Genomic DNA, 141,025 nt, shown 5'->3' with positions numbered 1-141,025 from the left:
CAAACTCCAGTTTTACATTGGGTCTGCCAATTCAAGCCCAGCTAAGGCCATGCTAGGCCCGATTGAATTGGGCCTTAGAACTAAGCCTGATCCCACATTAATTAACTAGGAGTTTGATGTAGTGGGCCAATCCAAAATAGGTTCACAACTGCATATGACTTACAATTCTGTTCTCATGATAATTAATTATTATTATTATTTTGTTTCAATTTCCTTCCTTTGCGTTTTCTCTAAGTTTTGAATCTTTAATAAACCAAATAGTGATTTGATGATCATTTGTTTGTGCCATTACTTATATGAGATCAAACATATATTTGCTAAGTCGGGATAGACATTGTTGACGCTTTCTGCATAGTATAACCCTCCTTTAATTATGTAAATACATTTTAAATTGATCATAATGGTTTTGATTCAAAGTGAGTAATGCCCATACCGGGGTTGGTCTATAAAATCCTATATTAGTTATAAAAAGAAGTTTTTAATGCTTTATAAATAGTGAGCTCCTTCTGATAGTGTAATATGAACTACCACATCAAATATATTTTGGCAGTTGTGAACCTATTTTGGATTGGCCCACTACATCAAAGTCCTAGTTAATTATTATTATTATTATTTTGTTTCAATTTCCTTCCTTTACGTTTTCTCTAAGTTTTGAATTTTTAATAAACCAAATAGTGATTTGATGATAATTTGTTTGTGCCTTTACTTATATGAGATCAAACATATATTGGGCTAAGTCGGGATAGACATTTTTGGGGCTTTCTGCATAGTATAATCCTCTTTTAATTATGTAAATATATTTTAAAATGATCATAATTGTTTTGATTCAAAGTGAGTAGTACCCATATAGGGGTTGGTCTATAAAATCCTATATTAGCTATAAAAAGAAGTTTTTAATGCTTTATAAATAGTGAACTCCTGATAGTGTAATATGAACGGACTTCTTTTGAAAGAGAAACTCTCGTAGAAAAAGTAATTTGTCTCATGTTTTTGAAAACGAAAATATATGAAATTATCCAAATGTCTCCTTAATTAAGAGATCCTCAACATATATAATGTCAACTAATGGAAGTGCTCATGTCCATACATGCTTTAAATATGTGAAACTGGTGAGACACTGAGCAGTTTAAACTACCGACCACAATTTTAGCTAGTCACTAAATAGACAAGCTTTCTCCATAGTACTTGCTTGGTCCATTTGCATCAACCAAACGGTCATATTAAATCAATTAAGTTGGCTTATAATTATTGCCTTGAATTAGGGTTCCTACCATCTTCAGATCTTGCTCAGTTGTCTAGCCCACATGCATTTAACCGAATTCTCCATCTATACTTGACCTCTTCCTCAATCTATATCAAATAAGAACCAAACTTCCCATGTAGTTCAGGACCTTTTCTTTTCATAAATATGGGGGAGATCATGAACAATTTGTCAAAATCATCAAAATTTCCATTCTCTTTCTCTCTCTCTGGGACAAAAAATCTGTTTATAAATCTCTGATTAGGATCATTTCTCTAATCTTTAAGACTCCCAATTGACATGCAAGGCTGATCCCAAATAATTCTGGCATAGATCCATTTTTTTTTTCTGTTTCCTCAGTAGTCTCTGAATCATGCAATAATTAATTTCTTCCTTTGTAAAGCTGCTTCTCTACACACCAGTTGTTTTCTTCTCCAGATAGCTCCACTCCCACTGACTGCAACCCTTGGTTTGGACTGCTAGGCACAATAAATTAGCATGAGAAAACCCAACTGGTTATTTGACTTGTTAGGCCATCTGATTATGGTGGAGAGACGAAATAACCAAAGGGTAACCTCATACATAGCTTGTGGTCCCTTCTCTTCCACAGACCAAAAAGGCCTCAGCTAGCTCCAAAACCCTATTCCTCTTCATTCTGTTTTCTTCCTTCTTCCTTCCTTTCTTGTTCAATTTTTTTTTCAATTATTTGTATTGAGGACCACAAACTATCTTTTCACTGGGTGTCACCTTCAATTTGGAAGGGTTCTTTAATCCCACTCCCATACCGCCTGCTATTTTTTCTTTCAATTATTTTGCTGGATCTGGTGCAATGTTGACACTGCTACAGTCTCTCATCTGTCTTACTCACTAAAGCATATCTTTCTTCTTCCTGCATTTTTTCTTTCTCAGAAGCTAAGGACACTTTTCTAGGGTTGAACCTTCCATGTCTATGTAAGAGGGTTCTTCATGTGGTCTTCATAAAGGGAGAAAGTTTGAGCTGTCCTTCTGAATCAGTTCTTTTCTTGGCTCTTGAATTACAAAATTGAACACAGGTGAGCGGATTGAGAGAGAGCATGAACTGGTCCATTAGGTTAAATATCTCATGACATTGTAAGTAAGCATATCTATATATACAGAAAGATGAGAAACAAGAGATATCAAAATAGCATGACATTATTAGAATTTACAAATCATGATTACAAAAGTTCAGAAAAAAATAAACGATTTTGTCTTTTCCACAATGTATTTGTCAAACTAAACGTGCAGTAACCAAATCCGAGACGCAACATTGAAAATAAATCATGTTTTCAAGCATTTTCTTCAATTTTCGGTCACATTCTTAATATGCTGAATCAAAATATATATGTGATTTCTGCACACAATGATATTATCTTACCAGTATCAATAATTTACACAGCAACAAAGATTCTACAGTGCAATACAAATTTGGCGAATTAATTCATTTCCAGTCTGCTCACCTCGAGCAAGATTATGAACCTGGTGAGAAAGATTGTCCGCTCCAAATGTAAGGTAGATTGATCAGAATTAACTGGTGCAATTGAAGACTACATCCTCTTAGCTTCCATGAATTCCTTGTTTGAGCCACAATGCATTTGCTTGAAAGAAAATCTCCTTCTTGTACCTCTCATGCTTTTGGGTCATTAAATTAGATGGAATTAACTGTCCTTATTTGGATGACCTCCATTGATGCTTTGAGAATGGTGAATTTTATGAGCCATACTCAAATGCAAGGGTCTCACAGGTTGGCCTATGGAATAAAGAGGAGGTGTAAGAGCATTTGGCAAGATATTTTGTGAACTTGAGCTTAACAACTGAAAATGGTTGATTTGTCTTGGATCAAACTCCATTGAAGTGGGAACATGTGGAGGAAAATAGGACTGTGTTGCTCCGGGTGGACAAACCAAAACTTGAGAACCAGATGTTAGGGACAATGAAGATGGCAGGGGTACAACACTGAAGTTGTGGAGATCTTCTGTTTGGGATGTCAATCCATGGCTTCCTAAAGTGGAAAGAGAAAGATTCGAAGGCTCCAAATGATAGTAAGGACCATAAGGCATGGAACTGCTCAGCAAGCCTGGCAAGGAAGATTGATTGGTTCTGGGAGGAAATATGTTTGATGAAACTTGTCCACCTTCCTCATTCCTCTTCATCCAATTTACTTTTTCATTGACATTTTCTCTTGGAACTTCCTTTGACTTAGCCCTCAGAAATGCATTGGAGCCCCAAAAACTTGATCTAGGTAATCCACTTGGATCTTCCCAATCAATACCATTACTGATCTTCAGTTCTTCCTTGTTGAATTGAGAGGCACCTACTTCAAGAGAAGTTATCATTGGTTGATGACTTTGGACAAAGTTCCCAGGCGGCATTTGGAGTGGAGGGAGTTCATCGATTTCATGCTTAGCTGCATTAAGCAACCAATCAACAACCTTGCTAGGCTGATTAAGCCCAAGCCTATCTTGAAGATCATACAATTGAATAGCAGTCGGTACAGAAAGTCTCACTCGCCTGTCTCTCAATCCTCTTACAGTGCAAACCTTGCTATGCCTGTCTTTTCCTCCATAAGCACGAGAGACACGCACAATTCGTGGATCCTTTAACCTTAGCCATGGTGTTGAAGTAGATGAATTCTTAGCGATCCTGGCATCGCTTTCATCGCCTTCCAGTTTTGCTGAAAAATCTGCTTCTCTTGAACTTGTAGTCATCTTCTATCACTCATAATTGGTGCATAATGAAATGAAATAATGGAAAATTTTCCTTTTCCAGCATAAGGTACTCAGATTCTTCTTCCATGCTTTCAAATGGACTTTGTTGCATGAGATTTCTTCATGCAATTTCTCAAGACTATCTGCTTGGTGATCATAGAAAATAAGAAAAAGAAATAGAAAACATAAATAGGAACGTTTTTTTTTAACTACTGTAAATCATAATCGACTTCATACTTGTCAGACCTAGTATAGGAGGTTGATCCCCTCTCATAAAGTAAGAAAAATCGAGAGATCTAGAAAGAGATAGTTAATATTACACTAATTGCACCACACCTTGCATACCTAATGATCAGTTTCATGTACAAAACTAGGACGGAGATCTAAAGAAAAAGATTGAACAAAGCATAGTTAATATTAGCCAGGTAAGTACTAATTCAAGAGATAAATTGATGTTGGATTGGTTGATAGCTCTCAAATTTATATTCAATGATTCTTAAGCTTTGACATTTTGGAAAGCTTAGGTAGTTTACAGAAAAGTACATTCATACAGTGAATCGATGCTAACCTATGTGATAGTTTAGGGTTAGAAACTGAACATCAGATAAATGAACTAACATGCTATGACCTTGTTAAATATGGAAGAAGAGATATCATATACTGGTGAAGAAGAAAGGTTAAACAAGCATAGATTGTATTGGATGGATAATTAGGATGATGAAGTGAACTTACATGAACACTGAAAGTTCTATGCTTCTGGTAGCAGATCAGATTAATTAGGCCGTTGATTGTCAACTGATAAGAAAGGTAGAGATATACTGCACAACTGTTTGAATGCACCTTCTAAATCTGGCAGTGAACTCAACCAAGCTATGTATAGGTTTCAAGATTGGAAATTGCTTTCACTGAAGAGAATAAACTTAGTGAAGAAGTTGTGCAGTTTGAGAAAGAGAAGATGCTGGAATTCAACGGACCATGCTCCATGGAAAAATAAAGAAAAAGCAATGGTACATGTGTGACCACGTGTCATGCGCGGCATCTGTCAGATAAATGTGCTAGACGAAATCTTATCATTTTCTCGTCACGCATATTCAGATAGCCATCACTGCCCCTGATGAATAACTTGTCTTAACCTTCCCCACCAATATCACAGTATGATTTGTTATTTCATGGGGATATACATGTTTTAGTGAGTTAATATCACTTCAACACAAAGTGAGATAATTTCAACTGGGGACCATTCAAAACATTTTGAAAAGCGGTACTAATGCTTTATCGACAACTACAAAAGGCATTGTGAGTGAATCCCCATCACATGGGTCAACAAATTGATGCACGCGCATGCCATAGAAAATGTTCATGCAAGCAAACCATGAAAACAAAATCATTATCAGCTGAAGTTTCAATCCATCTATTTTACCCAATTTCTTATTTGTTATCTATACTAATTTTAGACTTAATTTGATCAGTCATTTAAACCCTTGTGAAGTATTATAAGTTAGATAACTTCACCTAATCAATAAATTGATAGAACTGTCTAGCAAGATAAAAAAAGGGATCATCATCAAATGTAGGAATGGAAGATAATACACAATCAGGGTTTCTGATGAGAGAAGTTTCAGAGACAAAAAAGAAATCATCTAAGATATGTAAGTCCATTCATTGTTCTGAAAGTTGTGGTCTATGTCTAAGAGCATTGTCGTGTTGATGTGTACATGGCTACTTGGGAGAATGAGAGGCTCTCTCTCATAGATGAGGGACCAATTTGTGTCATCTTTAAAACATCCACTAAGAAGAAATTCAAAAGAGGACCACACTACTTTCCTGCGGAGAGACTTGCATGGAGCAAGTTGGTCCTAACAGGTAAAAACCAGAAATGGAATTTCTCCTTTTTCTGACTCGCATCATTAAACCATATCAAAGTAAAAAGATTATGCAAAAAAAAAAAAAAATTGTTTTCCCAACGATGAAAAGGATCACATATTATGTTTATTGAATGGCATTCTTAAATGATTACGTCTTCTCTCTAGCAGCAAGGAAGTAGATAGCTTCCAACTTCAACATGATTGCATTACTCTGAAAAAGCCTTCTCTAGATGGACACACAAGCAACCAACAAGTGAATACATTCATCACAAGCTTCCCACCCTATTTGCTTATGTGTAGTTTTCATGCATCCTGCAATACAAGCAACGATCTGGAAAGCAAGTCTTTCTTAGGGCAATGTAAAGAATGAGACAAGGATTAAATCATCCTTGTAGTTTAATTGATGAAAAATGAAATTGTGGGTTTTTCTGATCCAACATCTCTTAGCCTAACTCCAAAGCTCTGGGCTGTATCAACAGTATTGAGAGAATGAGAGAGATGCCTTTGTGGACACATGTTAAAATTGTCCTTCGTACAAAGCGCTTCAACAATTCAATTCATACAATGAGTTCATCTCTCCAGTGAAGGAATTGCATAAAATGAAGGATAAAAGAGAGAAATGTATCTTCCTATGGCTCTATTGCATGAGCATCATCTGACTAAAATCTAATACTCGAACCCTAATTATTTCATAAATCAAGTAATTCGGATTCCTTTACCCTTTTTCTCTTCTGTGTTGTGCAGGAAAAACCGCCACACTCCCAAGCCTTTATCGCTTTTTACTTGCGAAAAAATTGAGAAAGTACCGAAAGCCTAATGCCCACAGTTACCTATATTCATGAGCAGTATGTTACAGATAAGGGGTTCTTGGTGTTTTAGCTAATGGTTCTTTAATACATATCTTCCAGAGATAGACTTGAAAGAGGGAGAGGGGCTTTGGTATGGCTAGCTGTTTGCAGGATGAAAGCTGGATAGGAGAAATCTGTACGGTTTTCACCTGTCTTTCTCTCTAAACAAGCAGTGGTGGGCATCTCAAGGTCGGTTTACACTGTTCTGATTGACTGATTCTAAGGGTACCATTATTGCCAAATAAATGGTCCCCATATCCCAGACACAAGTCTTTGCTCACATTTTGATTAATCGCCCTCACTTTTTGAATAGTAGAGCCGCACCAAACCGACCTCTTCCATGAAAATGGCCCCTACTTTGTGCAATATTTATCTACGCATGCATGCTCCATAATCACTCTGAAAACTACTCCCAAATGTCCTTTTACTCTCAGCTCTACTCTGTTGGGTGGGTTTCTTAAATCTATGCTGTTATCACCTATACCCACCACAAAATAAAGGACGGCTTCACTTTTGGTTAGCTGGTGCCCGTGCCCCACCCCATTCATTTGGCACCAATACTCTTTTACAAAATGAGGGACTCGTGCCATTTAAGGACTTTGGAACTTCTATATCTCAACTGGTATATCATATCAAACTCTTGATACCAACTCACATCAGTTTAGATATGGCGTGGCTTATATGGTGGGGTGGTTCCCCAGTTCATAGTTCCACACTCGCTGATGCCATAAACAGATCCAAAGGAATGTTCGCCCCGTTCGCCTCACTTTGTTGGGTGATTTTGATTATTAAGCACTCTTACTAGAAGCCATACGGGTCACAAGCATAGCTTAATTGTGTAGCCTTCCGTGGAGATGTACAAAATACTATTATTTCTGCTATATATACTAACAACTATATGTCTACCTGTTTAACTGCATGCATATGTTGTGTTATGCAAATAACTTCTTAAATTAGTAGAAATTAAATTTAAGTCAATCCATTTAAGACAAAGCTTGTGACACCATGGGAACTACTCAAAGAGTTGAATCAAGTGGTGTGCACCGCCACCATCATCAAATGAGAAAAATTGATGTGGGAAAACATTTTAAGAAGTGGACTGCAATTTAGTAAAATTAATCTGATGATCAACACTGATTTTTAGACCACCGCCATCATGATGGTATGCATACAAGCATTGATCCCGCGTGCCTCCTAGCTGTGTGTATTCTACGTACATTATAAATTACCCGAAGGATCCAGTAAAAATAGTGACGATCGGGTACCCTTATGGACAGACACAAATGACAGATCCACACAAAAGAATCCACTTAAAAGCACCATTGAAAAGAAGAGCTATAGCAGAAACAATTTTTATTGTGTTATATGTTTAATTGATATATCCGCGGTTTACTCATGAGACTCCCGAGGGATGGAAGAGAGTCCTATCTCTCTGCAGAGGGGTCATAAGGAAGATGACAGAAGGAAAGAGCTTTAGTATTATTTCAGTTGTCTTTTAATTTTCATGACAGAGTGGATGTGCAGTTCACTTTCCCTGCCATCTTCGTATTATTCACTGTGTGCATTTATGTCTGCTCCGATCCCTCATTTTACCCTCTTCTCCTTTTCTGGGGCTTTTGTCCTTTTCATGGTGGCTTAGATGAGTAACCACATGAATAGGATAGATAAGGAGATTAAGAAAACAATACATCATTTGATTTATCCTATCTCTCTCTCTCTCTCTCTCTCTCCATATAAGTATCTCTTCTAACCTTCCTTGCCAGAAGGCTGAGTCTCTCTCTCGCCATCTCTCTCAGCCATAAATTGTCCATGATGATGAAAGGGACCAGCGATGATAATATGACTCCATGATGGTGATAGTAAGCTGCCAGGTACATCCTTGGGGCCCATTGGGTGGACAGATCTCAATCTTATCATCGAATGCTTCACATGTTTAATTAATGGACAGCACAGACTCCAAATATCATATGTTTTTCAACCTTGCCACAAACTGTAAATCTCTAGCTGATCAAATGTAGTTCGAGAAAGTCATCTCCTATAACAGTTCTTTTTTGTTGTTTTGGGATACAGTTCTTGCCATGTCTTATCTAATCATAGTGTGATGAAGCAAACGTTTTAATCCATAGAGACAAAAAAATTTGCTTCCCTTGGTGTATTGTACATATGGTGAGGACAAACTGTTGGATTCAGATGGCGAAAGCTGGGAGGAAATTTATAGAAGAGGAAAGATATGCACAAGAAGATTCACGGGCATGATCGCATGAGTGAAATGCCAAGACATAAAGAAATTGGTGAAAGCATCAGTAGGTGGTGTGTGAAGTAATCTTGATCCCATTAAAGGGGAAAATTATGTCATCGTAGGCTTTAGATACTTATGCTTTGCAGGTTTATACAGGAATAGAGGAGAGAAAAACACCAGTGACAACTCATGGGTGGTCAAGTGACTTGCTATCTGTACAAAAGAGATAAGAGCAAAGAGAATAAGAATTGTCCTCCTCCGCCTCAAACTGCCGGAAGTCCGTTCAAAATTTTGGAATTAATTTTTTAGGACCAAGGATTGGAGTTCAGAAAAGGTTTTAGTAAGAAACTACCCTCCAACTATAAACAACTCCAAAACCAAGAAGGAGAGGAAGACTAAGAAAACCTTCTTTCTACATAGTGCACACAACCTAATTGATTAAGTTTATGTTGCCAGATTAACTTGTTCCAAAGCCATATGTCTTTTGAAAGCCATATAGGTAGTTCATTTGAGAATCAATTGTTTTGGTTTAGATTTCTGTTGCCTTAGCAAGATATCAATGTTTTAGCATCATTCTGCCCCAGTTTGTGAGTAGTCATCTTCAAGCAAAGTTGGGTTCTTCATATCAGGGAGATTGAATATTACATGGTTTACATTAAGTCCATCAATTAAATTTGACCAACAGGATTAATCTTCCTTCAGAGTTTCCACTGCCAAAACTGGATTCCTTCAAGCTTGATGACTGTAAATTAAAGGATGCTTTCTCGCCATTTGATGATTCACGCTCAAAATGAATCATGGCAAGAATCATCATTTTCCATCTTTCATAGCATTGCCTCAACAGTTAGTGCAGTGCTCAATGATGATGAGCCTCCAAAACTAAAGCCTTGATAACAAATTTCATTTCAAATAATGGAAGGATCATGGAGGAGAAAACAACAGACCTAATGGGGGATATATTAATTTGGTCAGCACTCAGCAGCCTATTGAAAGCCAACTAAAAAATAGGAGAAAACATGCACATAATAGGAACTACTTAAATCACAAGCGCAGAAAACTCAGCTCAAATTAATTCCAGAATTGTTTCTTTGATTTCATGGCTTGGAGCTTAAATAAGCTTCAACACTGAACAATCCTGCAACCATGGGTACAGTTCCAAAAACCAACAACACTTTTTAAGTAGGTCTACACCAGTTCCAAGCAAGAAAATAAGGATGAGAAAACTTAGAGGAAAACTTTAATCATATCTTAATCACAGCCAACCCAACCCAACACAAAGTGTTGAGTCTTTCTATCATTTAGGATGAGGGACATTGTTGCTACCCAGCAATCCCTCCCCCTGAGTGTCTACACATTACGCCCACCCAAGCACGTTTCTACGCGTCATCTAATCAAAGGGACATTGTTGCAAATCCAATATTATCACCCAATTACTCATCTTCATTCATCTTCAAGTGCTATTATGCTTCTTTGTGGGACTAATGGGGAGATCTTGCTCATTTTTATCCATATAATTAGAGTTCTTCTCAATCATAGAAATTTTTTCGCTCTGGCCTTGCAAAAAGCAGTGTGCCTGGGACATGTTGTGAACAGCATTTATATATTTCTGGGTTGTCTGCTGCCTACTCAGAACCAGCCCCATGAAAGTGGCTTTCTCTAATTTCTCCAAACAAGCGTGATCAGCTTCTTTCCTTCTTTTTGACCATACTTTTCACCTTACTGAAGTAGAGCTTTTGCTTCTTCAAGATCCCAATTCTCCCTTTAATTCCTCTCTCATGCTGCCATGCAAGCACATATTCTTGTACATTGATTCCTAAGGAAGAAGTCTAGCTCGAAGTTCTGATCTAAAAGCCAACCTGGAAGCACAATAGGCACTGCTAATCGTAAGATAATCCTGGATTTCAGTTCAATTTTCATTGTCTGATTCACCTGAAACACCAGATTAATTGGGCAGAACCAGAGAGACTGATCAAGGACAACAAAAAAAAAAAGAGTAAAAACAATATAAAATAAAAGTAATAATAGTAATAAAAGTGGTCTACTGAGGCAACCTCAGGGTGGCAAAGCTTTTCCAGGGCAGTTGCAGTGGCAGTACAGAAGGAGCGGAAGGAAGCTTTTACCCCCAAGCCTAGAGATTTTGGTTAACAAAAGCTGTGAATTTTTCCTTTCCCCTTTTTTGCAAGATCTAGAGGGAGGAACTCATGCTCTAAAAGACTGGGAAATGTCCTTAACTTTCTAAGTTATAACGTTCATTTCACCTCCTCAGACTGGTAATTAATTTACTGACAGCCATACAATATGTCCATTTTTCAAACTTAAGAACATACCCATATAACCCAGGGCATTTCTGGTTTTACTGTTTTTTTCTGTGCACCTGCATCTGTATGTCCTCACTGACCTGTTTCTAATGAGTTTCGCTTAGGAAAGATGCTCTCCCACCAATCTGTAGTGCACCTTCTTAGAAAATAACCTGTTTTGAAAGCTGGTATGCACTGATTCGGCAGGGCAAATGTAAAATTAATTACCAAATTATTCTTCAGAGGTTACATGCATTGAGACTAATTATAAGATTTTTGAAACTACAAAACAAGCCTTTTAGACAATCACAAATCCTACTAAGGAAAGGAAGTTGATTCTAACATGATCATATTTCAACATATTCGAACAAGGATGAACCCCCTTCAAATACATAAATAAATAACTTAGAGGAGTGAGTTGGGAAAAAAAATAGGAAAATTATCAAACAAAGGATTCCATGGACATAGGAAATATTCGATAAGTATGTTAAGTCCATGAGTGCAAAAAAAGAGTAAATTCAGAAAAAATAGAAAAACTATCAAACACATAATTCCATGGACATAGCAAGCATTTATAAGCATATTAAGTACACAAGTGCAAGTGATCATATAAATTGATCATTCAATTAATAAAAGTGTGTTGCAACATCACCGTCCAACAAGTTAAAATATCACATAAAACAACACTATAACCATGATGATATTGGATTAGTACATGGAGTATGATTATAACCAGTCTTTCTACCCCAAGAGCAATTCTATCTTTTTTGCATTGAATTGAGACTCAATTCTTCAATTTTGAGATCTCCCAAGAGAGCATTTTGAACAAGCAGGAAGGACAGAAGGAAATACATTTGCATTGTAGTCACATACAGATCCATTAGATTTCAATGGAGGTTGGATGTTGCCCGAGTACACACTTTTGCTTAGGCACATTGTTACCAATCTTCTACAAAATTAACGACATCTAGTCCCATGTAACATTTTGCCACTCATGCTTGGACACAGGATTCCTAATGCTTTGCATGCTTTGTAAGTACGGCATTGCTTACTCGAGTTCATATCTAAGAATGTCTTTCCTATGTAAACCTTAACACAACAACTGTATGAATATGAATTGGATGTATCTCACTCTTGGAAATGTTAACCATTACTTGACTCGGAATTGTATTCTCGTTGTTGTTTAGTCCCCAAGAGTAACGAATTTAAATTTGTACGTAGTACCTAGTGAGTATTTGGGTAGTCAAATCTAAAGGAAGTGACTAGAAAACAAGTTAGTTCGAAAAGGAGATGGAAGGGAAGATTTTTTGGTGTTGAATATTTTTCAAGTTGATGGAGCTAAAAAGTTGAGAATTAAACAAAATTATACAATGATTAATGTAACGACCTACACCCAACCATGTAGATATTGTCTGCTTTAGGTCCAAGAGGGCCCTCACGGTTTTAAAACGCGTCTACTTGGTTAAGAGGAACCTATACATATATAGCGTCAGGAACATTTTCCCCTATCCGATGTGGGACATCACAAATCTACTGTCTGGTTTGGGCCCAAGGGGGCCCTTACGGCGTTAAAACGCGTCTACTTTGTTAAGAGGAGTCTTTACATATATAGCGTCAGGAACATTCTCTCCTATCCGATGTGGGACATCACAAACACCCCACCCCTCATGCAAACACAACGTCCTCATTATGTCCCATGGGATTGCGGGGCCAAACAGACAAACACCCCTTACGGAGTCAAACAAACCCCCACACCGGTGTTGGGGATCGGCTCTGATACCATTTGTAACGACCCGCTCTCAACCATGTAGATATTGTCCACTTTTGGCCCAATGAGACCCTCACGGTTTTAAAACGCGTCTACTTGATTAAGAGGAGCCTCTACATATATAGCGCTAGGAACATTCTCTCATATTCGATGTGGGACATCACAATTAAGGTTTCGGGTTAGCTTTAGTTGTCCTCTTTCGTGACCCATATCTTGGATAGGTGCCACATATTGAGTTTCCACCAACTTGAATCAAGATATGAGACGCTCCACTCTTAATTACTCTACTATTTGCCACATTTTCAGGATATTTTCAAGTAACAGGGGATTGATTTGATAGTAAAAAAGATGTTGGTCCATGCCTAAACTATAGCCTGAAGATACACAAACAAGATCCTACTTCCCTTCATTATTTTAAACTAATCTTCACTATGGTGAGGTTCAAATGTTTCATTACCTACTCAATCATCAAGTACACCTGATCAAACCCAAGGCATTTGAAGCAGGCTAAGGGATGTGAATGTAGGAAGAAAGGTGCATTCAAAGACATCGACTAATGAGCCTGTGCCTAGGAGGTGATGAGCAAGCCAAATCTGGAATATCGTTTAATTTATGGGTTCTCCATATGTGTTGGAAAAATTAAGTAGCCCAATCTTTCTCTAACCTTTGCTTGAACAACTAACCAATCATGGTGGCAACAAAAATTAGACAAAAGTTGAAAACTAAAATTGAAATGAAAATGGAAACTTTCATAAATGAAAACAAAGAGTTACAACCATATATGCTGGAGAAAGACTCCACTCTTTCCTCTTTGTTCTTCCATACTTCTTATTTCTACTCTATTTTTCTACAAACATTTTCAGCTAGCTTCATCCCCTTTTTATAGAGCTTTTCCACCCCATTTCTATAAGATAAGGAAGATAAACGGTGTCGTGAGTAAGGATGGATAGCTAGTGACAAGTTGTCAAAGCTTCCAAAAAGCTTTTATTGGGCATTTTTAGGCAATGGTTGATGCTTGTGAGCCCCTCCTTGACATGGAAATGGCTAGAATATGTAACACTGAATTGCTGGATGATGTGGCGGCCCATGTGGTAGCCCATGGTGTGAAAATAAGTGATGTAAAACCCATAAAAAGATAAGGAAAATGCTATATATATATGTTAGACCTAAGAATATGAACTTAGTAATGAAATCGAGTAAAAGGTTGAAATTGGAACCAAATATTGACTATGGATATTTAAGTTTCAAGAAAAAAATGTAATTATTTGGTTCTAATCAACCATTAATTATGTGTTTTATGCTTACATAAGAGAATTGTTAGCTTATCTGTATATTTGATTACAAAGTTGTCAACCCTCTCACATTCGTCTTTGAGTCAAACATTAAAAAACTCTTACAAATTTCTAGTTATTATATCCTAACATTTTTATAATAAATTTTAACATTGCCTAATGTTTAGTATTATTTCCTTAATTTAACCTAATTTGATAATTTTGAATTGAATTGTCTCAAAGTTGTTATGACATCATTGTAATCAACATCCAACCTAGTGTAAGAGATATCATCTAGCATACTAATAATATTTTCCTTTCCTTTCTTTCCCTTGATGTTCTTCTTAATTAGAAAGGAAAATATCAAATTTCTTATTAAGATGCCAATAATGGTATGCATGGTTCTCAACTTTGAACACCTCCATAATGCTTCAATGATGGCTTGGTGTCTATCTAAAATTGTTTCAACCTTTCTGTATATCCTTAAGGATTGCCTTCGCATTCCATAAGAACCATAATTGAACCGAAAGTTGTCTCCATGAAATTCTCACAAAACCAAGTAATAACTTGTAGAAGTCTTTTAGAACACCCAAAAATTCTATCCATTGCATTTTCTAATTTTTAATGCCAAGCATGATTGTAACTCAATCTAAACCCATATCGCCTTTCAAAGTCCTTGCATATTTTTCCTTAGAAAGTATAGGGGATTTGACATTATTATATTGCTAATAATTAGTGAACCACTATGTGCACGCAACTATGGGTATGAAAAACTATCATCCGTTATTGAGTAATTATATATGTTGATTTACAAAAGTATGCAATCAAGAGATATTGATGTCTCTAACAAGACTAGTTATAAATTTCCATCAACAATTATCAACTTTACAAATTTAGTGATGTGTTTATAGAACTTCAACTTATATTGAAATCTTCCATCTATTACATTAAGTATGGTATATCATGAAATTCATCAACATTTTTAAATGAATGCCCACTTCTCATAATTTCCTTGGCAAAATGGCTTGATTCTAAGGGACTAACATGTGACTGGGTACAAATTTGATAATGTCCATGTAATTGAATTAAATCTACATTATCCAAGGCTACTTCTAAGTTGAACCCCAATATTCTTGCAATTATAGTTGCTTGATCATTTTAAGTGATATTCAAGTGTAAAGTCAAGTCTCCAAATACAAGGACTTATGAATTGTAGTATTCGACAAGAGTCATGTGTCATGCATTTTTTTCTTAAAGTTAAATGATTATGGAAAATTAGTTAAAACAAATCAGTGTGTTCAGGAGAAGTTTATGAATAAGAGAGCTATAGAGAAAAGAATTAATGCAAATAATAAAAAATAAAGGCATTTCTTCCCACCTACTTACAACATGGTGATGATATGTGACCCATTTATCTTTGACAAATGCCTAGACACTTTGATCTTTTATTTCTTTCTTTGATTGACTCGGACTTGTTTCCTACATACTAGTCTTTTTCATGCAATGAAGAGACTTTGTACCCTAGCCTGATAAAAGTTAAATTGCTAACATGTTAATGATAAAGATGTAAATTAAGAATTATGCTTAATGGTATGGTTTTCAATTGAAAAAAAATAAAATTGAAACTTGGTTTGATTAAAGGAAACAATAGAAGAAAACTTTGGAGATTAATTCGAATTCTAATGCAAATTAGACAAACAACAACTAATTGATGGAGAATTCTAAGATTTAATCATCTCTATATATAATCCAAATCTAGAATTTTTATTTAAACTTTGAAAAAAAAAATCTCAATTGTAAATGAAAGATAAATGAATCAATGGTTTATCATTTTTTAGACATTTAAAAACTTCTATTCATCTGATAGATTCTCCAAAAGTATCAATCACCTAGGATTACACCCAGTTGATCATTGTTTAAGTGGTATGCATGCATCAATAGACCCCTAGCATGCACCCTATCTTTGATAGGGATGAACTAACAAGAAAATTTATTTTTAACAAAAACAAAACTTAAAACCATTAATCATAGAAAAAAGTAAACTTTTGTTGTCCCTCTTAGATCATTTATTTTCAATGTACACTCATAATTGAGAGTACCAACCTAGTAACTATGATTGACATTTAAAGATCAAGCAAATAAGATTGAGGAAAGATTAAAATATGATATGCATGATTTATAAAATATAAGATTCGTGGACAACCATAATCAACCCTTATTCACAAAAAAAAAAAAAAGATCTCTAAAACCTTAAAAGGTCCAAGAAAAAGACAAAAATAAAATAAAATGAAACACGAGTGCAAATCATTTGGAGTTGTTTGGAATGTATTGTGGACAACTTGCTTCGACTTTGCTCAAACTTGTTTAAGGATTCCCCATGCAAATTCATGTTTCTAAAGTGGAAGTCTACCTTATGTAGGCTTGCTCAGACCTTTCCCTATGTAAGGTCATGGTCATAGTGTGCTTTTCTTATCACACTAATGAGTTTGCTTAGAAGCTTAAGAGTTTACTTAGAGATTCCTTGAGCAAGGTCATGGGAAAAGTTAGGTGTGCAAACTTTTCTCAGGTTTGTTGAAAGCTTTTTTCTTGTATGCTTAGGTTGTATAAACATATTTATGATGGAGACTCAGTTGTTTAAACTAATTGAGAAAGTTCATGAGCAAGCTTAGGCAAAGATACCTTTCTTAGACCTTTCTTTCCTTTGCATTTTCAATAGTTTGATCAATTTTTTTGCTCAAAGCATTTTTGCATAAGATTTTTGTAAGGCTTCCTTAGGCCTTTGCTTTGTCATTTTCTCTAGACAAGCTTAAGATGTTTGATTAGAAGCTTTTTTTCAATCCTGTTGCACTTTTTGTCTATTTTCTTTATCTTTTCTCAATTTTCTATATTGTTGCAACTCTTAGAACCTTCCAACAATCTTCATTGCGATCCTTTGGTCTTGCCTTTTTCAAAATTTTACATGTTTGGTTCCTTGAAACCATGGCATGCCTCCTTTCTCATTTTGAAACTTGCATGTTTTGATATTTTCTCTTCCTTTTTGTTGTAGTTTGCATGAGATAAGATTGATTAACACTTGAGATATTACAAAATATGTGATTTAAATAGGTGAAAAACACCAATTTTTTTAGTATTAATAAAAAGTTATGATAATAAGATCACACGTGAATGGTTTGATGTTATTCCCAAGAATAAGATAATATAAAATGATGGTGTTCTTAAGTGCATAAATGTTGTTAATAAGTAGTATGTGAAATATTTATATACTTGCAAACCAACACAATAAGTTTTTTATATAAATGATCCAAAGTTAGACCTAAATTGGAAAAATGTACAAAAAGTATGTCAACACTTAAAACATCAAAACCGCATAGAGCATAAACACTTATGGGATAATCTACAAAAAAATAGTAGATGAAGTTGAAAATAAGAATCAAGATCCAATAAGAGAAGAAGGATATAAACAAAATAATACAATGGATATTGTGTTGGTGATTAACCAACATTTTAATATTCAACGATATTAAATAAATAATGGTAATATACCTTATATTAATGCTAACGATGTGGTTGATCATGATAGAAGATTCATAAATAATGATATAGTTTATTTTATCAATAACTAAGATCAAGAAAATGGAACAATTACAAATTATTGCAATGAAGATACTAAAATAATGAAAAAGAATTATACAATGACAGTGATAGTTTGTAATTTTATAATTAATTTAAATTATTTGGTATCTTTACTACTTAATGATTAACTATTTATTATTTATTAATTTCCTTAAGAATTTTTAAGTTGAATGACATCATGACCATGTTCTAGTTGAATATTTAGTGATAGGATATTTTTGTCATGTAATGTAGGTTTCCACCACACTTGTTATTTGTATAAATATTTGATGATGATATTAGAGGTTGAACAAAAATAGTCATTGTTAAGTCATCTCTAAATAGTATATGCTACGTTATATTTATTCATCCTAAAAACATTTATAGATAAAATAGAAAATTTTGTCCCGAAAAGTGTAGCACCATGTATTTATGGTGATGTTTTTTCAAACACAATGGTTAGTCATCAAAGGTTTTTTCCCATGAAAATTAAACTTTCAGGGACAAACTATTTAGACAAAATGGGGAAAAATGATTAATATTTTAGAATAGGAATATGTTACCATACAAAATAGTATGATTAAATCTGTCATGTTTTATTTATTTGTCCTAAATGCATTTTAGAAATGAAATAGAAAATTTTGTCCTCAAAAGTGTAGCGCCACGTATTTATGGTGATTTCTTTTGGAAAGAAATGATTTTGTTGCCACAGGCTTTTTGCCATAAAAATTAAGCTTTTGTGGATAAACTATTTCTAAATAAAATGAGAAAATGATGATTAATATCTTATAATAGGAATCTATTACTATATAAAATAGTACAATTGAGTTCAATTGGGATTAAAATTGATTGTTTGAAATCCAAAAATAGTTACTGTGTTGAAACCATAATATTATTAGTCATTTTTATGTTTTTAATTAGAAAACATAAAAATTTTAATCATAATTTATTTCAAATTTTCTCTATTTTTATAATTTCAATTTTAAAAATTTGTTTGGAGATATAAAAGGCTATATATCACTTAAGTTGATAAAAGATTGATGTATTTCTTAATAATTTAACCATTTACTAATTTATAAATCTCATGTTTTCTATCAAACCACCTTATCTAGTTTGTATTTAAGTATTTTAAAAATAACCGTTTACCTTCCCTTTTATTTATTTCTCTTGATATTATTTCAAATTTTACTACTTTAAACTATACAAGGTAATTATCTTAAAATTTCAAAAATTATATATATGTATAATATAACAATGAAAAATGTAAAGAATAATATGTTAAAAAAATGAAATTACATCATAGTTTTTTATTCATCATGGAATTAGGTATTGAAAATAAATTAGGAGATTTTAGAAAGTAAATTAAAAAATATTTATAAATTAATTATCGAAATAATTTCAAAAAGTTGTTCCAATTACTATCAAATGTTATATATATATATATATATATATATTAAGTATTTTTGTCTATCCTCATTTTTTTATGGATACATTTTTCTATTTCAAAAATCTAATATATTTGAAATAATTTAACTATCAAGTATTTTATTAATTTTATACTTCTTATTAAGATGGTATTTGTTTTTTTAACTTAATACTGAATATAATTTGCTTTTTAAATAATTTAATTTTAATTATTTTTTTCACTTATTACTTATTTTTTTTAAAAATTAATTAAATAAAAAAGTTAAAATACTTGATTTTTTGCTTAATGCTAAAAACAACTTTTTGAAACAATCAAAACGTAATCTCAACATGACCCATGACCTTCACCCTATTAATACTTGATACTTAATTTTAACAACATGAAGAGTTTTTTAAACCTATATTTTGGACTATCTCTAAGCCCAAATATAAGTAGCATCTAAGGTTTCATTTGGGATAGTGGGAAAGTGATGGACCTATTCTAGATAAGGATGTTTTTTTGGGACTATTCTAGAGCTCAAGGATAAATGTATAGATTTTTTCATCAACCTATTGGGAAAGCTCCTATGGTATCATTGTTTATTCTTTTAATATTCTTTATTTTTCTATGATAATGGATTTTCATCTCAAGTATTGATATATATTTCCAAAGGTGACGAATTCTTACCTCACTGATATATATTTCCACTTTCTATGAAAGTAAAAAAAAATCAACTAATAAGGATTTATTTGTATTCTTCTCATTTTTATTGTAGAAGAATTTATTGTACGCTCTATCATTCTCATTAACTCTCAAAATCATAATATATTCCAAATAAAATTATATTAAAATAAAATATCTACCATCCTTGGTGTTTATATTTTTCTTCTTGATATTCTTAAAATTTTGTCACTCTAAATTGTATTAGCTAATTATTGAAAGTTTAAAAAATTAATTCATTCTAATAATTTTACAAAAAAAAAAATTATATATATATATATAGTTTCTAATATAAAAATTTACATAAAAAAATAAAATTCATAAAAAAAAGTAAAGAATAATATGTAAAAAACAAAAGTTAATTAAACCCTTGTTTTTATATTCATTATGAAATTAAGTTTTGAAAATAATTAGAAGTTTTTAAAAAGTAAATCATTCAAAAAAAAAAAAATTGTTGCAAACTATATAAGGCAATAATGTTACATTTAAAAAAAAAACTATCATAATCATTTTAGAAAAATATGGTGTATTTTACAATAATTTAACTATCTAGTATTCTATTAATCTTATACTTCTTTCAATTAAACTCACCTTTTATCATTATTTATATTTATTTGATTTCAAATTACAAACAAATTCAATTACATAATAATTAAATAAATTAAATTAAAATAGAATATCTATTTTCCTTTTTATTTATATTTTTTTCTTGATATTCTTTCAAAATAATTTTTCTACTCCAAATACTATTAGGTAATCATTGAAAATTTTAAAAATCAATACATCCTAAAAATTTTCCAAAAAAAAAAAGAAAAAGAAATTAAATAGGCATTGAAAATAATTTAATGTTTTTAGAAAGTAAATCTTAAAATATTTATCAATCAATTGTCAAACTACTTTTAAAAAGTTCTTAAAAACTATTTTCAAACTTACATTTTTTATTATATAGTTCTAATTGAAGTGACTTTTGATTTATATTTTTCCATATTTATAATTGAAATTTTTTTTAATTAAATATTTGTCATGTAATTTAGAATATATATATATGAATGGAAATACAAATTATAAAAAAAATAAAAAAAATAAACCACAAACTTTTCCAAAAAGTCTCAAAAGACCTTTTAGTCTTCACTCATCACCATTGTTGAAATCATTGGTCGCCCATTGTTGTGACATCATCATCATTATCTTTGATTACTATAAAACTTTTCAATTAATATTAGAGTTAAACATTTTGTTAAGGTTTAATCATCTAAGAGGAAAATGACTAATCCATCCAACTCATCCTATATGGAAGGGTTTTTTTTTTTCTTTTTCTTTTGTTTATCAATAGAACCTCTATTCTTTATTATGATTGAATAGTTTTATTGGAAAATTGAGATGACAGGGTTTCTAAAACTCATTGATTATGATCCTAAGATGCATGTCATCCAAAATGATCTTTATATTTCAACCAAAATAGAGACTAGAGTAACTATGTCTATACCTAGCCAAGAATACGATGAGCTTCAAAAGAAAAAAGGTTAACTAAATGCTCCTCGACAAAACCAAGGTTGTTAAAATGTTCTTCCTCAATATATGCTCCTTGATCTTAGAAAATATTCGAGTTTAAGAGCTTTACAAAGTATATTAAAGATGCTTAAAATAAAATATCACCAAATATAAATAGCACAAAGAGTAATTAATAATTGACAAAATAATAAACAAGATGCATGCATGTGTATAATCATTTTGTACATGTCATCAATATTTATATGATTGCTAAAACTATATTGACATTACTTCACCCCAAGTTAGCAACATTCCATAACTTCTCTCTCTTTGGTCATAAAAAAAGGTTTCACGTAAGTACGAAGAAGGAATCATGATATCAATTAAAAATGATTTTATAAATGTAAACATTAAATATATTATTATTTTCTTGGAAATATACAAGATGAAATCATTTTAATATTTTACCCATTTTTCAATTGAAAACATTTTCCAAATAAAAGTTTGCTTAAACTTAGACCTATTAGGATTAAGACACTCTAAGCTTATTTTTCGAAAATAACAATGAACAAATGTGAAAAATTAAAGCACAAAAACACACAAAATTTATAGTGATGCACTCTTAACGTGAGAGTTATATCCACTTGCAGCCGCTGCAAATTTTCACTATGATGAAAAAGAGAGATTACAAGAAAATCACAAACGCCTCAGCTTCTAAGATTTTCTTTCTGTGTTTTTCTATCTCTCTCAATTGCATACCCAAACTTACTAAGTCGGCTATCCTAAATATAACAAGATTAGGGTAACCAAATTATATGTATAAATTCCCCAAAATATCCTAACTTAAAATACCCTTACCAAATTTTGTGCAATTTGCATGTTGTTTCTGCATAAATCAATCTACGTTAGAGCGAACACCGTTAAGATAATAATTAGGTTCCATACATCTTAATAAGAACACTTCTAATTTAAAGTATGATTTGGAAAAATAATGTAAGGAATGAGAGAACATATGTATTTTAGAAAAATACAACATGTAGCATACAAAACACAAATGATATTCAATTTTGCCTAACGTTTTTATAGCAAAATGTCTTCTTTTTAATCCAAACCTTAGGTAGAAATTATACTAATTTCATCAAAATGATTTAACATTTTTTTCTATTCATAATCTACTAAAAAATATTATTAATTTTATTTTATGAAAATTTCAATTCAACAAGATAAAATGACAAAATTGATTTGAAGCATTCTAAGCTAAGAAAGAAAAATTTTATTTCTCTTGTACAATTTTGATCTTTTGATGATAAGTGGTGTTATCTTCATTCTTTTAAAGATTTTTTTATTTGTTTACTATTTTTTGTTGTAGATTTTTCTTTATTTCTTTTTGTTTGACTTTGCATCTTCCTTCAGTTTTCTTTATTAATTGTTGAGTCAGACTTATTTAGCATTTCTCTTCAATTTTGAGATTACCACTTCGACAATTTCTTTAAAAAGAAAACTAAAAGACTCTTCTTAATTGATCAGTCTTTCCAAAAACAAAAAAATTATTTGAAAAGTATGAAGCACTTTTATTCAAATGATAAATGAAAATGTATATGATTTTTTTTAAATTATTTTTCTTAATGATGAATTATACATAAAAAATAATATTTTACATTATTAACATATTTTAAGCTATGGTAGGAATACCATTACGAGAGATTACAAATATCAACTATCTTCAAAGAAAGCATATCCTTTTTTTTCTTACATGGATAAACAAAACAAATCAGTTAACTTTGATACCTATATCTCTTAGAAGGTTAGTCTTTCTTTCATTTGGAATCCAAAATGATATAGAGTTTTAAACAACATGAGAGGATTTTCTTAAGGGACGATCATTAATAATGTGATCTTATCTCCTACAACATAAGAAGATTTTTTTTTATAAAATAATTCTTGAAGTACTTTTGATTTTTGAAAAGCTTGTAGCCTAACGACTTTTTATGAAAAATGCATTTTAGACTTACCAAAATCATGTCAGAAGTCTTTTAACAATTTGAGAATTTTTCTAGAAAGGATATTAATTACTTATTTTTCTTTTTCAACTCCACATTTTCCATTTCAAAAGATTTATTTGTCTTCTCAATATTTTAAAAAACTTCTTTAATATTATTTTTAAAGAAGAAATTTTCTTCTTGGAAAAGACATTTTTCAAGACACTTTTCAAAAATTAAGGAATAATTCTTCGAAGACATTTTGCAATTCATCATTTGTAATTGAAGAATTTACCTTATCTTCATGATCATCCAAAGCCATGAAACACATGATGACATCTTGATTTGTGCATTCTTCTTCCATAGAATCTTCATCACTTTTACTCCATGTTGTTGCCATTGTCTTCTTCTTTTTAGCGCTTAAGAACTGTTTCTTTGAATGAAGTATTTTCTCTTTGATCTTCTTGATTTGATATATTTTATGAACTTCTTTGAGATGAGATCAAGTTCTTCATCTTCACTTTCTTTCTCTTCATCATCTATTGTTGAAATCTTAAATGATGTCATTTTTTTTTTCACTTCAACCTCTTAATGCTTGTACATGTTAATCTTATGACTCATAAGTGACCTAATAAGTTCTTCAAGTGAGAGATTTGAAAGATTTTTTACCTCTTAGATAACAATTACCTTACTTTCTCATTTCTTTTGCAAGGAACTCAAAATCTTCATGACTTTTTCAATTTCAATGTAGGTCTTTCCTAAAACTTGAAGTCCACTGATGATATCCATGAACCTAGTAAACATTTCATCAATAGATTAAAAGTCTTTTATTGAAAATGATTCATAATCATGCACAATGATATTAATTTTAGACTTTTTTTTTTACTTGATTTGTATTATTTCCAAGAGTCTCCATATATTTTTTATCGTTTCATATTGAAAGATCTCACTATGTTCATATTTGTATAATGCACAATGAAGATAACATCTAGCTTTAGCATTTAGTTGTGCATTTCTCTTTTCTAGTAAATCCACTCATGGCTTAGTTTTGGAAAAATCATTCTATTTTCAAATTTTGTATGGACATGATTACCATTTTGAATGACTTTCCACAAATCATTATCAATAGACTTTAAAAATTAAGTCATTTTTGTTTTACAATACTCATAATCATTTTCAAAAAAGAATAGGAATCTAAAAATTGAAAAATCCTCCATGAGTAGAGACTTAGCTAGGTTTATTTGTTATTCATCTTATATGGTTAAGTCTTAAACAAGAGGTCTTACTCTGATATTAATTGTTAGGATTCTAATTATATCAAACTCGGATAATCACCCTAGAGGAAGAGAGGTGTATAGTGTGATGGTCAATTTTGTAAATTTAAACATAGAGAACACAAGAGATAGTATAAGCAATAATATAATAAAAATTAATATAAAAATAAATTACAAATAAATATAGTAAGGAAAAGTGAAATGCAAACCTAAGATTTAATAGTGATTCGACGTAGCCTAGTTTATATCTAATTTCCTCAAGCTCCTAACCAAGTAAAAGTTTCATTTATAAGGCTTTCAACCCAAATCTTGAAGTTTTACATTTGGCTTATAGTTCCAAAGAACTCTTTACACCAAGTCTTTTAAAGTCAAAGTCTTCAAACTATTACTTTTGGATTTTGGTTCCAAATCACCCTTTCAAGATATACCCTGCTCTTAAGTAATCATCACAAGGTTACACTTTGATAAAAAATTGATTGCATAAAATCTTAGTACAAGTTTAGCCTCAAATGGATACAAGAAAAACTAGGATTGAGGTGCATTAAATGGATATGCAAATTTGAAAGCAAAGTGTACTTAAAAACTCTTCTTTAAGGCTCAAATAAAATTTAATAAAGATTTGGAACTCTTTCTCATGCGATATATAAAGTTTAAAGCCTTTAACTAGGAGTTAGAAGCTAAAACTAGTCATTAGGCACAATTTGAGGTCGATCAAATGACCGATTGTTCAAATCAACTACTAATCTTTAGGCAACAAAGGTATATCGGTACCTTGATTGGTTGAGATTCCACCTCAACTAGTTGAAACAAGCTTCTACCAATTCAATTTATGAAAATTTTCCTAAAATTGGTTGACTGCTTAGGTCAACTGATCAATTGCTTTGGTCAACTATTGGTCAAACATTAGAAAAAAAAAAAAGAAGAGAAAATGACGCACAAGTGATCTTTAATGACTTGGATTGTTTCATATGAAAATTTAAGTTTGAAATATGAAACAATTAATATAATTTTTTTTTATAAAAATCATGAATAAAAAAAATGCATAAATGAGTTATTTCAGTTTTGCAACTTTTTCATCTTTAATATAAAATCCTTAAGGAAATTCAACTAGATAAACTCATTGTCACTTTAAAAATCTTTTTAATTATGAATAGTACTAAATAAAGTTGGTTTTCATTTAGAAAGATTTTTCATCCAATTTATAAAAGAATAAAACTAATTTAGGCACTTAGATGATGTTAGGTGCTTAAATAAAAATGTAATGTAATATGAACCTAGTATACTAACAAATTTACAAAGAAATCGTAGAAAAATTAATTTGGAATACCATCTCTTTACGGTCTCCTTTTTCTTTTTAGTTTCAATTTAGCTTGATATATCTTTGATTACTTCTTTGAAAATCTTATTGTCTAACAATAGTTAAGATAAATCATTAGTTTCAAACTTTGTTTTATTATTATCAAAATCAAAATTAACTAAACCATGGTTTTTATACTCTTGGTGAGCTAGATTATGTCAACTGATCACATAATAAGGGGATTTAGGACTTAAGGATTGTAGAATTAATCTTGAGAGTTTGATAGCATCTACCTTTTAAGATTGCAAAGAGTCTACATATAATGAATGGTAGGTCACAAACCGAAGGAATTGATTAAATTGAATTTAATAAATTCTTATCTTGATGTAATGATATAGAATATTATAGTGCAATTGACTATCTTTAGTAGAATGTTGAGTGAACTTCAAAATTAGATTATGGGTACTAGTGGTTCCCACTTGAGCTCACTGTTTTTGTTGACACAAAGGTTAAAGAGAAATTGGAAAAATAGTCATTTATGTGCATAAAGACATTTTGGTCCAAAATGTAAGGTTGCATAAGATTTAATGATTAATTATTATGAGTTTTCCTAAATTGGACTAATTAATTAATTGGAGCTCAATAATGATATTTAATTAATTAGGACCTAATGGGCTAAATTGAGTAACTCAAGTCCAAGTTGGGTCAAAGTCACTTAAGCCCACCAGAGTGATTATAGAAGCCCCTTAAGGTTTAGGGATGATTATTTTATTCACTTTATTCTTTCAAAGAGAGAACCAAACCTCCATTTCTTTCATTTTCAGGTGTGTAGTCATCCTACGCATGTGCCAAGGATCAAAGACAAAGCCATTAAGTAAAAAATCCATGGTTTCCAAGATCTTTACTATGAAAAAAATTGGGTTTAGGAATATTTGACCCTAGGTATGATTTCTAACACACCCTATGAGCCAAAGTTATGTTTTTTTTATCACTTTTGTTATGCTTAGGATCTTAATTGCAAGCCAAAGCCTAAAACAGATATCAAATCACCCAATAAGAAAACGATGCACCATTAATATAAAGGTGGCACACCCTTAAAATCACTTAAGTGATGCACCTCAAGAAATAAGGAAGGTGGTGCACCTCAACTCATGAAACTGATATACCCTTAATATAAATGGCATAACTATTTTTCAGCTTAAGTGATACACCTTAGAAATAAGGAAGCTAGAACACCTACCTTTTTCTACTTAAGTGGTTCACCGACCTAACACACTTCCTTAACTAAAAAGTTAGGTGCACCAATGCTCTTTTAAGTCCATTAGAATAAGCCAACATACCTTATCACTTATAAGGTACATACCTTCTTTGTCCTTATCACCACTTATAATGTACCATGATAACTAAAGAATAACATTTATAGTCTTGAAAGGATGACATACCAATCATAAGCCTTAATACATATGTGATTCGTTCCCAATTGGTGTCTTAGCTGATTCATGTCCAGCTGATGCTCTTTGATTGAGAGAGTAATCAACAAAATTTATAACCTATATCACCATGCATTAGGATAACTTAGCTAATATAGCATAGTGGCTCTAGGATCATTCACTGGGAAGGGTTTTCAACTCACAACTGATATCAATTCAAAGTAAATTAGTGTTTTTTCATTTCAAGGTTAGTTTAAGAAATAAAACACAAATTTTGTTTAAATGAGGTTTTGTTTAAAGCTAACTAAAAAGAAAGTAATGGAAATTACTTATGAAGAAAAACATTCCTTGGAGGTTTAGGTTCACAGGGGAGGTTCCTTATGCAAAAACAGAGCTTTGGTCATTTGGTTCATTTCCTCGCATTAGAGAATTAACATATAGTCAATTCTCTAACCAGTGTTGTACAAATGTATCCTTTAAATGGATTTCAGCTCTAATTCCCTCTTACTGATGCAACTTGCAATGGCTTGTGCTTCTCACCTAGCATTTGCCATTCAAGGTGATCTTTAACTTTGGACTTCCCTTCTCAAGCTCGCAAGAGATAACTAATGGATGTCTCCTTGGAGTCCAAAAGCTTACCAAGTGTTGGCAATTCTAGAAAATCCTACCTCCAAGTCACTTCCCAAAAGCTCGCAAGAGATAAACAAGTGCATCTCCATGGACGGAGATCATGTGCCTTACCAAGTGTTAGCTCAAGTGATTTGAAAGTGTTTTAAGTTAACTAAAAACATAGAAATCATTAAAGGATCACACTTTCTCTTCATTAATGGCTGAAACCACACAACTACTAATTCTTGCACTTGGAACCTTAACTCCAAGGAACTAAAAGTCTAGCCACTCATTCTCTGAGGAAACTTCCTCAAAGCTTGTTTGGCTAGTAAGAAAACTAACGAGAAAACAATTATATGAAGGAAAAACAGAGCAAGTGCTCTGTGAAATATATTTCTTTCTTCCGTCGATTACATAATAATTTCTTTGTAAAGAAGATTACAAACTATATATATGAGGTTATTCACCCTTTGTACTTATTTAAAGACTAAGGAATCCTATGATATGTGGGTTACAAGGAGAGTTTGGGGATTTAGACAACAAATATCTAAAGCAAAATATCCCAAGATGTCGGTCGGAAATATCAGGAAGCTTCAGGAAAACACCGCAGCATTGTATACTGAGAGAAAAACTCTCTTGGTAAGCGTTATCAGAGGATCCGAATGTGTCTGACCGGAGAAGTTGAAACGTCATCCTCTCCCATCCAGCTGTGAGATATCCGGATGTAAAATGTCGGCGCACGGAATTTCGGATGTGAAATGTCGGCGCACAGAATTCCTCCCCCACTGGACTGAGCTATGCTGCGCAAGGGGGACCGTCTGCGTGTGCAAGGTGTAGGGACCCCTCTCCCGGATGACACGGAGTGCGCAAGGCTATCCGGATCAACTCCATCCGAATTCCCCAAGAAGACATGTGGCACGCTCCCCTATCCGGACTCCCTCAGGGAGAAGCACACGACACTCATGAATATCACACTAGGACGATAGCATATCCTATCTGGATATGTTGTCAGGATGGAAAACATTGACTAAAGTGAGCATGCCTTGCTACAGCCCACGTTCCGCCGGACGCCCTGTCCGGACATCTTTGCCATGGATTCCAAAGAACTCTCCTCAATCTCTTATTGCTTTGGTGATCAAAAAGCTATCAAAACACCAAAACTTAACACAATTTGATTAGAATTGATTGCAAGAGTCCTTAATATGTTAATTGGGTTAAAAGGTGATAACTACTACTCAAAAGTATTTAAAAGAGTTAATTACAGGTTATCAAATAACACTTTTTGAGTAGTAATCAATATGTCAAACACCCCAATACCTTTGAAGTCATCATGACTTGACTACCACCATACTTCATCTGTTGTACTCATCAATAAAAAGAAGGGAGCCTCGAGCCCTCATGTTGATTGGTCAAACGTGAGGTGAAACTACCATATATATATATATATATAATTTAATTTAATTTTTTGTTTCCTAAAGTTGAATGATTCAATACATGACCATCTTCTTTTAGCTTATGTAACAATTTTTGGCTTATAACTCTTAGATCAATGGCTTAAGGCACAAAACGACGAAGCACCACCTAAAGACCTACTACCAAGCTTCTAGGAAATGAATTGTCCTTAATTATACCATCTATAGAGATCTATGGAAGCAATCCTTTATTTATTTCCACTTGGTAACATGTATTTGCAACCTGTTATCTCCTATGTTTAGGGTCAACTTGGTAATCTAAGGTCAAAGTGTAGTGTGCTTAGTGTGTGGAGAGAGTTATAGAGATTCTTTGATTAATCCCTATCCATTCATACTTCTTTTAGGCATTATAATGTCATTGAATAGCTCATACTTTTCCTAAAACTAATTGCACTAAATGAAGTGAAAGTTGACCCTTGTTGTAGCAAATGCTTGTTGTAAGGTTGTGAGAGCCACAAGAACAACTATATGAGTTTGAGAATTAAAAGAATTAAGTCTAGCTTAAGTAAATTTATTATAGAAGTTTCTCTTAAGATCAAAAGATTAAAAAAAAAATGATCTTACACAAAATAGATGAATGAACTAAGGAAAAGATCTATACCACTTGACTTCTGTTTTTAACACTATTATTTCTTATTTATTAAAAACTTTATTTCATCTTATCACAAACTAACTAATGCTTACAAAATCTTTTTGACAACTTACTAAGGAGTAGAGTTCTATATGGATTGACCCGAATAATTCAATATACTACAAATTTGGGTCATGACAATTAGGGATTTGACACACCATACTCTTCTATCCTTTCAAATATTTACTTTTTGGAAAGACATAAAATCTTAGTATTTGAAGTTTGATGTAGTAGTATTTGAAGTAGATAATAACTTTTCTCTACTTTGCTTGAATCTAAAAGTAGGTACAGAAGTAGTAGGTAGCCTTAAATGTGTGATTGATACGTTAGAATGAGTGAGAATGATTATCTTTTTTTTTTTTTCATTCCCATATGTTGGATAACTTAAGTGATACTAGGAATGAAATCAAAAGTGATTCCAATGAAAATGAAATATCAAAGTGAGATTTTAATTCATCTAAACTGTGAGATATTTTGATTCTTGAGTGTAAGTTATTTTTAAAAAATTAAAAAACTAAATATTTTTTTTAGATAAGTTGTTTTTAAAAATAATTTTTTATTTTGATTTTATAAGAAACATGAATTGTAAATTCAATTTATATAATGTAAACTAAATTTACTTTACATCTTGTTAAAAATAAAAACAATTTTTTAATTGCAAATAAATTTAAAATAAATAGTTTTTAATAAAATATGAATATTAATAATACAACAAAATCATAAATTATGTTTTTTTAATAAATATTATAAATATATAAATATTAAATTAATTGATTTATTTTGTTAAAAATAAATAATAATAATAATTCAAAATTAATAATTTCTATTACTATTTATATGATTTTATAAATATTATAAAAATATGAATATTAACATCTTATAAAAGGATAATTAACTTATTTTGTCAAAAATAAAAAATAATTATTCAAAATTAATAGTTGTTCATATTATTCCATTTTAAATGAATTTAAAACAAGCAAAATTTAATTTTTTGAGGTATAAATGAGCCAAATTTTTTATTATATGCTTACATTTATTACTTAATTATGAAGATGATATTTTGAATTATTTTTTAAAATTATTAAACTTATTAATAAATTTAATAAAAATCTCACTTGATTTGAAATTTATTTTTAAAAAACATTAACCAAATAGTGGTATAAATTTCTAAAAACAATTTTGTTTTTAAATCACGTGCCCAAATAGGTTTTCACTATTTAGAACAAAAACACGATTTTTTTAAATGAAAATAAAATATTATATCAAACTATGTACAAAGTAATATTTTTTGAAATAAAAAAAATATATTTTAAATCATATGTATATATATATTATTGATAATTTATTTATTTATTTTTTATTTTCATTCATATTTTTATTTAACATTAAAATATAAACAAATCGTCATTCCAACCTTATATTCTTATGTACATTCAAACATATGAATTGAAATGACTAAATTCAAAATTTATTCTCTTTTTTCATTCTCGTATACCAAATATGCCCTAAATTCATATTTATAACGTATTATAGTTAGAGAGCCTAATTAATTTTTTAAATTTCTAATACTAAAATATTTTTCAATACCATTATCTTTTTAAAAGTAAGTTTTCAAGAGTTTCTAATTTTTATAGAATTATTATTATTATTATATTTATTATTAATTAAGTAAAAACATATATTATAAAAAAAAAAAAAAAAGAATTTGCTTAACGGAATCCCCACGACTAAAGAAAAATAGAATAAAGTTAGAAAAGAAGTCTTAACGGCTTGCAACCGTCAAATCTAAGACACATGCCGTATTTGATGATAATAATAAGAGTTTATTAAAATAAATATATGCATGGAAATGGTAACCGCAGGAACTGTAGAGAAAAGAAAGGGAGGCCATCCACTTCTTCTTAAGTACAAAGGACATCACATGTAGCTTTCACTCTCTCCCTTTCTTTTTGCGCTAACTGTTCATCTCTCCCTCTGTGGTGAACCCACTCACTCATCTTTTCATCGTTTTTCCCCTGATTTTCTCGCAGCACACGTCTACATTCCCGTATCAGGTACCTACCTAGCTCTTTTTTATTTTTTATTTTTTATTTTTTTATTTTTTTTCAAACAAAATTATTTCGGGTTATATGGTTGGGTTCTTTTGCTGCATTTCCATATATTATCAGATAATTTTTATTTTTATTTTTTACAATATTTATTTTGAATAATTTTTGCTGTTTTTTCTCTTCATTTCTTGGTGCGATCAGACATTGTGATGGTTAATGAGGGCTTGGTTCGGTGATTATATGTTGGTTTGATTTTTATTTTTTATTTTATTTTATTTATTTATTTTTTATTAGCTGAGAGAGTGATCGCAAGACATGCTTGATTTCTTGATATCTGCTGGTTTTTTTAGATGGGTGTATTTTTTTTTTTAAAAAAAATTGAGTATTTGGGTGAGCTCAGGGTCCAGCTTTTTTTTTTTTTTTTTTTATAGTTTTGTTCTGTTTTGATCCTGGTTCGTACCACCTTTTTGGCCTTGTTGTGTTAAATTTTGAGCTGTTTTTGGGTGTCCCCTGTCGGATTAAAAATTCTGGGGTATTTTTATCTTTTAAATAATTCTTTTTTTAGGGTTTCTTAAGCATGAATGTAAGCTTTATTTTGCGTCTCAAATTATTTAGGGTTTCTTAAGAATGTGGGAACTTTATATGTTAACTTACTGTTTGGATTTTTTATTTTTTATTTTCTGTAATTTACTTGTGGCTTTTTAACATTTCAGAGTGTGTTTGGATCCACTTTTTTAGTTAAGGATGGGAATTCTGTGTAATTTCCTAGTGTTAATTTCATAAATAGCCTATTGTAGGTTTTATCCCATTTCGGTTTCTTTTATCTTGCCGGCATTTAGGTCAAGTTCAATTGAGCTTTTCTCATGTAGGGGTTGAGACTATGTTTCTCATACTTTGTCTTCCTTGTAAGTTTAGACTTTTCGGAGCTCACATTGTGTCTTTGGAACATTTTCTTCGGATGGGAGGTTTAATCTTTTTCTTAACTTTCCTGTTTAATTGCATTATAATGATTATGACTGATTTTTTAATATTATTTTTCTTTCAGCCAATTTCAGTTTCTACTTTTTTGTCTCCTTTGAAACAGTTAGGAGATATTCTTGTAGTAATATTTCATTTTTGGATTTTCTACAGAATGGCAATGCAAACTGAGAATCCTCAACTTCCTCCCAGTGCTGAAGTGGTTGGAAATGCTTTCGTCGAGCAGTATTACTATGTTCTTCACCGTTCCCCAGAATTGGTTTTCAGATTTTATCGGGATTCAAGTGTGATGAGCTGGCCAGATTCAAATGGGCTTATGTCATCAGTGACAACCATGCAAGTAAGTTTCTTGGAGTGGCCTTCTTTTGGGTTATTGATGTCTTTCCTTAATTGGATCTATGTTACCCTTTTAGTAAGCTACAATACAGATTTATGAGAACAAAAAATTAAGTATATTTGAAAAAACATTTCTTTGATAGTTCACTTATTTAACTTTGGTGGTCAGAATGTGAAGGCTCTGATAGTCTGGAAAACCATATGGGCACTTTAGGAGATTTGCATCATACAAGACATTTGGTCAAGTGATCTACTTTTCACATCAGTCTGATATGTTTATTTGCTATCAGATACTGGTTGTAAGGACAAGTTTAAGTTGTTCCTATTTTTGTGTTTCTGTCAATCTGCAAGATTATAGTTTTGTTTATTATAATTTTTTTATTTTTATATATAAACAGATAAGAGAAAAAAAAAAAAAATTAAAAACACACATCAAAAGGGGTTTTAAGTACTATGCAATATTGTAGGTTTTATTGATTGAAGGCATTGGTTGCGCTCCTGAAAAGTGTCTAATCACTGCGATAAACAACACTAACCATTTGAAGAGTGCTCTTTACACTTACTGAAAAAATTCATAGCATAGGATGTTTTGTTCACAGGCTTCCATTTAGAATGTTCGCCTTGTACACATTTTGTCTTTGGAGATGGATTATTAGGGGTAAATTTGGAGAGGTGGACAGTAAGTGGTGTTCTAAGGAGGCAGGAGAAGCATTTGGACAGGGCTTGTGGAAAGCAATTAGAAAAGTTTGGAGGAGTTTTGTCCTAGAACTTTTATGTTTTTTCTGGTAATAGGCTCAAGAACAAGTTTTGATTTGACAGTTGAGTGGGGGATTCCTTTGAAAAATTGTTTCTCAACTCTGTTTTGAATTGCTTCCCATAAAAATGCTGGAGTAGCAGAGTTGTGAGTGGAGTGGGAGGGGCAGGGTCATTGGATCCTTGTTTTCAGAGATTGTTTCATATCTAGAAGATGGAGTTGACGGGGCAATTCCTTGGGTGTATTCATTTTGTGGCTTTGCAAGGGATGAGTAGGATAGTCTTGTGTAGAGGGATGCAAACAATGGCATCTTCTTTATCAAATCGTTCTAGAAGTTCTTGCTTTTGGAGCATTCTACTCAGTTTCCCGCTAGGGAGGACTGGGGATTGGACCTCCCTCGTAGCGTATGCTTTTTTGCTCAGAAGCTATATAGGAAGAGTTTCTAAGAATTGACAATCTAATGAGGAGATGACTGTTGATCGACAGATTTTTCTTTTTTTTTTGGGTGGAAGGTTAGGAAAGAGTCTGCGGCCACATTCTTATCCATCAAGTGAAAGCTCATGTGATTTGTGATTTCTTGCTTTCTTTGTTGCAATCCTGTGGATGGTGATAGATTTAATATTGGGTTGGCGTGGCAGAGGGGTAGAAAGCATTAAAGAAATGTGTGGAGGGATGACTTCTATTTATTTGTTTGTTTTGGGATATTTGAAGGGAGCAGAACGAAAGGGTTTGAAAACTGGAGAAGCATTGGATCTGCAGTTGAAGATCCATTCCTCAATACTCTCTGACTGGTCCAGGTTTCCTCTGGGAATTGATATCTATTTTTTTTTTTTGGATTTTGTTAATAGTTTAGGGACAGGCTAAGTAGTTGTGGCCCTTGTTTTTTTTCTCCACTTGTTTCCATTTTCTTTTCCCTTATTGCCCTTTGGGGTGCTCTCTATACTTCTATACTTGGGTTGTGCCCTCCTTTTTGTTAGGCCCTCTTTAATCTTATTATTTTCCTTTAAAAAAATATTATCAAAATATTTAATCAAGATTCAACATACAAGTAATACTGTCATTTATGTTGGACCAGGGTATCAATGAGAAGATTCTTTCATCTGAGTTCAAGAACAGGAAGACAGAAATAATGACTACAGATTCTCAGAGCTCTTATGAAGGAGGGGTAATTGTTCTAGTAACTGGATGCTTAATGACCAAGGATAAACGGAGAAAAAAGTTCACACAATCATTTTTTCTTGCTCCACAATACAATGGATACTATGTCCTGAATGATGTTTTAAGGTATATTGTGGATGGTGAAGCATTGGAAACCATTCCAATTAATGGAACCAATGATTCCCCTGCAGTCTCCTTGAACCAAGGTCCAGGTTGGTTTTTTTTGTTAGCTTTTTTTGGCTATACTACTTTGGCATTATGTTGAAAACCCTTTTGGCATAATTTTTTATTTTTGTTTCCAGGGCACACTCATGATCCTGATCCTCCTGTGCCAGACCCAGCAACTTCTGTTGTGGAAGATGATGAGATTGTTATTGAGAAAGTCTATGATCCACTGGAAAATGAGGAACAATTAGTTAATGAAGAAGAGGATTTTACAGAAACTCAGTCTCATCCAATTGAGAATGATGATTCTACTATTGCAGAATCATCTTCTTCTTCTGCCCAAGAGGATGCTCCAAAGAAGTCTTATGCCTCAATTGTGGGTTCAGAAATCAAATAGATTCATTCATAAGCATTATTTTGGTGTTGAATTAGTCATTGAAGTTCATTATTTGTCATAGGTAAAAGTGATGAAGGGCAGTTCAGGGTCTACCAAAGTTTATGTGCCTACCAAAACTACGAAAGTGACTCCTGCAAAAACTGAGAACCAGTCACCTGGGCTGGCAGCACCTGCTCCAGTGCCTGAATCATCAGTCACAAGTAGCATCAATGCCCCTGAAAGTAGTGATGCTCCCGAGGAAGGTACATAGTCCTCCTGTTTTTCTTTGTTGCTTAAAATATAGTAGTTTTCTCTTTTGGAACAGTTGTGCTTAGGTTACGTAAATGTGAAAAAAAAAAAGAAAAAGAAAAAGAAAAATTCTCATACGTAGGCTCATGCTAGAATCTAATCATCTTTCTGGTATGAAAGCAGTATATTGGTGCTGAGCAGATCTATATGTTTGATACATGGGATCTGAGTTTAACTTGTTTTTTCCTTTTCTCTTTTCCTTTCTCTAATAATGCATAGGCACTTTACTAATGGCTAAAATATTCTATCCCTTGCAGTTGAGGGCCACTCAATTTACATCCGGAATTTGCCCTTAAATGTGACTGTTTCTCAGCTTGAGGCTGAATTCCAGAAATTTGGACCTATCAAGCAGGGTGGTGTCCAAGTCAGAAGTAATAAGGTTGGTTGCATACCCAAATATTTTATATAATGTTATGTTTTCCCCTCACCTCAGCATTTATTTACTTGATTTTATTTGATTATTTCATATTGTGACTGTTCAGCAACAGGCATACTGTTTTGGCTTTGTTGAATTTCTGTCATTGAGCTCCATGCACAGTGCAATTCAGGTATGTCTTATAAATTGATCTTTGTTGGCATTATGATGCTGCAACTTTCAAGATGATCTGTTTGACCTCTTGGTATTTTTATTATCATTACTGTTAACTAAGGCTTATTCCAACTACTTGGGATAGGCTATTACAATTTTCAGCTGTTCTGCTCCGTTGAAGGCTATATGTGCTATTAAATATTATAGGAAACCGTGTCTTTTCTTTTCTACACTTCTATGCATGTTTACCTTGGTGTTCCCTCCTCTTGTCCTTGTAGCACCCTCAAGTGTCAAACATTTTAGTCCTAGTTTGATGATGATTTGCGGTCACTTTTTTGTTTCAAATGCCCAATTTTGCCATTGTTTGATATGACCAACTCTTTTAAAGCCCCAGGCAATTTCCATGTGCCTATTGGAAACGAATGAGCTCCTCATTCCTCGGATACAAAAGGAAGAAGTGTAGGATTTATATTTTATGTAAATGTCACTATATCTTCTTAAAATCTACCTCTACAACTTTAGGCTGATAGAGTTTAAACTTAGTGTGAGTATCATATTTGAACATTATATCTTGGCAAAGCATAGTTATCCATCCAGATTAAAAGTCAGCTCTCCCATTCAAATGTAATCTCTGATCATGCATCATTGTTTAGTTTTTTTTCTATAAGATATTTTTCATCCACCTTTTTTTCTTGAGGCAGCAGGCGCTCATCCATCACTCGTCTAACCAGCAGACAAGTACAACCCTGATTATTTGATTGTCTTACCCTCTAAGCATTTAGTTTTGGAAGCCAACACTTCTCAGGAATAAGTAAATTACTAAGTAATTTCCACATCAAGAGAAGTCACATGATTTGGACAGCAGTGATTGCTTTACTCATTCTTGTGGGGTGGTAACTTCCGTATCTGTTGCATGCTCTAGCTTGTTGTCCATTATTTTTTTAGAGTGTTATTTCAGGTGTATAGTAAGCATGTTTGATTTATGGTTCTTGTCTAGGTGTGTATCATCAAATAGATACTAGTGGGGCTACCACTATATAATTCCTGATCTGTCATCTTATGGGGTTGTACGGTGTAGGACAAAAGGCAATATATTTTTTTTTGATGGATTAGTATAACATTCTCTTGCAATATTTCCAATATGCATTATAAGAGTGGTTAATTGTAGGTTGTAGGCTAGGCTATGAAGGTTGTGCTAAAAGGGTGGGTGTATATGTATTTGCACATGTATTTACATATGTCAATGAAATCAAGAAAAATGGTGGGAAAAGGCCTCAATTTTTATTGTAGTTTGATGGGGACAAAAAGAGTGTGTAAAGATTTGCTTGCTCTTTCCACCATGAATGCATTTGGATAGTGGGAGTTGAGGGAATAGAAGTCCGTAAGGATTTAGGTTCCAGTGTTTAATTGAACTATCTTGTGAGGTTTGTTACCCTAGAGTTAAGCCTAGCCAGCTTCCTTGTCTTTGGAGAACTTAAAGATCCATTGAAGTGGTAGAAAAATAATCTGGTTCCTCTGTCGGTATCTTCCTTTTGATAGACTTATCTTTGGCTATTGAAACACCTAAGCACTCCTACTTAATCCAAAGAGAAATGCCAAAATTCCAAAATTCATTTACCAAGAAAAATGTAACCCTCGTGACTGAAAGCTTATATTGGGGCTATGTGCCCCTTTTATTCTATGATAAAAGGAATTTATTTCAAAGAAATAGGATTACAACTTGCTTTTCTACTAAAGATGGTCCATAAATGAAACTAGGTTGGGCAAATGGGATCAAGTTTCAAGTTCCATATAAATTGAGAAATAAGAATTTACAAAGGAGAATGCAAGAGAACCGAAAGGATCCTGAGATTACTGTACATGAGTTCACTGTCTATTCGAAACTTCTCATGCATTATAATAATTTGTCTAATTAAGTTTTGTTGAACATAATGTGGGACAGTAAAGAGAGAATTTCCTGAGTATGTGATGGTTGGAACCCAGAAGTTAAAATAGTGTTTGCTCTAATTTACAGTATGTTTAGGCATAATACAAACAAAGGAAGTGAAGGAGTAATGTATCCTAATGGTGGGAAGGAGAAGGGAATCAGAAGCAGGTGGGACATCTTTAACAATAGAACTAGTTTTTGGGTGGGCAATAGGTGGAATGTGAAATTTTAGAATGATAGGTGCTGTTGTGACTTAGCTCTTGGAGAGTCTTTTTTGCATTGTTTTCTATGTGTGTGGGTGGGTGGGGTTGGGGGGGAGAAGAAGGGAAGGGATGTGGAGGTGGAGGTGGCTTTAGGACCCTTGTTTTACTAGATAGATCCATACTTGGATCTAGATGGGATGGAGTGTTTTTTTTAGAAGATCGCAAGTGCGGACTATTTGAAGGGATGTGGAGGATAAAATGGCTGGTTGAATTTGAATTGTGCAATTTTTCAATTAAATCCCCCTACTTCTCTTTGCCTAGTGGAAGAATGGAGGCTTTCCCCAGGAGTATTGTTTGGAGTCATTGGATTCCTTCAAGGGTTAGCTATTTGTGCAAAAGAGAAGAATAAATGTTTGATCACATCTTCCTTCATTGTTTGAAAGCAGTCATATTGTGCTAGCTGATTTATGCCTTATTTGGAATGCAAGGGATGATGCACTATTCAGAGATAGATATCTTTTTGAGTTGGGATAGATCCTTTGATAAGAAGAAGAGAAAAAAAAACTTTGAGGGCTGCTCATTTGAACTTATTTTGGATCATTTAACTATTGTCATTTTGAATCATTTGAACACTAATCAAGGATTGTACTTCCATATCTAGCAAATTGTTTAGGTGGTTAAATTAGGACAAAAAATCAACTCAATAGTGCCTAAATCTAACTATGTAAAGTGCACTATTCAACCTTGTGGGAGCCAATGTGAGCTAGACTCATGCCCTTTCTCAAATTTGAATTAAAAAAATTTAATTTTGCCCCCCTTAAAAAAAGTATTAATTTAATTTTTTTTCAAAAATTAATTGTAATTAAACACTGTTGGGAAAAACTAATACTAATCTCAAAGTAATGATAATGTATAATGATTCAAGTTACATGGGATCCCTTGTGGGAGGAGTCCTTTCCCTCTTTGTATGCTCTAATATTGTCCAAAGATGCTTGGGTGGTGGATTTATGAGATGAGATAGGCACTAGAGGTCATTGATTCTATGTTTTTTTAAACACGTAAACAGTTGGAAGTTTGGTAGTTTTGAGAATTTTTTCTCAAGATTACAAGATAAGGCAATGAGAAGGGGAGAAAACGACAAGGTGATTTGGAAGGAGTCAAGGAATGGATTTTATTTCATCTTTTGTTAAATCCCTCTACTTTGTCTTGGAGTTGGCAAGGTCAATTGCCTTCCCATTGGACATTATTTGGAATTCATGCATCTTGTCTAAAGTGAGCTTTTTTTACTTGGGAAGCCGGTTGGGGAAAAGCATTGATGTTAGATTAGCCCCAAAAAGATGTTTTCTTTGTAAAATCAATGGGGAATTAATTGGTCACAATCTTCTTCGTTGTGCCAAATCAAGGGTTCTAAGGCATTTGTTGTTGTTCCTTTTTCGCATAGTTTGGGTGCTCCTTTCCACGGTTAGAGAAACTCTTTCAAGTTGGCATGATTCTTGTGTTGGGAGAAAATAAAAGAAGATTTGGAGAGTCACTCTATGCATTTTTTGAACAATCTAGAAGAAAAGAACTGAAGAGCATTTAAAATGAGAAAAAGCTTGATCATAAGCTAAAGTCTTTGTTCCCAAGTGATTTGTTACCAAGGAGGTTTAACGTCTTTGATTGATTTTGTAGATTGGTTGGAATTTTTTTAAGGGGTTATTTTTTGTGTTCTCTCTTTTGTGGTCTTGTCATTTTGTATCTATTGTATTTGTTGGTGGTGTTCTATTTTCTTTTATCGTGTATGTACAACTTTTTTATTACCTATGAAAAAACAAAGTTCCAAGTTATATGTATATAGTAGGATTTAAATAAAAGATTTCATAAATTTTAAATAAAAAATTAACAAACAAACAAATGAAATATTTTATAAAGTTCATTTAATATTCATACTAATCAATAATTTTTTTTCTTATCTTAATCTATTTTTCATTCTCTCAATATATTAAATTTAACTTTTCCAAATTTTCATTTGGTTATATGAAAATTTTGGTTTTCTATAATTTTATTCCTAACAAATGGAAAGTTTTGTAATTTTGTGTTTAATATTTTATTAAATGATTTTTTAATGGTGGATACTTGTCAATTTTGAGATGTTGAAACATTTTGAATTTTCATATTTAATTAAATAATAACGAATTTGCAATGATACTTAATTACTAGATTGCATATAATTATTGGACATTCTTGATTTAAAAAAAAAATCCTAAAATTTATTAGAGAAATTATTGAATTGTTTAAGAAAGTAAAAAAAAGTTCATTGCAAATATCTATTAAAACTATTGAAGATTTTCTAGTGAAATTATCTTGTTATTTTTCTAATTCTTTTGAAAAAATATATATATATTTTAAATATTTTTATAAAATTTTAAAAATATTTTTACTAATGTTTTCATTGTTTTGGTTGAATAATTTATATATTTATTTCTTTTCTTGAACATTTTTTTGATAGGCGAACAAGAATACATAAAAGATCCCAATCTCTAAGATATAAAATTGCTTAATTTATTGAATAATATAAAATGGATTAATTTATTGAATAATAATGATGGTAGCATCAACCTTTCTCAAAATAAAAGAACTTACTGATGTTCATTATATTCCATAACTTTTCTATTTATGCTTCATAATTTTTCTTATTTGTCTCCCCTCAACAATTTCTGGCTCCATCATTGTTATTCAGCTGTATACCTCAACCAATGTCTTTCTGGTCACCTTAACCCTCTTCAACTTTAATATTTGAATGTTAACGCCTTCTAGGTTCACTTTTGTCTTATTTGCAAATAACCAGACATCTTAGATGCTCAGCCTCATAATGTTTTTCCTGATTGGTATCACTTCTTTCCTCTCCCAATGCATTTTGTTTTTGTTTTTGTTTTTGGTTTTTGTTTTTCTGTCTATTGTTTGTTGCATCGCCACTCATTCTTCTCAACATTTTCATTTTGGGAATCTTTTTTCTTTGATGGTGCATGCTGTCAATTGATAACCTGATGATCTTATGGCCTTGTTAAAAATTTTACTTTTATCTGAATTGTCATGATGATACAATACTGTAGAAGCTCTCTACAGTCTTGTTGGTGTGTATCAACATTCAATCTCATCTTCCTTGTGGAAAACTGATCCAAGATACTGAAGGTACTCATTTTTGGATATCCTGTAGCCATATTTTCACTGTTTTCTTGTTTCTACTCTGCTTTACTAAAGTTACATTATTTTCTGTCTAGCAAAATGTTTAGGATTGTTAATCCTCTATTGGGATTGGAGATTCTTCTCTCCCTCATATCATCTTCATGCAAGTGTCATGCAGACCCTCAATCCTGTCTTCCAAATCCTTACCCTGATGTCATTCATCTATAAGAAACCAGCCTCCCCATTATAAGAAGACATCATTTGATAGATGCTATTTTAAGGACCAAAAACATACGGGCCCACTTTATCTTAATTCCTCTTCTTCATTGAAGGAGTGGTTGGAAGAATCTCTAAGGAAGAAATACTGCTACTGGCTGATATAAAGATTTTTACTTATTTGCAGGCTTGTATTTGAAGGATCAATTGCACAAACACAAGTGAATTTTATTTAGATTTCTTTTCAGCAATTGAAATTTGTGCATGTTGGGAGAGTATTTTGTGCATGTTGGGAGAGTATTTGCTCATATCAGCTCAAATCGCTTGTAGTGTTTGATACGAAGCCAATAAAGTTAGATGACTGGATAAACCATGTGCCAACATTCTTTTGAATACTTCTAACTTCTTCACTTTGTTTAATTTTGTAGTACACCATTGGCGTATTTTCTCTACTCAACTAAACTCTGTTATCTTTGAAAGGGGGGAAAGGTTTTAGGCCTCCAGCAAGGTGGTTGACTTAATGTTAAGGAAATGCTAATTTTCAGGTTAATATTGAATGATTTTATAAACTCTTTTAAAATTTTTGGCTCTTACTGTCATTGCTTCTTTTTTATTAAGTGGACAAACAGAGGGTATGTTGAAGAGTGCCAAACAAAAGGGCCACACCCTATGTACACAAGTGGTATACAGTAGGCATCAAAAAAGGCAAACCAATATGCATTTACACAAATCAGCCTTCATAAAAACCTATTTGATCACGATTAAGGCTATCTAAGAAATTCAGCATTGTGTAATTCTCCGTTCCCAACAAAACATGGGACCACTCTAATGGGGATTTAATGAAGATTTCCATCAACTTTTGATCTGGCTGTTCTTCAATGGAAATCCTTCCATTATGTTCTTTCCAATAGGGAAGCCATTTACCAAACCTTCTTTCTCCTCATGTCCAACCTCTTTAACTTCCACCCGAGGAGGAGATTTTTTTCACTAAAGTTAGAAACACCCATCTTAGACCCAGATTGATAGAAAAAAACCACAGCTTTTTTGTCCTATTATAGACTACATCTATTTATCGTCATTCAGCCTCTTTGCATTAGAATGTCTATAGTAAGGCTCTTTCCCCATATTGCTTCCCAAGCAAGAAAACAGGTTCTTAAAGGAAATTAGGACCCTAAATTTCTTTGGCTAGGAACAATACTTTAGTCTTAGCATTGTGGTACTACTTTGTATTGAATCTTCCTATCCTATCCTCTTTCCATGGTGAGCTTTCCATTCTTGCATCTTGCACTCTCACAGAATAATTGAGTTCCAAAAATTGGGTCACACCTCTGTTTCCCAATCCTGAAGTAGTCTTTTGAACTGCAATGCCCAGTGGCCTCTATTTCCTGCAGCTTCCATAAATCTGCAATTGTAATATTCCTGTCAGAAGCTTATTGTTGTTGTAATTTTATTATTATTATCCTTGGTGGTGAGGAGATGGGTACTGGGCCCTTTTTTTAAGATTCAGTAGAATGCGGGGAGACTTTCATTGAGGTTTGATCATCCGCTTAGATTGCTGATACTCTCTTTGGATCATTCAATGAGTGCTTGTGTAGCCTTACCTTTGATGAAAAGAGAAGAGAGTGTCTCTGGATATGCATTCTCATTTTAACTGAAGTTGAGTGGTTTCAGGTTCATTTTATTTACAATCGCAAAAGGTAGTTAAAACTACTAGCCAGTGTTAGTATTTCAGAAAGCAATATAAAACTGGTAAATGATTCATATTGCCAGTTTGGTGGGCAGCCTTTACAAGCTGTTGGCTAATAGGTTAAAAAAATGGTGGGATCTCCAAATATCAGAATGCATTTGTGGAAGGAAGACAAATTTTTGATGCGGTGCTTATAGCAAATGAAGCAATTGATTCGATTCTGAAAAGCAATAGAGTTGGGGTGCTTTGCAAGCTTGATATTGAAAAGGCTTATGACCGCGTTAATTGGAACTTTTTACTTGAGGTGTTAGAAAAAATGGGCTTTGGACGAAGGTGGATCAATTGTATCAGGTGGTGCATCTCAACTCCAAGGTTCTCGGTGCTAGCGAATGGCACCCCGTCAAGATTTTTTCAAAGTTCTAGGGGTTTAAGACAGGGGGACCTGCTTTCATCGTATTTTTTTGTCCTAGCAAAGGAGGCACTCGGTTGCCTTCTTAGAAAGGTAAGTGAGGGGGGTTATTTGTTTGGTTTCAAAATGTTTGGTAGAAATGGAGAGGATTTGGAGGTTTCCTATCTATTGTTCGTCGACGATACCTTGGTGTTTTGTGAGGCCATTTTTAACCAAATGACTTATTTGAGTTGGTTGTTCATGTGGTTTGAGGCCATTTTGGGTTTGAAAATTAATTTAGCTAAGAATGAGCTTATTTCAATTGGGAGGGTAATGAATGTAGAGGAGATGGCTTTTGAAATAGGATGCAAAGTGGGTGTGCTCTTGACCACTTATTTGGGGCTCCCGCTAGGCTAGGGGCTACTCATAATTCCGTGGTGGCTTGAGACGAGGTTGAAGAAAGGTTCCGAAAGAGATTGGCAATGTGGAAAAGACAATATATTTCCAAAGGGTGGAGGTTAACGCTAATCAAGAGCACACTAGCTAGCTTGCCAATCCACTTGATGTCTTTGTTCCGGATACCGAGGGAGTTTGTTTAAGGTTGGAGAAAATCCAAAGAGATTTTCTTTGGGGAGGTGGGTCTTTAGAGAGTAGGCCTCATTTAGTGAAGTGAGCTATTGTTTGTTTGGATAAGAGAAAAGGGGGTCTTGGAGTTAGACGCCTTCACTCTCTAAATGAGGCCCTTATTTGCAAGTGGAATTAGCACTTTGCTACAGAAAGGGATGTCTTCTGGAGAGAAACTATTTATAGGGAATATGGGGAAATGGAATGGGGTTGGTGCTCTAAGGAAGTGAAGGGTAGCTATGGCGTTGGGTTATGGAAGGTTGTAAGGAATTTGTGGGAGTTAGTTTCTTCTAGAATTTCTTTCACGGTGGGCAATGGAAGAAGGGTTAAGTTTTGGAAAGACAATTGATGTGGTGATGAGCCTTTTTGTGTCTCTTTCCCTTCCTTATTTGCCCTAGCCAACTTTGAAGAGGCTTGGGTGGCAGATTTGTGGATGCACTCTTCTGAGGAAGGTGTTTGGATTCCTAACTTCTCTAGACCTCTCAATGACTGGGAGATAGAGACCGTGTAGTGCTTTTGTGTAAGGCTTCAAGGTAAGGCGGTGGATGTGGAAGGGGAGGACAGGGTGTTTTAGGTGAAAACAAAGAGTGGATCCTTCTCTGTTAAGTCCCTCTATTCTATCCTTGAGGGAGGAAGGATAGAGCCTTTCCCAACAAGTGTAGTGTGGAATGCGTGGGTTCCTCCAAAGGTAAGTTTTTTTGCTTGGGAGGCAACGTGGGGGAAAGTTTTGACTTTAGACCAACTACAAAGGAGGGGTTGGTCTTTAGTCCATAGATGCTCCCTTTGTTATGCTCATGAGGAGTCGATTGATCACATCCACTTGCATTGTGGAAAGGCGACGATGTTGTAGGAGCTCTTGTTCTCCTTGTTTGGGGTGTGTTGGGTGATCCACTCTACAATTGAGAGACCCTTTTAGGGTGACATGGCTCTTTTGTTGGAAGAAAGCAGAAGAAAGTTTGGAGCCTTTATGCCTTTTTTGGACAATATGGAAAGAGAAAAGTAGAAGATCTATCAACAATGTGGAGTCTTCCGTTCAAAAGCTGAAATTTTTGTTTTTGTGCAGCTTGTTATCTTGGACTAATTTGTTTATAGAAAATTCAACTATGTTCATAAAAGATTTTATTGATTGGTTGGGATCAGATTGAGGAAGGAAATATTTTTGTTTTCCCTATCGTTTTTGGCACTATTTGGCAGTTGTTGTATACACTATGTGTACTGTGGTGTGCCCCTTTTGGCACTATAATACTATTTTCATTTACCTATCAAAAGAACTATATATATTGAAAATTTGTCATGGTATCCTCCAAAACATCAAAACTCATCGAAACTCCTGATATGTAGTAGGGTAAGTTTGAATATGGTTATCATTGTATTCTTGCATAGTTCTTCAAATAAAATTCATGATCAAGCCTGACATACATGAGATGACATGTTGATACACCTGACTTGTTTCATCTTTATCCAAGTCAGCTGATATTGCAATGAATTTTATGGTGTTTAAAAATTGATGTGAAAGAGAAAATGTAGTTTGCTTCAAATATGGATTATCCTCCTTAGTTCTCCGATTAGGTTATTTACATATTCCCTGGATGGTTAGCCTTCTTCCAGTGAGTTTGGTGTACTGCACTTTCTGGATGTGTATGGTTGTCATTGTTCTATGCTGGACAATACATCTATATGAAATTTTATTCAAGTGATGAAGGATCTTGTCCTTTAATTGTCATAAAGCTTCAACAGAAGCCCACTTGTCTAATAATTTTTTTTTTCTCTGTTTGGATTTCTAGGGTTACTAACTTATAAACTTTCAACTATATTTCATTACACTTCCAAATTTTTTTAAAATTTCTGGTTTTCTTATCTACTTGAAATGTAACATTTCAGGCTTCACCCATCATTATTGGGGATCATCAAGCTGTTGTTGAGATAAAGAGAACTACAACTCGAGGTAAATCATGAATATTTGCTTTGGGGTGCTCCTTCCTTCCACTTTGAATCTATTAGAATTTTGATTGTTAAATAGGAATATTAGAGATCAAAAGGTAAAATTGCATTGATGTTGGCTTATGCTTATGATATTAGTAGAGAATGGAGGTGCATGGACTTTTAGATAATAATGCTTAATATATGTCTGAACGCTGACTATGCTGCTGGTTCTTGCAGTTGGCAGTGGGAGAGGAGGTAGATTCCCTTCCGGAAGGGGTGTGTTCCGGGGCCGGGGAAGTTTTGGTGGTGGAAGAGGGTTTGTTAGAATCGAGTATGGAATCCGGGGCGAGTTTTCAGGGCGAGGTAGGGGTCCAAGTGGGCGCAGTGGAGGAGAAGGCTATCGACAAGGACGAGGGAGAGCTGGGCGTCCAAGTGGGCACACCCAGAATGCTGGTTCCAGGTGAAATATAATATAAGAATTTTGGTGGGAATTCTTTTGACGAAGATGTTTTTACAGTCAGTGATGGGATGAGCACTCAGAGAAACATGTATAATTTGATGATATTAAGTTAATGAGTAGTTAAAACCCAGTTGATTCTGGTTAGGAGTAACTTCAAAAAGAAAGAGTTGGGGAGGGAAGCCAAGATGAAAAGGCATTGTGTAGTGGGGAGTTTTGTTCAACAGAATTTTGTGTAGGGCGAATGTAAGTTCTGCAGAATCTTATTAATGTTTCAGTTTTCCAACACATAGTGGAATTCCAGAGTTGTAGCATGTGATTGATTGGCCCTTGGTCCCTAACAACCTTATTTTTCCCAAAGCATGGAGCTCCTTTTCTTTGTTTCTTTGTTTCTTTGTCGGAGTTAGTATGGCTATGTTAGCATGACAAAACCCTACATTATACATTTGATGGGATGAAAAGTTGAAAACAGACCAAGTCAAAGAATGAAACAATAGTGTAATGTTGTGAACCCTCCAATAAATGTACAAACATATGGATTAAGGAATAAGTAAATAAGATTATTGTGCCAAGAAATTAGACCAAAGAATAAAGAAATGTGATCAACCTATCACAATACAAAATAGTGAAATCTCTTTATGTGATACAAGCTATAAGGATTGACATCATTTGATTGGTTATGGTCAAAGGTGATTTCCAAATATGGGTCAAAGTTTCACCATCAACCTCTAACAACCATTATGATTTTATGTCATTGACAACATTTGAATTAAATAGGTTATAATTTTAATACTAAATGTATTTTAAGGTCAAACATATTATAATAAAATGTCACAATATGATTACCAAATAATTTTTAATGTAACCTAATATTGAATTTGCGTATGTAAAATTTATATTTTCTTATCGATGTACACGATATTAATGTCGAATATAGCAAATCATATTATACACTTTGACAGAGCCAATTAATGTTAAATATAATAAATTATATTATACACATTAGAGCAAAATTTGAGATTAGGAGATCTTGATCTCCTAATTGTGTATCATTTTTTTAGTATAATAACTTTAAAATATTTATTATTATTTTTGATCAATTTTTATTGATATTTTATATCAAAATATTCAATAATATTTCTTGACATATCCATAAAAATACGTCATCAATATTTTCATCTTTGGTTATAATTATATTTTTTAGATACTGACGGACAAAGTAAATATTCATAGCGACCCTCAATATTAACCTATATTTATAGTTCATATATCATCAATGAATATGATTTCCTTTCGTCCGTTGCATATTCTTAAAAGTTGATCATCCTAAACTTACAAAACATGTACACATTAATTTAAAAATTAAACCAATCTATTTTTGTTTACTTGAAAAGAAAAAAAAAAAAAAAAAAAGGAAACTTAATTGACAGGTGATGTGATATGAAAAAAGCGAAGATATAATGATGGACATAGACATGTTGGTGCCTGTGCTTGGCTGTTCCTCTGCCACCCACCTCTACCTGTAACGTCTCTATTGCCACACCACCCTCCACCTGTCAATCTCGTTCACCTGCTCCCCCTACTCATATCTGATTCCAAAAATAATTACTTCACACCAAAAAAGAAAAAAAAAAAAAAACCTCACGCATAAATTAAAATCTAAAATCAAAATAAAATAAATTCAGAATAATTACCAAAAAAAAAAAATTAACTTTTACTTTTAACTACATTATCAGATCTGTGGAGAGGACCCGGCCGGCGTACAGACCAAGTGGGCAACAGTGGGAATCTTTCCCTCACGTACACGTGTCCTTTCCATCACGCAAGTACGGTGCCGAATTGCACGCAGCGATTGCCCTTCCAGCCTTCCCCTACCGATTCATAATACGCGCCTCGGGTGAAGAAACGGAGCAGACTCGACACGCGAGGTTGTCTGCCACGTGTCGATAAAAGAAGCAGCCACAGCGCCGTAGCTATAGAAGCCAGCTCCCTACAATCTCAATCGTTCAGGGAAGTGGGCCAGGGAGCGGGACCCACAAAGCGGACGGTAGAGAGCTTCCCGAAGAGGAGAGAGATAGAGGAGGAAATATTATAGAAGATTTTTTCCGAGACGTGGCGGGCTGTGGTGAGTGGATGTTGACGAGACGACACGTGTCTGATGGAGACAGCTTTAGAAGAGGGAAGGAGGTGGCGACGCATGTTTGGCGTCGCCGTGAAATCTGGCTTTTCAAAAACACGTGGGTGTTTAAGAGTCCTCATGACCTCCACGTGTCCTTGTGTCACAGCTTCCGTTTCTTCTGCGAGTCCATTCTGGTCATTTCCACACCCCCATAAGTAAAATCCTTTCCGCTCTAATATATAAATTTTCCTTTTTAATTGTTTTCCTTTCCGTTTCCTTCTCCCATCATCGTTGTCATCATAATCTCCTATCTATCATGGCTTCCGCTTTCGTGCCACCGGGCCTTTCCCGCGATAATTTGCTTTCTTGGTTTCGTGAAAATGGTGTTGGAGTTGTTTTCAAATGGGTTGAATAACCCCTTCTCTTTTTTCTTTTCTGATTTTGTTTTGTTTTGTTTTGTTTGAATTTTTTTTTTTTTAAATCTTATTTTTCTGCTAGGATTCTGCTTTGTGATTAAGTTTTCTGGTGCTGGGTTTTGTGTGAATTGAGACCATTAATGAGTATGGGGGAGGTTGGAGAGAGTGGGAACAGGGAAACCCAACGTGTTTCGGTGCAAATGAATGGGCTCCCGGGAGATCTGTTGCAGAGAGTCATTGCTGGTAACCTTTTTCCGAGAAAATTCGAGGAAGCAGCAAGCGAAGAGACTGGTGAGATAGAGCTGAGTCTGGGGCTATCATTGAACGGTCGTTTTGGGGTGGACCCCAAGAAAGCGAAGATGCTGACGCGGTCGTCTTCCATTTCGGATTTCATGACCCCACTGAGGTACCAAGACAGAGCATCCACTGTGCTACCCATCACAGCGCTCACCAGAACGTGCTCCCTTCCAATGGAGACGGAGGAGGAGTGGAGGAAGAGAAAGGAGTTGCAGACGCTGAGAAGATTGGAAGCCAAGAGGAAGAGAACGGCGAAGCAGAGAAGTTACAAGACAGCCAGGAGCCGAGACAGGGATCGAGCTAGTTTGGAGGAGAATTGCGAAGAAGATAAGGTAGTTGAGGACAAACCACCAATGGGTAGGAATGGAAACCATCTGCAGCAGCCATACTTGGGCATGCCTAGTTGGACTATAGGAGGCTTCATACCTAGCAAAACCGAAAGAGCTAATGGGTTGGGTGATGGTGGTTTGAAGGGAAATACAACACCACCACCACCTCCACCGCCACCACTACCACCATCATCACAAGGGTCAGTGGGATCGCAAAGGAGTTCTTCTGGGATTTCCGAATTCGAGAGCCAACCAATGCAAGGTATTGCGTATTTTTTCTCTGAAAATTCATTGTTGACAATTTTCTTTTCTAATTATTGTTTGCTTCTTCTGGTTAAATTTGAGAATGTGAAAATTGATTCTCGTTTTGCTTAACTGCCTTTTCATTCATCGCATTCCTTCTAATGGGATGAGGATCGACGGATGACCATAGAATGTATTTTTTTTAAAGATTCTAGAAGAGTTGATTATGTTTCATTCTTGCAAATTAGCTAGTTTTTGTTTTTTGCTAGCTCAACTGGGCTGGGGTTTTTCGGGTTCGGTTGGATTCTTATGTTACATATCATTGTTTTAATGTCATTCTGCAAATGATACCATGTTTGGTTTCAAACTTGTACGGAGTTAAGAGCCTGAGATTGATCTTATTAGGAATTGCAGCTCCATCTCTCAAATAATCATTAACATGTGTGAAAATTTTATAACATGAACTTCTCCTGAGGAGCATTTTCTTCTGGTGTGTTTTGGGTATATGTTATTTCTATTGAACTCCACAGTTCTTTTTGATTTGTGTTTTTAGCATTGTTGCAAACCATCTTTCTTTCTTTTCACATATGTTTTCAATTAGTATGATATTCTAGATATACTCTCACAACAAGCATTATGAAATATAAAAACCTGCATTCTCTGTATCCTTTCATTAGAACGATTTTGGGTGCATTTGATGTGTTTGATGTTCTTGGTTCAAGACCATGCCGTGTTAGAATGGCAAGGGAATCCCATGCTATACCACTGCATTGTATGTTGTGATTACAAGTTAAAAAGTCATTCAAACGCTACTCTTTTCCATGTTTGGAAGTAAAAAAATATCTGCTTGTTTCTATCATATTAGTTTAGTTTGATTCATGTATGTCATTAAACTTGCACATGTACCGCAATTTTTACGATCTGAGGTTTATCCTTTGTTTGTGGAAGTAGATGTAGCTAATGAATAATGTGGTGGGTGTAATTAATAGAGTATTGATAGGGCAGTTTTTGTTCTTTCTTATTAGTGGAAGTATTTATTTGTCCATCCTCTGTCTTGGTCTATATATAACTGGAATTCTGATGGTCCAAGCATGTCTCAACATCATCTTGCAAATACCTTTTGGGTAAAAGCCATCAAATATCGGGTTTCAGTTTTTTCAAGCCACTGGTGTGAGGAATAAGCTTCTCATTTTAGGTGCATCTTCCATTATTGAGGCTTTTCTATCTCAGTATGCCAATTCACTCTTACTGGAGTTTTTAGCTTTTTGAGGTTGTGATTCACATTAAAAATCTCTCTCAAAAAAACAAGGGTACGAGTCCCTGGAATTTGACCAATATTTTACAATGAAAATGCACCTTAGGGGTGAGTGGTTGTGGTGGAAACATGTCCACATGGACTTTTAAGAGGAATTTTCTTCTGCATTATCATTGCAAATCTCATAATTTACAAGGGAAAAAGACAGAGGGAGCAAGTTTGACTGCTATTGTGGAGTGAGGATTTTAAATTCGGTTTGATTGAAACCAGCATTCTTTTCCTGTCAGAAAATGAATGAGTGCTGACTGGAGCCCAAGTAATTTCAGAGATTCCTTTTTCAGAATGTGTCTTTTTTGTCCCTTTAGGCCAAGAGAACCAAGTGAAGCTCCTGTGAGCCATTGCTCATGGACAGAAATTTCTTTATTAATTGTATGATATCAAATGTTGTTTCTTCATTGCGACTTGCTGTCACTGAGACTTCCATGTGAAAATTATTTAGGAATTTGTTCAGGGCATGCCAGAATGGATTGGCAGAACTCTCTTTATAACCAAATTTGACACGTGCATTTTATTAGCCTGTTTTGGCATGGTTTTAGTCTCCAAACAATGCATTTACTTCTTCAAATGTGATTCAATCCAATGTGCTAGGGTACAGAAACAGGCTTTTCTGCTTCACTGTAAGCATCAGATTTGCCTCAAAACATCCTGAAAATTAGCCGTATGATATGCAACAAATGCTTTTACTGAACCTCTAACTTTATTAGTATTCATTTGGTTCAAGTTAAAGGAGTGAACAAATGCAGTGAAGCAAGAAGCCCAGCAAGTATTCAGTCTTTACCAGGCCAGAGTGAGCAGAAACCCTTAATCAGTCCTGGGACACCAGAGAAATCAGGCAAGGTTGGAGGAGTAGTGGCAGAGAATCAACCTAAGAAACCCACAATTTCTAGCAGGGGAGTAAGTGAAATGGCAAGGAAGGTGATGGAAGATATGCCGTGTGTGTCTACCACAGGAGATGGCCCCAATGGGAAAAAGGTAGATGGCTTTCTTTACAGGTATAAGAAGGGAGAGGAGGTGAGAATAGTATGTGTTTGCCATGGAACCTTTCTGTCTCCCGCTGAGTTTGTTAAGCATGCTGGTGGCAGTGATGTTGCTCACCCGTTGCGGCATATAGTTGTTTACCCATCTTCTCTTTTGTAATGGCAAATGGTCAATGGTGCCAAAAAGGAAGGTGATCAAAAAGGTTAATTAGAGTTTTAATTAGAGTTTTCTTTTCTCCCCTTTTTCGTCTTTTGATAGACCAGGCAGGTGTATTTTATTCAGTACATGAAGCCTCTCGTTCGAAAGGTCAAAATGAGAATAGAAGACATTTAAATTGTGTTGGGAATTTTTTTTTTTTCTTTTACTTTTATACTGTTGCTCTCTCTTCACAAACTCCTTTGATGCTTTAGCTTTCCCAACTTTTGGGTGAAGGTATATTGTGAAGTTGGACCCATGATGCTCTTCTTCATTATGGTTCCATATTAAATCCTCTCTAGCTATTGAAGCACAGGAAGGCAGACAGATGCAAGTAGGATACACATGGTGGAGGAGAGTGGCCATTTTGGACGGACAGAAGAACTTGTTCCAGGTTATGGGTGAACCTGGATCTACTTCTCTGCTTTTACTTTTCTGTTCTTTTTCATGAGGGTGGGGAATGAGTGGCTTTCACTCAAGTCAGTATTGGAAATGGTAGTGCTAGGTTGTGGGCTTCATTTTAGGGCCTGGAATGAAGAGTGCAGTAGAATGATGGTAGGCAGTGTTTTGCAGGTCATCACAGTGGTGGTGGACAATGAAATCTCAGATACCAATCCCAAGTCCCAACAGCACACTGATAGTGCCTGCATGATCTTTCTGGATCATCCAAGTGATCAAATGCCAAGACCCATAAAGATTAATGCAAGCTTAACCAGAACCCTTGGGGGCTCAGGGAACTAATGTAGGCATAGCAAGAGGAGAAGCCGAGTAGCGTTTTGGCAATTTGAGTGCATCAGCAAGGGTGTTGAGGCAGATTTCTCCGGACAAAAAGGAAAATGAGTTTTATTAAACAACAAATGGGACTAAAGTACACGTATATGAGATGGGGAGCAATCATCTGCATTCTTCTGCAGATTCATCAGTAAGCCCTCTGTGATCAGGGAAAATGGCATTAAAAAAAAAATGGGGGCAGAACTATAATACAATTTACAGGTAGAATTAACTACAATTCGAATTCAATCTAAGTCAGGCCGAGGAACAAGTGCAAAAGTACAAATCACAATTGGGACTTTTACCTTCTACATCACTAAGTTAATCAATAGGGGCCTCATCAAAATGGCTAACATGATGGGGGTTGCAGTTGCTTCAGCCGTCTTACAACTTGCCTCATTGTAGGCCTGGTAGAAAGAGAATCAACAGTACATACAACAGCCAAATGTAAAACTTCTACCAAATCATCGTGGGGACCTGCATCCCATAAACCTGCAGTGAAGAACTCCTTGGCGCGGCCCTGTCGCAGGAGCATGCAGCCCCAAGCAACAATATTAAAGCCATTCCCATATGATGAAAACGAAGGATCTAGGGCTTTCTTGTCGGACAATAATTCAAGCAGAACCACCCCATAACTGTAGACATCGGCCTTATCAGAGACTCGGCAAGTCATTGCATACTCAGGAGCAACATACCCAAAAGTTCCAGCAACACCTGTGGTTGCATGGGTTTCTGAAGGTCCCAAAAGCCTGGCCAGTCCAAAGTCGGATAAATAAGCATTGAAGTCATCATCCAACAGTATGTTGCTAGGCTTGACATCACGATGGAGGACCCGTGGGACACACTGATCGTGTAGGTAGGCAAGTGCTCGGGCTATGTCCAAAGCAATCTTGTGAAGTACCCTCCAATCCACAGCCCTTGTAGACCTCTCCTGGATAAATTTTTCCAAATTACCACCAGGCAAATAATTATATATGAGGAACATCTCTGTTTCACTGGCGTGATAACCTATCAAAGTCACAAGATTGGGATGATCTAGCCTTCCAAGAGTTTTGACTTCGGCATGGAACTGTTGAACCCCTTGGAACCGTCCAACTGCAAGCCGTTTTATTGCCACCAAGACTCCTGGTGAGATCTCAGCTTTGTATGTTGCCCCAAAGCCTCCATTCCCAATGCAGTTGCTTGCATTAAAACTTCCTGTTGCCCGCACAACGTTCTCAAATGTCAATGGAACCCCTATGTCATTAAAAACTGTTACTTCCTTTCTGGCAGATCTCAGAATTCTGGACTTTGGGTTGCATTTTCTCGTGTAAATGAAGAGGACAACAAGAGCTAGAAGAACTGAAACAATTGCTGATGCAGATGTTATGGATGCTATCTCAATTGAATTGAAACTACTGCTTCTACTTCTTGTTGGACTTCCTGAAGGTGAAGCGGAATAATCTTGTGAATCTCCAACCCCACCTTGCTGATCTGAGGATGGCACTGTTAGAGAGAACAAGCGGCAAGACCGAAGAAGAGGATTTCCAAGGACGCTGCTGCATTTCATCAAATTATCGTTCAATGGCAGCGGCCCAGACAAGTTATTGAAGGAAACATTGAATGCCGAGAGTGTTGTCACATTTGCCAGACCTGAGGGAATCTGCCCTGAGAGCTTGTTATCATTGAGCAGAAGAACAGTTAGGGATCTTAAGTTCACAAGATCTCTTGGAATCTCACCAGATAAAGAGTTCGAAGAAAGTTCCAGCACTTCTAAGGACTGCAAATTCCCCAAGCTGGACGGAATGGGGCCAGTCAGAATATTACCAGCTAAAGACAGATACTTAAGACCCTCTATCTTGCCTAGACTGCTTGGAATCTCACCCTGTAAATGGTTTGAACTCAAGTTAAGAGCAACAAGAGACACCAAATTCCCAATGCTATGGGGTATAGACCCATTAATTTGATTCCCAGAGGCATCCAAAAGTGTAAGAGTTTTGCATAATGCACCGATTTCTGTGGGAAGCTGACCAGAGATTCTGTTGTTGCTAACATTAACAACCACTCGATTCAATCCATAACACTTGTCAAACAAATTTCTAGGGAATGGTCCAGTAAGATTGTTTTCACCAGCGAGAAATGAGTAAACAGTTTGCTTCCCCAGTCTGTCTGATGCAATTGGCATTGACTCAAAGGTACCATTGAAGTTGTTACTGGCAAAATTATGAAATACTGAAAGACTGTCATCCCCTTTGGAAAACAATAAAGGGGCTTCAACGATTCCTTTGTTTGCAAAAAAAGATACATATGCAGATGACAGGCTGGAGGATTCAAGCACATATCGGTTATTAGAAGGAACACGAGTGCAGCTTCCATAATAAAATCTGGGGATGCGACCAGACAAGAGGTTGCAGCTAACATCAAACACAGTCATACACGGAACTGGAAGTTTCTCAACAAGCTCTCCAGTTAACTTATTCGAGCTTAAATCAAGAAAATGCAGCTTCTTGCAGCGACTAAACCCCTCTGGAATTTCTCCAGTGAAAAAATTCTGAGACAAGTTTATTACCTCCAAGCTGTCGCAAGCTCCCCAATTGCTTGGAAACCTACCCTCGAGAGTTGCCCTAGGCGCCCATATTATCCTGAGCTTTGGAAGGGTAGTGATCTCCACCGGAATTGTACCTTGAAAATAATTATAATCATCATTACCAGAAACCAACTGCCCTGAATTAGAGTCCCCTTTCATATTCTTGATATTCAGAAGCGGATCAAATAGATTTGAGAGCACAAGTGCTGACAATTGAGAACAATTTCCCAGCGCAGGAGGTATTGATCCACTAAGGCTATTCCTTGACACATCCAACACTTCAAGATTCCGAAGCTGACCAAGTTCAGCTGGAATAACCTCTTCCAACAGATTGGAAAACAACAGAATTGACCTCAGCTGACTACAGTTCCCCAAACTGCTTGGAATTCCACCCACCAATAAATTACCTGATAAATCCAAATCCTCGAGCTTCTGGCAATTGCTCCCAATCTCACTCGGAATAGACCCACCAAGCCGATTAAATGACAAATAAACTCCCCTCAGCTCCTTAAAGCTGCCAATGAACCCTGGAATTGTTCCATTAACCATGTTGCCCGCTAAATTCAAGATCTCCAAACTCATTAAATTCGAAAGGGAGCTGGGTATCACCCCCGCAATCTTATTAAACCCCAAATTCAGAACCCGCGAATTCCTTAAACCCCCAAAACGAATTGGCAACGATCCACTCATCGAATTCCCCTCTAGATCAAGAACCTCCAACTTCTCCATACCCCAAATTTCTATGGGAATCTGGCCACCAAATTCGTTGTAGGGAAGCGATAAAGCCCTAAGCTCAGTAAGTTTTGCGATCACAGGAGACAATGTTCCAATCAGTTTCACATTACCACCCGTACAGTTCTTCATAATTCCATACCCAAATAGCGGAAGCTGAGGAAATTGAGAACCCAATAAAGCATTCAAATCGGAATTACCTCCACCGCAGCCACCCGAAACGTTGAGGGACAAAACCCGGGAGCCCGAATCGCAGGTGACGCCGAGCCACGAACAGTGATCCGAATTGCTGGATTTCCAGCTGGAGAGTAGCCCTGACGGGTCGGAGACCGAGTCCTTGAACTGAAGAAGAACTGATTTGTCTGAGCTAACAGACACGACAGCTTTTAGAGGAAACCCCAAGACCCAGATGAGAAAAACGACCCTAAAGAAACACAGACTACGCCATTTGATCACAGAAGAACAGTCCATTCTTGAAACCCTCAAAAGGGTTGACGAAAAAAAAAATCCAAAAACACCAATCTAAAGCAGTAGACAAAAAGATGGGTAGTGAGAAAACCCTAACCCTAGGGAAGGGGAAAGCGTGAGAGAGAAAGAGAAACAGAAAGAGAAAGGATTGAGGAGTGGGAAGGGAAAACGCGTTTTTCTTTTAGTCTTTAGCTTTGAGCTCGGTGCTGCTGGTTATTGTTTTTTTTTTTTTTGGGTTTTTAATGTTTTATAAAATAAAAAAGAAAAATAATAATTTAGTAGGGAGTAGGGAGTAGGGAGACTAGGGGGGATAGAGAGAGAGGGGAGGGTGGGGCCCATGATCCATTAAAGGTGGGGGGTGGGGGTCAATAAATGCAACATCCACTCATTGAGCAAGGGAGGCAGCCTCTGACTCACTGAGTTGAAGATTCCATTGTCTCACACGTGTCTTCTTCTCAACCTCACCCACGTGCATGTCATCAATCATCAAAAGCCTTGATGTTATGTTTTTCCTATCCCCAGTTCCTAACAACCTCCCCCCATCTTTTATTTTCATTTTTGCTTAACTCTAATTAATCACTTGGCCTCTATAATTACACAAAATTCCTTTCGAGTTTCAACCACAAATCCACCTCCGTTCACACTACGACCGTTCACTCTTTTTATTCCCTAATATATTTTAATTGTTAATATTTTTCTGCTTTTATTCATTTTCTACTCTTCTTTTTTATCCGACCCTAAAGCTCGTGATACAATATATGTGATGAAATTAAAATTATGAAATTTTTTAGGGGTCATGGCAACCAAGGTATTAGGTTGATAGACCCGATCCTATAGCCCATCATTGACCCGTTGGACCTATTGAATTTATTTTTCTCCTCCATATATAGGATTTAAAGTTATAATGTCTATGTATATCCAATAGTTACTTATATATCTCCTTTCTTATACCAATTTTTAATACAGTGGATCTTCTTCTCCTCTGCTCATAATTTTCTCGTATATGGTTTTTTATGTAAATTTATGCATTTTTATTCTTTTTTTTATTATCTATTTTTGTTTTTTGTCACAATTTTCTATTTGGTATTTTATATATATACATAAAATAACTTGGGTTGTTGCCTTTTGGATTTTGGAACAAATGGTGCTAGTAAATGGTTTTATTAAAGTTAATTATAAGTTAAAAAAAAAAAGACTTGAATATTTGATAATAGTGTTTTTTATGATATGTACATAATAAAATGAAGATCTTTAAATAAGCAGAAAGTCATTTAAAAAAATTATTAAATGTCTAAACTGTTTTATTATAAAACAATTTAAAATATTAAAAATCGTTACTTAACTTTTCTAAAATAATTCCTAAACAAATTTTCATTACTATCAATGAAAATAAGAGTTTAGGTTACCTTTTAAAATGCCCAAAGCTAAATTGATTGTTTAATCGACAAATTCTGTATCCTAACTCATAACAAAAAAAAATGATAATCACTCTATTTTCACACTACAGATATTTTAACCTTTAATTAATATATAATTATTATATAATAGTAGTTTTCGAAGACATTTTTAATTTCCAAAAACTACTTCCCCTATTTCTCATTTTACTCGGTTGAGTCAGTCCACTTGACACTAAAATCCAACTCCAACAACTATAATACATATATTTTGACCATGTGTTTGACAAAGCAATTTTAACTCTAAAAAACTATTTCCCTTATTTCTCATTTTATTGGGTCAAGTGAGTGAACCATTTGAATACCCAAATTCAACTCCAACAACTATAATACATTTACTTTGACCACATGTTTAAGAAATAGAAATAGAAATCGAAGTTGGATAAGAATACGGTGAATCACAATCTCATGTAAAAAAGAGGCAATCATAATTTTAGCAAATATGAAATTTGATTTTCATAATAATAAATCATTTTCATTCTCATCTTGAAAAACAATCCAAACATATCAATGAATGAAATTATATTCTCATTCCCATTTTCATTTTCTATTCCAATATTCCAACATACTCTAAGAATAATCAAGGACGATGTAGATATGAGATAAAATACATCTTTGACAAAAAAACATAAAAAATAAAAGTTGCTTTATGAACATAAAATTTAAGGTCTCTAGGAACTTAGACCTTAGACCTTAGGCCTTAGACCTTGCTATCTTCTCATAGACTTAGATCCTAAAAATGAGAGGCAAGTGTCAATAAAATACTAAACCACATTCAAATTTAACCCAACTCAGTGTGAACTCTATTGAATGATGACCATGGAATATGGACACCTCACAACAAAGGATCATGGTGGCCTACTAGAGCAAAAAAATTACTACTACCCTTTAAATAAAATATCAAACAAAGGAGAGATTGTATGTTGCCAGCATTAAACATAGGGTGCTTTTATGCCATTTACATAAAAGGCAAGTCCCCTTTTGTTAAAGAGTCCTTATAATATTAGATTATGAAATATTGAGTAAGGTAGTTGTCAATCATTGAATGCATTGAGTGGAGGTTGAGTTGTGGCATGTGAAGGGGGAATTGGGAAAAATGCCATCTAGCTATTAGATTTGATTTATTTACAAGAGTAGGTTCTTTTGATGGTTATAACTTATAACTTATACATAGGCCTGAATTTTGGGTAAGTTAGTTTGTGTGGGAAGTATTAACTTTCAATTATTTCTATTCCCCATGGGTGGTTGAGAGATGTGACACTACAAGAGCCCCTGAAAAGGAATGTGGAATGGAAGGCCAACAATGGTTGCTATGCTCAGGTCCAACTTGCCTAATGCTCCAACTTGCCTAATGTTTGGGTTTGTACAGGCAAGATTTGGATGAGATAAGATCGGGTTTGGATTAGAAAAATATATACCAACCTGAAAATACTAGGATTGACGTGGGATGAAAGTTCGCCCAACTTGTTGAAAATAACAAAAATGATAAAAATATAAGCTTTTTTAATTTTTTATTATATTAAAGTAATGATTTTATCATTTTTCTTAAAGACTCTTTGATTATTAAAGTTTGAATTTATGAATAATTATTTTTATTAAATTAATAATTAATAATTAATAATTTATTTTAAGGTTTTGAGATTAATTTTTAGTCTTTTATCCTATAATATAGATTATATTTTATAAACTTTAAAATAATCGTTTTTTGTGATAAATTGTGAAAACTTCAATTACTAATGGGTTTGGAGTGGATTAGGAATTCCCAACTTGAGCTCGGGTTGGGTTTAGCATAGATTAACTTTCTAATCTATTCAATTTTCCTAAGTTCCAACCTTAGTTTCTTGTTCAGATGTTCATCTCTTGTTGTTGTTGTTATTATTATAATTGTTTGACGTGAAAGGTATTAGAGTTTAAGTGAAGGAATGGAAGAAGGAGTGAGGGTTGACATTTAGACTTATGTGATTGTAATCATATGCCTAAACAGTTTAATAGTGATCACTTATTGGGTTGAAATATTGAACAAGTGAAATTATTGGAAGAAGAATACCTTGTGGGATGTTAGTCCTTCTTCAACATAACTTAGGATGCTGTTGAAAATACCACCAACAAAACAGATGGGCCTGTGGTTTTTCAGTTCCCACTCACAAGCTGTCAATAAAGGTAAGAGAGAAATTAGAAACACATCACCCTTTTTTTCTCTCCAAAAGCAAATCAAAACACTTTGAAAATAGCCATGAGACATTGAGAGAGAGAGAGAGAGAGAGAGAGAGGAATCCTGCCTGTGCCCATACCACTGAAAGATTGGTTGTTTTGCAGCAAGCCAAAACATGTGTGCCTATTAATCCAGTGTTGACAAGACCCAAAATGTGAGAAAAGCTCAATGAGTAAAATTAGGGAAAGGACACATTCATAAATCCAGATATCATTGCTTTCATCAAATGGCTTGAGAAAAATGGGAATACCCTGATAACAAAATTCAAGATACCTTGAAAAAAATGACTGCATCAAATGGCTGAAAACAAAAGTTACCACCAACCCAACAAGATTACAGATAAGTTGTAAGTTACAAGTTTGTTCTGGTCATCTGAGGAGAACCCAAGAAACAGAATAACAAAATATACTTAGAACAAAAAGTAAATGAAAACAAAATAAAAACTGCATGATTCATCTACAAATAGAGATTTTCTGACAAAGGGGGCTTGGATCCTGATTAGAAAAGAACATTGAAACTAACAGGAAGAACAGATCAGATAAAGCAATACATCAATACACAACAAGGAATTAAATTTAAATCCATTGCTAACAGGCTTGAGATCAATGACTCTGGCCATATTGCATATGAACTGAGGGATTTTAATTGAAGAATTTTCCTGGGCCTATGCCTTCAACACTGGAACAGATGTGAAGAGACTGCAGAGACCAAAGAAACACAAAAAAATAAGGAGACAGAGAAGACTATGAGGGCGAAGCGAAGTTTTGTTTTGTTTTTATTCTCTTGGTGGTGCATTATTATGAAGTTTAGCATATGGGTTTTCATGTTAGGAACTTTGAAAATATCAACTTCACTGGTTATATTTTGACATTTGTTGTCTTATTCATATTCCCAACTTCCTTGTCTATTTATACACAGGTGACCATGCATCAAATACTTAAATACTATGGTCAATGACACCGGGCAACCGCTGCTTGCAAGCTCATTAATCTGAACCAATGGGCTACCTACTGGATGACAAGTAAATCGAACGATGACTGAGAATTATGGATTAGAATAACTTGGATTTAGAAAAGATTGTCATTCGATTATGTGAGCTTCCTCCTAGAGTATCAGCAAATTTAACATAACAAGATATTTTAGAAAACAAAAAAAAAAGTTGGAATTTTCAGTCGGGGAATAAAAAGTATGCATGCCTTAATCATCCTCCCTATTTTGCAATCATCTTCATTTGCTGCAAACTAACAGGATACTCCAGAAATTAGTATATGATATGTTGCAAAATGCAGGGGTACAGTAAGTTTGTATGATCTGACCTTTTCTTGATCATGGGCCATCTATGTACTTTTAGCAGAAAGAAATGAGCAACTAAGCTTATGGTATTTCCTCCAACCAAAAAGAGAAGGAAGGGATGCGGACCAAAGGATCCAACATCAATTCTTTATTGAAGATATGAAAATAAATACAAATAAGATTTTTCTCTGAATTGGCACATGCAGACAACAAACTGAAGGAATGGACGGATGGAGCATGGACTGAGATGGACTATATGAAGATACATATTGGGATTAACTAATAAATCAAAGCCTAACCCCAGGTCTATCCTGCATGTTCAACATGTTGTAAAATCTTCAATTACTCGCCATCTTAGTTTCTCCTCCCCATCCCCCATTTCAATGCAAAACCCAGTTGCCCAATACAGATGGAAAGAAAGATTAGCAGCAACCTATGATTCTTTGTATTTTGCTAGTGCTCCGAATGCCTGAAATGATGCAATAAGCCAGAAAGGATTGAAGGCCCAGCTTTTTAGATCTCAACTCTGGTGGCAATTCAGGCAGGCATTTTGGAGAAGGAGGGAAGGCACTTGGTAATTGTTATGGAGTAAGGTATGGATTTCTCCTATGGCTTTCTCCCTCAACAACAGAATGAGCAACAAGAGAAGCAAGAGAACCATTTGGTTGCAGCAGCATTTTGGGTTGCTTCAGGGGCATGTGGCAATGATTGTGGCTGTGGCTGGGGCTGGGGCTGTGGCTGCTCCTGCTGCTGGTGCTTCTCTGTGTCCACCTTTACTGAGATGCTTCTTCCGCCATTACCGTCCAATCTGAAATGAACCATTAAAAATCTCAAGACAACTACTATAAAATCAACATTCAAGACTGGAATGCATTAGCTAGGAATGTGCAGTATCTATATATCCAGGGTCGTATTCCAGCCAAAGAAACAAGAGCTGCCACTAATCAAAGAATAAGATCACATGTTTGAAGGCTGGAAGTGAAAGAATGCACACTTGTTTGGCTACAGTTCAAATAATAGTATAAAGCTCAAATACCATACTAATGGGACTGTTCGTATCGAAATGGGAAAAAAGTGAGGGAGCTTACACTGGGAATGCAAAAGAGAGGGTGCTATTAATACTTCCATCAGAATGATGAGAGCTAGCAGAATTCCGGAAACCTTCAGCAGGAGGCATCTTTTCCTTGCCATGATCTTCTGCATTTTCCCTAAAAACTTCTTTTGTGGTTTGAGATGATGTTTCTCTTACTCCTGAGCCCTTCTCCATATCTTGGCTGCTTCTGTCCATATCTGCAGCTTCAGTAACAGGAGGCAGGCCAGATGGAAAGATCAACTCCTGAGACTTGGTCAATTCTCCCGACTTACCCAACTGGGCAAATTCTGTTGAGAAACTGGCATTTCCCACGTGAATGCTAAACAATGATTCACTTGAAGCAACACTCCATTCCAAAGGTGTTGTCGGTTTACTAGCAAAAACAGACGATGGAATCCGGTTCGGGTCATAGCCTCCAGATCGCCCCATTGTTTGAATTGGAGGGGATTGGGTTGTTGATCCATTTTGCATGCTCCCATCAACACCACTTTGAGTATAAGCTTCTAGTGATGATACAGGCCACGGCGGCGTCAGTGGAGCAGCTTGCTCAGATATGACAAGGGAATTACTAAGAACATTACTTTTACTAAGATTTGATTCCTCTGAAGAATCTGCTGTAGAAGAGGCCCTCTTATTGACTTCACTAGGGGAATCACCTCTAACTTCCATTTCTTACTTGCAATCGGATTAGACCCAGGTCTCCAAGGTCCTATGCTGGCTGGTATACTAGGTATTCTTACTGCAAAGTAGGGAAGTCATAAAAGCATTAGAGACACGAACCAATTGTGAAAACAACAGTCTTCTTCCAAATGTACACTAAATTAAAAAATACCAAAATAATGGATCCGCCATTACCACAAGAAAGAATGAACTTCAAGCAATCTCAATCTTTCTGTATGAGTTTTCAGAAGCTTTTTGGGTGATGATATTTCAATTATTCTCTGCTTGTCACAAGTATGTATCATTGAGTCAAAAGCCCGACATCATAATAGATTGATTCGTAAAGCATCATAATCATAGACGTAAGTTTGAAGAAGGAAACTTACCTCCAATAAGTCCCCAGAAAATTGTTGATCCTGTAGTCTTACCTGCACCTTTACATAAATTCCCAGAAGAATTGACACAAAACGAGACGTAAAGCCTGAAACTTAGAAGATTAACTCCAAATTATTTTGCTAAAAATCGGAAATCACCCAGAATAGAGATCAATCTAAGCAATCAAATAAAAACTGGAGACAGAAAATGATGAGTTGAAAAAGGGGGTGCAAGAGATGGAAGTAGGGTTTCTGAGAAAGAGAGAGAAGAGGGAGATGAGAAGGGAAGGCTAAGAGACAATTGCGCGGTTAATTGGCTTCAAATAACAAACTCTGGTAGCCGTTGGCGCCAACTTCAACGGCAGTACCAGCTCATACGCGTGAGAATCAGTTCTGGGTCCTCTTTAGAGAATTCTTTCCCATCTTGTCACCATTCTAATTTTGTTATGCCACCATGTAAAATGGGTTTTTGACCCATTAGCTGGTGGTTCCAAATAGGGACTCAACAGTGTGAAAATCAACTAAAAAGGGCAAAAAAAAAGAAAGAAAAAGAACAACTAAAAATGAGGTGGAAAGAAAGCAACTACTAATCGAATTTATGAGGTGTCCTTTATTTTGGGAAACTTTGTGTTTAGTCACTCAAAAGCCATACTAAACAGCCTATTCCTTTTTATAATATTTTTGTGTTTCAAAGACTAGTGCATGTATGGTGCCAGCTGCTAAGTTAGCAAAGGTTAAGGAGTTAAAACCTTTGAGAAGGGCTACTCTTCATGTAGACAATGACCCACATGAGAGGTTTAAAATATCAGCATTATCTTACTTTGGCACAATTGATTTTTGTTCACATACATACATTTGAATGTGGGGTCTCTCATGAAGTTAGATGGAAAGAGAGGTATTTTTGAGAATATAAGGAAAAGTGTGGGCAAGAGATGCAAGACAACAGAGGTTCAGTTTATCCAGTTATCTTGAATGGTTGTGTGGATAGATGAATGGTCTCACCATTTGTGAATCAAATGTCTGCATCAAAAAATGCTGAAACTTGAAGGCAGTATGGTAGCCGTGGAGGGAGCCTTGGGGAAACAGCTGTTTAGCAATGGAGTTCAAAACTTCAACAGTAAGCTTTAATCTTTTTCTTGTCTTCCTTTGAATTGTTTGTGACCCACTCGAGATATTTTTTCAGTATATGCTTGAGCAAAAAAAAAGAGGAGAAAATGGAAGATGAGTCTCAGGGGTGTCCATGTATGCTTTTTAAGTTCCTAGTTGTGCCTGAATATTTGTGGTTAGATGGCTCATAGTATAGGTTTAGATAAAGGGAAAGTATGTTTCGGGAATGAATTTGGATTGGATTTTCAATTGGGTTCATATGTCTTATATTTGTGAAACTAGTCGTGATTCCAGCAGGAGGTAGAGGTCCATAGTTGATACTACCTGGAGGAGGCAGAAGCTGATAAACAAGAAAATGACCTTGAGAATACCCAATTTACAAATTTAATTTGGTCATTGGTGAATTTCAGAGGTAGCTTTTTAACTGCCAATGCTACAAACAGCAAACGAATTCAGTTCACAAAGCTCCAACCTCAATTGCTTGGAGTTTATCTAAGCCCTTTTCCATTATGTACTGAAACCTAATATCTGCATCAAAATATGTGGAAATTTCAATTGCTGATAGCATTGTTTCTGCTGATTTCTTTTGCAGGTAAGCTGGCATCAAAACCCCAGATTCAAGTTCCAAGGCCAGAAACAATAACAGTGTATCAGACTTCATTTTATCTCAGAGTACCCAAAATCTCAACCCAACACAGGGATGCAGTAAAGGTAAATGTGATTTTTCTTCCTTTTCTTGTAAGAATCCTCGGAAAGTAGTAGGGAGGAGATGATTTTGGAGCAACATCTGATGAGTCTTCTCCAGAACATCTCCATAGCTTCAACATGTCTCCTATATTATAATCAAGACTGCTGCTTCTTCTGTCCTGCCGTGAACTCCATATACATTGAATTCCTTTTCTCAGAGTTATGCGATGAGGAGGAGAAGGGCATATTCTCAGACTGAAACATATGTCTTGATGGAACCTGGAAAGGATGAGGAGTTTGTCTCCCAGGAAGAGTTAAAGGCCAGATTGAAAGGTTGGCTAGAAAATTGGCCAGGCAAGGCCCTACCCCCAGACCTTGCAAAGTTCCAAACCATTGATGATGCTGTCATGTACCTGGTAAAGGCTGTGTGTGAACTTGAAATTGATGGTGATGTTGGTTCGATCCAGTGGTACGAAATCCGGTTGGAGTGACATACTACAAGAATTTGAGCTTCACCCTAATTGAAGCCCTTTTCATGTCCTTGTTTGAAACATTAAATTGGATGTTCCACTGCATTATTTTTCAGGTTGGTCAAATGGGTACCCCCCCCCCCCCCCCCCCCCCCCCCTTCTTTTCTGGGTGCCCTTTTTTTCTGGGTAGGAGTAATCTAATCTCTCATACTGGCCTAGTGGGTTCTCTTGGATCAACTAACAACTCTGCTTCAACATTTGAACGTGTCTGAACAATTTTTATTAAGAAACTAAATTCAAATTACACATCATTTAATCATCATGACAACTGCTCAGAAATTTTCCCAACAAAATGCAAAATCTGAATTACTAAAAACTCTAAACTCTACATCCCATTAAATCCCTTCAAAGACCAATTTAGTCAGACAAATTCATCAAGATCAAGAATCCATCTGATAGACTAGACCCTTACGAGATCCTTCAAGCTTGAAAAAGACCCACTTCCTGGACACGCAAATCCTGAACCTGCAGCATCTCCAAAACGTGAGAACATGGTACAACTAAATTGAAGGAGCCCAAAACATAACTTCTTGTATCATACCTTAGGCTGAATTTTTGCAGGAGGTAAGAGGGAACCCGTCTTTCTGCTTCTAGCAAGAAGACCCTTTGAAACTGGTGATATCATGAGATCAGTTGGGCTTCTGTACCTGCAAATAGCCATTCAATATTTATATACCAGAGTGCTGAAAATTTTTATAATTTGATTGTTGATAGTGGAAAATTTTTAAGAATCACACACCTCTCAGGGTACTTGAATGCCTTGGGCACCTTGAGCCTGTCGGGCGTAGCGGTTTTATTGCCGGAATCGTTGGCAGAATTCTGGATTTTCTGGGCCGTTTCTTGATTTGGGGGTGGCGTTTTGTAGTCAGAGAGGGGGTTTTCGGATTGAACTGGATTTTTGAGGGGCGTTTCAAGCACTGTCTCCATTGGAATTCTGGTGGGTTACCTGTGAAAATGAAAATGAAAGCCCATTATCCAAGGGAAAGACCACATAAAAAAAAAATCGCATGCTTTCAGAAGAAAGAATCGGTGTCAGAGACCTTTGTAAAGGATGAGAGGGACAGAAACGAGTTCAGAAATCCTGATGATTTGAAGTGAGCTTTAATACGAAAATTCGGTTCATTTTGGGAGAAGGAGGTGACCGTTTGAGGCTGTGCTGTCCAACGGTCGACAATCAGACGGCTGAAATGAATCTGATCAAACCATGTGGACCCCATCTTTCCTAAGGATGTCCTAGGTGGGTCGCAAGTCTTTTTGAATCTCAACGGGTGGGATTTGTGTATCTTTTCAAATCCCACCCGTTGAGAGTCAAAAAGACTTGCAACCTACCAAGTGCATCCTTGGGAAAGATGGCCCCACATGATTTGAGCAGATGCATCTCAGCCGTCTGATTGTCTCATGCCCACAAAATATTGGGTTGTTTGATTAAAAGGGATGGAATCACCCGTTCTATGATAACCACTTGAGAGTCACAAAATAAATATGAAATTACAAATCTAATCTCCCACTTTTTTCATCCAAAAAAATTACCTATTTTGAACAAGAATGTACTCATTTTTTTTAAAAAAAAAAATTAATATTTTCTTTCAAAACACATATATAAATAATGAAAATATTAAAGGATATTTATATAAAAAATAAATTACTCTTCAAATTAAAAAAAAAAAAAGAGAGAGATTAAGAATTATAATTTAATCAAGTTAAATTAAGAAATAATTAATTAAAATGGACAAAATATTTCCAATATTTGTAAATTTATCCCTTCCCATATTTTTATTCAAAGAGTAACCCATTTTTGGTATAAATATCCTTAACTATTTCAAGTATTTATAATATGTGAGGTATTTTTACAATAACATAATATGATCATTTTTGTCAAAATGAAACCAAAAAATGATAAATGGTTAAATTTCCAAAATTGGGTTTTCAATGACTCTTTTAATCAAATAATCTTTAAATTAATGGTCAAATTGAACCCAATTTTTTTTATTTCAGGTGCTTAACTCAAATCTAACCTAATCTCATTTTTTTAAAAATCAATTGGATTTATTTCATTTTGATTGGGTAGATTAGATTATGTTCAAAATCCATCCACAGTACTTTTTAAAAACAATTTTTTATATATATATTTGTACCAAATTTTAAATAATAAATAAATTCTTTAAAAAATATGGGAAAAGGTAAAAAAAAAAATTATTTATAAAGAAAAAAAAAAGTAATGATATAATTATAATTTAATATTTTTTTTAAAAACATAAAAAAATAAAATTAATATTCTCATATAAGATAATATAAAAATATTAAATTAGATTCCAAATAAGTTAAAGTTGTACAAACATTTGCTTCGAATCCATTCCAAATTAAGTTCATATTTGTGCATTACGATATTAAAAGTATTCAAAGGAATGGTCAAATATGTGAAACCATTTGGAAATTGAGTCTTCAGATAGCTCCAAGAAATATCAACTTGGTCCTAGTTCAAGGATTGGTAAGAATACTAAGAAAGAACCTCATTTCCCATTACCATTTATTGAGCTTCTGCTAAGACATTGAGCTTAAGATAAGGATCTTGTCATGGGCTCCCAGCTCAGACCTGTTTCAAACTTTCAACACCCAAAGACACACCCTAGAGGCTACAAATCTGCCAATTATCCTCATTTTTAGTAGTCCCAACTCCAAAGCACCTAAATCTAGACTACAAATTTGATCAACCTGGCTGTTGAAAGCCACTGAAAATGATCACATTGTCATTTCATTGGAAGATGCTGCTTTCATCAGAATTCAGTTCATGACAGCTAACACTTTCTACTTTCTACACTGCATCCATACTAATAAGGCATGCAATCATCCCATCAAATCTCTGGGATTTAATTTCCATCAACCCTAACTAAAAGATGAAAGAGAATATGAAATTTAAGAGAACCCACGAGGGGGGTCTTTATAAAATGATTTGATTGGGATCAGCCCAATACATGATAATATATCATTCATCAACTGTTCTTCCTTGATACCCAAGTATTGTGATTAAGAAACATGACACCAACCGCCATCATATTTAGATTACATACTTTATAACGTGAAGGTATGACTATGACCCCAGCAAACCCATGATTTCAGGGGAGAGGGAGATATTTCCAAAGCAAAGGACCCCATCCTTCTTGGACTACAAGCAAAGAGGTGCCCAGTTTCATTGACTTCCAGGACTATCATTCATGTGGTGGGGTTCATCTCTTTCAACATAATATCATTCCCTTTTGTACCCAACTCATCTTTTCTTTTGTTATCTTACAGCCCCCTATATAAGAGATAGGTTTTGTTTCTTTCATACCCCATGAAATATTCTACTCTCTTGTAAATTGGGTTGAACTCAAATTTAGGGTTTGGTCTCATCCAATTATGCATATATATATATATATATATATATATATATGTGTGTGCTCTTTTGGCATTGGAAGTGAAGCTCCTGATAGATATTTTTTGGGGTGATGAAAGTGGCAAAGCACAATGATTTGTGTGTCAAATTATTTCAGGTTGAGTTCCCATCCCACATCATTTAATATATTTTATCACCAAATTAAAGCAATGCCTCCAAAATCATTGAAGGGTTGCTTTGGATGCTAATGTAATAAGGATCTAGCCACTGCTGCGTGACCCATCTGGTAGTTGTGAAGTAAACTCCAAGCTTTGGTCAAGGGAAGTAATAGAGCCAAATCTGGAAGGATACTGATGAATAATGCTCAATTTTCTAGTCACTCTTGATAAGATAGACTATAATTAATGCCTTATTTGTAGGAGAAATTTATAATTTTTCCCTTTTCACCACCATCTTTGCCAAGAAACATTGTGGCCTAGTCATTGCTTGGGCTTTTTAAAAAATTATATATGCTTTTATATTGAAAATTATTCAAAAACTTTGTGGTATAGTCAACTGATTAAATGGAGTAATAAGAATTGAGTTTCCCATGCCTTCTTTACTTGTCCAAAGATCAATGATACTATGATTGCCTGAATTGATGACAACCCCACACAATAATTTTTTAGTTTGACTGCTTGAATTGATATCATAGTGGGAAAAAAAAAAAAGGAAAGTTTGAAAAATAATGGAACAACTATTAATGGTTTGAAACTTGAATAATGAACTTGGAAGAAGTCTAAACTGGTAGCTAGGAAAAAATTTACAGGTGAGATGTATCATGATTCATGTATCATGTGTCATGTATCATGTATGTTGTTGCCGACATAGTACCTATGGGCTATGGCCGATAAAGGTTTGTTTTTAAGATTCTTAACCTACAGATATGAGTAGGTTAGCCCTAACATCATGTCCCATCACTTGGACCGACCATTCCCTCATGGGGTTCTTTTTCTTCTCCTTTTGTCATTATTGGCTCAATTAACCTCATGCCGTAACTGCACCTTGGTTTAGCAGTCTCATTTGATAATTAAATGTTAGGGATTAGTCAATAATTATCACTCTTATCATCTTTCCATCAACATTATGACATAATAGTTGGCATGTCCACTTCTTAATTCAAACACAAAGATACAAAAATGGATTGAGAAGATTTGGAATATGTGATTATGACTTAGAACATTTTTTTAATACCATTTGAAATCGGTTTAACCCTTGTTGGCTGGCATTAAGAAAGGCCCACTGGTCAACCCTGATGGGGTGAGAGCTGGAGAATTCAGAGATCCGAACCTTTTGAGTGAGTAAAGGGCAGAAGCAAGAGATTTCCCTGGGAAAAGAAAATATAAATATAAGAAGTGATGGGAAAGGAAGAAGGGTAGAGAAATCAAAGGTGCAGGGAGTTGGCTGAGACCCACTTCAATAATTTGTATTCAAATGGGGCAAAAAAATCCATTAAATGAAAGGCCAGTCAATTGGGTGGCACCTGCTCCCATACATTAACTCAAAAGGAAAAAGGGAAGGGAAAAATTTACCATCTCATCAATTTGTTAAGCAGAAGAAAGGGTTGTGAAGAGGACTGGAGGGTGGCCAGTGGCCTATATGTGAAGAAAGCTGGGCCACAAATCCAGCATTTCAAGGTTTTGGAAGCATTGACTAAGAGAAAGTGACACACCTTTCCTTTTTTTTCGTTTTCTTTCAATCTTGTAGTAAGTGGGTGAGGCTGACTCTCTCTTCAATAACTATTAACTACTGGGAGTAGAGAGCTTTCAGGTCCATCTTCAATGCCACTCCTTCCAACTACTCTCTGCTCTCTCCTCTATCATCTTCTCTATTGTGTAATAAATACCATTATTACTTCTAGTTTTCTACAGCTACTCTACTCTACACTGCATCTATATATATACTTTGTCTTTTCTATTTTTTTTTTTTAAACACAATTAAAAAGAAATAAAATAAAATAAGAGTAACCCTTTTCAGTCATACTGCCTGCACATGTTGGAAGTCAAACTAAATTGATGCCTATGAACCAAAGACACACATGGCATGTCCTCTTTGGTATATGATCCATTGGGACCAATGAGCTGGGGACACATCTATCTGTATTTTTTAAGACACACACAACTCCTTTTTCTTTATCAGTCTTTATTTATAAATTATAACAGAAGCCAATTTATTTTTCATTCTGCAAGTCTGCAACCTGGCCCAAATTCATTAATCCAATATGTTATATCTGTTTCTTTTATCCTCTTTTAAGTTGAAACTTGAAACTACAGAATGCCAGAGTCTTACACCAATTAAGGAGCTTAGTGTGGGTTTAAGTTTGGATCAAAGCCAGGAAATTTTAAGACTGGAAACTTCCATATACAGGATGTTGCAAAGCAGATGGGGAAATTCAGAAAAGATGCCAAAGTTTGTAAAAGGAGGAAGAAATGAGTATGGAAAATGGAAGGTGGGGAAGCCTATGATGGTACTCAACAGCAGAAACCCTAAATTTAGAAAGGAATAAAAATAATGAAGGTTGAGGCTGGTGACACTGGGAGTGTTTTTATTAGAGAAGAGGAAATGAGCAATGAGCAGTGAGCAGTGCAGCTCCAAAAGAGGCTTCATCATGGCTATCATCACCATTCCAACACCGCCCCTCTTCCTATTTTTAGAATTCATTCACACCCACCTCGCGTGCACGTAAAGACACACCTTCTTCTACCTTCTCTCCTTACTTTTTATGCAATTTGCTTATCCTAAAACTCAACAACTTCTTCTTTTCATCTTCTCAAACTCTTATGCATAATATATGTATGGTGGTTTGAAGTAAGATGGGGAGATTCTAGTCCATTCTATTACAATGCCCACAACTTAATTTAAGTGGGAATATCATAATTTTCAACACATTTTCACATGGGAATTTGAGAGAGTGGGTTAATGTATTGTACTTTATGAAGAGAATTATGTAAGCTGCAAATCTAAGGACTGTGTTTTCTTTATTTGAATATGCAGCTTTTCATACTCAAAAGGGTGAGTTCTAATTTTTTGTTGATTCCACCGGAAAGGAAAACTGCAATGAATCCGAGGAAAAGTGTATGATGGGGAAGCAGCAAAATCAAGCATGGAATGATAATTGTATAGAATATGGTGGAACTTCTTAGCCACACTATGTGACAAAGTGTAACAGAAGAGAGAAAAGGATAGAATAGCTTTTTCACTTTATAAAACAGACCATAATCATCAAGTTAGCAAAACAAAACACAAAGGAACAAGGATGGAGGAAAAGGGAAAACAGAAAAAATAAAAATAGAAAATAAAAATGGGAGTAGGAGTGGATAAAGACAATGAGGAAAAAGGGAGTCAAAGTCTCTTATATGAATACAGGAGGAATTAATGGAGGATTCAAGGGACTGTCTCATGAGCGTGCGAAAACCATGTGATTCCCCTTTCCTCCCCTCTTATTTTTAAAGCCAAATTCCAGAGCGAAAAATCCCATTGGCTCTCAGTATGGGTGGGTGCTCCTCTGTGATGTTGCACTCCAATTCCAACATTACCCTTCACTGCCCAATAACCAGAAGCATGATTTTCAAAGGGTGTGGTTGTCAATTCACAAGAAAAACCCCGAGTGAGTGAAGACAGACACCATCTCTTCCCTCCTGACTCTCTCCTATTTATTCCCCCATCCAGAATTACACTCTTTACTCCACAACTAGGAAAACATTTTCCTTTGCTTCTTCTTCCTTTTCTTCTTGTGATCTCTGTGGCCATGGGCATGGTCAACAGAGAGATCTCAGCCTCCATGGTACTACTGTCTCTCCTGCTCATTGCCGTGGTGGATGCAGGAAGTCATGGAGTGAATGGAGTAAGGGGAGGAGAAGAAGAAGAAGCTGATAGGATAACAGCACTTCCTGGACAGCCCAAGGTCTCTTTTCAGCAGTACTCCGGCTATGTCACTGTTAACCATGTTGCTGGTAGAGCCCTCTTCTACTGGCTCAATGAGGCTGTCCATGACCCCTTGTCCAAACCTCTGGTCATTTGGCTTAATGGAGGTTAGCCCACTTTCTCCATCACTCTCATCCCCATGATATTCTACCTGTACATGTTTGCATGTATCATGCATACATGAGTTTCATGAGTTGGAATGATTTATTGGGGAGTTAAGTCTTTGTTACTGTTATATTGCTTACATTATTTGTGATAATCCTTTGTTTCTATATCTCATTTATATGCATTTTGTCCTTCAACCGACACGTACAGGTCATATTTCTGCCGACAAGATCAAAAATTAAAGATGTTGAAATTTTCAAGAGATGATGTTTACATTTTAGATATTTAGACACAAATCTTCAGAGTCTAAATCCAGCTGTGTTGTGAGCTATATTTTTTGGACCGTACGCATTTTGGAATTTAGACACATTGTGAAAGGTCTTACAGTTACATTTCCAAATAAAAAGGAGTTATACATGTGAAAAAATGAGGAGAAACCAAAGGAAAAGTTATAGAGCATTACTGTTTTTTTGTCTTTTGGGTGTAGTTAGGTTTGTTAGATATATCATATGCATGGCCTTGGACTTGGGACTTGGGAATGTCCCAATCACTGACTTGTCATCGCTGAGACGAATCATGAGTGACCTAACCAGCCCATTACAATTAACACTTCTCCCCCTCATTTAAAATGCATGGAGGAAGCAGAGGCAGAGAGCCATTCAATGCTTGAAAGCAACTAAAAACAGTCCCCATTTATTGACTCTCACCCATTGCTTACCCCTATCTTAGCCCCAAACTTTTTGTCAGTATGTGTAGGTGCACAATTAATTCACTGTTAACACACCTAAATTCAGCACTTCTACTGTGTATATCAGTACACAACCACTCTTCAGTCTTCTCTTGCTAGATGCTTTTTAAAAATCAAGTTGGATTAATATATAGGACCCGTCTCATAATGTATATATATATAGTATCTGATGGTGAGACTTGTTTTGTTGTAACTTGTAAGGTCCTGGTTGCTCTTCTGTGGCGTATGGGGCATCTGAAGAAATAGGCCCATTTAGGATCAACAAGACTGCTTCAGGCCTGTACCTTAACAAGTTCTCATGGAACACTCTGGCTAATCTCTTGTTCCTGGAGACCCCAGCTGGGGTTGGCTTCTCTTACAGCAACAAATCCTCCGATCTGCTCGACACTGGCGACCGTCGCACTGGTAGGACCAGGATCAATAACTTGGTTACAGTATTAATATAAATTATGAATGCACATATATACTTGTGGCTGTCCTAATAGCTAGCTGGATCAATCAATCTGGACTGTGGAAAATGGTAGGGCACATTGCATTTAAGGCCAATTGCTCCCCAGAAGAAGGCTGGGGGCCATCTCCTCATGATGGAATTTGTCATAATTATAAGTTCCCATATTTGAGGTTAATTCATTATAGTATGTGTTAGCTTAATGGGGTGCTACTTATGATTTCAGCCAAGGACTCATTGGTGTTCCTGGTTCGATGGCTTGAACGATTCCCACGCTATAAGCACCGTGAAGTGTACATCAACGGTGAGAGCTATGCAGGCCATTATGTTCCTCAGCTGGCTAGAGAAATTATGGCCTACAACGCCAAATATAAGCATGCCATAAATCTCAAAGGAATAATGGTAACAAAAATTTAGTAATGAGTATGATTTCAGCCTATACTGTCCATTTTGTAGCAGAAAATTGAATCAAATTGTATGGCATGCAGGTTGGCAATGCAGTAACAGACAACTACTATGACAACCTGGGAACAGTCACGTACTGGTGGAGCCACGCCATGATCTCTGATAAAACGTACCGGCAGCTCATCAATACATGTGATTTTCATCGCCAAAAGGAATCAAATGAGTGTGAATCCTTGTACAGTTATGCCATGGATCAAGAATTTGGAAACATCGATCAGTACAACATATATGCTCCTCCTTGCAACAATTCAGATGGCAGTGGCGCCACCCGCCAGACTATTCGCTTGCCTCATCGATCTCATAGGGTATTTTTTTCTTTAACACAATGAGATTATTTTTATAATCATACATATGAAAATTCTCATCTCTTTCTCCTTCCTTGGCCTGTATATTCTCAGATTTTCAGGCAGATATCTGGCTATGATCCATGTACTGAAAAATATGCTGAGATTTACTACAATAGGCCTGATGTGCAGAAAGCACTGCATGCCAATACTACCAAAATTCCCTACGGATGGACTGCCTGCAGGTGAGTAAATTATTTCATTGAAATCATGCACAAACATTCCTTGTGGCTAACATTTTTAATTATGTTCTAATCCAGTGAGGTCCTAAACCGCAATTGGAACGACACAGCCGAATCCGTCCTCCCCATTTACCGAGAAATGATCGCGGCTGGTCTGAGAGTCTGGGTTTTCAGGTTCGTGATCATTTCAGACTTCATTACATGTCATAATTGTGACAATTCTTACCTCGTTAGCTGATTGTCTATGTATTATATTGCAGCGGGGATGTCGACTCGGTGGTGCCAGTCACAGCCACTAGGTATTCCCTTGCGCACCTCAAATTGGCAACCAAAATTCCATGGTATCCGTGGTATGTTAAGAAGCAGGTTAGTAACACAACCCCTTGTTTATGTTATGGCTAGCTACAATTTTTCAAAGCAAAAGGAATTAAAGAAAGGGGAGATGTGATAATATATGTGGTGTTTATTGGTGAAGGTGGGAGGGTGGACAGAAGTGTATGAGGGGCTAACATTTGCGACAGTGAGAGGAGCAGGACATGAAGTACCACTTTTCAAGCCAAGAGCAGCACTTGAGCTATTCAAATCATTTTTGAGAGGCCTCCCTCTTCCCAAGTCTTGATAACATAATGTCTGTGTCCCCCACTATACCAATGTTTTTCCTTTCTTTCTTTCTTCTTTTATTTATTGTTGTTGCTCTTAGGTAAGTAAGAGTTGTGTCTTTCTTCGATCATTCAACCCAAAAAAAAAAAAAAAGAAGAGAGGGATTGGTTTTATGCCATAGAAGAAATTTAACAAATGGAATTAATGGAGAAGGTTCATTTTGTTTGTAAATTGTGTATCATAGTTTGGCTGTCTTGAGTTGTGGGAATAATCAAAAAGGAAAAATTCAAAAAAAAAATGCTAATTAATGTCTCCTATTGGTTAAAGCTCCTCCTCCTAAAGCTCCCACATAGATTAGGTTAAACTTTTATACTGCATCCAATTAGATTATTAATTCAACTAATCCAAAGACAAATGAGACATTGTGGGTTTGACCAATTGATAAAGTTAGGCAACATTAGAATCTTCTTATCCTTAAGTGGCCATTGAAATTGCACACCCACCAACAACTCCCACCCCACATGAGTTGTCACAATCTCAATATTTATGCCATGTGTATCGCTTTCCACCGTATTGCCACCATTTTTGGTAAAATGTGAGTGATGGCATGAAATAAATTAATGGGTGGTCATCTCCACTAATAGAGGTGTTTGTTTTTTGGCTGGTAGAAAGATTTAAAATATTTGATTTTTTTTATTCAATTAAAAATACCCTTTTGATGTTAACTAACATAACTAAAATAAACTTGTTATCAATAAGTTTAGTTTAATTATATTAGTTGATATCAATGAATTACTTTTAATTGAATAGAAAAGGTAAAAAATATTTAGGTGGTATTTGTTTTTTTATTTAATTCTAAATAGAATTTTAATACTTAATAGTATTAAATATTAGGTTTTTGGTTTTTGTAGTATTTTATTTATATTAATTATTAAAATGTAAAGAAAAATTAATATGTTATTTGTTTTATTTAGAAAAAGCTATATATTTTGACTTTTTTTGTTTAATAAAAAGTTTATAATAAGTTATGAAAAAATAGAAAAACAAACAACCTAAATTTTGAAAATAAATTATTTTCAGCAAAAAGTCAAAAAAACAAATACTATCTTAACTTTTTCTATTCAATCAAAAAACGAATACCACCTTAGTGACTACAAAATCTAGAACCAAAGATTTTAGACAAACATATATATAGAACTTCAAACCTCCAATTCTTTGTTGTCCCGTATATTCTTGTATACCTTTTTCTACTTAGCTTGAAATTCAATGATTTTAATGATTAAATCAAAGAATTTTTTTTCGTTGATATATGATTGAAGTACTCATGATAGTGCTACACTCGAATTCTAATATTGAGGACTTAAGCACTTAAGCTTTAGAATTTCAAAGAAATCTTGAAAAGAGGTAGCAATGGACTGACTCATAGCCATGACTCAAGCAAACATTATTAAATTCATGTACTAACTTTGATCTCATAACTTAATTTTTCAGGTACACAATTAACCATATCACCTTTCAGGTTGAAAAATGATATTTTGACTGTCCAAAACTATAGATTTGAAAATTTGACACGACTCTCTATAATATTGTCGTTAGGGTGGGCCCATTTTTTTCTAGATGTTCATTATGAAACTATATTTTATATGGCAAATTCAAAAAAGAAAGTGATCATTGTATCTGTTTGGATTTAATTATAACTAGATCAAAGTTAGATAAATTCAACCTTTACCTAACTTTTGTACATAATCATAGAATTTAGAATAATTTTTTTTTTAAAAAATTGATAAAAATTTAATTAGATTATATTAATAAATAAAGAGAAAGAGAGAGAGAGAGAGAGAGAGAGAGAAGAAATGGCAATTGGGTAATTTGCCTAAGAAGTAGCGACCAGTTTGGTAATTCAAAAAAGTTTTCTTAATTTTTTAAAGTTGTTCGGCGTAGACCAAGAAGGTCAAAGCCACGAACGAGTGGAAGATGATGATAAAGATATTTAGAAAAGTTGCAGGGCAGAGGAGTATCCACACCCGACGTACATTATTGTATTTTGTTTCCAAAACTCTCTACAAGTACAGGTCAGTATCTCCTTTCTCTCTCTTCTTCATTGCTATTATTTGATCCCTATAGTTTCTATCAGTATAGGGTGAATGCCTATGGATCTAGTTGATGAAGTCCCTGCTGAGAGCCTGAGCTTTTTCTTTGAAGATTTGCTTGTCTTTAGCTCCTTTTGGTTGTTATTCAGGAAAATTGGTGAGATACCCATGTAGGAAATATGCATGTTGTGTGTGTTCATTTGATGAAATTGAAATTGAAATTGAAATTGAGTTATTTGATTGTACCCTATCTTTGATGTTGTTGATAATCATTCTTGTGCATTTTTTGAGTTGATGTGCTTATGTGATGGCATCCCTTTTCTTTTCTTTTCTTTTTTTTGAAGAGGGTTTTGAGATATTTTGTTTGTTGGAAATTGCTGAAAACTTATTTGTAGCTGTTTTATTTTGGCTGCATATGCATAAATTTTTGGATAATTGAGAGGGGAATTTTAGTTTTGATTTCTGGTTTTTGGGAAATTTAGGGTTTGATCTGCGGTGGTAAGAGCTTCTGGAGAGTTTGGGGCTCAAATCTAAGTGTTGTTGGTTGAGAATTGCTAATTTTTGAAGTCTCTGTTGGTCCTGCTCTATAGCTATGGGGGATTGTAAATCTGTAGCTCCGGGGTTGGAAGGGGAGGAAAACTTGATTGCTGCAGCACAGCACATAGTGAAGGCGTTGGGGTCTAATAAGAACCTTACTGATGATGTGAGGAAGATTTTGGTGGATCTTGGTACCCAGTTGTCGACCATAACCATAGCCGATGAAAACAAGAGTGAGGGGGTAAATGAAATTGAAGACCGGCTTGTTGCTGCACAGGACAAGGTGATGAGTTGGGAAGCTGATCAGTGTATGGTATGGGATTCAGGCCCTGAGGAAGCTGCTGAGTATCTGAAGGCTGTTGAGGAAGTGAGAAAATTGACGGAAGTCTTGGAAAGCTTGTGTTTGAACAAAGATAGTGAAGGGGATGAGCTCCTACGGAGAGCTTATGATGTTTTACAGACAGCAATGGCAAGGCTTGAGGAAGAGTTCAGATACTTGCTTTTTCAGAATCGGCAACCCTTTGAGCCTGAACACATGTCTTTTCGTTCTAATGATGAGGATGTGGTGGACGAGGGCTCAATCATATCTTTTGAGGATGACCCAGTTGAGGACTCCCTTCAGACTGATAGTATTAGCAGAAGTTCTGAGGACTACATCATTCACTTGGTCCATCCAGAAGTGATTCCTGACCTCAAATCCATAGCAAATTTAATGTTAAGTTCAAATTATGATCAGGAATGCTCTCAGGCCTATATAAGTGTCCGCAAGGATGCCTTGGATGAGTGCCTCTCCATTCTTGAAATGGAGAAGTTGAGCATTGAGGATGTCCTTAAGATGGAGTGGGCAGGCTTGAATTCCAAGATTAGGAGATGGGTTCGGGCTATGAAGATATTTGTGCGCGTCTATCTTGCTAGCGAGAAATGGCTAAGTGACCAAGTTTTTGGGGAGGTTGGATCAGTTAGTTCAGCTTGTTTTGTGGAGGCATCACGGGCTTCAATTTTTCAGCTGCTGAATTTTGGTGAGGCCATAGTTATTGGTCCCCACAAACCAGAAAAATTGATGCGCATACTCGACATGTATGAGGTGCTAGCAGATCTTCTTCCAGATATTGATGGTATATACCAGGAGGATATAGGTTCTTCTGTTAGAACCGAGTGTCGTGAGGTTCTAGGGGGATTGGGTGACTGTGTGAGGGCAACCTTTCTTGAATTTGAGAATGCCATTGCATCAAACACATCAACAAATCCTTTTGCAGGGGGTGGAATCCACCCACTGACTAGGTATGTCATGAACTACATCAAGATTCTTACCGATTACAGTAATACCATTAATTTGCTATTCGAGGACCATGACAGAGCAGATCCTGGTTCATTGTCATCCAACACAAGTCCAGTTACAGAAGAGGAGAACAAAAGTGGAAGCTCTTCTTGCAGTACTCCAACGGGTCTCCACTTCCGGGCACTGATTTCAGTTCTTGAATGCAACCTTGAGGATAAGTCCAAGTTGTACAGGGATGTTGCTTTACAACACCTGTTCTTGATGAACAACATTCACTACATGACTGAAAAGGTTAAGAATTCTGAACTCAGGGATGTTTTTGGGGATGAATGGATTCGCAAGCATAACTGGAAATTCCAACAGCATGCAATGAACTATGAGAGAGCTTCTTGGAGTTCAATCTTGCTTTTACTCAAGGAGGAAGGGATTCAGAACTCCAATTCGAATTCTCCATCGAAAACTGTTTTGAAGGATAGGCTCCGGAGCTTTAATGTTGCTTTTGAGGAGCTCTACAAATCCCAGACAGCATGGCTGATCCCAGACAGTCAGCTTCGAGACGAGTTACAAATCTCAACGTCCCTCAAAGTAGTCCAGGCTTATCGGACATTTGTGGGAAGACATAACCCTCATATCAGTGACAAGCACATAAAGTACAGTCCTGATGATCTACAGAACTTCCTCTTGGATCTCTTTGAGGGATCTCCAAAATCACTGCCAAATACCCACAGGAGGTGATACCAGAATCAGTCGGAATGGCTATTCTTATCCACTGCCTTCCTTAACCACGAAGAGTACTAAATTTAGGTATTCACTCAGCAAGTTCTCGTATTTCCTATAGCTGTATTCTCTATGATTGAAATTTCATTGTTGATTTCTACATATTCTATTTATTGTGACAATGTAAAGTGCGCTTCTATGACCAGAAATTGCTAGAATTTTGCTGGTACCTTGGCTTGCATCTATATATTCATTATATGCTGGAGTGGCCTCTGAAAATTTAGAACATGGGAATAATATCTGGAAACCGTTGGCATACGGGTATGATGGTAATGATATAGATCCACCAGCTCCATGGATATGCTGCCCAAGTTCAGGCAGTCCATTACTTTCTGAGGTGAGAATTGTCTTGAAAGTGAAAGACTCTCCTTCTACCCACATTCAAGGAATTAGGAATGGGCAAAAAGCTAAAAGACAATAGGCCTTTGTCCAACTTGAATGCAAGTAGCCCCAAAAGCAAAGGACCTTTTTATCATTTACTGGAGAGGCAGAGATCTCTCTCTCTCTCTCTCTGTTAATGGATTATGTTGCTAACAAAACCTCTGGTTTAGGATGATGCCATTGTGACTTGGCTGCATCATTTGTTTCAAGGCAAACAAGTGAAATTTGACAGGCTCATGTTCACCAGTGGCTCTAAAGCTATTGCTGTCCTTGGGGCTCTTTGGTGGAACAAAATGTCAACATATTGTGTCGGCCAGTGGGCATGGGTCCCCTCAATTATGCTTCTGTGCAGCTTCTGAATATTGACCCACCATTATGGATAGAGTATGCAGCATTTTGCATTTGCTCTTTAGAATATAATTACAAATAGATCCGTTACTTGCATTTGATATTTGAGGAAAGTGTTCTTGATTTGGACATCCACCCAATTCATTCATCTTTTAGCCATTTAAGCTCTCATGTAGGAATATTAAAAGAATAGGAAAAAAAGACATAAATCATAGTAAATTTTAAATTTTTGTTTTCATTTCCATTAAGTAATTCAAGTACAATAATAAATGAAAATTGGAATAAAAATATTAGGAACAAAATTACAAAATCTCATTTGTGTCTTCTCTTATTTTTTTTTTTTATTTTTTAGGAACATTCCATATAAGCATATATTCAATTTCCTTGAACCCTATGCCATGGAACAAAGGGGTTTAAGCCCGAGCCCTCTGGCAACTAGAAAGGGGAGATAAATACCCTGCAAATCTTTAACTCCACTTTTAATATATATTCTCTTCATTCATTTATTCTTTCATTTGTTTTACTTAGTCCTTCCCTTTTCATTTTCATTATAGATTAATGAAGTTAAATCTAATAAATGTTTCATTAATGTTTTTTCTTTCCAATCAATATGAATGAATTTGATTAATGGGTTTACGCGTAGGAATGAATTTTGGTTATCAGATTTATCCTTGTTGGAGTTGGGTTTGGGTGTATTGATCTGACCCGATCCAATAAATGAAAAATGAAGAGAGCCATTTATAGAAATTTTAGAATTGCCTAGGAAATGTCAGCATTAAAAGTATAAATAAATAAATTTTTTATTTCTATGTGAGAAGACTCTCTCTCTCAAAATCTAAAAAAAGAGGCTTTTGAAGAAAATCTTCTCTTGAAATTTCTTTTTTTTCTCTGTGAATATAAAGGTCAAGAGATTTGTAATATGGAAATAGAATGGTTCTCATAATTCTAGTTTCATTCATAACTTAAAATAAGAAAATTGATGAATGAAATAACCAATAAAGATTCTTAACTTAAAAGTCTTATTTTCATGATTCCTATAAGTGGGGCAACATCAGCCCAATTGGGTCTGTTGCATTTGGCTTTACGGTAGAAGAAAAGAAAAAGAAGTGGTAATTTGACAATGATTATGAATACAAGTGTTCAAGCAAAATTCTCCCACGCCTCTTCACACATAGTTTTAACTCAAGATTGTGTATTTCTATCAGTCTTTATTGTTATAAAAACTAGCGAAAACTTGGTATGCCCATTTGTAGATCTTGAAAATGAAAGAAAGCTTCATACTAGTTTTTCCATTCTGAAAATTTGGTATTCCTTTCATTTATTTTACTTGCACATACTGTGCCTCTTGCTTTATTTGTTGGCTTGTTTGGTAGACTTGGATTGAAGTATTTATAGTTTGGATTTTATACTGCAATACTGCCTTGTGTCCTTGGGTTGCTAGCAATTAAATTCTTAAAAAAAGAAAAACCTTTTAAGTCCAAAGTAAGTTTATTTTAAGATTTAAGACATTTTTAGAATGATTTATTTTTTAATTTGTACCTTTTTATGATAATTTTATTTTAAACAGAAGTTTAGAATTTAGACTAATCGTCACCATCAAACGGATATAGCATATATACATCAGTTCCTCTGCACCATTCACTCTGTGATATTTACTTGTGGTTGATATGCATATGCCTAGTCATATTCCTTTTTCCCATCCCCATTCAAAGAAATTAAGGACAACTCTTTCATCTAGTTGCTGACAGGCTGCTGCCACTTGTGTTGCGTGAGTGAGACCTCACACAAATCACATAGCTTTGCACTCAGTCTTGTCCTTTTGCAAGATCAAAGCACCACTCTGTTCAGGGTCTTTCATCAGCTGTAAAGTTGGGGGAAAACATTAAAACAAACAAACAAACGATAAAATTGTTTTGTTCCTTTCTCCCATAGAATCAACAATTTCCAATGCTGAAGGTGGGAAAATCATCTGTTTGGAACACTGGTTAGTAACCACTTTGAAACTACTCTTTTAACACCATAAAATGGCAAACCTATTACAATTGATGTTTCTAATGTACAAAGTCTTGGCTTAAATTGCTAAACTATTAGTCTACACCTAGCACTCGATGCCCAAAATCATGTCCTAACATTACAAGTCCCTCATGTCCCTGCAACACCCACCCCACCAATCATGCCAAGAAAACAGTCTTCAAATGCTACCAAGAAAGTAGCTGGTGTAATCTAATTATCTTGAACCAAAATCCTTTAACCACCAGGCACTGTCACACTGTACAGGTGCTTCATCCGCCTCTAGCCCCAAAAGAAGCATTGCCATTCATCCACAAAATTAACCAATTGAAGCAAGCAACGATTCATACAGCCCAGAATGGTTTTGGAGCCACTGCCACACTAGAGTTGTTTTTACAGGATTCTTCACCTGCTTCATCAGGATCATCATCTTCCTCCCCATATTCCATCAGCTTACTCAATGTATCTGAAACAACTAAAATGGTTAGAGATACAAATAAAAGCAGCATCAGATTCACCATTCAGCAAAACAAGGAATGCTCAGCGAACATGACTAAACAAGGAATGCTCCTGCAGCATATGCTTTAGAATCTTAAATGGTAAAACAAAGCAGAGTTTTTATTATTACCAGGGACTGTGTCTGATTTTGATTTATTCAATACATTCTTATCATCCACTTCCGGAATAGTGGTGGATGAATTGAATTTAGGGGGCGGTGGCGGTGGAGCCATAGTTCTTGCAGGTGAACTGAATTTTGGTGGTGGTGGTGGTAGTGGGCCCATTGTCCCTTTAGGAGGTGGTGGTGGCATTCCACTGGATGATGGCTGAACCAACTTCCTTGGAGCTGGCATGGTCGAACTATTTCTCACAGTCAAACCTGAAGTAGTTTCACTTGGTAATTGCAATCCCTGTAACAAGGAATAAAAATCCCAAATCCAATACCTCAATGATAGAGAAATAACGATGTATAACTACATCAAACAGATCAATTTTCAAAACAACTTTGATTCTTGATAGAACACTCGATACTGTCTAAAAATGCAAAAGCACTATAAAAAAATTTATATAAAAAGGGAAGAAACCTACAAAAGGAAGCATTGTGGGAGAGTGAACAGTATGACTAGGAGAGTACTTGAGAGTAACCAGAGGCTATTGAACTTAATTTTCGAGTATTAGCAATCAAGTGTTTTGGGTGAAGGTTTGGAGTTGGCTCTATAGATGACCATGCACATTAGAAGTTAATTTCTTTCCTGGAACTACAGTTAAAACAGATTAGCTCTAAAGGATACACAAACACAAAACAGAATAAGACCAAATTGGGGGCTCTTGTGTATATTTGTGCTTATCACACATGGGAAAAAATGTTATTGGGTTTTAGGAATAGGAATCCAGTTTCAGCTGCTCCTTGCATGGCTGCTGACATTTGCATATCTCATGCTTCTCCTGAAGAGGTTCTGGCTGAAGCTCCCATTAAGGAAACTGACACTGGACTACTATAACCACAGAACACAAATATTGTGTGCACTTAAAAAGACATGGAAAACTCCCCTACATAGCATCTAGGAAAAAATAGAAACAGCATAAAATCTTAGATGGTTCCTGATCAAAGCTTTGAAGCAGCAAGCGCCTGTCACATGGCACCTCCATAACTGATAACCCTGTGACACATATAAACCAATGGTCCAATAGAGATGTCCAATATCGGCCTGTTAACTTCTTAGAAGGTCAGAGAAAATACCTGGAATATTAAGTAGCCAAAATTAGTACAAGATACAATACATTTCAATGAGAAAGAAGACATTTAGCCAAAATATTCATGAAACTAGATATGCTGATATGAACAAATATCAATGTAACGTGTACAGACATTGTCTGTGTGTGTGAAAGATTATACATGTTTCATGCTATGGGTTCAGGCTGAAATGTTCCAAAACTGAAACGCATGAAAACTGTAATTCAAGGCAGTGCCAAAATACAATAAAGCCACCACCAAAGTATGTGCTGCGTGGCACATACTGCTCCTGCAAACACAAGAACACCAGACTTACTGGACCACAATGAATCAAACACCACATACATCACCAACCCAACAAACACAACACCATTAAAACACCGACCACACCCACCCCCCATCCTCCCTCCCTCACAACATGCATAAACATGCACACACAGATATGATGTGGGGTATTTAGTGCAACCTAGACCAGCCAATTGGTCACGTCACCAGTTAGCCAATTGAACCAGCTGGTCATGTTGGCTTTAGTAAACACAGACAAAATGCTTAGCTGATTAAGTTGTAGTCTAGTGCATCTTGCATACCGTTTCACTACCTTAAGGACATGAAGACCAGATATGCTTTCAACCAAAGAAAATAATTCATTCCCTTGTCAGTCCTCACAAATTTCGCTAATTGTCCATCTTAAGAAAGCTCTCACACAACTACTGTAGAAAATGTTCATCCCTTTATTCATTCTTTTAATCAAATCTTGGCAATGTTCACTCCTTGTTCCATCAGTTTTTGAGTGTTTGTGAGTGTGCATGTGCATGTTTTTTGGATTACTCTTAGGCTCCATTTGGATCTTAGGAAGAAAGAAATAAAGGGAAGGACAATGCCAAAAATAGCTTGAGCAAGTAATCCAATTTTTAAGCAGTTTTCAGCATTTTCCTTTCATTTCCCTCAACCTTCCCAAAATATAAAAGGAGCTTTAAGAACTTAATTTCAAAATGCAAACAAATAAATGATGATACTTACAGCTGCCTGAAGCCAAAAATACAAGGAGAAAATGCATCCATACCTGTTGAGGTTTTGTAGGCCCCTTCAAAGCAACTGGTAACTCCTGAAATTTTCGTCTTTGTGGAAGCCGTTTTTCCTTCTCAGAAAATGATGCAGCACTCGACATTGGCACTGTGCTCGCAGATGATGTTGAAGGAGCAATTGTGGAAGTGACAGGAGAAGGAGACTGCCTGAGGGCTAGGGCAACTTGTTGTAAAGGTGTGGCTTGGGGATATATCCCACCATATCCACTATAGCTTGTTCCAGCAGTTAATGAAGGTGGGGGATAACAAACCAGGTTTGATTGAGGCTGTCCAGAATTGAAAAATCCCCCACATTGTGATACTGCTCCTTGAGAAAATCCCGTAGAAACCCCAGGAACGGTCAGAGGGGAAACTAATGGAGTTGGTGTAGAGCTCACAGCTGATGATGCCAAACAAGCAGTTGAACTTGTTTTTACATTTAACTCATTCCCAGAACTCTGAACACCAACCAATAACTGCTGCGGGGGCGGAACAGCACCATAAACCTTACATGATGAGGCCCTGCAACAGTGAAAAAATGACCAGAAGTCATTACCTAAATCAAACTACCATATGAAGTGAAATTATATAAATTATAAAATACCAACTTATTCATATAGACCGCACATCAAGAAAAATGCACAAATTGATGTGATATTGAACACTGAAAAACTTATTAAAAACAAAATTTCCACAAACATGACATGGAACTTTACAGGCTGGTTGAAATTCATATTAATAATACACATCAGAATAATACAGAAATCTATATTCATTAAATAAAGTGCCAAAATATTTTGTGAGGGATAGCAGCTGGTAACCAAACAGACTTTTTGTTACAACAAAACTATGGTATTTAACACACTCTAAATAGAAGCTATCTATGAAGAAAATAATATTCACATTCCCCTCAGACCATATTTAAGAGGGTTAATCAAATTGCATCCAAACCCATGGTGTGCCAGGAACCCTTTCTTTGCCTTTTTAGCACATCCCTTACTAGTCTCACATGCAACCACACATAATTTGAACCTAATTATACCTGGAGGCACCACACTCAGCACATATTGTATCCAAGAGGTTTTCAGCCAAAAGCTTTGCATCTTCAAGTCCTTTTAGATTATTACTTGACAAGAACAAATGCAGTGGTTGCTGTCCTGCAAGAATAATGAAAGAAGTACATAAAGGTAGAAGATGAAACAATGACACCCTGAATGATATATAACATCAGGGCCACAAGAAGATCACATAGCATGCAATGAAGTTAGCACCTTCGCCATTTGGACTCTCAGAATTTCCTGAACCACGTCCTCTTAGTGAGACAGTTGCTCCTGTTTCATTCATAATGTGATTTATATACTGGTCCTGCAAGTACAAAACCAAACCACCCACAACAAAAAAAAATCTCTCCCAATCGTATGGAGATGTCAGAGAAAGCTTCAAACATTAGAATCTCTCATCTTCATCATGTGAAATATGAACTTTAAAATTGAATAGTAGTACACCAGAGCTCAAACCAAAAAAACAAGAAGCAGGGAAAAGGTTTAAGAATGACAAATAGATGCACTCATGAAACCTTGAAAAACATGGATAGAACCCAATTTTATTTTATTTTTATTTTTATTTTTTATTTTTTATTTTTTTTGATAGACAGATAGAACTAAAAAATTGATGGCATAAAAGATATAAACTAGAACATATTACTATACAGTTATCAAATTTATACAGTACAACCACTTCGATTATAAATTTTAGTCAGAAATGGACAATCAAACACTGCCTAGAACAAGGTAACACAAACCCTAAGATAAGTATATTTGTGTAAGATAGAGCAAAAGTAAAGTTTAAAAAAAGGCTCACATTTGGTCCACGAATACAAGCGGCAATGTTCAAGGACGGGTCTGCTTCAAAGCCCAAAAACACACATGTGCTCGGTGCCTGAGTAACCTGATTCAGTTAGGGAACCATATTCATTGTGTAAATCATCAGAGTGTCAACTAACAAAGCTAGCAACATAATGCAAGTATATCTTTACCCCAGTGTTTCCAGCCAAATGAGAATTGGAAGGAACTGACTCGGAATTCTGACCCTGTTTCAGCATTTCTTCAACCATGGCAGCCGCACGATCAACCGCTTTAATACGTTCGGCAGTATCTTTTAACTGCAAAGGCAATCCACAGTTTTAATGGAATACATATTCAATTTCTTAACCCTCTATTGGTCGTCACGAAAAAACTGAATAAAATAAAAGATTTTGAATCTTAGTTTCCCTTCCCCCCTTCCCATCCCTTTTTAGTATACAAGAAAACAAAACCATCTATCGATAGGGTAGTTAGAAAGTGGATTGGGACTTTAAAAATTCAACAGTTGTGCCATCAGGTTTATGTTTCACAAAAAAAGGCTAAGCCAAAGGAATTCCTTTTTCCACCTCAATCCATGATGCATCTGAACCATGTTGGGTTATACCAAATAATTCTTTAAGCATGCTTCCCTATACATTTTCTTCATATTTGACCATGTTTTTTATTGGACCATGCATCCCTACACAATGTCTTCATAAAATTAAATTAGACATCTCTGAGTGAACTAAGATATTAAATCTAAATCACCCTGGTAGAAGTTTTCAATTATTTAAATTTTCAATGCTTCATAAGAATCATTGCTTACGTGAGCTCCAGCAGAAATGTGAAGATATAGAGGCTTTTCCCCATCAGGCAGAGCATTAGGAGGACGATACTTGCCCCTGCAGAGGAATTCAGCATTTTCAGTTTATACATAAATAAAGAGTGTCTAGAGTATCCTAAGCAAGTGCCTTTAATGACTGGCAACAAACCTAGTTATCACCACAGCACCAGTGCACTTCTGAATCTGAAATATTAGAAAAATAATCAATCGTACACCTCATAAAAACAGAAAAGAACCTTAAAGTTCTAATATAATAACAATATGCTTATCAGTTATCTTTTGACCATGACAACAATACAAACAATATTCACCTCTTCCTGCATCTGCCGTTTTGTGAGCTTGTAGCGAACAGTAGACTCTGCATCGTTTATAATAATCTCTCGTGCAATTAACTCATCTTGGATCTTTGGCTGATGCAAAAATAAAATAAAATAAATTTAAAAAATAAAAATAAAAAGTCACTGTAAATACATGCTAAAACAGAAATGTAAACTCAAAAACAAATTGGAAATTATCCACAAAAAACAATGCAGGGAAGTCAAGGGTAGTGGTGGCACTGAACAAAAGCTGCATCAAGAACTTAATGCACCCCCCACCAAGAGACCTCTACTGCTTATATATCAAAAAAGAAGCTTTTCAAGAAGGTTTTTCCTTCTTTCTTGTTTTTTTTTTTAAAAAAAAAAAAAATATTTCGGATAGGCAGCAAGGTTTAGCTAAAAGATCAAACCAAGCTGAAAGCAGTCCTAACAGCTATTGAAGGCCAAAAAGCCTTGTAGTAAAAGTTACACCAGTGTTTCAGAGTGATGTTTTCCACCACTAGACATCTCTTCTCCAGTCCAAAATAGCTGATGATGGCCCCCTCCAGCAAAGTTTTTATTTGTAGCCCTCAATATTAAATATATATTTTGTACGGCAGTTCCCATTTCCAAGAAAAATACTTGAATTATCCTGCAAGTTCTAAGATATATTCAATTTTATAGCTTTTCTTTTCTAAATAATTCATATTCAGGTCTCGCTCCACAAGTGAACTTTTCCAAAAAAAATTTAATCAAACTATGAGCTTAGATTAACCTTTCTTCTAGTGTCAATTTAGAAGAGAATATGAATAACAAATGAAAATTAAAACCAAAAGAAGCAAAGCATGAAGAAGCAAAAGATGATACATTTTAATTTGTGAGATAATCATTAGATAAAAATTTGAAAAAAAAATTATTTTCCACTTGTTGTCAAATCAATAACCATAATGTAGATGTTGCACCTTGCTATAGTTATCACATTACTCTATTAAGATACCAGAAAAAAATAGTTTTCAAATTATAGAAGAGAGTTTTTCACCAAATTCCTATGCATTTTTTTATTACTTGCCTGCCAAAAAAAGAATCTCTTAAAAATCTTATCAATCTCCAAACATGTTCTCCTATTTTTCTTCTAGTGATATATAAATGTGCAATACATAAATATGAGTAATGATTTGTTTAAGTTTTTTCCATGATGGTTTTCTTCCAGATAAAACATTGGCTAAGGTGGATAATTATGATTCTGTATCTTATCTGTCCCCAAACTCCCTATAACACTTTTTAAATTTATAAACATAAATTTTCACGCCTTTTTTCTTCAAAACTTTGTCCCGCCAAGATCTCAAAAACTGCAAGTGGAAGGAGAAATATCAAAATGATTATCAATTTCCATTGTTTGTTTGAGATGGAAACTATGAAGGAAAATGAAATATAATAAAAATTATGTCTAAATTTCCAAACTCATCAATCTTTAATTTTTCTTTTCTTTTCTTTTTCCCTTCCATTAGTCTTTTTAATGGAAGCTAGGTGAAATTTCAGTGTCCCTCTAAGAGAAATTCAAATATTGCATTTTGGAACCATAAATCTCACTTGATTTAATTTTTGGACGATTGCAGAAGCATGTTGCTGTATTGAAGATGTTTGAAACACCGGGGGTATGGTCACATTTGTCAAAAGAGCACTAGATGGTGGAGCTACACCAGCAAGCGGAATCCCAACAAGAGGTCCCACATTGCCCAATGGAAGAACCCCAGGTAGTGCAACTCCGGCGGAAACCAATGACTCTGCAGGCTGATCCCACTTTCTCTTCTTTCTGTAATACATAATCACAGTTAAAATATTGCATAATATCAAAGAATAAGATGTTGTTATTAAACAATATTAGATCGCTGAACCTCAATGTCTTAAATTGAAAATGTCCAGATTGTAATTTTGGTTTTGGCAAAACAATTGATTCACCTAACTACTTTGCCCATTGACAAATTGAAATATCTAGTAGTATTTTGCAAAATAAACCTCATTTAAGGGAACTGTTTTTATTTGGGAAACAATCCGGTAAGTTACTTTGTAAAACCCAGCACATCCTTTTTAAAAATAGACGCATACATAAGAGCACAGAATGGTAGCAAAATTATAAATCTACTAACAATACAAAATAATCAATGTCTTGAATTGCACATACCCTAAATTCAATTTTATTTTTTGGGAAAATGATAGTGCTGAAATGAAGGGCTTTCATGCACCGTCTCTATCCGACCACAAGTTTGGTGACAAAACCTAGCATTACCATCTTTAAACAAACCCAAAACACTAACACATGGCCCCAACACCAACCAATCCATCCATTGATCGATTTATTGTTGCGTAAAAACGATAAATCCTATAAACAGAGCAATAATGTGGCGAATCCCTAAATCTGAACTACACAAATTTCCTTCAATCTTAAAACCCTGGATAAAATCGATAGTGCAAATTATACGAATTTTTTGAATCTTAGATCGATTATATGGTTCTCACTGAACCTAGAAACCCTAAATCTGGACAACACTGGGAATTATACGAGTCTTCAATCTCAAAACCCTAAATCTCGTAAACAGTGGAATTGAAATGAGATATGTGGAATAAGGGTTTGGAAAAAGTACCGTTGTCTAATAGCAGAAGCTTCATCGGAAGAAGCAGGCCTAGGGCAGCTGTCCTCTATCATATTATTTTGCTTTCTCTGAGGATTCTCAATTCTGCACCAGGTGAAGCCCCAGCTTCGCTTTTCGGAGAATGAGATTTCGGGTAATACCTGTGGGAGGGAGGATGCGGTGGAGGGAGACAGCCACTTATATCCTGGCATGTCATACAGGTCACGTGAGTTTCTAAGTTGAACACGTGGCACGCAGTGCGAGCCCGTTGGGTCTGGGTCCTAAAATTCATAACAATTTCAATTATTTTATACGCAATTTTATTTTTACACGTGATAAAAAATGAGTTATTTACTTCTTTTAAAAATGACTTGTATTTTTTTATAATTATTTTAAATATAATATTATTAAAATTTATCATTTATAAATTTATTAAAATATTAATAATTTTTTTAACATATTATCATCTTTTTAAAAAAAATAAGTAATATTTATTTTTTATTATGTAAAAAAATGATCATTACCTTATTTATTAAAACAACTATTATCCCTTTATTTCATGTCTATTCCTTATAATTTAATATTCCTCTTAATATAAAAATTTATGTTAAATTTAAAATATTATGATTCATTGTTAAAAAAAATTTCAATTTCTAACATTTTTAATGAAAAAATATAATTAAAATGTTTGTCTTAAAATTTTGATAATTTTAGAATATATATATACATATATATAATTAAAAAAAATAAAATAAAAAATGAGTTTATTTAAGAAAATGCTTGAATTTGTAAAATACAAAGGACAAAATTTAAATAAATAAATAAATAAAAAGCAATATAGAAGAGTTTGTAAAGTTAAAAAATAACAATAATAAAATAAAAAATGAATACATTTAATAACATAAATGATTTGTAAAGTATTTCATGTGGGCATTTTTTGAAGTTATCATTTGTGGACACTTGGGATTTTTTTATTTTTTATTTTTTAGAAAAGTTTTTTTTTATACATAAATTGAAAAAAAAAAAAAAAGGAAATAGGAATTCAAGTTTAATATATTTACCTAAAAATAATTAGGATTTTATATATATATTTTTTTAAGTAATATCTTTTATCATCCAATACTACTCTTTAATAATATGAGTACTATATTTAACTACCGTAAGTACTACTTTTTGATAACATAGGTATTGCTTTTAACCACTCCACATATTATCTCTAGAAAATTATTAAGACAAACTAATTCAAACTTAGTCATACACTCGAGGAAAAGCAAGGCAAGGCATTCCAATATGAAAGTGTATCTAAAACGATAAATATATCTAAAAGTAACACGCATATAGATATATAAACCAAGCATTTGTATTATCACAATTTATGGAAATATGAACAAAATATAAACCAAAATCATCTAAATTTTATTTCATCAAAGCATTTGTGCACAATACAATCCAGTGGTAGTATACTTAACTTTCATCGCAAATAGTATTGAATTTTGCTCCTTACAATAATAATTATTTATTTGTAATGACGTCAAAATGAGATAAGGAAGATACATTCCACATAACGTCTCACCATTCTTCAAGAATTCTCACCATACAAATATGACAAATTAGACATATTGCATCACTATGGATGAAATTGCTAGAATCAAATATTAATGTTTTTTTTCCAAGTTAACAACCTACCATCACTCCATTTTTTTTTCATCAACAAAAAGTCTCAATAAAATATATAAGGAGAATCACGTGATATCAGAAGTTAAAAATAAACAATAAGCATAATATAATTTCATATGGAAATGGGCAAGATGAAATCGCTTTACTATTTCTCCCTTTTTTTTTATTTAAGAACATTTTCCAAATAAAAAATTGTTTAACCATGGAGCATTCCTAATTTATAATATGATTTGGAAAGATAAATGAGAGAGCATATGCATTTAAAAATATATAAAACATGCATTGAATAACACTATTAGGGCATACAAGTATATGATCATTCAATTTTACATAAGTATAAAAAAATCTTCTTTTTAATTCAAACCATGGTTTAACAATTATACTAATTTTATCAATGTGATACCAAACGTTATATTATTAACAAAAATTATACCAAATGTTAGCAAAATGATAAAACAGTATTGCAAATTAAGTTTTAAAAGGGATACAATTACCAATATTATTAAGGCATTCTTTTCAAGGTAAGCATATCCTCTTTTTTGGATGGATCCCTACAAAACAAATTAAGTAACCTTTGGTATTCACATCTTTTTGGGTCCTAAAGGGTTAGCTTTTCATTCCTTTGGAATTCAAAATAATTTAGAGTTTTGAAGAGTATGAGGAGATTTTCTTAAAGGACAATTATCACTAATGTGACCTCTTCTTTCATGGAGATTACAAATTGTTGAAGGTGAAAAACTAAAGGTCTCCTTTACAAAATAATTTTTAAAATATTTTTTATTTTTGAAAAGCTTGTAGTCTAGCCCATTTTTATCAAAAATGCACTTTTGACTTGCCAAAATCATATCAAAAGTCTTTTGACCATTTGATAACTTTTGTAGAAAGGATATTAATCATTCATTTTCTTTTTTCAACTCCCCATTTTCCTTTTCAAAAGAAATTTTTGTCTTCTCAATATTTTCACATTTTTCCTTAAGCTTGTTAAGCTCATTTTGAAGACAAAAAATCTTTTTCTTGAGAGAGGCATTTTTTAACCCCAAATTTTCAAGATCAAAATATAAATCTTGAAATACATCTTGAAACTCATTATAGTTAGAGTTATAATTTACCTCATCTTCATGTTCCTCCAAAGCCATGAAGCAGATGTTAGCATCCACATTTGTGTATTCTTCTTCCATGAAGTCTTCATCACATTCACTCTATGTTGCCATCGTGACTTTCTTATTCTTTTTGGCGCTTAAAGATTCTTCTCTTAAATGAGATTTTCTTCTTTCCTTGATCTTTTCAAGCTTGATATACTTCATAAATTTATTGGTGATGAAATCAAGGTCTTCACTTTCACTCTCTTTTTTTTCATCATTATTTGTTAAGGTGTTGAATGTTATACTTTTCTTATTTTCTTCAACCTTTTTATGGTTGTTCAAATTTATTTTATGAGTCTTGAGTGACCCAATGAGTTCTTCAAATGGAAGTTTGGTGAGATCCTTTATTTCTTGAATAGCCATCACTTTTGCTTTTTATTTTTTTGGTAGAGACCTCAAGATCTTCATAACTTTCTCTATTTTGATGTAGGCTTTTTCCAAAGCTTGAAGTTCATTCACAATCACCATGAACCTAGAAAACATCTCTACAATAGATTCAAAATCCTCCATAGAAAATAATTCATTATCATGCACAAGGATGTTAATTCTAAACTCTTTAACTTGATTGGTTCTCTCATGAGTGATTTCTAATAATCTCCAAATTTCTTTAGCCAACCTACATTGACAAACACAATTATACTCATTTCTGCCAATAACACAATGTAAGGAATAAATGACTTTAGCATTTAATTGAACTTTCTTTTTATTAAGCTCATCCCATTCTTGGTTAAACTTTAAAACTATTACTCCATTTTCTAATTTTGAAAGGATGTGGGGACCATTTTCAATGACATCCCAAAGATCAAGATTAGTAAATTTTAAAAACCAAGTCATTTTTGTTTTTCAATATGAATAATCGGTTCCCAAAAAAATGGAGGTTGGGTGGTTGAAAAACCTTCAAAATGGGATGTGTTTGGTAAATTAGTCATATCCTCTTAAATGGTTAAGTTCTTAAACAAGATGCCTAACTTTGACACCAATTGTTAGAAAAATTGACTAATCCAACCTAAAGTAATCATCCTAAAGGGGAATGAATATGGTAATGGTTTCTTTTTATAAATTTAAACTATGTGAATGTAAAAGCTGATTATATGCAAATATATAATAAAATTAATATAAAGACAATTGCATATAAAATAAAGAGTAAGGAAGAAAGAATGCAAATACAAGATTTTTATAGTAGTCTGACGCAACCCGACCTACATTTACTCCCCTCTAACTTCAATCCCAAGCTTGAGGTTCCACTAATTTAAGGCTTCCAAACCATTTTTTCAAGCAATATAATTGGATTATGGTTCCAATCAACCCTCTTAGACTTTTGGCTCCAAACACCTTTTACAATCCTCAAGAGATACCTCACTATTGAACAACCCCTCAAGTGATACCTCACACTTAAATTTTTCCTGTCAAAGATTTACAAATGTAGATATAAAATAATCTCGCAAAATCCTAATACAAAACTTTAAACTCAAATGATACAAGATATAAATGGTTTTGAACTTTTATATTGCTCTTATGGTACATTTCTAATAAGTAACCTAACCCCACGATTTTGACTCGATTTTCGTAATGATTTTTCCTTTTAAAAATGTGTCATTTTAGGATTTTATTTCTTATTTTGTTTTCCCTTTTAAAAATAAGTAGAAACTCCACTTTTCAATAATTGGTTTTTCATAATAAAAAATGAGTCATGTCATTGATTGGAAATGCACATGAAAAATGTGGGTTCACAAGAAGATCATTTTTTTTAAATGATAAATACTACTAATATAATTTTTTTTTCAAATGATAGGTATTACTAATGTGATCCCTTTCTTCTAACAAAATTATAAGTAGTAGATGAGCTAACTAAATACTTTTTTAGCAAAATAATTTTTGAATTTTTTTATTCTTAAAAGGCTTATAGTCTAACCCTTTTTATCAAAAATATATTTTTAGTATATAAGAATCATTTATAAAAGCTTTTTGTCTACAAGAGAATTTTGAGAGAGATGAAGTCAATTATTCATTTTTTTTTTCAATTCCTTATCTTCCTTTTCAAAAGTGATTTTTGTCTATTCTATATTGTCAAATTTTTTTAGTCCATCGAGCTCCTTTCCAAAACTTGAAAATTTTCTCTCAAGATATATTTCCTCAAATGCATTTTAGAGATCATCATCATCTTCATGATCTTCAATTGTCATGAAGTACATGTTTGCTACTTCTTCATTAGTTTATTCTTTTTCACTATCACTCCATGTAGCAAGCATGACAATCATGCCCCAAATTTTAAAACTGTAGTTTAATTCAAATACTAAAGGATTAATTGATAATTCTAGATTTTGAAGAGTGAATTAAGAAAGAAATTAGAATGTTTATGGTTAAATTTTCTCACTTAAATGTCTTTGAAGCGAAGTTATTTAAATTGAACAACTTCAAGTCTATCTTGTAGATTAACTTAATTGTGCAAAATTTTTGCTAAATGTAAATTAGCTCTATTGACAAACTCTTCTCACAAGATAAAAGAAAAGTAAGATGAATAAGTTCAATCCTAGTGAAGCAAGATAAACTCACAAGACAGTGAAAATCTAGGATTAACTTGATGGTGCACTTGAGATTTGTAAGTTGAGAAATGAATGTACTTTGAAAGAGTTTTGAATGAGAGTATAAGATAGGTTACTATTTGAAAAGTTAAGGTCTCGTATTTATGTAAGCTTTTAAAACATATTAATTTATAGGTGAGCAGTTCAAAAACCCTTAAACTCAACCTTGAGCTCAATTGATTAACTAACTATTTCACATTAAATGTCCTTACAAATGACAATTAGTGTTTAATAGGTTAGATCTTAATCAGTTGAGCAACTAGTTCAACCAATTCTTGATTAGTCAAGGGTTTTATCTCAATCCCTTAAAACATCTCATTGGAAGTCTCAAGTGCATCAAATGCACCCAGACCAATTGCATTGTAAACGCTAGAAATTGATCAAATTGAGGTTAGGAACTTCAAGGAAAGCTTCCACAACTACAAGTAAACCCTTTAAAGCATATTTGGTTAGGGTTTAATAAAAAACATGAAATCATCTAATTTTATAAAGATGTGATATAAAATGATTTTTAACAACTTTAAGTGTATGGAAAAACTTTAATGACCCAAGTGCACCAGCAAGACTAATTTTACACTGGTTTCAAAGTCTTTTTAGGTTTTCAATAAGCTAAGTCTTCATTTATAAGGATATTTTATCGATTTATTTAAATTTCCTTCAAATTGTTTGAAAATTTAAAACAATTAATTTGATTTTATTATTAGTAAATTTAACTATACTTTATTGTTATCAAAACTTGATTAAAGGAAGCGTTCGATAGAGTGTATTAAATTCGAATTATTTTTAGAGGGTTTGTGTATATAGTTTGGTTTTTTTTTGGGTCATAATAGCTAAAAGTAGAATTACCAAATACTCAATTTTTCTAAATTTGGGCCTCCAAACGTCTCCCTAAAAATTGTAAATTGACTGTCGGATGATGGTCGAAAAGACTGTAAATGACCATGGCCTTAATCTCAATTTTGAGGGCAAATCAGTCATTTATGAAAACCGTTTTACACACCGACGGCTCCGTTCAACTCCAGCCACAATAAATGAGGATTCATAAGTGACACAGAAACGTGCATCAAACCGCCGCAGTTGCCCCCTTGTCTCTTCCACGTCTGTCCTTCCCGCCCACTACCACGCACCCGCACATCCTTACCATTGCCTCAAATCCAACGGTCAAAAACATCCCATATCGCTGACTTAACACACAATCATCCAATCACAAAGCTCACCTCCCCTGGCCTCGTTGCACTTGATCACAACTCCCCTCTCCGACACGCGACAGCTCACATTTTTTTAAAAACAAAAACGCCAGCTCACATATTGACCACATCAAATAAAAGTATTTTTTCAAAATAAGTAAATATTTTTTTTTTTTCTTATAAATAAGGATCTCTTCCGCTGCCATCTTTGCCAGCTCCAGATTCGATACCCAGAAGAAGAAGATTAAGAAAAAGGAAGGTAAAGAGCCCTAGCGTCTCTCTTTTCTGCATTTGTTACCCTTGCATTTTTCTTTGTTTGAATTTGAATGTTGAGTTTGAGTTTTTGACTCTTGAATTTCTTCATTGTTGATGATCTGATGCTCATTCTGTCGCTGCATTTTGAGTTTATTTGTTGATTTTGGGGGGAAACTCGATCACACATTAGTCTAGTGGAACGATTTAATTTTGATCTTGTGATGCAAATTCCGTTGAAGCAATCTCCGATCGATCTACACGTCTTATATTTTTTTTACAAGCTTTAATTTTTAGGGTATTTGGTTCTTTTAATTGGGATGTGGAATTGACAATTGAGGTGCTGAGATGTGTAATTTATATGGATGAAGTCCATGCAATGCGCTGGGGGCGTACCCACAAGAGAATTCTGATACAGATTCGTGTGCACATACCCATTTTTTCCTTGGTGGGAAAGAAATGTTTGTGGCATTTGATCTGTTCAGTTTTCCTTTATTTTCTTTCTCTTGTTCTGTCTAAAAGAGAACATATTTGAAGAATTGAGTAAAAGTATGAATTTTTTATTTGGGCCTGATGTACTCAATGTCTCAATGTTTTCTTCACTGCCTGGAAATTATCTGCAGTTTTAGTGAAGAATGGGCCGCGGTGTCAGTAGCGGCGGGGGACAGAGTTCTTTAGGCTATTTGTTTGGAAGTGGTGAAACTCCTAATAAGGCCAAAGTTGCTCAAAACCAGGGGCCCATTGCAAACAATGAACCTCCTCAGAGGCCCCCTGCTCCATCACAGCCAGTGGATAACAGTAAGCTGATTCCAGCAGGCATTAACAGCAATGTTTCAAACAATTATTTCCGGGCTGATGGGCAGAACTGTGGCAACTTTATCACGGTATATTTCTGGCTGAGGCCTTTGCTTACAGATTATATGGACAAACTTATATGATTATTCACCTGTCATCCAATTGTAATTTATCCTGAATCCTTTTGCCCATCATATCTTTGGTCTTAAAATTGGCATCTAAACAAGCAACTTTTAAGGGATCTAAATTCCTCTAATGCCTTGATCCCACGACTACTAGGAATTGCTTTGGTTGATAACATGATACCTTGTCTGCCAATTGAATCTATCTAGGGTCATTACTCTACTAAATTAGAACTCAAAAAGAGCACTCCTGTACATGACAATGTTGGCTGTTAGCTACTCAATGCAAACCTCTTTCCTCAAGGCTTGAAACTGGCTTTGTTAATTTCTCCCAGAACTGGAAGTTAGTCATAACTTATTAGTTTATTTTCCCTGTCCTTGGGGTAAATAGAAATGGAGAGTGCAACACCATTGACTCTGTAGATTTCTCCATTCTGCAAGTTTAACTTGTTGCTTTATAGTTTCTCTACCTTTGAGACAAATGGAAATGGAGAGTGCAAATCCTAGTAATTTTAAGCTACTACCAGTTGTAAATTAGATTCTGTATATGATTATCCATTATGATGGTGTGGGATGCCCATTTCTCCACGATTGAATGTTGGAGAATTGTGTTTACTCTTTCATGTGATCATGAGTACAATTGCCTTTTTGAAATATAAGACATTTATTTCCAATCTTTATGACCTTTGACATTATAGTTGACAACAGAATTATTTGTGTATGGAAAACTCATTTATGATTTGCACCATTGCTATATCATGTTAATGGAATGTTTGGAGTCTGTACGCCCGGCGAGACCAAATTAGTCATGTCAAAGATAATGTTATTAGCATCTAAATATTTTTATTTGTTAGTGAGAGATTGTATTTTCAAGCTCATTTTTATTTTAATTTGGTGATTATGATGGCATATCTACTAGCTTGTTTTTCAAATCTAGCATAGAATGTGTTCTGCCAATTCATCTTCCACTGTACCTTAAAGGGACCTTCAATTGTTTGGTAATGTAGCATTTGACTTAACATTTATGGTATATTCTGAGTAGCTCCAATTCTCGAAATGAAGAAATGCTTTTCTTGAATCAGCTCCTATCAGTAGTTACTATAAGTCCGTCTCCCTGGCTTTATGTTAAGTTTTTCCGCCCTATGTTCTGGTCAAATACAGTGCTTTGCAGTATGCACATCCAACACTGCTAAAGTAGAATGCCGCAAATTGGGCCAGGTGTCAACTGTCAATCAGGATGATGACCATGAATCCTGCCTCTTACAGTTCTGAGGGAGCTTTCAGACTCTGCTTCATCATTCTCTCACTCAGTTGAGACTTAGTAACATTATTATTATTGTTGTGATTAATAGTAGTTCTAGTATAATAGATTAGGGCTTAGAATATGGGCATCTGGTTACATCTAGAGAATGAAAGCCACAATTTCAGTGCATGTCATATATCATCACTCTCAAAAGTAAATGGCTGGACCATGATGCTAGTTTTTTCCTCCTTTCCTCAAACTGAAAAATGGTGTCTTTTTAACTCACTTGACTCAGAGTGAGGAAACCTCCTGCTTAAAAAGGAAAGGGAAACTTTGGTGGATATATATGTTTAAAAAAAAAAATAATACATTCACTGATTTTGTGTACATGTGCTTCAGTGCTGTTCCTGTTAGTTGTAGTTAGGAAATTGAATTGACTGCATATTTCTCCTTGCCTGAGCAATGTGATTCATGATATTCTTCCGTGTTATGTATGTATGCTGGTGTTTTAAACATGGTTTCTTTGTGGTTTCAGGACCGGCCATCCACCAAGGTCCATGCTGCTCCTGGTGGTGGATCTTCCCTGGACTACCTCTTTGGCGGCGGTGGCAGCGGCGGTGGCAGCGGCGGTAGCAAATAATGTGTTTGGGTCTGGAGACTGTTTGGGTTGTTTGCTGTTGTGAATTGGTAAAAATCAATATCATAATCTCAAAAACTGTGAGATTCATTTGTTGCGCAATGTGATATATTGTTGTGACTGGATTCAGTTAGCCTGGGAATGCAAAGTTCTTGATGCATCAGTTTAATTTGTGTGACTATTCTTTGCTTTGACATTGCCTGACTTGGAAAACAATCTGTCAATTGATAATCCCAACTATACTTAGTTCAGAACAGAGTTGGTTATGGGTTGATTAAGCCAAACATGCAAGGCTCATTGACATGCGTGGCCTTAAAAAATGATCAAAGCAATCAAATTAACCAATTAGCCATGTGCCAACCCAGAAAGCCGGACAAAAAGTTAAGTCATTCACATAAAAAGTAGGCACATGCATCAAAATCAATTTCCAACACTAATTTTCATAATCTCAAATAAATGAACTCTATCCTAATGGGATAAGAGAAAAAGATGAGAAAGGAATTTAGGCCTCTTCGACCAGCCTTTCAAAAATGGTATTTTAAAACAGGTTTTTCAAAAATTAATTCCGAAAAGCAATTATTTATTTATTTATTTATCTATTATGGGTGTGGGTGAAGGTATTCAACTCTTATTGAATTTATTATAGAAATAATTGGTTAAAAGAAATAAAAAGATACGATATCCATAAATCTAATCATTTTGTACCTTGAAAAATAACTCGTGTTTTAACATAAATGCATAAATATTTTTCAACTTATTAATTATTTACATGTATATTTCAAAACAAAATGTTATTTTTGTAAGAAAAAAAAATCGAAACATTTTTGTTTGAAACGAATATTTATTAAGATAAAAAAAACATGAAAGGTTAGATTTACCAAATAAGGATAATTTCATCCCTTTAATCAAATAAGTGAATAACTCTTTATTTCATTAATTTGTTAATAAAAATGATTTTTTTATGTTTGATTTTATTATGAAAAAAATTAAATATGATTACAATAAATTAATTTGTTATATTTTAAAATTATTTTATTTCACATAGAAGAGTTAAAACAAATAAAATAAGTTTAAAACAATATAAAAAGATAATTTATTAGCTTTAAATTTTTTTTTATTTTTTTTAACTTCTTCTTTGATTCTACTTTTTTTTTTTCTTCAAAATTTCTAGCACCAAACATAATTTTATGAAATACATTTGAAAAACAAAATCAAATTTGTTATAACAAAACAATGTGTTTTCAAAACAAATTACCCAAAACTTATTAATTTAAAATTAAAGAACTATTTTAGAAAAATTGTTAGAAATACTCGTATGATTCATATGATTATTAGATTGTTACAAGAAAGCATTTTTAATTAATTTATCCTATCGTCCATCATCTCTAAATAAGAAATAGAATAAGAAATTGATAATCTTTCATATTTTATTTTTAACCAACCATGAGATGTAATTCTCATGGTTTATTAAAACTTTCCACATTATGTGTGACCTAATTTGGTAATCTTATAGTTGGATTAAGATATTTATTTGTTAGTTAAGATTCTCGGGAAACAAACACATCACCATTTTGGCAAGGAGAAGAAAAAGGAAAGAAATTGAGCATATGGTTAAACAGAATAAAGTTTCCACGAAAATATCTTCAAATTTATTTATTTATTTATTTTTTAATTCTATTGAAAAAAAAAGTGAAAATTTTAAATAATTTTTATTATATTTGGTAGTCTTCCAGATCGAATGGTTGGGCTGGCTTCCAAACCGAACCGAATCTACCCGACCCGACCCGACCCATTAGATAAAAACACCCGTCTAGTACTCAGACGGTAGTAACCGTCTATAACAAAAACTCCCACTTGGTTATGATTTACTAGTAGCCATCTTCCGAGGTAGGGTTTTTATCTCTCTCCCTCTCCTGCTGCTGAAATAACTAGGGTTTCCAATTTGGCGTTGCAGAGAGAGGGAGCTTCGACAATGACGACCCTTGTGCCTACTTCCGAGGAAGATCCGGCGCTTTCCGTCGTCCGCTACACCGCCGAGATTTCCTGGGCCGACGCTGGTCCTGAGGTACTGTTTTCACATGTCTCTCTGTATGTAATCTGTGGGGTTTAATTTGAAATTATTCCTTTTGGTTTTATTTTTCGTGATTTGTAATCACTGGCTTCAATCGAGTGAGGAATTGTTGATATACATATTTGTCTAGAACGAACCTCTATAATCGTTCGCGAGGTGGGTTGGTGATTGGCATATATTACGGAAAAGTGGGAGCTTTGATTGCATGTTAATCGAATGCTTGAGCATTCGTATTTTCTTGTTAAAACTTTGGGTTTTCATCCCGGCTTTTGTAGTTGATTCTGCCTTTCACGAGGGAGACTCGCCTAATGTCAAAAGCCTCATGACTGATGGAGTGCTTCAAATCAAAGTCCTTTAACGTTTTAGGATTGTAATAGACCACCATGCTTCTGGGGCTGATTTCATGGTTCTCAATCTTGTGGCCCGGCCAAGATAGTCCTGTTCTCTGGCCCTATTCTCCTAGGAGTCCTATTCCATGACTCCTAGGATCCAAACATGGAGTCCAGCTTACAAATCTTGACCCGAACACCAAAAGCCCTAGAATTGATGTTTAGGATTGTAATATGATATTATGTTGTTATGAGGGGATTAAGTACTCTCTCTCCCCCCTCTTTTGGGTTTTGTTTTTTGGAGAGTCTTTGCTAAAATTGGGTCTTGGTGAATTCATTTTATCTGGATTTTCTGTGTCTTTGGTCATTGCCAGGTTGCTGAGCCACAGGTGACTAGATTATGTATGGAAGCTCAAGAATGCATGGTGAGGGGCAGATGGTTGGATTTGGCATCATTAATGCTCACATCTGCTGACTTGATGTTTTCCAAAGCATCAGATAAAGGTACAGTTTGTTTTTCTTTAATGCTTGAATTTGTTCATGACCGAGATTGTTCTTAAAGAATGCGGCAATGGATGTGCATATGGGCGAGAGCAAAATAGGCAAAGAAATAAACTGACTGATAATTGTTAAATAGGCATGCTTGTCTCAACGTTTTCTCCTGACACAAGATTGCAACATTTTGTAAATTACTTGTGCTGTAGACACGAGATGGTATTGATAAGTTTTTTTCACCCTGTGATTTTCATGTGATGTTTACAGCTATTAGTCCATTATTTTCAACTGTTATTAGGTCGGGATGATTGACTTTGAGAGTGAGGATTTGTCCCAATCTATTGTCCATTTTCTCATATGCAGGCTAAGTGATCCTGTTATGGGTGATTTTATTTTATAATAGCAACTTAGAAAATTTACAAAGTCTTATATGGGTCAAAGCAGTTTTGGTCGATCAAGTTGTGCAAAAACAAAATCAAGTAAGATGAAGTTCCTCTTTATATAAATGATATCTGATTTATATATTTTTTAATCCCAGATCTTGAGTGCATCTTCACTGTCATCTGTAATCTTGTCACGAAGTCTGAAAGTCCAGATGAAGCATTGGAGATGGCAAAGTTTATATCTGCAAAAATTACTCAACAACCAAATGACAAGGCTGCATTGCGTTTGAAGATGTAATATTGCTTCTATTTCCCCCTTTTTTATACTCACACATTAGAATATATTTTGTATGCATGCCTTTTTTGCTTTGCCTTTTGGAAACTGTTGTATACGTCCTGCGTTCTTTGGTGCACTAGTTCTTTTCTCAGTTTTAATATATTTCCTCTTATTTTCCTTTTTAAAAAATGTATGCATGTTGGAAATAGAAGATATAATACCATTCATGGTTGCTATTTTAGCTTGTGTAATTTTTGAGGCATTAACTCATGCTTGTCTTCCTCTTTTCTCTTTTCAGATTGTTTAATCTTTACAATCTATTAGAGAATCCATACAGCCGATTCTATGTTTATATGAAGGCTCTTAATTTGGCAGTCAATGGAAAAGTCACCGAACATATTATCCCTTCTTTCAAAATGATGGATAGCTTCTTGAAAGAGTGGAATATCGGGATCTTGGATCAGAGAGCTCTCTATCTCAACATCTCTAATATTTTAAAAGAAAATAAAAGGTAGAATCTGAAGGATTCTTCTTTTTATAATGCTGCAATCAGTTCCTTTTTTTTTTGGTTAATGTCTTTTAGGTTTCATTTGGATACACTTTCTGTTTTTTGTTTTTAAAAACAGAAACTCGTATACAAAATTTTTTGACGTAGCTTATGTCCTTAAAAATAGCTTTTGAAAATTTTAAAATTTGAGGTAGTAATATTTTTTTAATACCTCAATTTTTTTATCCAGTTTTGAAAAACCATTACATTTTCGGTGTAAGCCTCTAAAAGTTCTTATATTTCACATGGAAGTTACTACTATTTATTTATTTTTATTTTTATTTTAAAAAAAAAACAGAAAGCAGGATGGGTATCCAAAAAGACTTCGTTATTACTTTTCCTAGTAAATTATTTTTATAAAATTGATTTTTATGGATTTTTTATTTTATTTTTTTATTTATAGTTTGGGAAAGGATTATTTCAAATTCCTGACCAAGTACTTAGCTACCTTTTCTGGAGAAGATGCATATACCATGAGTGAAGCCAAGGAAGAAGCTGTCCGCACTATTATGGAATTTGTGAGGGCACCAGACATGTTTCAGGTATTTGAGCCTATAAAATATATATATATATATGTATGTATGTATGTATGTGTATGTATGTATGCATATGTATGTATGTATGTATATATAAAATTGAGGGTCTTAATTTCAAAGATCTGAAGATGAGTTCTATGTAATTTTTCATGTTGGATGTGTATATTCTTTCTGTTGATATGTTTTATGAATTTGTTCTTTGTATGGTCTCTCAGTTTTAGTTTCATCATCTTTCATCTAACTTTAACCTGGGCTGCCTATTCTTTTTTCTTTAAGCTCAAGGAGTGGCCCTTAATCATTGTATTGAGAGATCATACCTATCAAAAAAAAAAAAAATTGTAGTGAGATCATCATCTGCCATGGAGTGATAGAGTCACTGAATCTTCTCAATGCAGTCCACACACACAAAGATTACTGCTCACTTTCCCACAAATATAGACTCCAAATAAAGCTGAACATAAGCCCATCAAACAAACATAGCACCATGCAAACAGAAGTACACACCCACACTCCCACTTACACAGATTACCACTCACTTTCCCACAACTATTGGCTCCAAATAGAGCTGAACATATAAGCCCATCAAACAAACATAGTACCATGCAAACAGAAGGGCATGTCAAAATTAATCTCTAAATCACTCTTTTTGCAGAATTTACAGTGTTAGCACCAGAGCATAACAGATATAACAAACTAGTGATAAAAAATTCATTTTTATGAATACTGGTGTTGTAGGTCAGACCACAGGAAAGACAACTAAGCACTTCAAATGGAACAAGAGTATTATCACAACAAAACTTATTACTCAGACACTTGACTACAACCCAGCTTACAGTGGTAGAAGAGTAGCCAATTTTACAGTGCTGGAAAAAAATACATTCCAGCACCTTCATTCAAAGCTTTCTAGTATCCAGTTGAAACCCAAATAATGAGGGGGGGGGGGAAGAATTTTGTGGCATAAACAATTTTAGTAATTTGTAAACTAAGGAAATGATTATAGTTCCAGCATTTTTTTCCCTTTTTCATAGCTTATAAGTGGCAGAAAACTTCTCAAGTGAAGCCAGTTGATCTTCAACTGTGTCCCAGAGAACACCTTTGAGGAGATGAGAAATTAGCAACCGACCTTTAACTTCTGACTGATGGCTGTATGGTGCTGATCTTGACTGTCTTTGTTTTGAACACAGATACACTTTTATGATTAACTTAAAAGAAAACTTTGATGAATCAAGGAGATCTGAGAGAGCAAAACTCTTTAAGGGTGATTTATTCAATAGATGAGGAAATTTGTAGGATCTTTAAGGGATTTTTTCAGAGAAAAATAAAAGGAGAAGAGGACGAAGGTAAAGATTGAAACTATAACTGATTTCCTGAGTCCCAGAAATGTCGCTTGGGTGTTATGGTGCTTGGATAATTAATAGATCAGTAATAAATCCAGACATGTTTTGTGTCTGCTGTTGTTTGTTCCGGGGGTGCCATTGTTACTGCACATGGTTTTTTTAACCATAGTTCAAGTTATAGTATCTCTTTATTCTTGAAGCAAGCATCCTGCACCACCTGTTATTCTCTTTATTTTTTCTTCAGTCTTGATTATAATTTTGGGTTGGGTGCCCAGAAAATTAATTCCTTTTTTTTTGGTTGTATTTCAGTGTGATCTGCTGGATATGCCTGCAGTAGGACAATTGGAGAAAGACGCTAAATATGCATTGGTCTATCAGCTTCTGAAGATTTTTCTCACTCAGAGGCTTGATGCCTATTTAGATTTTCATGCTGCAAACTCAACTCTACTTAAAAGCTATGGTAATTGTTTTCTGATCTTGCAACATTTAAAACCCTGTTCTGGTAGATGACCTAGCCAATTTTCTTTTATTTGGAATTTGCATCTGGGAATGTTGCAGGTCTTGTCCATGAAGACTGTATAACTAAGATGAGGTTAATGTCTCTGGTGGATCTTGGCTCTGATGAATCTTGTCAAATTCCATATTCTCTCATCAAAGACACACTTAGGGTAAAAGCATCTTTGCTCTTTCTTACTCTGCTTCTACCAGGTGTCCCATCTACAAGTTGGTTAAATATATTGGTGCAATTTTGTTTGCAGATTGATGATGATGAGGTGGAACTCTGGGTGGTTAAGGCAATAACTGTGAAATTAATGGATTGTAAGATGGACCAAATGAATCAAGTTGTGCTTGTGAGGTACTCCATTTAGTTCCCTTTTTAGTTTCTGATTTATTCCACTTTCAGCAAAGAAAGATTCCACTACACCATTGACCTTGATTTATACACTATTAACTGGTTTCCATTTGGGTCTGATATGAGTAGCCGCTGTAGTGAGCGTGTATTTGGGCAGCAGCAGTGGCAAAACCTTCGATCAAAGCTACTGACATGGAGGGTAATGAACTTCCCAGAATTAATGCTTGTGTTTGTTGTTGTCCCATTGTCAATATCTGCCATCACATTATTATTTCCCAAGCCTTTCAGCTGGTATCATTCTTTTTCTGAACCTTGCATGCACAATTGATGGTGTACCTTTAGAGGCACCTGATTTTGTTGGTGTGGAAATAGTTGAGAAGAGGCCAATATGGTTGCCTATTATATTTGCTTTATCATAATGTATTTCCATTAACCCCTTTCCTTTTTGCAATGGTTACTTATATTTGGTGTTTAATTTCCTTGATGTTTTTTTCTCTAGGGTAATATTGCAAATGTCATCAATACCATTCAAGCCAACAAGATAAGTGAAGATGGCTCTCAGGCAATGCAAGGCTTGACGATACGATAAGTTAATCACTGCTTTTTGTCGGCCAGCATTATCTAGAGATAGGTTAGACTGAGATTGGGGCTGAACTGAAGTGCAATTGAGTTTCATTTGATTTTCCTTTTGACAGAGTTTAAGTTATTTTTTGTTTTGTTTTTTCATTCTACCAAAGCTAAATGACTACATGGATTAGCATGTATCATTCACAAACATGTATTGTATTTAAAAGTTTTGTTGGATTGCTCCTCCCTTCAATTTTGTGTGGGATTTCTTCTTGATCAGCTTCCAACTTGATTGCCCATCTTTAACGGTAAAGATGAGGATGGACACTTACTTCTAATGGGGTGTTGAAGAAAAATTAAATAGTCAGATTGTAACCATGTCAAACATGAGACTGGTAAAACATAGGTCTTCCAGTGAGAAGCCCAGTTGGTGCAGCTTCAGTAGGATAACACGAGCATCTATCTTTTTCATGTGATTTAGGTTGATTTCACTAGTTGACCGTGCTGTGTTGGAATAGAATTGTGGCATCCAAGACAATTTGTCTGTTGTATTGTGGGGTGTAAAGAATAGTCTAAAGGGATGACAGGTTTGGAACATTGTTTCACATTACTAATCATTCAAGCAGAGGAATCATTTACAAACGAAGATTTCAGTCCACCTAATATAACTAGTTGGGGGTTGAAGGTCCTTGGAGTTGCCTTTTGACGAGGCCAGTGTAAATACCATTCTTGCTGAGAAGCTCCTCATGGTTGCCACTTTCTGCTATTCGACCATCAGATATTACAGCAACTGTGTCTGCACTTTTTACGGTTGAAAGCCTGTGTGCTATTACCAGAACTGTCCTGCCCCTCATCAGAGACTCCATTGCATCCTGCCCACCACATCCAGGATTGGTTAATCAAGAAATAGCATCATTTTATCAGGTGGAAAATCATGCACATTTTGTATACCCCCTAGCTTAGGCAGCTTTCCTATGATCCTATCCTTTCTTCCATTTGGATTCTTAATCTCCAAAACATTTTATACCTTTCCTTTGAAAAGAAATAAAGAAATTTCATAAGAAGAAAGGGAAAATGGTTTACATGATTTGCCTACTTAATTTGGTGCTCACTAAGAATCGTGGAGAAAGGAACAAAATGCTTGTATATTTTCAAATTTTTTATTCTCAAGAAAATTATAATTACAGAAGATCAGAAATTTTTTGAGTTCAAATTTATTTATTGTTTCATTATTTTTCTCCATCCTTGCCTTTTCCCCTTCTCTCATGGTTTCTTAGTACCATATCTGGTTCCAACCAGGAAATATACGCCATTAAAATTCCTCAAATTTTCCTTGATCTTAGATTCTTACATAACAAGCTCACATAAATTCAAAAATTCAGGAAACTTTGATGATACGACTTCTTGTATCTGTCTGAAACAAATGAAAGCATATTTTGCAGTTCATCGTTTGCAGATAATGCAGAGTTAGTTCGGTTGATGAGATTATAGAAATGCATGACAGCATAACAAGATCTGTTGGGGTATGATTATAGAAAGTTTTCATGGGGTCAACTTTGGTCTTTAGTTATAGCAGCTATCAAACTTGGGCTGATGATTAACTTGGCAGCCATAGGAGAAACTCAAATGCCTGCTTCCATAATCTGTGTTATCTTGGTGTAGGGATTGAAAATGCTACTGACAGAATTAAAGCTGCTAAGTTAAAATGGGATTGTGGTTGCTTCCAATACATTACTTGCCTATGCATTTTAATCCAATTGATAGTTTTCAAACAAATATGGTGTCAAGGTTAGGCATTGCCTTATTAGCTTGAGTGCCATCCGCTTGAATGCTTTGTAAAAGTAGTACTTTCAAGCTTAAAATTTATGAGTATGCCAGTCTCACCTGAACAAGGTATTCACTCTCGGCATCCAGAGCGCTGGTGGCTTCGTCTAATAGCAAAACTCTTGGGTCCATCAGGAGTGCCCTCGCAATTGCAATCCTTTGTTTCTGGCCTCCTGAGAGTCTCAACCCACGCTCTCCAACAACAGTTCGATATTTTTCAGGAAAATTTTCTATGAAATCATGGGCATTAGCCATTTTCTGCAGTTGCCGTAACTCTGTCAGCATATACAATTGCCAACTCAAAATTTTGAAGGGGAAAAGAGAAGCTGCTGAAAACTCACAGCTGCATGTTCTATTTCTGAACTGCTTGCTTTGCCATCGAACCCGTAGGCAATGTTCTCTTCCACAGAGCAATTGAAAAGTACAGGCTCCTGGCTCACTATACTTATCTGCATATTTTGGAAGAAAAAATGACAGCTGATGTGTTCACAACCAATATAAGAATATTAAAAATTAGCATTCTAATGGTTTTAGGTTATGACAAGAGTAAACCTAAAGTGATGCTGACATGCCATCAAGGCTTTAAGATTCAAATAATTTTGGTTCAGCTGGCTAATCTTAGTGATTTAACTGTTAGGGAGGACCTTAGGCCTATTCCAATCATGTTTCCTAGTCCTCATTTTAAGCTACTACAGGTGAATTCAGTCATAATGAATGTCATTTGAGCAGAGATAGCAGTGAATGAGTCTGTTAATTTTCTAGTTCTTCACTAAGGGCTTTTCTTTGGCTTTCTATATAAAGCAACCCCTCCTTTCTCTTGCCACTGGCTGCATAAAAATTTCATGGGAGCAAGATAAACTGCATAAAAATGAATATCATGGGCTTCCCAACAAAAATATCTAGGGCCAAGATTACCTTCTTGTGTAGATACTTGTGTGATATTTCCACTAGAGGAACCCCATTTAGCAAAATCTTTCCCTTGAGAGGGTCGTAAAACCTCTCAATTAGGCCAGCAATTGTTGTCTGCAATATACAAAACAAAGTTAATGAAGTTGTCACTAGGTTTTGGTCAATCACTTGTTTATCTAAAACTGGAAAAAATGAAGTCAAGAGGAATGGGCAATGGCCTAACAGAGAAAGAATAATGATAATTACTTTTCCACCACCACTTGGACCAACAAGGGCAACTTTTGAACCAGGCCTCAGTTTCAAAGTTATTCCCTGAAATTGAAACAAGGGTTGTTAGATACTAAGATGTAGTCCGAAAATTTTCAGTTCTTGTCATCTACTGTAAACATATTAAACTCATACTATGGTTAGATGGTTCCTGTATGGGATCAAGCATTTTGATTAGATAAGTCAAGGATAACTTTTTGGATTCTTACAAGAACTATTCCAACCCAGCTAGCTGTTAGATTTAAAATTCCATTTTCTTTTCTTGACAGCTCTTCTACAAGACAGAGCAGTACGGACATTTTTCATTTCCTTTTCATCTTGGTATCCTAAAGCCTAAAGGGGGTGAGAGAATAAAACAAACTCATAACCATGGTATCTATGTGCATTGATTCTAAAAGAATAATGATGGTTTGCTAGAAAAGAAGCATATTCTTGGTTTTAAATGCTTGTCCAGTTTCAGAACGCGCACACTCATATATGTTGATAGTCTTCAGAACACAATTACATATAACTGTGCAAAACCATTACCTTGAGTATCATGTGACTGGGCCGAGAAGGATATGCAAACCAGATATCATCTAATTCCACATCTCCATCTGGATTCCTGCTCCATCAAACCCACATTGTCATCAACAAGGATGGGTTTAGCATTAGTAAAAAAGCCAACAAAATGGTTACCTACTGATATTAGATGCTAAAAAAAAAGGTCCTCAGTTAGATCTCCTAAATCAGTAGTTCTTAAAATAAAAAATTTCTCAGTTTGATTTCCTAAATCAGTGATTGGTATGCACAGGTGATGTGGGGAGGACAGAGTGATGTTAGTTAACCAACCCTAAGGGGCACTCATTCCCTGATATCGGCATGGTTGAGACACGATCTAGCAGCTGAAAAACTCTCCTACTTGCACCTGCAGCTTTCATTCCAGCTGTATATAGTCCTGCTAGTGAGGATACTGAGGATCGAACTGCATTTCAAGAGTTTTAGCACATTAAGTACTTTAGTATCCAAAAACTTCTGATAATAAAGTATAAGCTGTGAATTACATTCTATTTGATAAGGCTATAGAGAAGTGCTAAATCAGGCTAAGAATATTGGTTTGGGGTAAATATAAATCAAAAGCTGAGTTGATAAAACCATCAAAAGAAGATCAACAACATAAAAAATATGTACATGTAACCATGTACAAGAAATGGCTTCTTGTCTTGATTTTTATATTTTAGTAAGCTTTGAGGTCTTAATCATGCTACAGAGAAAAACTCTGAAGATGTTAAAAGATCGGCTAATTTTGAAATTCTTCTGTGTTCAATCCAAAAATTTCAGTAGTGATACAAAATCTTGGCCTACTTTTGGAGGCAGCATACAGGAAGGGACGTACCTGTGAAGCAATACAGAATAAAGGATGTAAGTGAGCCAGTAGTAATTGAGCGTGCTATTGTTAAGATAGCTCCATAAACCATCACTGTAATAAGAGACAATGTGGATGCTGCATCTAGACCTCCATAAAATAGAGCAACTAATTTCTGTGGCAGAAAACAGTAATAGTTCAAAGCTCAGAATCTCCTCATATCTATGCATCACCATCTTACAAATGATAAGAGGAAATCAAGAAACTCACAGCTTGTCTAAGTCCAAGCTTGAGGGTATGATCAACTTTTTCTGAGTAACTTGAAATTGCATAACCTTCTTGAGCAAAAGATCTCACTGTCCGAATGGCCCCAAAAGATTCCTATAAAGCATCAATTTTGCTTAGGGAAACTACCACTTGAAAAACTCAGAAGATTAACCAACAATAACTCACTGGTAAGCCCTTTCACTTATATAGAACAGAAGGATCCAACTGGATGTCTTACTTGTCTAACAATATTTAACATCAACATACAAGTTACAGTTATCAGAAAAACAAGAAAATTACTCAACACAGACTTTAATTCAGGTTCTGTTGCAGTCACTTGACGGGGTTCAGACTAGCTGGTTTAAACTTCAAATACATAACATTAATTCAGAATTTTTCAGTGAAAAAAAATGCCAGGGGTTCATTATGGTACACATTGTGCAAAATATTAGGATTATAAAATGTATATGATTTCCAAGATTCACTATTACTAGAATAAAATAAAATAAAAATCAGAATTAAAATGTTGCCTACAACCTGTGCCATTGAGGAAGCTTCTGCAGCTGCAGCTTGAGTTGTATTTGAAAGTTCGCGAAGATGGTAACCAAATTTACGTGCAGCAACTGAAATGACTGGCACTACAGCCAAAGCCAACACTATGGAGGAAAAAAAAATAGTAAGCATAATAGTATAATACTCCATTGCTCAAAATGAATTACTGCAAATACTTACATGTTAACTTCCATGATGATGAGAACATGAAGCTAAGGGTGATAGCAGCAGTTGTTATGCTTGTAAGAGCTGAAGAGAGATTGGAAGTTGCCACATTCTTTATGATCTGGGAGTCTTCAGATAGTCTGCTTAGGAGTTCCCCCGTTTTAGTAACATCAAAGAAGGCAATTTCCTGTGAATCCAGTAAAACATCAAGTATGCCAAATTGTACTCAAAAGGCCCAGGCGAAAACTAATAGTGGATTGTAGAAAAAAATACTCTTGGACCAGTTTCCTTACTATGCCTCCATGGTCTCCAACACCATGTAAAATGTGTATAGTGAGATCTATGAATTTGAACCCATAAAACCCGCTAGTGCAATGGCTTAAACATATATGAATTGATGGGCTTACCTGATTAATGAGATGACTGAATAAGTCCTTTCTCAAACGAGCTACAATCCTTTCACTAACAGAAGCAAACAACCATTCCTCAAGTGCTGAACACAGAGAACTAAAAAGAAATGAAGGTTGATTAATTGCCTAAGAAGTTGCAAGGGGCAGTCAACAAAAACCAATGTCAGCTGGGAAAATGGATATGATAATAGGATTTTCTTGCATCCAAAAGCAGACATGGAGGAAAATTAGTGACTGCCATTTCTTATTTTTTATTTAAGCTAAAATGGAAAATTAATGGAATCACCAATGCCATCTGGAAGAGATCTTTAACTCAAAGGTGGGAATAAGACTCAAACAAACTAGCATTAATAAAAGAAACTCCATGATAGAGGCATAAACAAGCATAAAACCGAACAGATCAATAAAAATTTTCTTTTGCTCTTTAAAGTCCTGGAATTGGTTTCAATAGATTAGGAGGGGTTGGAAGAGTTATTTTCCAAATCACAATTTCCATTGGGTAGAACAGGAATTGAACTTCTGATTTGTTATGGCCTATCGACAAAAGTAACAAATTCACTAACAATGCATTTCTTGGCAAATGGATTCAATCCACATCTTTTCTGTCTTGTTTGAGCATTAAGCTTGGTGATGTACCATGGGATCATCAACATACACATGAAAGCAGCATAGGGATGAGTTCAATTTTTTTAGATCATCAAATGCCCTCAAAGAAATGTTAACCAAAAAAATATTCAGTTGGTAGGAAAAAGAAAACAATAATCTCATTTCACGTCTTGCATAAAATGAATAGAGTTATCAGTTCCTGTAGGGAATACAAATGCTACAGAATTTTCTGGAGTACTCAAATACAATGAAGATCAAAGAAGAGAAAACTGTGGTAGAATTGGCCATACCCTAATACAACTATCATCACAATATCTAGTACAGCATTCTTGACAGCAACCAAGGCTTCAGATTGTTGTTCAGGAGTCCTTATATCTCTTGATACAATGTCTATTATTATTCCACAATATTTTGGCTGTAACATAAGAAACTAAATATAAGACACACCAAGAAAAATATAATAGGAGCAGAAACCAAATTATATGTTCAAATTTGCCTTTGAATTTTGTGGTTTGTGATATGATCTTACATGGATATTTCTTTTGCAATCTGTCTGAATCGAGGAGTTAAAGAAACAGTTTTCACCTGTATATGCCATGCCCACTTGCAGCAAACAGACTACTATTATAGTTAACACTAACATTCTCATTGCTTGATAACTTGATAGGTTTTATGGAAAACAAACGACTCTAGTCATAATCCAAGAGAAAAAAAAAAAAAATAAAAAAAAAAAGGAAGGGAAAGATATAAATCATGAAATATTGGAAATCCTAAAAAATGTTTAATTAAACACTTCCAATTTTCATTTAATAAGCTAGTTGATATAAGGAACAATACAACCATAATACCTAGATGAGCATAAGCAAAGAAATTAGCAACCATAATACCTAGATGAGAATAAGCAAAGAAATTAGCTCGTGTCCAGTTGATCACTCAGCAAACTTATGTGGTCCAATATAATGTGACTATCAATTTTTTGGGTTATCCCATTCCAAGCCACATCCATGATTAATAATGTGCCCAAGGGGGTTTAAATTGAACTCAAGATTTTCCAATGTTATATTTCTATAATATATGAAACAAAGAGGTGTGACAGCATGGCTCATATAGATGTCGTAAACACAAGAAATTTAGTTGCTTGGACTTCTAGTTCCACCCTTTAGAAACTCCACTAAGGACCTAGGGAGACCTCTGCCTCTTTTAATCCCATGGTTTAAATCTGGAGGAATAATGAGGCATAGTGTTTATGGACTGAAAATTAAGATTTATTAGATTATCAACTCAACTTTTAAGTTTGATTCCGAAGCCACCGTCATTTAACTTAGAAAATACTAGTATAATGACTTAATACTTGAAAGTCAGAGAAAAGGGCTTGAAATGGGGCAGATTAGTGACCTTCATGTGGTTGGGCAAGTGACAATGGTGTAGTCATGAATATTTATGACTTTGGGCTTTGTAACTTCTAGAAAAAGCTTAAATAGTATGCAAAGTTATGAAGGAGATAGAAAAAAGAGTTGTGTACATGACATGGTATTGATCTTCAATCTCACCTCAAGCAGAATGAGGTAGATTCAAATAGAAGACCTGTTCCTTGTGAAGGAGCATGCTATAATAAATCTTGAAAGTTCCAGATTTTGACATTCATCGCTGAGCCAACACCATTCCTAAGCAGGTATTTCTTTCTTTCTTTCCTTTTTAATCCCAGTGAGATGATATTTTTTTGTTGAAAAGAAACATGAGAGAGACAGAGCATAGGCACCAGTACAAAAGAAAACTTACAATCATAACACGTGATGTAGATTCTATCAGAAGTGCGATGGTGGCAATAATTAGCTTCCCAGCATAAGGCTTTGCCTGGAAAGTGGAGATGCCATCAGCTTCATATATACAGAAATGTGACTCCATTTCTAGAAATAATTATAAAAGCAAGTCCTCTCTTACCAAGAAAAATACTCTGAAAAATCCCACTTTTGCTGCCTGTATTAGCCAAAATAAAATCAAGTTGCTTATAGAACTGCTCCTGATGAGAGTTGAATGGAAACGTGGATTCAAACAACACAAATAACAATCACCTGATCTGCATCTCCACGCTCAAGGTCTGTCAGGGGATCATTGGCAGCCTGGTCATCATTTGGCTTTTTCTCTGCCTAGAGTGATAAAAGTGATTCAACTATCAGTTAAGATAAACTAAAAGCTCCTATTTGAAATTTGGAAGGAAACTGGAGTTCTTTTTGTCTCATGGAAAAGAAAAGTCAGGGAAAGAAGTTTGTTCAGTCCATTGATGTGGCAGCTCATCATCTAGACTGTAGGATTACTAAGCTACATCAAAATTATACATACCACCAACTCAATTTTGCTTGTATATTAATTATATATACAACTCAACAACTATTGGAACATTTATTCAAAAGCTAAATTGTAAGCACCTGCTCCCTTCCATGTGGATGTCCGATCTCACACCAGGTCTTTGGGCTTAATGGGTCATCATGAATTTAAAACGTGTTTACATAATTAAGAGGAGTTTAATACTGTGTAGAAATTCTTTCCTATATATGTCCCTTCTGGGCTTAAGCTAAATGAACTGACATAACTTTAAAAAACGTTTATATGGCTAAGAATAACCCACTGCATATGTACCGTGTGAGGAACTTCTTCCGTATCCATGAGCCTAAATTTGTGTTAGGGTTAAAACCAATCTCCTTGAGACAAGAAGAATTTATGAAAAAGGCAAAGTGGTTAAAAATGAAACTGGACTGCAGAATAAGAAAAGAGCAAACAACTTCTGAATTATCATGGAGAAGAAATTACAACCAACCCAGAAAACAAATGAGTAAAATTAATATGGAGAAGAAAACTGAACAAACCCATCAAAGATCTTGATATGGGCATGCCAACAGAACATGGTCTTGCTAAAAAATTTCAGAATATACCAGTACCAGCACAAGCCTTTCAATGAAAATTACAGGAGAAAAAAAAAAAAAACCAAAATAACAAAGAAAAAAAACCTGAATGGGCTACTCAAAGAATTAAAAACATTATGCAAATACAAAGAAATCAAGAAAGAAAACCAAATGGGTTCATAGGAAACTCACCTCCTTGTTCAAAAGAGGGGCATTACTCTCACTACCAGAGGCCATATTCGGTTTGGATGTTTTCTCTTAATGCTGTATCTTTTTTTGTTTCTTATCCGTAAAGAGGGTATAAGAGCTTCAGGAAAATCCAAATTCCAACATTTTCGCAGGAAAAACAATGGAAAAAGAAAGTCGTGGGAAACCACCCATGCAGAGAAGTTACGGAAAAAGACAACTGCAGAAAATCAGTAACCAAAGAAATAAAAAAAAAAACGAACGTAGCCTTTGATACAATTGGAGGTGGAAAGTGGGTGTCTTTGCTCCATTGACTTCAAAATTCTGAGAAGCAATGAGAATAAAGATTCATGTCATTCCCCAATCCTCACTTGTATTTACTTTTAAATTATTTATTAAAAATAGGTATGACGTATGAACTTCCAACTGATATGATGATGGCAGCATTCAATTTCTCCAGTGAGCTTATCTCGAGTCTAGACTAAGTAATAATCTATGAATCGTGACAAAAAAGTAGTAGCTCGTCGACTAATATATAGTATGGAGGCGGCGGGTTTGGTTTGGAATGAAGTCTATACCAATTCCTACTTTGTCACTTAGAAAAGCTATTCTTTTTAATAAACAAAATCAAATTTTAAAACAGTATCGTGACAGTTTTTCCAAATAGTTTTCAAAAGCAATTTTTGGAATAAAAATCTATTTAAAATTTTGGAATGCTTGTAATTTCTTTTTTATATTTTAAATATTTTTAAAAAATATATTGCTTTTATAAAACCCAAATCCAAAAAAATATAATAAATATATATGAGCTTAACTTTTGGCTAAACCCAAAAATAAAATAAATCAATATATATATATATATCATAAAACAATTTTAAAAAATGTTCATATGTTGCAAAAAATGCATAGAAAGAAAGCAACGTTCTAGATTCAAGTGAAGAGAAGGAGAATTTTTATTTTTATTTTTTTTAAATTAAGCTTTAAAGTAAGTGATATTTATTGAAGATTTTTTATTTTTAATTTAGTTTAAAAACTTTAAAGAAAACTACGGTTGCAGATTTAAGTGAAGCGAAGGAGAATATTGATTTTTTTTTAAATTAAGCTTTAAAATAAGTGATATTTATTGAAGATTTTTTATTTTTTATTTCTTCTTGTAAACTTTAGTTTTCTAATAAGACTTAGGAAGAATTAATTGATACAAGAAAGATAAGAAGATGAATAGAAATGTAAATAAATCTAAAATGTCAGAAAGAAAAAGAAAAAAAGAAAAAAATAAAAATAAAAACCCTAAGATTGAAAGTTTGATGCTTTATTATTATGACATAAAAATAATATTTTTTCCATGTGAAGCATTGGAGTTTATATTGGATATGGGGTTATTGGGGCACATGGTATCCATGCATAATTGAATTTTTCATGTGCAAGGGATAAGAATTGTATGAAAAGTTGATGGATAATGTAACTTAAGAGTTGGGTGTGTGATGTTTTGCATGGTATCCATTTGCAAAGGTTTGGAACATGTCTCACATTATTAATCATTCAAGTAGGAGTCATTACATGCAAATGAAGATTTCAGTCCACTTAATATAACTAGTGGGGAGTTGAAGGTCCTTGGAGTTGCCTTTTGACGAGGCCAGTGTAAATACCATTCTTGCTGAGAAGCTCCTCATGGCTGCCACTTTGTGCTATTCGACCATCACATATTACAGCAACAATGTCTGCAGTTTTTACAGTGGAAAGCCTGTGTGCTATTACCAGAACTGTTCTGCCCCTCATCAGAGACTCCATTGCATCCTGCCCACCACAACCAGAATTGGTTAATCAAGGAACAGCATCGTTTTATCAGGTAGATAAAATCATGCACACTCACTATGCTTAATCTCCTGAACATTTTGTGCCTTTCTTTTGTTTAGTAAATCACACAAAATACAAAGAAAAATGAAATGGGGTTGTGGTTATTCTAATCCAAGAAATAATATTCAAAGAAATATGGTGTCAAAGTTAGGCAAATGCCTCATTAGCTTGAGTGCCATCGGCTTCAATGCTTAGTAAAATTAGTGCTTTCAAACTCAGAATTTGTAAGTATGCAACTCACCTGAACAAGGTATTCGCTCTCGGCATCCAGAGCACTTGTGGCTTCGTCTAATAGCAAAACTCTTGGGTCCATCAGGAGTGCCCTCGCAATTGCAATCCTTTGTTTCTGGCCTCCTGAGAGTCTCAACCCACGTTCTCCAACAACAGTTCGATATTTTTCAGGAAAATTTGCTATGAAATCATGGGCATTAGCCATTTTCTGCAGTTGCCATAACTCTGTCAGCATATACAATTTCCAAATCAAAATTTTGAAGGGGAAAAGAAAAGCCGCTGAAAACTCACAGCTGCATTTTCTATTTCTGAACTGCTTGCTTTGCCGTCAAACCCATAGGCAATGTTCTCTTCCACAGAACAATTGAAAAGGACAGGCTCCTGGCTCACTATACTTATCTGTAATTTTAGAATGAGGAGACTTAGGGTGTTAGAGATCTCTAGACATCAATTGCATTCTAATGGTTCAGAACATTTAATCAACACATTCAAAGAGTAACAAAGATATAAAAGTACTTGTGTACATTACACTGTAGCCTACCATTTACTTCTGTCATTGCTCAAATAATGAAACAGCAGATATCTCATCACCATGGGTGGTTTATGACGTGAAGAGTAAACCTACATACTTGTTGAAGATTCAAATAATTTTGGTTTTAGCTGGGTCATCTTAGTGATTAACTGTTATAGAGCTTCTTAGGCTAAGTTTTTGAGTCAAGGCTCTTCTTTGGCTTTCTATAAAAAGCAACCCTCCTATCTGTTGCCACTGCATAAAGATTTTATGGGACGAAGATAAACTACTAATAGCTACTGTAACAGGTATGCCAATAAAAATATCTATGACCGAGATTACCTTTTTGTGTAGATACTTGTGTGATATTTCCACTAGAGGAACCCCATTTAGCAAAATCTTTCCCTTGAGAGGGTCGTAAAACCTCTCAATTAGGCTAGCAATTGTCGTCTGCAATAAAAAAAAACAAAGTTAATGAAGTTGTTACTAAGTTTTGGTTGATCACTTTGTTTATCTTAAACTGGCAAAAATGAAGTCAAGAGGAATGGGCAATGGCCTAACAGGGAAAGGAAGATGATAATTACTTTTCCACCACCACTTGGACCAACAAGGGCAACTTTTGAACCGGGCCTCAGTTTCAAAGATATTCCCTGAAATTGGAACAATGGTTATAATGCAACAGAGACTGTAAACATATTAACTCATACTATGTGGTTAGATGGTTCCTGTGTGGGATCAAACATTTTCAACCAATAAGTTGAGGAAAACTTTTGGATTGCTACAAGAACTATTCCAACCCAGGTAGTTACAACTTACAAGATTCAAAATTCCATTTCTTTTCTTGACCGATCTTCTACAAAATAGAGCTGTACTGACATTTTTCATTTCCTCTTCATCTTGGTATTCTAAACATACCAATAGCCATGGAATCTATGTGCTTTAATTCTAGAAGAATCATGGTTGGGTAGAAAGATGCATATTCTTAGTTTAAATGGTTGTCCAGCTGCGGAACACAAATATATTGATAGGCTTCAGAACACAACTACATGAAACTGCGCGAAACCATTACCTTGAGTATCATATGACTGGGCCGAGAAGGATATGCAAACCAAATATCATCTAATTCCACATCTCCATCTGGATTCCTGCTCCATTAAACCCACAATGTCGTTGATGAGGATGGGGGTAAGGTAAATAAAAAAAAATAAAATCTTCAATTTAATTTCCTAGATCAGTAATTGGTATGCACACACGCATGTGGGGACAGACAGTGATGTTAGTTAACCAACCCTAAGGGGCACTTATGCCCTGATATCGGCATTGGTGAGACACGATCTAGCAGCTGAAAAACTCTCCTACTTGCGCCTGCAGCTTTCATTGCAGTTGTATATAGTCCAAATAGTGAGAGCATCGAGATTCCAACTGCAGGTCAAGAGTTTTAGCACATTAGTATCCAAAAGCTTCTGAAAATAAAGTATAAGCTGCCAATTACATTCTATTAGATAAGGATATAGAATTGTGCTGCAGCAGGCTAAGAATATTGTTTAAGAGCAAACATAAATCACAAGCAGAGTTGATAAAACCATCAAAAGCAGATCAACAATATAAAAACATGTACATGTAACCATGTACAAGAAATGGCTTCTTGTTTATATTTCAGTAAGATTTGATGTCTTTATCATGTGAACATGTACATAATTCTGAAATTCTTCTGTGTTCAATCCAAAAATTCCAGAAGTGATACAGAACCAAAATGTGAAACTTGACCTACTTTTGGATGCAGCATACAAGAAGGGAAGTACCTGTGAGGCTATACAGAATAAAGGATGCAAGTGAGCCTGCAGTCATTGAGCGTGCTATTGTTAAGCTAGCTCCATAAACCACCACTATGACAATAGACAATGTGAATACCGCATTTATTCCTCCATAAAATAGAGCAACTAATTTCTGTGGCAGAAAACAGTAATAGTTCAAAGCTCAAAATCTCCCCACATCTATGCATCACCATCTTACAGACGATAAAGAGGGAATCAGGAAACTCACAGATTGTCTCAGTGCAAGCTTGAGGGTCTCATGAACTTTTTCTGAGTAACTTGAAATTGCATAACCTTCTTGTGCAAAAGATCTCACTGTCTGAATGGCCCCAAAAGATTCCTATAAGCATCAACTTTGGTTAGGGAAACTGTCACTTGAAAAACTCACAGAGATGAAGCAACAAATGTATCCAACAATAGCTTACTGGTACACCCTTTCTTTACATAGAATGAAACAATTCATCTAGATGTCTTACTTGTCTAGCAATACTTGACATCAGCATACATGTAATTTTTATCCAAAAAACAAGAAAATAGATGACTGACACACTTTCATATTCATCAAAGACACCATCCCAGAAAAGGGGGAAGTCCTAATTTGGCTTCACTAGAGATAAACTCATGGAGTTCACAATTGTAGCAACTATTTGTAGTCAGTAACAATCATGTTTCACAATATACTCTCTCTACAGCATTGCCCTTTATTAAATCATAAAATAAGTATTTCTGTGTGGTTGATTATCCAGTTATATATATATATATTTTTTATTGAAATAATCCTGACCACATGACTAGATTCTTTTTAGTTGAGCTTGCTGGTCCTTTTGTTGTGTATAGAGATCAATTTCAACGACACCTTGACTTCTAAAAATATTATTGATTTTTAATATGTTCCCAATACATGTCAGATTCTCATATTTGATCAAGCTTTAGATGCTAGATTCACTCTGTTCAGGAGTCTCATTTCCAAATAATGCACACAAGGAAACCAAGGTGAAGGAAAAATTACTTTAGTTTCTGCATGATCATTTAAATACTCAACACAGAGTTTAATCCAGATTCTGTTGCCGTCTCTTGATGGCCTTCAGACTAGCAGGTATAAACTTCAAATCCATAATATTAATGCAGAATTCTTCCATGAAAAAAAATACCAGGTGTTTATTATGGTACACATTGTACAAAATAAAAGGATTATGAAATGTATATGATTTCCAAGATTCGCTATTAATAAATAAGATAAAACAAAAATCAGGGATTAAAATGTCGTCTACAACCTCAGCCATTGAGCAAGCTACTGCAGCTGCAGCTTGAGTTTTATGTGAAAGTTCACGAAGATAGCGGCCAAATACATGAGCAGCGACTGAAACAACTGGCACTAATGCCAATACCAACACTGTGCAGAAAAAAAAAAAAATGAAAAGGTAGGCATGATACTCTCTTGATCAAAAATGAATTACTGCAAGCACTTACATGTTAACTTCCATGATGATGAGAACATGAAGCCAAGACCAATAAATACAATTGTTATGCTTGTAAGAGCTGAAGAGAGATTGGAAGTTGCCACATTCTTTATGATCTGGGAGTCTTCAGATAGTCTACTTAGGAGTTCGCCCGTTGGAGTAACATCAAAGAAGGCAATGTCCTGTGAAACCAGTTAAATATCAAGTATGCTGAATTGTAGTCAAAAGGCCCAGGTAAAAATTAATATTAGGATTATACAAAAAGCACTCTTGGATCATTTTCCTTGATATGCCCCCATGGACTCCAACAACATGTAAACTGTATATTGCAGGATCCATGAATTTGAACCCATGAAACCCACTAGTGCAATGGCTTAAAAACTGGTAAGATGTCACAAACAACTATGGGGTTCTTTTGAATTAAGAATTGATAGGCTTACCTGATTAATGAGGTGACTGAATAAGTCCTTTCTCAAATGAGCTACAATCCTTTCGCTAACAGAAGCAAACAACCATTCCCGAACTGCTACACACAGAGAACTAAAAAGAAAAGAAGGTTGATTAATTTCCTAAGAAGTTCTAATGGTAGCCAATACAAAACCAATGTGGCTAGGAAAATGGATATGATCATAGGATTTTCTTGCATCCAAAAGCAGACAGGAAAATTAGTGACTGCCACTTCTTATCTTTAATTTAAGCTAAAATGGAAAATTGATGGAATCACCAATGTCAGCTGGAAGAAATCTTTAACTCACAGGTGGGAATATGACTGAAACAAACTAACATTAATAAAAGAAATTCAATGATAGAGGAAATAAACAAGCATAGAACTGAATAGATCAATAAAATTTTCTTTCACTCTTTAAAGTTCTGGAATTGGTTTCCATAGATTAGGAGAGGTTTGAAGAGTTACTTCCCAATTAAAATTTCCCTAGGGTAAAAACAAATTGAACTCCTGATTTAGTAAGATCTAAGATCTATTCGCAAAAGTAACAACTTCATTTCACTTGTATCAATTGCTCTTCTTGGCAATGGATATTCAGTCCAAGTCTTGTCTGTTACATTTGACAATTTGAGCATTAAATTTGGTGATGTACTGTGGAAATATCAACATACACACCACAGCAGCGTAGGAATGAGTTCAATTTTTTCAGATCATCAAACGACCTCAAAGAAATGTTAACCAAAAAAATATTCAGTTGGTAGGAAAAAGGACACAATAATCTCACTTCAAGTCTTGCATAAAATGGATGAATATCAATTCCTGCTGGGATTACCAATGCTACGGAATTATCTGGAGTACTCGAATACGATGAAGATCAAAGAAGAGAAAACTGTGGTAGAATTGGCCATACCCTAATACAACCATCAGCACAACAGCTAGTGCAGCATTCTTGACAGCAGTCAAGGCTTCAGATTGTTGTTCAGGAGTCCTTATATCTCTTGATACAATGTCTATTACCATTCCACCATATTTTGGCTGTAACATAAGAAATTAAATAAAAGACAAACAAAAAGTTATAATAGGAGCAGAAACCAAATTATATGATCTTACGTGAATATTTCTTTTGCAATCTGTCAGAACAGAAGAGTTAGAGAAAGTTTTCACCAGAATATGCCATGCCCACTTGCAGGAAAGAGACTACCATTACAGTCAACACTAATATTTTCATCACTTAATAACTTGATAGCTTTTATGGAAAACAAATGAATCTATTCATACTCCAAACAAAAGAAACAGGGAAAGATATAAAATCATGAAATGTTGGAAATCCCAAAAAGAATTTGATTAAACACTTCCAACTTCTATATAACCAGCCAGGTTATATAAGGAAAAATTCAACCAAAACAACCTAGATGAGCTTAAGCGAAGAACTTAGTAACTAGGGTCTGGTTGCTCAATAAGAAAATTTATGTGATCCAATATAATGTGACAATCAATTTTTTGATTATCTTTGTTAGGACCGTGGAAGCTCTGATACCACTTGTTGGAAACAAATCACAACACACAAATGCAACAAGTAAAATAAAATAATATAGAGAAGACATAAAATTTATGTGGTTCTGTATAATTATCCACGTCCACGGGAAAGGGAGATCAAATTTATTACAAACTTTAAGAATACACACTTCAAACTCTCTCAACCATTCTCTACCTAAAACCCAATGCACCCTTTGCCTATCTCTCTTCACTCTTGAATACTTTTTCTTTCTCTCTCCCTCTTTGTAAATCTATTATAAAACCACATAGTTATAGAATCCTATGGATTAACCCAAACAAATAGTTTCTCATCCTAGTCAAACTTAAAAAGATAATTTACTAAAATACAAACTCTATAAATATTGACTTTTCTAAAAATAAAAAATAAATAATTTGAGTCAAATCTCAACAATCTTGTTCACACCCACAATTAATAAGTTGCCCAAGGGGTTTAACTTGAAGGTAAGATTTTCTGGGATAATATACAAAACAAAGAGGAGTGAGAGCATAAGAAAGGCTTGTATAGATGTCCTAATACAAGAATTTAGTTAGTACTTGAAAATCAAAGAGAAAGGGGCTTGAAAAGTGGCAGATCAGTAACCTTCATGTGGTTGAGCAAGTGACAATGGTGTTGGCATGGATTTTGAAGACTTTGGCCTTTTAACTTGTAGCAAAATCTTAAATAGTATGCAAAGTTATGAAGAAGATAGCAAAAGAGTTGTGCATATGACATGGTATAGATCTTCAATCTCACCCCAAAACAGAAGGAGGTAGATTCAAATAGAAGACTCGTTCTTTCTGGAGTCAGGGAGCATAATATAATGAATCATAAAAGTTCCATATTTTGACATTCATCACTGAGCCAACACCATTCCTAAACAGGGAAAAGAAACATGAGAGAGGCAGAGCATAGGCACTGGTACGAAAAGGACTTACCAGCATAACAATTGATGTAGATGCTACCAAAAGCGCGATGGTGGCAACAATTAGCTTCCCAGCTTCAGGCTTTGCCTGGAAAAGTCAAGATGCAATCAACTTCATATGTTCAGAAATCCTAGAAATAATTATAAAAACAAGTCCTCTCTTACCAAGGAAAATACTCTGAAAAATCCCACTTTTGCTGCCTGTATTAGCCAAAATAAAATCAGGCTCAATAGAACTGCTTCTGATGAGTGTTGAATGGAAACATGTATTCAAACAACACAAAGAACAATCACCTGATATGCTAAGCCATGCTCAAGGTCATCATTTGCATTTTGCCGTTCCTAGAGTGATTAAAGTGAATCAACTGTCAGTTTAAGATGAACTTGAAGCACTACAATATTTTGGTCCCATGCAAAGCTGTAGTCCCTTTCTCTTCAATTACAAGTACCAACAGGTAAAAAAAAAAAAACCTTGAAAAGGAAAAACTAAAACTCATATATGAAATTTGGAAGGAAGCATCAGGAAAAGAAAATTGTTCATGTCTATAGATATGGCAGCTCATTATCCTAGACTGCAGGATTACTAAAATACAACGCATTACACATACCAGGAACTCAATTTAGCTTGTATATTAAGCCTATTTTCTTGAAATGACATTGCAAAAGGAAAGTTAGGCATTTTCCATCAACGATTGGAGCACTTTCAAATGATTTCCGGGATTGACATTTATCCAAAGCCAAGTCTTGAGAGTGAACAATATCTACGACGTTGGGTGTCAGACCATTACAAATGGTATCGGAGCCCATCCTACCTTTTAAAACAATATTAAATACAAAAAATTCATTTAATTCATCTAACACAGAAAAACAAATTATTAAAATTAAAATGGAGAAGAAAACTGAACAAACCCATCCAAGATCTTGATATGGGCATGCCAAGAGAACATGGTTTTGCTAAAAAATTGCAGAATATCCCAGCACTAGCCTTTCAACGAATTAAAGGAAAAAAAAAAAAAAAACCCAAAATAACAAAGAAAAAAAACATGCATGGGCTACTAAAAGAATTCAAAACATGATGCAAATACAAAGAAATCAAGAAAGAGAACCGAATGTGTTGTCGCCTCGCGTATCCGATGGTCCACGTTGCTGCTATATGGATGGACACGTGATTCTCAACACACAAGGGGTTCTTGATTCAGTGGTTGTACCTGCAAAAGGCATCCGGACAGGGTGTCCGGACGCACCCTCCGATGGTTTTATTAGCCATGGTGAGAAAGAGATATATAAATCAGTTGGCCTTTTTCTAGGTATCAAGAGGTTACCAGGAGATCACTTTTCTTCTTCGTGCGAAGGTATATATATCCAGCTTCAGGGGTACTGTTCCTCTCATTAATGGTGAGGAGATCTTTTCTGTTGTGATGATGACAATAGGTGTTAGTAGGAGCACTATCATCCTATGAATGGCTGTCAGAGACTATGGTAGGTGATGCGGCCGTCAGAGATCGTGGGAAGCGATTATGCAGAATGATCGTGGGAAGTGACTTGCTGTCACTTCCTCTTGTCTTCTCATTCTGCAGGTGATGGGATGTGGGCCATGGCTGCTTGTTGTGGTTGCGTGTAAGACTCGCTTTACTTTAATTGACCATCCAGAAGATTTATATCCGGATGGCTCATGCTGACTATCCGGATGTGTTGTGGAGACTATCCGGATGTGTACGCTCTGCCAGCGTCGTTTGCTCTTCCTTGGATAGGAGAAGATGAAACGTCGTTTGCCTTTCCTTGAGGCGGTCCGGATAGGATGTCTACACCATGCATATCCTTAGGGGAATCCGGATAATGATGGTCCGGCTGATAACACGTGCCACGCGTCACTATGAGCTGCGTGCCACGTGTTTCCCAAGGGGAGGGGTCCCTACATTGCCCCCCTTTTTAACTTGCCTATTTTGCCCAAAAAATGGGCGGGTTAAAAATAACTGGCTTTTGAAAACTGAAGAAGTCCCTTCGTCTGACTGGGCCACGTGGCGAGTGGGGGTGCGGAAGCCAAAAAGGCATTTTTTATGACGAGCCGCCGACCCTGCGTATCCCCAGACAATATGTCGTTTCAATGATAACATGGCTGTTGGTTTGGCTTTCCGAGGGGCTGTCCTGCTATAAATAGGGTACTGTACCTCTTTTTGTATTTTTTCCTACTGCATTCTCTTGAGAGTCTTTCTTCTTACTGCTTTTTCTACGCCCTTTGCTTTTCTGAGAAACGAGAAAAAAAAAGACTCCGAAAGCTCTTTTGTACCAGTGCTTTTGTATCGCAACTTTGTTGGTTTGCTGCTGGTGATTTCGTATCAAGGCGGTACCCGTTCTTCTTCTTCGGTGCTGTATTTGGTACGTATCTCTTTGCTACTGCCGTTCCTTTGGTTGCGTTTGCTGGTTCTTTACACTTGCTTTCTGGCTTGCTTGGGCATTGTTTTGGACGAGTCGTTTGCAATTGTTGTTGAATGTTGGTACTTTGTTGTTGTTTGGAGGGGTTTTTGAGGGGTTTTTCTGACGGCTTTGAGTTAGGGTTTGTGTATTTTCTGATTGCTTGGTCTGAACCGTTTGCATTGTTTTTGCGTGTAGATTTTGCTTTGGCTTTGTGGTAAGAAATGGCTCCAAAAAAGATTGTTTCGTCTGTCCGGGTCAGCGAGACTAGCGAAAAGGCGATAGACAAATTAAATGCGAAGGAGTTCCGGGAGCGATTCCTGATCCCCCATGACGTATTGATAGACCTGGTGAACGAGGAGGCGGCTATGCCTACTGAGAAAGGTGGAAAAAACGCTATCCTCTTCACAAAGGAACAATTCAACGCGGGGCTCCGGTTCCCTCTGCCGGCGTTGTTCAAGGAATTCCTCCACTTCTCTCAAATTCCCCCTATCTTTATTCACCCCAACCTTGTCCGGGTGCTGATGGGATGCAGCATCATCAATATGCTGTACAGCCTCGACCTGACGCTACTGGAAGTGTTCTTTGTCTATTCCCTGAAGAAAGCAAAGAATGATATCTTCAGTGTGTCCGCTCACCTGCCCTCCCTTCAAATGGTGACAGAACTGCCAGATTCGACAAAGGGAGGGGCGAAGGGGCTGGTGGCAGTCTGGGGTGGATGGGCGGGGCTATCACAGCATCCGTCGAGGCCTTTTTCTCCGAATTATACCCTAAAAATTCCGGGTAATCTTGTTTTGCGATTTTTTTTTTTTTTTTTTTTTTTATCCAGATTTTGCTTTGCTGATTTTTTCTGATCTTTCCGGGCGGAATTCTCACCTTTTGTTGCTGACAATGCAGGTTTGGAATTGAGGGGCCACCTTGTGGATTGGGTGGAAAAGGCATCCTTTGCCTGTGTCTGCAAATTATTTGAAATAGATCCCAAGGAGAGGGCCTACAAAACATTGCTCTCGGCGCGGAATTTGACAGAGGTCGTCCGGGAGCCCCAGGAATATGTTATCAACATCCTTCCTAGGAAATTGGCAAAGGATGAGATAGTGCCTGGGGAGCATTATACAGTGAAAGAGCTCCCCCTCTATCAGGAAGCTAAAGAAGCTGACGCTGAAAGGCGGCGAAAGCTCCTGGAGGATAGAGATCAGAAAAAGACTGAAGGCACTATCCGGAAGGCTCCCGGACAGAAGCGGGGTCCGGACTCCCCTCCGAAGAAAACTTCAGGAAAAAGGGGGAAGCTGGTGAAGAAGCATGGGAAGGATGCGAAGGAACCCACTCCTCCCAAGGAGTTTCCTCCTCCACAAACTACCTATGAGGGGGAAGTAATGATAGAGGAGCCAGTAAATGCTGCTCCGCATTCTATCTCAAGCGGCCCCGGGCGCATGTCGGGGTTGAATCACTCAGGTCCCTCCTTAGTCGCGGCTGCGCGTCTAGCCAACGTGGCTGAGGAAGCTGCATCTATCAACCATCCGGGCAACCTCAATCCGGATGCAGCTGAAACGGCCCCGTTGGAGGAAGCGGGGGCAGAAAGCCAAAGTCAGCCTTCCGACGACCCGGATCGCCTGGCTATAGTCCTGGTGAAAGAGCCTCCCCTCAAGAAGCCGCGTTTGACGCGCGATCTACAGTCCGGACTCTTTGAGCGGCTTCAAGAGCGGCAGCAAGAGATTGAAATTAGCTGCGCTTCTGCCCATGACGCTCATCCGGATGGAGGCGAGGTGGAGATGGCTACTGAGACCTCAGCCGTTCCGGCAATAATTCCGGCTGAGGATGCATCCGGACCTATGTGCCCGGACGAAAATATGGGGGCTCCGATTCCGGGACACGAGCTACCCTCTCCTTCCTCATCCGAGGAGGAATCTGCTGATGATGCCGCTCCCGCTAGCCCTTTCAGCTACGCGGAGTTGGAAGCTAAGTTAAAGCAGATTACTCCTGACTGGAAAGCCATCAAGCCCTCTGCTAAGATGTTTGATATGATAGAAACGGTACGCCGTTGTCTTGTGTTTTTGCTTTTTGACTTTTTGTTGCACTGATGTGTTTGTTGTAGTATGATTTATGTTTTTGCTTTTCTTGTTTGTGTGTTAGCTGGTGAGGGGCCTCCGCAGCATGTCTCAACAACACGCTCTTTTTACTCAGCTGCTGCAGACCGCAGACTATATGAGGACCTTCTCCTCTCGGCACCAAGAGATTGAAAATCAACTGCGTCTGAGAATGGAGGAGGCTGAGGCCAGTCTATCCACCATGCGAGAGGAAAATGAAGCCCTCCGGGTGGAGTTGGCTGAGGCAAAGGGTCAAGAAGAATCAACTGCGGGCCGCCTTCATGAGGCGGAGGGTGAGGCAGCCCGGCTAAGGGATGAATTGAGTCGACTCCGGACAGAAGTTTTGAATGAAAAGAAACAGAAGGAAGACTTGCAGCTGCGTCTGGATGTGCAAAAAGAGGAACTTGAACGGGAGTTTGCTGTGGAAAGGGAGGAACTTGCAGCGGATTACCAGAGACAAGTGGATGATACATTTATCTTTGGGTATCGCTGCTGCATGAAGAAGAACGGTATAAAGCGAGATACCCCTTCAATTCCTCCAAGTGAAGAAAAGAAGCTCCATGAGAAACCTGCTCCCTGATAGTTTATATCTTCTTGCAATTTTTCTGCTGTAATTTTTCCTTCTGTATATTTTTGTGGTCCGGATGTCTCTTTGTAATTTACATTTACTCATATCAATAAAACTTACTTCTTTCTCATTTGCACTTGTGTACACTTTCTACTGATAATACTGCTTTAAATTAAACACATTCCATGGTCTGAGTAACGGAGTGCCATCTAGCTTTTGTAAATGATAGGCTCCATTTTCATTTGCCTTAGACACTATGTAGGGTCCTTCCCAATTGGCTTGGAATTTTCCTGCGCCTACTTCAGCAGTATTTTCAAAAACTTTTCTAAGTACCAGCGTACCATTTTTGAAGTTTCTGGGCCTGACTTTTCGATTGTAATGCGCTGATGCTCTTTGTTGATAATCTGCCATCCGGATGGATGCGCTTTCTCTGACTTCGTCTGCCCAGTCCAAATTTCTTCCTAGTTCCGTGTCGGCATCTTTTTGCTTTGCTGCATCAGTCCGGATAGTAGGAAGACCTATTTCAGTGGGAATGACTGCATCCATTCCATATGTGAGGGCAAAAGGAGTATTTCCTGTTGGTCGTCCGGGTGTGGTCCGATAGGCCCACAGGACGCCGGGTAGTTCCTCCACCCACTTCCCTTTGGCTCGCTCCAGCCTTTTCTTCAAGGCATTGACTAGAGTTTTGTTTGTGGCTTCCGCCTGGCCATTGCTTTGAGGATAACGTGGCGTGGAGTATGAATTCCGGATATTCAATTCCGAACAGAAATTCCTGAATGCAATGCTGTCAAATTGTGGACCGTTGTCAGCTATGATGATTTGGGGAATCCCATAACGGCAAACAATGTTCTTCCATACGAACTTGGTAACATCTTTATCTTTGATGCTTGCATATGCTTCAGCTTCTACCCATTTACTGAAGTAATCAGTGGCGACAAGAAGGAATTTCTTTTGGGCGGGTGCTGCTGGGAGGGGTCCCACTATGTCCATGCCCCACTGCGCGAAAGGCCATGGGCTTGAGACCGATTTTAATGCGATTGATGGTATATGTGGAATGGGAGCGTATCTTTGACATTTATCACATTTTTGGACATATGCTGCCGCGTCTTTCTTCATTGTTGGCCAATAGTATCCTTGTGAATGAGCTCTATGTGCTAGGGATCGTCCTCCCGTATGATTTCCGCATACTCCTTCATGTAACTCAGCTAACACATACTGGGCCTCTGAATGCCCAAGACAGCGAAGATAAGGCCCTGTGAAGGATCGCTTGTACAGGTGCCCCCCAATCAGGGTGAAACGGGCAGCTTGCACCCGGATTTTGTGCGCTCGTTTAGGATCTTCGGGTAAAGTTCCTGTCCGGAGATATTCTGCAATATCATGCGTCCATTCTTGATCATCCGCTTGGTTTGCTTCAATGGAGTTGCAAGTGGAATTTTCTGCGACAGAGGGATTGGCTTGTACATGGATAGGCAATAGAATGGCTTCTCTGATGGGGAGGGAAGCAGCTATACCGGCCAAGGCGTCAGCGCGCCCGTTGTCAGCTCGCTTAATTTTTTCAATTGTCCACTCGGTGAATTGCTGTAAGGTGCTTCTTACTTTGGCCAAGTATCGCGCCATGCGTGAGTCCTTAGCCTCATATTCTTTCTGGACATGCCTTACCACTAGTTGCGAGTCGCTGTAGATTCGGAGTTTGGAGACGGATAGCGCAAGAGCGAGGTCCAATCCGGACAGGATGGCCTCGTATTCTGCTTCATTGTTAGACGCGGAGAATCCCAGCCGGATGGCCTGCTCCAGATGTTCCCCAGTTGGGGACTGCAATAAGAGCCCAACTCCAGAGCCTGATGAGCGTGAGGCTCCGTCAACTCGTAGAGTCCACCACTCCTGTTCACCTGATTCGTGGTGCTGGTCGGGTCTTCGTGAATATTCGAGCACGAAGTCGGCCATTACTTGGCCTTTTTTGGATAATCTGGGTTGGAATTCGATTCCAAATTCGCTCAATTCGATGGCCCACTGTAGCATTCGCCCAGTTAAATCTGGCTTGTGTAGAATGCTACGAAGGGGCTGGTCGGTCAGTACAATCACTGGGTGAGCTTGAAAATAGGGGCGGAGCTTTTGAGCAGCACTTCGAAGAGCTAAGGCTGTTAGCTCCATTTTTGAATACCTGGTTTCTACATCTGCCAAAGCTCTGCTGACATAGTAGACAGGTTTCTGCTCCTTTGGCGAAGGGCAGCGGAATAGAACGGCGCTGATTGCCCATTCTGAGACAGCTAAATACATATATAGCTTCTCCTTTGGCATGGGGCTGCTCAAGATGGGCGGATGCATAAGACAGTGTTTAATTCTTTCCAACGCGTTTTGGCAATTGTCCGTCCATCCCTGCGTTCCAGCTTTTCGTATCGCTAAGAAGAAGGGTCGCAACTCGTCAGTGAAGCGGGCTATAAAACGTCCTAACGCAACGAGCTTGCCTGTGAGGCGTTGTAACTCCTTTTTGTTCCTGGGAGGAGGTGTCTCCATGACTGCTTTGACTTGATCCGGGCTGACTTCTATGCCTCTTTGGCTGACCATAAATCCCAGAAATTTGCCAGCACTCACGCCAAAGGCACATTTGGAAGGATTTAGCTTCATGTCATACTTTCGCAAGAGGTAAAATACTTCTTGTAAATGGAGGATATGCTGCTCTCGAGTTTTGCTTTTAACCACGATATCGTCAATGTATACCTCGACCGAGCGGCCTATCAGAGGTTTGAAGATTTTAGTCATCAATCTTTGATACGTGGCGCCAGCGTTTTTGAGTCCGAATGGCATGACTTTGTAGCAATAGAGGCCGTGTGGCGTTATGAATGCTGTTTTTTCTTCGTCATCCGGAGACATGGGAATTTGGTGATAGCCGGAGAAGGCATCCAAGAAAGAGAGCATCCCTTGCCCGGAAGTGGAATCCACAATTTGATCTATCCCCGGTAAGGGAAAACTGTCTTTTGGACATGCATTATTGAGATTGGTGTAATCAACACAGACTCGCCATTTGCCCTCTTTCTTTGGTACCACTACTACATTTGCCAACCAATCCGGATAAGATACCTCTCTGATGAATCCGGCTTCCAACAATTTGTTAATTTCATCTTGGATAACTCTTTGTCTATCCGGGTGAAATCGTCTAATCTTCTGTCGAATGGGTCTGGCTGCTGGAAAGACGTTAAGCTTGTGAGAGGCGATAGAGGGATGAATTCCCTTCATATCCGAATGTGTCCATGCGAAGATGTCATGGTTACTTCGAAGGATATCCTGTATGCTCTGGGTTTCTTCTTGTGTCATGAGGGAACTGATGTTTGTGAGGTGATCATTCTCTTCTGAGATTTGGATTGTTTGTAAGGGATCTGCTACCGGGGGATCCTTGTCCACCGGACCCAATAATTGCTATTGGTCGCGCGCAATGCTAGGTTCAGGGGGAGATGCATCTTCCTGGTTAGCGACTGCTTCACGTGCTATTTGGTAGCACTGGCGAGCGGCTAACTGGCTGCCATACAAGTCAGTTTGCCCTTCATTGGTGAGGAAACTCACCATTTGATGATATGTGGAGGGGATGGCTTTCATGTAGTGAAGCCATGTGCGTCCCAAGATGATATTGAAGGGTGACAATTCTTGCACCACCGAGAATTGCACGTTGAGAGTGACTGGTCCAGCTCGAACCGGCAGTATAATGTCTCCTAAGGATGTTGTTGATGATCCGTTGAATCCAGATAAGATTCGTCCGGGGTTTTCGAGACCCGCGAGACTGTGTCCCATATGGCCAATGACTGATGCTTGTACTAGATCGGCTGAACTGCCTGGATCAACCAAGATACGTCTTACATCAAAATCTCCTATTTCTAGAGAGAGGATGAGGGCGTCGCGATGTGGCTGTAGCGTCCGGGTGGGATCTACTGGTGGGAAAATGATTGTCCCATCTATGGGGCGAGGGCCCTCTCCAGTAAGACCCGGCCGGATGGAATTAATGCGCTCGCGTATTGACGCGGCCCGCAGCAATTTCTGCCTTTTACGCCTGGAATCGTATTCCTCGTCAGACGGGCCCCCATTGATATAGTTTATCACAGCCTTGGGGGCGACTGGGGCCCTCGGGGCCTCAGAGTTATGATGCTGAGATACGTCCCTTCCTCCAGTATCTGAGCGGAGGTACTGTTTTAAATGTCCTGCTTTGATGAGCCTTTCAACTAGATACTGGAGGGATCGACACGTCTCTGTTGTATGACCATGGTCTTTGTGGAAGGCGCATTTCTTGCTGCGGTCTCTTATGGATGGGTCCGTTTCGAGGGGTCTAGGCCACCTGAAGTCGGACAACCCTTGGATCATTGGGAGAAGTTTTTCGTATGATACGGATAGGGGTGTGGCGGGCGGCCTATTCGGACGACTCGGCCCGTCCTGTCTTCGGTCAACTGGTTTTGGACGGTCTGGAGGCTTGGCATGCCTGTCCGCGTTATCTCTAGAAGCCCGTCCGGCAACCAAAACTTGTTGAGTGGCTGCACGCACGTCATCTTCGAGCATTGAATATTTGTTAGCACGTCTGAACAAATCGTCCATCGTTGTGGGAGGCTTTTTTGCCAGTGATTCAAAAAATGGAGTGCCTGGACAAATGCTTCTCTTGAAGATTTGTAGGACAGCATCCATGCTGCAAACCTCTATTTGGAGTACGGCTTGGCCAAATCGTTTCACAAATTCCCTCAAGGATTCGTTGTCTCTCATTTTTATGTTCTGGAGGGTGCTGATATTCTGCTTGTGTCGAGCAGAGCACAAGTACTGTCCCACGAATGCTTCAGAGAGGTCCCTGAAATTGTCAATAGAGTTAGGAGGTAGGCGATGAAACCATGAGAGGGCCTGCCCTTGAAGGCTGGCAGGGAATACTTTGCATAATAATGCATCGTTGCCAATATCGAGCGTCATAAGCTGTCGATAGTGCATGATGTGATCGAAGGGATCGTTGGTCCCATCGTATGTGGAAAACTTTGGTACGAGGAATCCTCTTGGGGGCTCGTAATGGGTGATATGAGAGCAAAAGGGCGTGGAGAGCATGTCATCCAGCCTTTTGCTGATGGAGCCAATGGGTGGCTCGTTTGGGAGGTTTCTCCCAGCTGGTCGTTCCGCTAGGTGTGAATGAACGTTCCGCATCGCTAGGGTGACCATGGGGTCACGATGCGGAGGTACGTTCTGCACCATGGGAGCGATCATAGGATCGGGGCGTGGCGCCCGGGTTGTGGCTGCTGGTGGCCTTGATCTCCCAGGCTCTTGTGGGCCTAGTCTTGCGCGCATAGAACTTGACAACTGTGATTTTCTATCACGCTGTCTTTTTGCTGAGAAATGAGTGGAATCTGAGCTTTCCTCACGGGGAGCTCGAGGCATGGGTGTGCGTGGCTCATGGGGCCTTGCGTTGTACGTTCCTGGGATAGCTCCTGTTGACCCAGGATATATTGATTCTGGCTCTGGCTTTGAGTTTGCCACCTGGCCTTTTGAGCGCTGACGACGAGGAGGTCCTGATGTTGAGGCTTGAATGCGTAACACAGCGTTTTCTTCCCTTAACCTCTCCGTCTCCTGGAGGAGAGCTTTTAGCTGTTTTTCGCTTGCCAACTGTCTTTTTTCGATGGCTTGACGCCATTCGTGATTATCTTCTTCCTCTCTACCAGATGATCGACTTTGGGAAGGTGTGGCCATCTTTGCCAGTAACTGAATCAAAATAAAAAGTAAAATTTTCCCACAGACGGCGCCAATGTTGTCGCCTCGCGTATCCGATGGTCCACGTTGCTGCTATATGGATGGACACGTGATTCTTAACACACAAGGGGTTCTTGATTCAGTGGTTGTACCTGCAAAAGGCATCCGGACAGGGTGTCCGGACGCACCCTCCGATGGTTTTATTAGCCATGGTGAGAAAGAGATATATAAATCAGTTGGCCTTTTTCTAGGTATCAAGAGGTTACCAGGAGATCACTTTTCTTCTTCGTGCGAAGGTATATATATCCAGCTTCAGGGGTACTGTTCCTCTCATTAATGGTGAGGAGATCTTTTCTGTTGTGATGATGACAATAGGTGTTAGTAGGAGCACTATCATCCTATGAATGGCTGTCAGAGACTATGGTAGGTGATGCGGCCGTCAGAGATCGTGGGAAGCGATTATGCAGAATGATCGTGGGAAGTGACTTGCTGTCACTTCCTCTTGTCTTCTCATTCTGCAGGTGATGGGATGTGGGCCATGGCTGCTTGTTGTGGTTGCGTGTAAGACTCGCTTTACTTTAATTGACCATCCAGAAGATTTATATCCGGATGGCTCATGCTGACTATCCGGATGTGTTGTGGAGACTATCCGGATGTGTACGCTCTGCCAGCGTCGTTTGCTCTTCCTTGGATAGGAGAAGATGAAACGTCGTTTGCCTTTCCTTGAGGCGGTCCGGATAGGATGTCTACACCATGCATATCCTTAGGGGAATCCGGATAATGATGGTCCGGCTGATAACACGTGCCACGCGTCACTATGAGCTGCGTGCCACGTGTTTCCCAAGGGGAGGGGTCCCTACAGAATGGGTTCAGAGGAAACTCACCACCTCATTCAAAGGAGGGGCAGTCTCATTACCAGAGGCCATTTTCGATTCCGGGGTCTTCTCTAAATGCTGTATTGTTGGTCTCTTATCCCATAAAGAGGGCATTTGAGCTTCAAGAAAATCCAAATTCCAACATGTTCGCGGGAAAACGATTTAAAAAGAAAGTCGTTGGAAGTCGTTCGGAAAAGACAACTGCAGAAAATCAGTAACCACCACATAAATAAATAAAAAAAAGGGAAAAATAAAACAAAACTAGTGTAGACTTATAAGATTGGAGTTGGAAACAGGAATGTAGGTGTTTTTGCTTCATTGACTTAGACTCTGATACGATTGGAGGTGGAAACTGGAAAGTAGTGTCTTTGCTCCATTGACTTAGACTCTGATACGATTGGAGTTGGAAACTGGAAAGTAGTGTCTTTGCTTAGACTCTGATACGATTGGAGGTGGAAACTGGAAAGTAGTGTCTTTGCTCCATTTACTTCTAAATTATGAGAGAACTTATCCTTTCGCCCGTCATTCAAGTGATTGATTTATGGTTTAGAGATGGTTGAATAAATGATATAAACAAAGTAGGTGTCTCTACTCTATTCACTTCTAAATTCTATGAAACTATCTTTTCACCTTTTATTTAAGTTATAGATTTTGGTCGGATTAATGATGGTTGAATCATTGATAGATGTCTGAAAAAGATATATATCTTAAAATTAGTAACCACATAAAAAAAAAAAAAACAAAATTAACATAGACTAATACAATTGGATAAATTACGAGAATTCATCTTTTCGCCAGTAATTCAAGTTACTTATTTAGGGTTTAGTGGTTGAATA

The 141,025-nt window shown here is 35.8% G+C and overlaps 14 protein-coding genes and 1 long non-coding RNA gene across 26 annotated transcripts; 8 read left to right on the top strand and 7 right to left on the bottom strand.

Moving 5' to 3' along the window:
- Positions 1-2,528: 2,528 nt before the first annotated feature.
- LOC100263410 (transcription factor TCP13) lies at positions 2,529-4,978 on the bottom strand. The gene is made up of 2 exons (XM_002277038.5): positions 4,699-4,978; positions 2,529-4,109 (listed from the first exon to the last, which is right to left on the bottom strand). Exon 2 carries the CDS (start codon positions 3,964-3,966, stop codon positions 2,917-2,919), a length of 1,050 nt encoding a protein of 349 aa, XP_002277074.1. The 5' UTR covers positions 3,967-4,109; positions 4,699-4,978; the 3' UTR covers positions 2,529-2,916.
- Positions 4,979-32,093: 27,115 nt separating this feature from the next.
- LOC100258271 (nuclear transport factor 2) lies at positions 32,094-47,777 on the top strand. 7 transcript variants are annotated; one of them, XM_019225314.2, is made up of 10 exons: positions 32,094-32,228; positions 33,354-33,540; positions 35,366-35,660; positions 35,751-35,989; positions 36,072-36,252; positions 36,556-36,677; positions 36,781-36,846; positions 42,050-42,128; positions 42,767-42,883; positions 46,919-46,982. In XM_019225314.2, the coding sequence occupies exons 2-9, from the start codon at positions 33,355-33,357 to the stop codon at positions 42,832-42,834; spliced, it is 1,236 nt and encodes a 411-aa protein (XP_019080859.1). In that variant the 5' UTR covers positions 32,094-32,228; position 33,354; the 3' UTR covers positions 42,835-42,883; positions 46,919-46,982. The 7 variants fall into 7 exon arrangements, 6 of the variants coding, with proteins under 6 accessions (XP_019080859.1, XP_010660608.1, XP_010660607.1 ...); XM_010662306.3 differs by lacking the exon at positions 42,767-42,883 and adding an exon at positions 47,198-47,312 and having other exon boundaries at positions 32,095-32,228; XR_002031861.2 differs by lacking the exon at positions 42,050-42,128 and having other exon boundaries at positions 32,095-32,228; positions 46,919-46,977.
- A 2,000-nt stretch (positions 47,778-49,777) lies between these two features.
- LOC100253142 (ninja-family protein AFP3) lies at positions 49,778-53,460 on the top strand. Its single transcript, XM_002277081.4, has 2 exons — positions 49,778-50,840; positions 52,858-53,460. Exons 1-2 carry the CDS (start codon positions 50,093-50,095, stop codon positions 53,271-53,273), a joined length of 1,164 nt encoding a protein of 387 aa, XP_002277117.2. The 5' UTR covers positions 49,778-50,092; the 3' UTR covers positions 53,274-53,460.
- Positions 53,461-54,124: 664 nt separating this feature from the next.
- Positions 54,125-58,074, bottom strand: LOC100254985 (LRR receptor-like serine/threonine-protein kinase RPK2). The gene has a single exon (XM_002279943.5). It carries the CDS (start codon positions 57,847-57,849, stop codon positions 54,430-54,432), a length of 3,420 nt encoding a protein of 1,139 aa, XP_002279979.2. The 5' UTR covers positions 57,850-58,074; the 3' UTR covers positions 54,125-54,429.
- A 4,102-nt stretch (positions 58,075-62,176) lies between these two features.
- On the bottom strand, positions 62,177-64,630 carry LOC104881634 (hypothetical protein). The gene is made up of 3 exons (XM_019224959.2): positions 63,894-64,630; positions 63,464-63,613; positions 62,177-62,210 (listed from the first exon to the last, which is right to left on the bottom strand). The coding sequence occupies exons 1-3, from the start codon at positions 64,565-64,567 to the stop codon at positions 62,177-62,179; spliced, it is 858 nt and encodes a 285-aa protein (XP_019080504.2). The 5' UTR covers positions 64,568-64,630.
- Positions 64,631-65,839: 1,209 nt separating this feature from the next.
- On the top strand, positions 65,840-67,315 carry LOC100249838 (protein CHLORORESPIRATORY REDUCTION 7, chloroplastic). Its single transcript, XM_002279975.5, has 3 exons — positions 65,840-66,049; positions 66,632-66,750; positions 66,945-67,315. The coding sequence occupies exons 1-3, from the start codon at positions 65,965-65,967 to the stop codon at positions 67,215-67,217; spliced, it is 477 nt and encodes a 158-aa protein (XP_002280011.3). The 5' UTR covers positions 65,840-65,964; the 3' UTR covers positions 67,218-67,315.
- A 131-nt stretch (positions 67,316-67,446) lies between these two features.
- LOC100244709 (uncharacterized) lies at positions 67,447-68,384 on the bottom strand. Its single transcript, XM_002279990.5, has 4 exons — positions 68,297-68,384; positions 67,996-68,202; positions 67,798-67,903; positions 67,447-67,721 (listed from the first exon to the last, which is right to left on the bottom strand). The coding sequence occupies exons 2-4, from the start codon at positions 68,181-68,183 to the stop codon at positions 67,677-67,679; spliced, it is 339 nt and encodes a 112-aa protein (XP_002280026.1). The 5' UTR covers positions 68,184-68,202; positions 68,297-68,384; the 3' UTR covers positions 67,447-67,676.
- A 5,770-nt stretch (positions 68,385-74,154) lies between these two features.
- LOC100266848 (serine carboxypeptidase-like 25) lies at positions 74,155-77,715 on the top strand. Its single transcript, XM_002280022.5, has 8 exons — positions 74,155-74,699; positions 75,647-75,850; positions 76,120-76,295; positions 76,382-76,663; positions 76,757-76,887; positions 76,963-77,058; positions 77,145-77,250; positions 77,360-77,715. The coding sequence occupies exons 1-8, from the start codon at positions 74,417-74,419 to the stop codon at positions 77,501-77,503; spliced, it is 1,422 nt and encodes a 473-aa protein (XP_002280058.1). The 5' UTR covers positions 74,155-74,416; the 3' UTR covers positions 77,504-77,715.
- Positions 77,716-79,338: 1,623 nt separating this feature from the next.
- LOC100261660 (exocyst complex component EXO70E2) lies at positions 79,339-82,336 on the top strand. Of its 2 annotated transcripts, none has more exons than XM_010662301.3 (2): positions 79,339-79,556; positions 80,057-82,336. In XM_010662301.3, the coding sequence occupies exon 2, from the start codon at positions 80,167-80,169 to the stop codon at positions 82,123-82,125; it is 1,959 nt and encodes a 652-aa protein (XP_010660603.1). In that variant the 5' UTR covers positions 79,339-79,556; positions 80,057-80,166; the 3' UTR covers positions 82,126-82,336. The 2 variants fall into 2 exon arrangements, with proteins under 2 accessions (XP_010660603.1, XP_010660602.1); XM_010662300.3 differs by having other exon boundaries at positions 79,387-79,731.
- Positions 82,337-84,881: 2,545 nt separating this feature from the next.
- On the bottom strand, positions 84,882-93,488 carry LOC100265165 (protein RIK). Of its 4 annotated transcripts, none has more exons than XM_010662297.3 (12): positions 93,326-93,488; positions 92,274-92,496; positions 90,699-90,797; positions 90,536-90,570; positions 90,370-90,445; positions 89,738-89,863; positions 89,563-89,649; positions 88,974-89,067; positions 88,745-88,859; positions 87,702-88,224; positions 85,535-85,814; positions 84,882-85,372 (listed from the first exon to the last, which is right to left on the bottom strand). In XM_010662297.3, the coding sequence occupies exons 1-12, from the start codon at positions 93,385-93,387 to the stop codon at positions 85,251-85,253; spliced, it is 1,842 nt and encodes a 613-aa protein (XP_010660599.1). In that variant the 5' UTR covers positions 93,388-93,488; the 3' UTR covers positions 84,882-85,250. The 4 variants fall into 4 exon arrangements, with proteins under 4 accessions (XP_010660599.1, XP_010660600.1, XP_059598838.1 ...); XM_010662298.3 differs by having other exon boundaries at positions 89,563-89,640; XM_059742855.1 differs by lacking the exon at positions 84,882-85,372 and having other exon boundaries at positions 85,659-86,644.
- A 6,540-nt stretch (positions 93,489-100,028) lies between these two features.
- On the top strand, positions 100,029-103,119 carry LOC100256565 (protein SPIRAL1-like 3). Its single transcript, XR_787591.3, has 3 exons — positions 100,029-100,160; positions 100,777-101,037; positions 102,849-103,119. It is a non-coding gene; the product is annotated as a protein SPIRAL1-like 3 (long non-coding RNA).
- Positions 103,120-104,711: 1,592 nt separating this feature from the next.
- On the top strand, positions 104,712-110,598 carry LOC100251424 (uncharacterized). 2 transcript variants are annotated; one of them, XM_002280211.4, is made up of 10 exons: positions 104,712-105,015; positions 105,725-105,854; positions 106,384-106,522; positions 106,804-107,016; positions 107,456-107,594; positions 109,235-109,385; positions 109,484-109,593; positions 109,684-109,781; positions 109,908-109,977; positions 110,278-110,598. In XM_002280211.4, exons 1-10 carry the CDS (start codon positions 104,923-104,925, stop codon positions 110,365-110,367), a joined length of 1,233 nt encoding a protein of 410 aa, XP_002280247.1. In that variant the 5' UTR covers positions 104,712-104,922; the 3' UTR covers positions 110,368-110,598. The 2 variants fall into 2 exon arrangements, with proteins under 2 accessions (XP_002280247.1, XP_059598837.1); XM_059742854.1 differs by having other exon boundaries at positions 104,785-105,015; positions 109,908-110,310.
- A 267-nt stretch (positions 110,599-110,865) lies between these two features.
- LOC100259965 (ABC transporter B family member 27) lies at positions 110,866-120,256 on the bottom strand. The gene is made up of 17 exons (XM_002277163.5): positions 119,783-120,256; positions 118,763-118,837; positions 118,632-118,667; positions 118,470-118,544; positions 116,981-117,105; positions 116,082-116,181; positions 115,690-115,861; positions 115,495-115,613; positions 114,961-115,071; positions 114,721-114,865; positions 114,177-114,309; positions 113,874-113,949; positions 113,325-113,390; positions 113,085-113,192; positions 112,511-112,618; positions 112,230-112,427; positions 110,866-111,217 (listed from the first exon to the last, which is right to left on the bottom strand). Exons 1-17 carry the CDS (start codon positions 119,825-119,827, stop codon positions 111,014-111,016), a joined length of 1,896 nt encoding a protein of 631 aa, XP_002277199.1. The 5' UTR covers positions 119,828-120,256; the 3' UTR covers positions 110,866-111,013.
- A 1,020-nt stretch (positions 120,257-121,276) lies between these two features.
- Positions 121,277-140,402, bottom strand: LOC100254861 (ABC transporter B family member 27-like). Its single transcript, XM_002277184.4, has 17 exons — positions 140,199-140,402; positions 128,845-128,892; positions 128,716-128,751; positions 128,564-128,638; positions 127,002-127,126; positions 126,087-126,186; positions 125,657-125,828; positions 125,461-125,579; positions 124,416-124,526; positions 124,175-124,319; positions 123,662-123,794; positions 123,442-123,517; positions 122,957-123,022; positions 122,715-122,822; positions 122,153-122,260; positions 121,872-122,069; positions 121,277-121,570 (listed from the first exon to the last, which is right to left on the bottom strand). Exons 1-17 carry the CDS (start codon positions 140,301-140,303, stop codon positions 121,367-121,369), a joined length of 1,929 nt encoding a protein of 642 aa, XP_002277220.2. The 5' UTR covers positions 140,304-140,402; the 3' UTR covers positions 121,277-121,366.
- On the top strand, positions 131,487-133,744 carry LOC132255019 (uncharacterized). Its single transcript, XM_059742432.1, has 4 exons — positions 131,487-131,549; positions 131,646-131,745; positions 131,860-132,992; positions 133,093-133,744. The coding sequence occupies exons 1-4, from the start codon at positions 131,487-131,489 to the stop codon at positions 133,624-133,626; spliced, it is 1,830 nt and encodes a 609-aa protein (XP_059598415.1). The 3' UTR covers positions 133,627-133,744.
- Positions 140,403-141,025: the final 623 nt, after the last annotated feature.

This window comes from Vitis vinifera, chromosome 14 (genome assembly GCF_030704535.1).
Source record: "Vitis vinifera cultivar Pinot Noir 40024 chromosome 14, ASM3070453v1".
Classification (NCBI taxonomy): Eukaryota; Viridiplantae; Streptophyta; class Magnoliopsida; order Vitales; family Vitaceae; genus Vitis; species Vitis vinifera.
This window is presented reverse-complemented; position numbering and strand designations above follow the sequence as displayed.

Excerpts from the sequence above, each read along its gene's own strand:
- LOC100263410 (XM_002277038.5), bottom strand. The coding sequence starts at position 3,966 with ATGACTACAAGTTCAAGAGAAGCAGATTTTTCAGCAAAACTGGAAGGC.
- LOC100258271 (XM_010662303.3), top strand. The coding sequence starts at position 33,355 with ATGGCAATGCAAACTGAGAATCCTCAACTTCCTCCCAGTGCTGAAGTG. Across the intron at positions 35,661-35,750 it reads CTCCTTGAACCAAGGTCCAG|GGCACACTCATGATCCTGAT; the intron begins GTTGGTTTTTTT and ends TTTTGTTTCCAG. Across the intron at positions 36,847-46,918 it reads CCATGCACAGTGCAATTCAG|GCTTCACCCATCATTATTGG; the intron begins GTATGTCTTATA and ends GTAACATTTCAG.
- LOC100253142 (XM_002277081.4), top strand. The coding sequence starts at position 50,093 with ATGAGTATGGGGGAGGTTGGAGAGAGTGGGAACAGGGAAACCCAACGT. Across the intron at positions 50,841-52,857 it reads CGAGAGCCAACCAATGCAAG|TTAAAGGAGTGAACAAATGC; the intron begins GTATTGCGTATT and ends ATTTGGTTCAAG.
- LOC100254985 (XM_002279943.5), bottom strand. The coding sequence starts at position 57,849 with ATGGACTGTTCTTCTGTGATCAAATGGCGTAGTCTGTGTTTCTTTAGG.
- LOC104881634 (XM_019224959.2), bottom strand. The coding sequence starts at position 64,567 with ATGGAAGTTAGAGGTGATTCCCCTAGTGAAGTCAATAAGAGGGCCTCT. Across the intron at positions 63,614-63,893 it reads CTCTCTTTTGCATTCCCAGT|ATTGGACGGTAATGGCGGAA; the intron begins GTAAGCTCCCTC and ends GGTTCATTTCAG. Across the intron at positions 62,211-63,463 it reads AATGCTGCTGCAACCAAATG|TCTCTTCACATCTGTTCCAG; the intron begins GTTCTCTTGCTT and ends TGGTCTCTGCAG.
- LOC100249838 (XM_002279975.5), top strand. The coding sequence starts at position 65,965 with ATGCTGAAACTTGAAGGCAGTATGGTAGCCGTGGAGGGAGCCTTGGGG. Across the intron at positions 66,050-66,631 it reads TGGAGTTCAAAACTTCAACA|GTAAGCTGGCATCAAAACCC; the intron begins GTAAGCTTTAAT and ends TTTCTTTTGCAG. Across the intron at positions 66,751-66,944 it reads AACACAGGGATGCAGTAAAG|AGTTATGCGATGAGGAGGAG; the intron begins GTAAATGTGATT and ends TCCTTTTCTCAG.
- LOC100244709 (XM_002279990.5), bottom strand. The coding sequence starts at position 68,183 with ATGGAGACAGTGCTTGAAACGCCCCTCAAAAATCCAGTTCAATCCGAA. Across the intron at positions 67,904-67,995 it reads GCATTCAAGTACCCTGAGAG|GTACAGAAGCCCAACTGATC; the intron begins GTGTGTGATTCT and ends GGCTATTTGCAG. Across the intron at positions 67,722-67,797 it reads CTGCAAAAATTCAGCCTAAG|GTTCAGGATTTGCGTGTCCA; the intron begins GTATGATACAAG and ends GAGATGCTGCAG.
- LOC100266848 (XM_002280022.5), top strand. The coding sequence starts at position 74,417 with ATGGGCATGGTCAACAGAGAGATCTCAGCCTCCATGGTACTACTGTCT. Across the intron at positions 76,664-76,756 it reads TGCCTCATCGATCTCATAGG|ATTTTCAGGCAGATATCTGG; the intron begins GTATTTTTTTCT and ends GTATATTCTCAG. Across the intron at positions 76,888-76,962 it reads TACGGATGGACTGCCTGCAG|TGAGGTCCTAAACCGCAATT; the intron begins GTGAGTAAATTA and ends GTTCTAATCCAG.
- LOC100261660 (XM_010662301.3), top strand. The coding sequence starts at position 80,167 with ATGGGGGATTGTAAATCTGTAGCTCCGGGGTTGGAAGGGGAGGAAAAC.
- LOC100265165 (XM_010662297.3), bottom strand. The coding sequence starts at position 93,387 with ATGATAGAGGACAGCTGCCCTAGGCCTGCTTCTTCCGATGAAGCTTCT. Across the intron at positions 89,068-89,562 it reads CTTGTATTCGTGGACCAAAT|GACCAGTATATAAATCACAT; the intron begins GTGAGCCTTTTT and ends TTGTACTTGCAG. Across the intron at positions 88,225-88,744 it reads GCTGAGTGTGGTGCCTCCAG|GGCCTCATCATGTAAGGTTT; the intron begins GTATAATTAGGT and ends TCACTGTTGCAG.
- LOC100251424 (XM_059742854.1), top strand. The coding sequence starts at position 104,923 with ATGACGACCCTTGTGCCTACTTCCGAGGAAGATCCGGCGCTTTCCGTC. Across the intron at positions 105,016-105,724 it reads GGGCCGACGCTGGTCCTGAG|GTTGCTGAGCCACAGGTGAC; the intron begins GTACTGTTTTCA and ends GGTCATTGCCAG. Across the intron at positions 105,855-106,383 it reads TTCCAAAGCATCAGATAAAG|ATCTTGAGTGCATCTTCACT; the intron begins GTACAGTTTGTT and ends TTTTAATCCCAG.
- LOC100259965 (XM_002277163.5), bottom strand. The coding sequence starts at position 119,827 with ATGGCCTCTGGTAGTGAGAGTAATGCCCCTCTTTTGAACAAGGAG. Across the intron at positions 118,545-118,631 it reads TTTTCAGAGTATTTTTCTTG|GCAAAGCCTTATGCTGGGAA; the intron begins GTAAGAGAGGAC and ends TCCACTTTCCAG. Across the intron at positions 114,866-114,960 it reads AGCTTGGACTTAGACAAGCT|AAATTAGTTGCTCTATTTTA; the intron begins GTGAGTTTCTTG and ends TTTCTGCCACAG.
- LOC132255019 (XM_059742432.1), top strand. The coding sequence starts at position 131,487 with ATGGGATGCAGCATCATCAATATGCTGTACAGCCTCGACCTGACGCTA. Across the intron at positions 131,550-131,645 it reads CGCTACTGGAAGTGTTCTTT|GGAGGGGCGAAGGGGCTGGT; the intron begins GTCTATTCCCTG and ends GATTCGACAAAG. Across the intron at positions 131,746-131,859 it reads TTATACCCTAAAAATTCCGG|GTTTGGAATTGAGGGGCCAC; the intron begins GTAATCTTGTTT and ends CTGACAATGCAG.
- LOC100254861 (XM_002277184.4), bottom strand. The coding sequence starts at position 140,303 with ATGCCCTCTTTATGGGATAAGAGACCAACAATACAGCATTTAGAGAAG. Across the intron at positions 124,527-125,460 it reads TAGCTTGCTCAATGGCTGAG|GAATCTTTTGGGGCCATTCA; the intron begins GTTGTAGACGAC and ends TGATGCTTATAG. Across the intron at positions 123,518-123,661 it reads GGGCATAAGTGCCCCTTAGG|GAATCCAGATGGAGATGTGG; the intron begins GTTGGTTAACTA and ends TTAATGGAGCAG.